Here is a 112,450-nt window from a genome sequence, read left to right as displayed (position 1 = left end):
CCACTCATCCATCTAAGCATTCTCATTTCCGCCACATGCATTCGTTGTTCCTCTTTCTTCTTCACTGTCCAATCAGTTCCGTACATATCATAGCCGGTCTTATGGCTGTTTTACAGAATTTTCCCTTCAGCTTCATTGGAATTTTTCTGTCACACAACACACCACTCGCTTCTTTCCACTTCATCCATCCAGCCCTAATTCTACTGCATGCATCTCCATCTATTTCTCCATTGCTCTGTAATACCGATCCCAGGTATTTAAAACTATTGCTTTTTACAATCAGTTTACCATCCAAAGATAGAGCGAATAGATGAGTACTTTAATAAGGGTATTAAAAATGGGTGGTAACTGGTACCCATTCATAATAATGGGTACGACCATCGAGTAATAAAAATAACTTTTTTATTACATACTCGATGGGTACGACCCAAATATGAAAAAATGTCTTTCAATGAGTTGGGATTCGATGAGTTACGCCGCACCCATTAAAAAGAAGTACTTCTGAACATTGTGCAGATTCCTTTATAAAATAGGTGCTGACCTCTTGTAATGGAATGGTACACGCAATAGCCGAGACGTGTATCCTAAACTACACTAAAAATGCAATAGGTTGTAGTAATCGTACTTCACAAAATATTTGTGGTAGTACCAATAATAAATGGTAGTACCTAACTTAAGTTAAGTGTATACTGTGACAATAACAAAAGAAAACATGCCATAAGGATCATTTATTACTGAGTTACAATGGATTAATGAAGAACTATTTATGCTGAAACATCTGTATTGAAGACATTTTAGGTTAAGGTATGTCGACGACCTTTCACTATTACATTATTTGCCAATCTAGGTACATATAATACATATTATGTATGTGTGTATATATACATATTATATATTATATATGTGTATTACATATATATTTAGGCCTATATAATTTAAGGTGTGGACACCTTTTAATTACAGTAAAATAGTATGAAATTTCTCACAAAATGTACAAAGAAAACATGTACCTACAATGTCGTATGACCTGTTTTACCTTAACTATTGTTTGATTCGATGGGATAAATCATAAATCAACTTCTAGATTTTCATATTTAGTCAAAAGCATTTCAAAAATCATTTTATTTAATTATATATATTTTGAGACAGATTTTTGTGCGTAAATTTATTTGCATTTAACATTTTATTTAGGAAGGGAAGAAGAATTCACTTACAATCGTTTAATATGAATATTATTAGTCGTGATAGATTGTAAAGTAGTACCAGCAATCTAAAATCTAAGAGACTCATTAATATTCAGCTTAGCAGGGTGCTGTTGTTCGAAGTGTGGAGTTCCATAAACAAGGGATCTACCTGTTTTGTAAAATGATCCCTTGTTTATGTAATTTCACACCTCCAACAATAGCAACCCGCTGTGCTGAATATTAATGAGTCTCTTAGATACCTGGTACGCGTGTATATTGTAATATGTATGAAATTTCTAACTAAGCATCAATGCACCACCTTAAAAATGGGACATTTTTGATGTCTCGTGTTTCCTAAACCTGTTGTCCGATTTTAGTGATTTTTTTAATATGTTATAGCTTTATTCTTCAAGTATATCGATGTAATAATATTGTTGCTAAACAGATAAATGTCATTGTATACCGGGTGTAAGAATGATAGTGTGTTTTTTGTTTTTTCCTCAAAGTTTGGAACACCCTGTGGAATATTCTAGCGTATATAAAATATTGAAATTAAAACTCAACTATAGCCTTAGGCTTTCTTAACATTTTGCTTTTTGATTCATTCACTTATGTTGGATAATAAAAAAGTTAGGTACTTTAACAACTAGCAACGTTCTTCATCAATACAGGCTGTTTCTAAATAAGTGCGACAAACTTTAAGAGGTAATTCTGCATTAAAAATAATGACCATTTGCTTCATAAACATATGTCTGCAAATGCTTCGTTTCCGAGATACGGGATGTTGAATTTTTTCTTACAAACTGATGATTTATTTATTGCTCTAAACCCGGTTGAGATATGCAATTGAAATTTGGTAGGTTTTAAGAGGTAGTTATTGCGCATTGTTTGGCTTACAATAAGAATTTTATATTCACCATTGGCGTGCATACGGGTAATATGAACGTATGCGCGCCAATGGTGAATATAAAATTCTTAATTGTATGTCAAAAAATGCGCAATAACTACCTGTTAAAACCTACTAAATTTCATTTGCATATCTCAACCGGTTTTAGAGCAATAAATAAATCGTCAGTGGTTTGTAAGAAAAAATTCAACATCCCGTATCTCGGAAACGAAGCATTTGCGAACGTATGTTTATAAAGCAAACGGTCATTATTTTTTCATGCAGAATTACCCCTTAAAGTTTGTCGCACTTATTTAGAAACACCCTGTATTGATGAAAAACGTTGCTAGTTGTTAAAGTACCTAACTTTTTTATTATCCAACGTAAGCGAATGAATCAAAAAGCAAAATGTTAAGAAAGCCTAAGGATACAGTTGAGTTTTAATTTCAACATTTTATATACGCTAGAATATTCCACAGGGTGTTCCAAACTTTGAGGAAAAAACACACAATGACACTTATCTGTTTAACAACAATATTATTACATCGATATACTTGAAGAATAAAGCTATAACATATTAAAAAAATCACTAAAATCGGACAACAGGTTTAGGAAATACGAGACATAAAAAATGTCCCATTTTTAAGGTGGTGCGTTAATTTTGATGCTTAGTGTATTATTAAAACTCCTAGTCCAAACAAAGACTAGTAGTACTACTAGTACTTATACTAGTAGAACTACTAGTACAAGACCAAAAATATTAATTACTCTGTCACAATGTCATTATAGTAAAAACACGATAAGTACCGAATACTCAATAGTGACCTATTATTCAAGTAATCCACAAGTTATGTGCTGTTTTTATCAAAATCACATTAAATCTTGAGGTTTTGTTGTTTTCAGTATTCCTCAGTTCCAGCTCTAAAATGTTGTTATGCAGATATAAACTGTATATTGCTCGTATTTCATACTTTGTGCTGCATAATATAATTACTAAAACAGACACCAAGTCTTCTAGAGTTTTTACTATAAGGTTCTTTATTCCATGCTGCGATTTTCTTCTTCTTCTTATAGACGGAGAGCTAGAACCGAAAAATCATCGTCATAAGTAATATGGAGTTTTTCCTGTGAAATGTGTCAATTGTATATTGACAATTATGACCCCTTTCAGGCTGACACCTCAGTGGATATAGGAAGTAGCAATAAGGGATGAAAGGGGAAAGTTAGTGCAGTCATTAAAGGTTTTCACCTCCTATTTTGTTAAACCTTCATCGGTTTCAATGAAAATTGGTGACTAGTTAGAGTTAGAGCATACCTCAAGAAACAAAACTGATTTGGTACCAACTTGCACTTTTACCCTGGGGGTTGATATCACCCCTTCTCGGGGGTGAAAACTATTTTATTAAAAATAACCCAACAAATCGATAGAGGGACAAATTTTAAGTAAAATTTGTTGATATCATGTTATTAAAATAAATCAATACTTTTTGAGTTATTAAAGATCAAAGATTTGTCTATTTAAGAGCACATGCGTGAAGTTACGGGTGATAAAAAGAACATATTAATTAATTGTATGTTAGTAAAATATTATTGAAGTTATACTTCTTTAGGCGCGATTTCATTGAGGGTGAAATTGTATTGATCTGCGCGCATGCGCACACCGACAGTATGGTATTAGTCGTTATACGGGCTCTGATTGGGTGTTGAAATGATCTGTCAATAATTGTTCAATATGGAAGTTATCGGTAAACAAAAATATTGTATATATTAGTTTTTATTGTTGTGAGGACAGAAATAAAATCAAATTTATAATTATAGTGACTTTTTAAATAGTTTTGAAAAGCCGCAGGTACGTAATTCTAAATGTTTCAGTTGTATTCCAATAAAAAATTATCTTCATACCTATCTATTTGGAAAATGTAAAAAAAAAATAATGTAGTTGCCTATTAGTAGGCAATGCTTTAATTTACATAATCTGATTACGAACAAACTTTCTACAAATCTTCATCTAATATATCGTTTTCTTACTCTATATTTTGTTGTATTTTAATTCGACAAAAATCAAACTAATAATTTGATTCATATAAATAAACAAAATGTCAAAAAGTTTATGGTGTAAACATTTAGGTTGTGTATATTCCCACATGACGTATACGCGAATGTGGTGTAGTGGGAAATCGCTTCAACTCTCGTACGGCGCGGTAGACGTGAAGTGGGTTCAAGCCCCAAGCAAGTTGTTATTTTTTTATTTTTTTTTTATAGATTTTATGATTGTAAGTATATTATTATATAATTTTTTTCAGAAAATACGTATTTAATTAAAATTTTTGCCAACAATTATTGTTCAGAAATCATTTGTGGCATTTTTCAATGTGTTTGTGTGTGTGTGTTTTTTTTTTAATTTTTGGTATTGTTTTAATAAAAATTTTTGAAAAGTAGTAGAGAAACTGTTTAAGTATATTGATTTCGTTGAAATCATATAATAGAAGTATAACTTCTTACGTGCGTACAAAGTACACACACATTCTTTTTTTTTTTTATATTATTTCAATATTTCATTGAATTTTTTCTATCAATATAAACTGAATATGTCCATAAACTGGGGGTGTCCAATAATGGGTACATTTGACATATTCGAATACATTTTTGCTAAATTTATAATATCGAAATAATATAAAAATAATATTTTACTAACATACAATTAATTAATATGTTCTTTTTATCATCCGTAACTTCACGCATTTGCTCTTAAATAGAGAAATCTTTGATCTTTAATAACTCAAAAAGTATTGTTTTATTTTAATAACATGATATAACAAATTTTACTTAAAATTTGTCCCTCTATCGATTTGTGGGGTTATTTTTAATAAGATAGTTTTCACCTCCGAGAAGGGGTGGTATCCGCCCTTAGGGTAAAAGTGCATGTTGTCACCTAATCAGTTTTATTTCTTTAGGTATGCTCTAACTAGTCACCAATTTTCATGCAAATCGGGTTTAACAAAATAGGAGGTGAAAACCTTTAATGACTACACTGACTTTTCCCTTTCATCCCTTATTGCTACTTCCTGTATCCACTGAGGTGTCAGCCTGAAAGGGTTCACAATTATCAATATACAATAGACACATTTCACATGCCAAACTCCATATTACTTATGACGATGATTTTTCGGCTCTAGCTCTTAGACTATTAAGGAGCCGTGCATTTCTGCGTAGGCGTCCATCGTACAAATAATTTTGTTTTTGGCAGCATTGCGAAGCATTTCATAGCTGTGGATTCCTGTCCATTCCCAAATATTACGCAGCCATGACATCTTTTTACGTCCCAGACCTCTCTTACCCTCTATCTTTCCTTCGAGTATCAGCTACTGAAAAGTGTATGGTTCTTTTCGTAATATATTACATAATTAAAAAGTTCCCTATACTGAAAGCCTGCTCTTCTTAGTACTTACTTCCTCATTTCTGACTCTGTCCGCCCATGAGATTCTATAAGCATTCGTCGCAGACACCACATTTCAAAGGCTTCAAGTTTGTTATTGGAGCTGGCCTTTAACGTCTATGCTTCCATTCCGTACAAGAGAACAGGCCAAACGTAACACTTTAGCATCTTGTATCGGAGATTGAAGTTCAACTTGTGATCAGTGAGAAATTTACGAAGCCTCGAAAAAGCATTTCTGGCTTGTTCTACTCTGCTCTTTATTTCATTCTCAAGGCCCCAACCCTTGTTCAGCAGACAACCAAGTATTTAAATTGCCTGACTTGCTCGATTTCTTCTCCAGAGACATATATCTTTGTGTTGGGGTAATTATTTCTGCTTATAATGATTGTTTTTATATTGATATTTATTTTCAAAGCCCGAGCTTCACTTGCAAGAGTTGGATCATTTAAAAGGCATTGAAGATCTTCGATGTTATCTACCACTATAGCTGTGTCATCGGCATACCTGATGTTTTAATAAATATGCCGTTAACTTTAATACCCTTATTAGAGTCTGCCACTGCTTCTGCGAAGACTTTTTCGCCTTATAAATTGAACAACATTGGAGACAGTATACAACCTTGCCTTACTCCTTTTTTAATTGAGAAATCTTCTGTTTCGTTTAAATTTTGAAGACGTACTCTTGCTATCTGGTTCCAATACAGATTGGCGATAATTTGTATGTCCTTACCTGCTTTTTAATGTCAGAATTCTTAAAAAATTCAGTATAATTTCAAAATTAAAGTCAAAAAATTGTCTGGCCGAAAAAATGAAGCGAACCAATAAACTTAATTTTTTGTGCTCTTTTCAAATATGCAAACAGATTTTCAAAATTTCAATATACAGGGTGTTGTTTTAAGGTCACAATTACTTTTTAACTTTTTATTAATCCAGACGTGGATTTTTCCAGTGATTAGTATGTCGGTCGTTTGGGTTTTGAATGAGACATATGTGCACCAAATATCAAAAAAATATACAGGGTGGTTCTAAAGTTATGGCTTAGAAAAGAAATGAGCAAAATCGATAAAACACCCTGTAACTCGGTTATAAAAGTTGGTAGGGCAAAATATGTAGTATATCTAGAACCGCCTCGGTGACCTCTATTCACCATTAAAGTATTTCCGTTTCCCAATGAAACACCCTGTATAGATATTATTATTTATATTTTATATATTGTTAATAATATTTATATTAAATTTATGTAAACAATATAAATATATATTATTAAAGTGTTTTCTATTATTTTCTCAATGGATTATCGAAACTCTTGACACTATAACGCTTAAAAAAGGCAAGTGTTGATTCGCTTATGGCATAGGCATAGATGTTAAATCTTTGAATGCTTGTTTCTCAAAATACACTTTTGGCAGATAGGCCCTTCTTCTAGCTACCGCCTCAATTGCTATGCGTTAGAGCAGGGGTCACCAATTGGCGGACCGCGGTCCGCATCCGGACCGTACACTAGTTTTGTGCGGACCGCACTTAAATTTAAAATATAGTGTTTTGCAATTTTGAAAATGTTTGGCCATGAAATTGTATACTACGTTTGGCTCAACTTATGTGTACGGAGCCACTTTTTCAAGACTGAACTTTATTAAAAATTGGTACAGATCTCAGCTAACAGATGAATATCTCAACTCTCTAATGAAAATGAGTTGCACTAAACTCATTCCAAACTTCAGACAGGTTGTACATTTTTTTACATAGGAAATAATTTTTTTAAACAAATTCAAAATTACCTTTTTGCCCCTAAAAATGTATTTTTTAGGTAATGTAAAATAATCTGGGTAATTTTAACAAAAAAAGGTCTCCTGTCATTTTTCTTAAAAGTCGATAGTTTTCTAGTTATAAGCGATTTAAAATCTGAAAAATGCGAAAACACGCATATGTATTTTCGAGGCTTGAAAGCTCATATGTAAATTATTTTTTCTATGGATGCTAAACAATGTGCAACTTCTCTCACTACTTACATACATTCAAAATGAACAATTTCTCAGGCAGTGAGAAAAGTCGGCCATTGCAGTGAGAAATATTTTTTCTCACGGGTTCACCGCCGGTTTACATACATATGATCGCCATTTCCATGGTAACATGCACAATACAAACACAATTATTTTTGTCAAATAAAATGTGTTCAAACTTGTCAAAACTTATCAAAAATTACCTTTTAAGACTGTTCAACTGTGAATTATAATTTTAAATAAATAAAGTATATAAATATTAAGAATATTAAATACCTACATGTATATATGTATTTTATTTCAATTTAGGCATATAATATACCTAAAAGCACTTAAATTATTTAAAAAACCAATACAGAAGTAAAAACTTCGAGATGTATTCTGGTATAAAATCGTTTATTTAAAACTATAAAATGCCATGGATTGCAAAACGTTTTCGTTCTAAACAGAACATCTTCAGTGCATCCTGCCGAGTATTTTGAAACTAGCACACTGTAAATAGTGTTAACATCATCGTATATGGTTTACATAATGTAATATATTAAAATGTTATGACTACAAGTCGATGTTGATAGATAAAGTGGAACACATGCTAAAAGGGCGCCATGGTTCCCTGCTCGAAGATGCTAGGTACTTGCCAATTCAATGGGCACAGACCAACACACTGAAGATGTTCTGTTTAGAACGAAAACGTTTTGCAATACATGACATTTTATAGTTTTAAATAAACGATTTTATACCAGAATACATCTCGAAGTTTTTACTTCTGTATTGGTTTTTTAAACTATGGTATACAGCCAACTATTGGGATTTTCCCATTGATTTTTTTTTAATTATTTAATTTTTGAAGTTTGAACCAGTGGCGGCTCGTCAGAGGAGGCAAGGGAGGCTCAGCCTCCCCATAAATTTTTTACACACGCTACACTGTTTTGTTTATCTTGAATCGCGAAAAACAACAAGCACTCTCACTATTATACAACGTGTAAATTCCACATTATCACTAAATATCCATACGCACGGAGCATTAGCATTAGAACGCATGATTGCGTCCAGTTTCTTTATTATTATTGTAGGCAGGACCCTGGGTTATCCCGAGATGCATGAACGGAGCCGAGAAGCCGGCCAGCCTCCGTTGTAATGCTCCAGGCAGCGCAGCAGGCGTTTAAGGAGACCCGTAAACAGTGGCATCTACGGTGTCATCACACGCTGCCCGGAGATTTACCAACGGAGGCTAACTAGCTTCTCGGCTCCGTTGCCGTTGCGTGCATCTCGGGACAACGAATTTTAGGGTCCTGAATAAAAATAATGAAAAAACTAAAAGTGCGAATTTTGTTATGAAATTTGGTATTTGGGGTTAGAATACTATTTGGAACAACTTGTTTAAATAACTTTTTCCGATATTTGTAACTCAAAGCAAAACATCGGTAATTTATCATGTTTTTGGATTTGCAGTAGGCCGCGTTTAGAATTAAAAAAATTCAGTTGACTATCTTAAAAAATGTGAACCGTCAACCTGTATGGACTGCAAAACTTCAAATCTGTGGGTATTTATTTTGATATGCATATCTACTTACAAATATGGAATTGTTAACAAATAAACGACACAAACTTCGGTATTAAACTTTTACAATTAGACTAATTATTTTTAAAATGATGTGATATTATGAAATTATGAATTATGATGATATTATGAAATGTAAATAAAAAATGTTTTAAAAATGGGGCCTTACATTACATTTTTTGGCGCATTTTTTTGTTAGTGCAAATTTGTCTAGATATTTTAGAGTTAGGTATAGCCTCCCCTATTATAAAAATCACGAGCCGCCACTGGTTTGAACTCTTGACAAAAACGCATCCATAGAAAAAGTACAGTGTACAACACGAGATAAAATAACATATTTCTCTCTCGCTTGATTTGCGGCACTCGCTTCGTGCCTCGGCTTGTGCCAACAAACTTCTGCGCTCGTGAGAAATATGTCTTTTTTCTCTCTTGTTGTACAATATACTATAGTGTTAAGGTTGACAAGTGAAGCTTATATGTACATTAAATTTCAAGATTCCAACGAGTAATCGAGGCTTATTTCAATATGAACCATTGTTTTTTAATTGTTAATTGTCGCCCGTCACACTTTATGGTGCGTCTCTGTCGCACGTATACATATTATACGTACTTAGGCGAAAAATTCACAACAAATACTTGACATTATTTATTAAAATTTTATAATATATTATTATCATAGTTTTTTTAATAATTTATTTATTTATTAAATTAACTATTGCCAATCTTCTTCTTCTTTTGGCATCATAACCCTGGATGGGTCTTTGCCTCTCTGGCTATGTCCTTCTATTCAGATCTCTCTTGGGCCCTTCTCCTCCATTGTCTTATTTTCATGTTTGCTCATGTTCATTATTGCCAATGTACTAATTAAATACGCCAATAATATAGAGCGATACGCACCCTATAGTGCGACGCGCCGCTGCGGCGGCTTAAGGGTCTTGAGCCGCTTGAATATTTAAACTTTAATTTAGTCACTGATCAACCTCAGAAATAATAATTTTCACATGAGTTTTAAAGCTTCAAAAATGCTTATTTTGTCATTTTTCAGATTTAAACTCGCTTAAAACTTAAAATATATCAACCTTTGCGAAAAATGATAGATCTTTTGTGTTTAAGATGATCCAAAAATGCTAAAAACATATTTTCGAGGGCAAAAACGTGATGTTTTGAATTTGTTAAAATAAATTGTTAAACAATTTCTGCCCAAAAATGTCTCCCGGCACCCGTCTGATTTGTTTATAGGGGATATGTTTTAACAAGAATCCTCAAAGAAACCGAATCAGAACAATCAGAAACAGGTAGCATTAACTCTGGACCCCGGTTTTCGAAACGGACCCTCGGGCAACATAATTGGAGACCCCTGCGTTAGAGGACCAATTTATATTTAATTGTGTCGTTTTAGGGTCTTATGAGAAATGAATCTGTGTCCAGAAAGTATAGAAATATTATCTATACGTCCCGTCGTTTGTCCTTTGGTGAGATTAGGTCAGAAAACTAGTGCGGCTAGTACAGAAAAGTCGTCAGAAAATCAACATTTTGCTGCAAAAGATACTAGTTTACAACCTTTATATATCGACACGTATAGACAGAGCACAAGTCCAAGTTACCAATACAAGCAGCCTCCGGTCAATCCATCTCAGAAATTAGATTATTTGGTAAGTTAATATAATTATTTGCTTATTAGTTAATAGCATTCTTTATCAATTTACTATCAACAACATGCAGATTGAAAATGTGGAAAACTTTTCGTTTTTGGTGTCATAATATAGCGGAGGTACAGAAGCCGATATTCGTATATGTCATGTCTGTTCTACTCTACGGTTGTGAAACCCGGAAGTGATGAATACCCTTACATAAAAACTGCAGGTCTTTGTTAATATATATAAATTCGGGTTCAAAACGTCCTCCGACGTTGTCCGTTGTCCAATATCTTCTATAATTGCAGTTTTCATCTTCTAATCCTCGTACACTCATTGATCGTCTTACTCCTTGTATCCACGTCGTTCTTGGCTTTCCTCTTTTCCTGTTGTCTGTAGGTATCCATTTCATAATTTTCTTTGGCAGTCTCTCCTCCCCCATTCTTTGAACATGTCCGTACCACGTTAATTGTTTCTTCTAAATGTAAATTCATTTTTCGCTTTACTTCCTCATTTCTAACCCGGTCCAATCTCGATGTTCTACTTGCTCTTCTTAGGGCGTCCATCTCAGTAGCTTCTATTTTTCTTTTTTGGTGTTCCTTTATTCTCCATGTTTCGGATCCGTATACCAATGTGCTCTTAATCATGGTGTTGTATATTCTCATTTTTCTTTGTTTCCCTATCTCGGTACTCCACAAAACTCCGTTCAATGATTTAATTATTGTTCTTGCTTTATTTATTCTGCTCTTAATTTCTGCATCGTCCGTACCTTCCTTGTTGAAATTAATTCCCAAATACTTATATTCATCACAGCTAGTTATTGTCTGATTATTGTCCAATATCATATCAGTTGAATCCTCACCTAGGCATAAATATTGTGTTTTTTCTACATTCACCTTTGTTAATAAATGTCTAAATACAAATAATTGAAGACACAAGTGCGTGAAGGGTCTATGTGACAATTTTTTCAAAATATGTTTTTTTATGTTAAAAGTACGTTTTTCGAACCTAACAATCTTTCAAACAAGTCAAACATGTTTTAACATTAATATTTTCTAAGTTACTAGAGCGTAAAGGATCTATGTACACAGTAAATTTTAAAATATAATTGCATAAAGGATCTATGTACACAATATGTTACTTATATCCCTTATCCACTAAGATTTCTATGGATTTGTTGTACATGGATCCTTTATGCCTGAATACACTGATTTTCTCCTTCCGTAATATATCACTTAGATCCTAAAAGTAGGGTTATTTAGTTATTATTTACATCTAGACGGTATGCAGTGTTCATGTTTCTCTTGATAATTTTATTGAAAAAATGTCGTTAAGAAGTAAATACATTGTTAGATTAGTTCAAAAACAATGAGGTTACGGAAAATGAATCTAACCAGTATGTAGAACTGAAAGATGCAGATCAGGAAAAGGGGGTTGAGAAAGGAGGACTTGAGATATATCCGATAAAGAAATAAGCCAATATATGGAGTTAACAGATGGAGATGATGAAAGATGGCCAGAAGGTAAGATTAGCTTAACATTTTTGTAGATAAAATTATATTAATTTTGTATTTTATTCTAGATATTGCTGCAATTTTCACTGAGAAAGAGAAAACTCCAAATCTTTCCTCGGATGACGACATAATTTCTACATCTGGTATCTCTGATGAATATAATCCAGAAAAGTCTGAACTGGAGGAGTCAGATGAGTCTTTTAAGAACATTACGAGTTTAGATAATGGAAATTACTCCACGAAAGCAGACGTCACCGCAGAAGAAACCTTCATGTATCCTGCAGATGTATCTATTATAGCGTCAACCTCTCAGAGTTTTAGGATTAACAAGGTAAAGAAAAATATATTTGATTTATCCGAACAAGAATGTAAAAAACAAAAAACACATGTCACCGCAGAAGACAGCTTCATGCTTTCATCAAGTAATGGCATATTTTCTACAGCGGACAACTCTGATGAATATAACCCGCAAAACTCTGAAGTGGGTAAGTCAAATATGAGTCTTTTGAGGACATATCTATTGTAGCCTCAACCTCTCAAAATTATGGGATTATTAACAAGATCAAGAAAAAAATATTTAATTTACCAGAAAAAAAATGTAAAAAACGAAAGCGGTGCCCTGAGACATGGAAGAAAAATAAGTCTGCTATTGCTAGACAACGAGGTGAGGCTTATATATCTTTAAAAGCCAAAAAAAAATTCAAAAAAAAATGCTGAGCTTGGGTCTCTATGTAAAAAGAATAACTGCCAAAAGAATTGTGACCAACAATTTGACCAAGGTGAGAGAGACAATATTTCGCAAATTTTATGCTTTGGAACAAAATGCTAAAAATGCTATACTCTTTAACTCTATTTCAATAGAGCCAGTTCACCGTCATAGAAAAAATGCAACAAAGAATAAATCTGCCACATTTACTTATTCAATAACCTGTCAGAAAACCATACGATCTGTTTGTAAAACTGCCTTCGTGTCATTGTATCAAATTTCAAACAAAAAGGTTCAACTAATTCAACAAAAACTAAACTCTGGGGCAACAGCACCATCTCCTGATAGAAGAGGGCATCACAATTCGAGACCTAACAAAATTCCCCAAGAAGTGATTGATGTAATCAAACAGCGCATTTTATCTTTTCCTGCTGACATGTCTCACTATTCCAGAAACAAAAATGCTAACAAAATTTATTTATCTTCCTTACTAAATATGTCAAAAATGCATGAACTATATGAACAATATATCAAAGAAAATGAACTGGATAAAAGGTTTGCAGTAACAAAGAGTTTCTACTGTAACATTTGCGTTACAGAATTTAATTTGTCATTTGGACAGCCCAAGAGTGACACTTGTTCTACCTGTGATGCAGGTTTGGGAAATGATGAGCATAAAGAAAATTTCCATTTTGCTTTTGACCAACAGAAAACAGACAGGCAATATGTCTGATTGACCTGCAACAGACTATGCCACTACCAAGATTTAAAACTTCAAAAGCTTTTTATCTAAGGCAGATGTGGATCTACAATCTTGGAATTCACAGCATAACAGACGAAGGTGATAAGGCCTACTTTTTTAATTGGACTGAAAATGTAGCCACAAAGGGTAGCTTAGAAGTAGGTAGTTCTCTGCACACATTTGTGCAACTTTTATCCAGTAGATACAAGAAAATAGATCATCTTATCATGTGGTCTGATTCTTGTGCTGGTCAGAACAAAAACTTTAATCTGATATGTCTATATCAATACCTTATTTTAAAAAATATGTTAAGGTTATAGACCATAAGTTTCCGGAAGTGGGACATTCCTTCCTAGATTCTGATAGAGATTTTGGAGTAATAGAGAAAAAGCTAAGAAAAATTGAGAATTTGTTCAGTTCAGATCAGAATATAGACGTTATTCGGGAATCGAGTAAGAAAGGATCGATTATTATCAACATGGAAAACCACTTTAAAAATATTAAAGAAATTGCAAACAATTTAAATTTATTTAACAGAAAAAAAGATACTGACAAAGAAAACATAAATATGAGGGATGAGGTAAAATGGATTCGTGTTGAAAAATATGGTGAATATATGTACAAAAAAAAACACTAGATCCATTCACACCTTTCCTAAAAGTAGATATCCGTAAGAATGCAAGAGTAGTTACAGAACCAGAATTTAATTTACCAGTAATGGCTAACAAAATAAACATTTTGACCGAAGAAAAAATTAACAATTTAAAACAACAGTTAATTTTTATTGATGAGCCTTATAGACATTTTTACACCAATATTTGTGAAAAACAGCAAGATGCAGATATAGGCAAAACACCAAGTACTAGGCGAAGAAAATGTTAAGGTTTCTTTTTAGTGAAAGTGTAGTTTTTTTAATTTGATTTACTATCTTTGTACAAATTAAACCAACAATTAGTTATTGTATATGTAATTAATAAACAAGAACAGTATATTGTGTTATTTTTGTTATTACATATATCCTTTATGCATTTAAACAATTTGGTACTTCTGCTACTTACTCAGTGGACCAAGGATCTAAGTACGTTTAAAATCTAATATCTTTTTCTAATAATAAATGTTTTTTGTTTAATTATTGTTACTAAATACATTAGCTTTAGGACTACTTATCCTATAAATTTAGTCAATTTAGCTCTTATAGTAAAAAAGTTCTAGTATAAAAACTTTAACTTCATTTTTCTCAATAACTTGAAAATGCCACATAGACCCTTCATGCACTTGTGTCTTCAATTGTCCGTATTTTCTGGCCTAACATCGTCAGAAACGAAGATCTACTACATCTGACCGAACAAAAGAGGGTAGAAAATGAAATTAAGTCCAGAAAGTGGGGTTTGATCGGTCACACACTCCGAAAAAATAGTTCCAGTATTGCAAAGGCTGCCCTAGAGTGGAATCCCCAAGGAAAAAGAAAAGGAAGTCGCCCAGCACAAACTTGGAGAAGAGAAGATCCATCATGGATGAGATAAGAGGTCAAGGAAAGTATTGGAATTAGGAGTGGTTCAACACAACATCTGTGCAGCTTTTCCGCGTTGCTGCAGATAAAATAAAGATTGCCATGATGATCGCAAACATTCGTCACGGATAGGCACATTAAGAACATACTCTTTGGAATATTTTGGTATTACCTTCCTGCTCTGAGGTGGGATCATGGCCACTTATCATCGGGATCAATACCATCCATGTCTCTTTATAAACAATTCTGCTTGTTCATTGGCGGATTGATACCCCTATGGAAGGTTGTCACTCCATCTTTTGCGCGGTCTGACGATATTCTACCCAGTGCTGTTTTTGTGACGGTACGCGCCGGTACCTCTTGGGACAAAAAAAACAACAAAATATTTCGTAACTTTTGGGTGAGCCATTATGAGATTGAAGCGATGTAGAACTAGCAACTGTGTCTACTTGGCAACTATACAAGTTTTAAAAAATAGACTTTTTGCTTGCGCATGTGATGGAGCAGCGATGATGCTTGGAGGAAGGTTTGGAGTTGGTGCACTGTTGAAAGAGAAGTTTCCATCTGTTGTTATTTGGCATTGCTGTAATCATAGGCTTGAGTTTTGTGTGAGTGACGTGGTAAAGGAAATGGCAAATATAAGCCGGTTCAAGGGATTCATAGACAACCTTTATGTACTGTATCACGCCTCGCCCAAGAACAGCCGGGAGCTGCACGTGTGTGTCGATGAACTTGGTGTACAACTGTTAAAAATCGGTAGAGTGTTGGACACGCGGTGGGTCGCATTAAGTTTTCGCGCAGTTTCGACCGTTTGGGAAAATTATGAGGTTTTAGCCAACCATTTTGTAGCAGCCAAAGTAGACCAGACGCGGATCCTTTGGAAAGATGCAAATACGAACGCCTGCACAGTAAGCTAACATCAACGTGTTTTGTTTTGGATTTGGGACTGATGTGCGAGGCACTGCAAAAACTGTCTGATGTTAGTGAGGAGTTACAACATCGAGACCTTGACCTATTTCGAGCTAACAAGAAACTTCAGATTTTGATGAACACGTTTGTTTCTCGAAAAGACTGTCCTGGAATGTTTTATGCGCAAGCTGAGACAGCTGTCAACAATACAAGTTTTAGGGGAATTGAACTGTATTTGAAACCTAAAGAAAACTCAATCAATGTTGTTATGTTTTATGACCACCTTGCTCAATCTATCGAAAAGAGGATGCTCAATGGGGAAGATATAATGTTGGCCAATTCTGCCCGCATAGTTGACAAAAGCACTTGACCCAAAAACATTAAAGACAATACTTTTGGGGAAAAGACATTGAATCGCTCGCAGTTCGCCTACAAGTGAACAAACGACAGGCAATTAAATCCTTCAGAGAATATGTTTTTGACAATATTGTACAAATTTGGGGGGAAATTGTGAGAACAATCCCTACCCAGAAAATTTGCTTCCTTTGAAAATAGCCTTAAAGACAATTCCAATATCTTCCAGGGAGTCTGAAAGGGATTTTCCCAAATGAACCTGATCATTACTGATGGCAGAGGTTCCCTACTCACAAAAACTGTTTCTTCATTGGACACAGACAGTAAGGAAAGAGACAGAGAGGATACGTACGACAAAAACTTCTCCAAGCTTTGGACAGTTTTAGGAACTGTATGTTTTCAAATTTATTGATTTTTCTTGTAAAATTTGGAAAATTTGCAAAATTATGCATTTATTTGGAAAATTACGCAATAAAACATGTAAACTAGGATTTTATGTAAAGGATTTTGTCCCCCGGAACATTGCGTACCGTAACCTATATTGTTACAAAAACAGCACTGCTTCTACCGATTGGTGATTTATCTCTTACTATTTTGACCACACGTCTCTCCCCCATTCTGATTATGTAGTCATTCGATTTTTTTTCTATTTAGTGTCCATTCGTGTTCGTGTATACACTGTACGTGACATTGTCGTCTAATGTCTTCACTCCTCTTTCGATCTCTCAGCGTATTTCCTGTAATTCTCCTCAGTACTCTCATCTCTGCCATTTCCAGTAGTCTTTGTGTTGTGGCTGTATCGGGCCTTGTTTCTGATGCATATGTCATTATTGGTCTTACACTGGCTTTATAAATTCTTGACTTCATCTCAGTGTTAATATGTCGGTTTCGCCATAAAAGACATCCTGCCAGTTTATTTGATTTTTGTACTTAATTTCCCACTTCTTTGTCCAGGTTTCCGTAACTTGACAATGTAATTGCAATGTATTTTACTCCCATTACTTGTTCAATATTTGACATACTACCTGAAATTTTTGAATATACATGTACCATACAAATATTTTTTTTTAATATTTTTTAGCAAAACTACTACGATGAAGACTGCTACACTGATCAACGAAACAATAATTTATCATATTCAAATAAAAACACACTTCAACTATCGTCTTTCTCACAAGAGCAAAACTATTGGGAATACAATAAAATCAACAACACCGACACAGAAAATCAAAATGTTTTCGGTAATCACGAAACACAGCAAAGCAACTGCCTCCTTGACAACTTCACCAGGCTAGGAAAATCCAGTCCTAGCCTTGACCAAGGCTATCACACCTTAGTAACGCATAACCCAAGTTTGATCACTCCTAATTTTTGGGATACAAACTTGTACAAGGGCAAAAAGTATCAGACGAAGAACAATTCTTTCGATAAACTACCCGATGAGTTAGTTGTGAAAATATTTTCCTACTTGACTAGTGTAGACATAAGCTTTTGTGCTCAGGTATGTAGAAGATTTGATATTCTAGCCTGGACACCATCGTTATGGAGGGTTATAGTAATCGAGGATGATAATATAAGTGGTGATAAGGCTATCAAAGGTGTTTTGAGGCAATTGTGTGGACAAGGAAAGACAGGGGCGTGTCCTAGTGTAGAAAGAATCCATATTACTAATGGTGCTAAAATATCGGATAAGAGTTTGTTGCTGCTAGCTAGACGGTGTCCAGAATTAACTCATTTACAGTTACAAGGATGCAGTAATCTAACTAATAGTGTAGTATTTGAAATTGCTACTAAATGCAATAACTTACAGCATCTAGATATTACAGGTTAGTGTAATATTTATTTTAATTTATTTAATCTTCTCTTCATCAATAATCTTATTATTATTGCTATCTGATCATTACTACGAGCAAGTTCATCATCATCATCATCATCCAGCCTTCTGCATCCAAAGTTGAACATAGGCCTCCCCTAATTTCTTCCAATTTTGTCGGTCTTGGGCTTTCTGCAACCAATTCCCAGCAATCCTTTTGACGTCGTCTGTCCATCGTGTAGGTGGTCTACCTCTACTTCTTCTGTCTTCTCTTGGTCTCCACACTGTAATTTTTTGGGTCCACCTCCCGTCCTTCATTCTGGCTACATGGCCCGCACAATTCCACTTCAGCCATGCTAGTCGCTCTATGACATCTGTGACGCCTGTCCTTCTTCTGATTTCTTCGTTTCTGACCCTGTCTCTGAGAGTCAGTCCAAGTAGTGACCATTCCATTCTTCTTTGTACCACTCTAAGTTTCGTTGCTGTGGCCTGGGTTAACGATAATGTTTCGGCGCCGTAAGTCATGACTGGCACACATTGGTCGAACGTCTTCCTTTTCAAATAATTTGGCAAGTTGCTCTTGAAGATATCTGATAGAGCTCCGTATGCGGCCCATGTTAAGGTGATCCTTCTCTGTAATTCAGTAGTTTGATTGTCCCTGGCAATTTGGATTTCATGCCCTAAGTATTTATATTTATGGACCAATGCTATTTCGTTGACGTCGACTTTTGAATTTTCGCTTGGTACCAGGTTTGTCTTGTATTGTGTCTTTCCAAAATTTATGTTTAAACCAGCTTTTTTACAGGCGGCATCTAACTCATTAAGCATAGTTCTAATCTCTTTTAAGTTGTTTGTTATAAGAACTATGTCGTCTGCGAATCGTAGGTGGGAGAGCCTTTCACCGTCGACATTTATTCCTTTGGCGTCCCACTCCAATTGTTTGAAAGCATGTTCAAGTACTGCCGTAAAGAGTTTGGGAGATAACGTGTCTCCCTGTCTAATTCCTCTTTTGATTTTTATAGATTTGGTATCTTTGTGTAGTCGGACGGTCATGGTTCCATTATTGTATATGTTCGCTATCAGTTTGGTGTACCGATAATCTATACGACTTTCCTCCAATGCTCTCATTATGCTGTTAATTTCTATCGTATCAAATGCTTTGCGAAAGTCTACGAAAGCCAGGACCAATGGTCGGTTGTATTCGATATATTTTTCTATAATTCCTTTTATGCAGTGTAGGTAGTCGTTAGTGCCAAAGTTTTTCCTAAAACCCGCCTGTTCTCTAGGTTGGTAAAAATCCAATTTTGTTTCCAGTCTATTTGTTATTATTCTTGTGAATAACTTGTAGAGTTGGTCTAATGGGCTTATGGGCCGGTAATTCTCGAGGTCTGTTGGATCGCCCTTTTTGTGTAATAAGATGGTAAGTGCACTGTGCCATCTTGTAGGTGCTTCACTTTGGTGCAGACATAAGTTGAACAATTCCTTTATGTTGTTTAAAAGTCTTTCTCCTCCAATCTTTACGGCTTCTATAACGATATTGTCTTCTCTCGAAGCTTTATTTCTTTTCATTTTTCTCAATGCATTCCTGATTTCGTCTGTTGATATATCAGGCATCAATTCCGATCCTTGGTTGACTAATATTTTTCCTGAATCTTCTAGTGGCTCATCATGGTTTTGTTGGCTGTTGTATAGTTCTGTATAGAAGTCTTCTATTACCCTTAATAATTCATCTCTGTTGATGATGATATTTCCATCTCTATCCTTTGATTTCGTTATTTCTTTTTTCCAATTTGTTAATTGTCTTCTTAGAACTTTGAGGCTCTTGTTATCTTCAATTGTTTGTTGAATTTGTTCGTTTTTATATTTTCGGTTGTTAGTTCTATCTTAATTTTTAATTTAATACTACAGGATACTTATCTGAGGTCATGTTCACCAATAATTCTTAGGCTCTGATTCATAATAGCACCACTAACTTACGAGTATACTTTAGCCACACTTTGTTCTGCTTTGGAACGGCTTCGTTCTCTTAAGTCTTCTTATCTGATTAGCATTGTCTAGGAGTTTCATGGTTGGAGAGCCTTTGTTCATGAGTCGTAGCAAACTTACTTATTGTCTGGTTAACTGTATCCATCTGGAGGTCTCGATGAAGATCACAGTTTCTGAAGTACCAGGGAGCGTTTACGATGCTCCTTAACACTTTATTCTGATGTACTGATGCTTTTGTACAGCCCCATAGCTGTATCCCAGTACCTCGTTCTGAACTTAATTTCTAATTCTTCATTTTTTTTAATATGCGATTTCCAGCGTAGCTTTGAATCTAATGACATACCCAAATATTTTGCCGTCTTTCCATAAGGTCTTTTATATTTATACTGACTGGAATATGTTGTTTCTTTTGTTAGTAAAATTGACATGAATAGATTTTGTTTTATTTCATGTGATACGCAATCGTCTGGTATAGATGTTAATTTGTTCAACAGAATTTTGTAACATGGTTGCTGTTTCCCCGTGGTTTTTTCTGACTGCTAAAATACATGTGTCGTCTGCAAATGTCACAATTGTGTTAGGTTCTAATGATGGGATATCGCTGGTATAAAGCAGATATAGCACTGACCCCAGGACACTTCCTTGTGGAACTCCAGCTTTAACTTGTCTTAATTTCTGTATATGCTTCGTCATTTTTAACTCCAAAGTATCTGTCCGATATATGTGAGGCGCTCAAAGCAACAGTGGCTTAACCCACAAATTGAACATTTTTAGATTAATATATCAATAAAAGCAGCAACATTAAATCTCCCGATTAAAAAGGGTCTACACAACCTACCCCTATATTTGGCTAAATTAACTACATAATTTGTAGGACCATCCCAAAGGCATAATGGAAATACGAATGCAAAGATAGCATTTATCTCGAAACTTCGTTTTTGGGGTTGGGTCACTGTTGCTATGAGCGCCTCATATGATTCCAGTAGTTGCCACACTTTGTCAAAAGCCTGCGCTACATCGAGATTACAATCTTTTACACTTATTTTTATTTATTTAGTTTATTTATAGTTTTAGAAATATGAGATTTAATTTGATTTTGACATTGTTTCAGGTTGCTCTAAAATATCGTGTATAAATGTAAATAATGGGTTAGAACCGCCAAGAAAATTGCAACTTCAATATTTAGATTTAAGTGATTGTATCGCTGTGCAAGACAGTGGATTGTTAATAATTGTAAGGAATGCTCCACAGTTAGCTTATTTATATTTACGAAGATGTGTTCAAATTACTGGTGAGTATGCTGAGTATAATCAACAGTATCCACTTAGTTCGACCATAAATCTCCTTCTCATAGGCATCTTTCAGTGCGTCACAGTTTTCGATTTCTTTTTAACGCATTAAGTTGGAATTGACAGCAAAAGAGGTAAGTACGTCCGTGATTAAAATCATTTACAACATTTATTCTAGTTGTTTATAGATCGCGCTATAATCGAACAAAAAATTATTTATGTATTATCCATACGACTATAATCTGTACAATTTATAAAACTATGCAAATCAAAGAACATACCTTTTTATAAATGAAATAAACACAATTGATTTGTTTTTATACCAAATTACGATTACGATTCTGACAACTGTCAGTTTTAATTAAAATGTCATGCTATGATATGATTCTCTTTATTAAAATCATATATTACATCATTCATGACATACTGAAAGACTGAGAAGAACTTTAAATTATAGTCGTATAGGTAGATATGTAATAGGTAAATAATCAGTAAATCGGTAAACCTAAATCGTTTTTTTTTTTTCGATTATAGCGCCATCTATCAACAACTGGAATAACTGTTATACATGTGTATGTATCACGGACGTGCCTTTTTTTCTGTCACTTGCGTCACACTGAAAAAAGCCTCTGAGAAGAACCATAGCTCTCTTTTTGCAAGGGTCAGGCGAGATCGCAACTGAGCGCCCTTGTCTCTAAAATATTTTCCATATTCCTTCTTTCTATGGTTTTAGCAAGATTTTTACTACCGGATGTCCTTCCTGACGTAAACCCTCCTCCTTTATCCGGGCTTGGGACCGGCACTGATAGTTACTGAGTTCCCCAATTCACCCATCAACTGATCAACTACCAGAGGCGGAATACCCTCTGGTATTCCGCCTTACTCAACGGTTAATTAAGCATTTTTTTCATGATTATGGACATATTATTAACGACTTTATCCTTCGATTTCACCCTTCATAATCAGCTGCAACAACTCGTACTTATCACTTTTAAGTATATGCCCCAAATATGTTGTCTTTCGCCTTTTAATCGTGGTCAAAAGTTCTTTGTCTTTTTCCATTCTGTGCAACATCATTTAGCCACATCTCCAACCTCCTAAAAAGCCACATCTCGAAAATTTACAGCTTTCTCATTAAGTCAACATTAACAGTCCAAGCTTCGACACCATAAAGAAGAATAGAGCGGATATAATATTTTACCATCCGATATCGGATTTGCAGATTGAGTCTTTGGTTACTCAGAAATTTCCTCATCTTCAAAAAGGCTGCTCTTGATTGCTCTATTCTTGATCGAATTTCTGATTTCGGATTTAGATCTTCCCTAATCCAGACTCCTAAGTATTTCATTTTGTCCACTTGTTCAGTATCTTCATTTTTTATCTGGATCCTTCAGACTTATAAATTCAGGTTTACTGTTTTATTTGTTTCAGATGCTGGTCTGAAGTACATTCCAAGCTTTTGCTCTGGATTGAGAGAGCTCAGCGTTAGTGATTGTTCAAACATAACCGATTTCGGTTTGTATGAACTGGCAAAATTGGGTGCTACTCTAAGATACCTATCGGTGGCCAAATGTGATCAAGTTAGCGACGCAGGATTGAAAGTTATAGCGAAAAAATGCTACAAACTGAGATACTTAAATGCAAGGGGCTGTGAAGCTGTTTCCGACGATGCTATCAATGTTTTGGCCAGATCGTGCATGAGGCTTAGAGCTCTTGATATCGGAAAATGTGATGTGAGTGATGCAGGTTTGAGAGCACTTGCAGAGAGCTGTCCAAATTTAAAGAAACTCAGTCTTCGGAATTGTGATTTGGTTACTGACAGAGGAGTTCAATGCGTGGCGTATTATTGCAGAGGACTGCAACAGTTGAACATTCAAGATTGTCAGATATCCTTGGAGGGATATAGAGCTGTTAAAAAGTATTGTAAAAGATGCGTGATAGAACATACTAATCCCGGATTTTTTTAATCTGATATATTCTAAAATATTGTGTTTTGTATTTATATATAATCTAATAAATATTTTATGTGTTACATTCCTAATTAATATTTTTATATGGTTGATTTACTAAAATATATCTAAAATATACTAGGGTTTTATTCATTTTTATTATCCCGTTATGATAAATTGAAGAAAAACCTTGGTAGTAGAAAATAATGTGGATAGGATAATGCAATGGCGCACCCAGGGGGGTCTTGGGAACCCCTCCCAGGGCATATAAAAAATGTATAAAGAATAGTAGGAAAATGTAACGTGTCTTTCACAAACAATTTAGTTGCCCAACCCCCCCCCCCCCGAGAGGAAAATTCTGGGTGCGCCACTGGGATAATGAATGAGTTCTAAATCAATAATTGACAGATCCCTTTCAGATAATTAAAGGACTAAAACAGAGAGATGGGCTGGCACCGACTCTGCTTAAAATGTGTATGGAACGTTATAAGAAAAATGTCCTTAAACTTAAAAAAATATATCATTTTTTAAGTCCAAGTAGATTGTAATGTACGCAGGTGATGTAAACTTGATGGAATGAACCGCAAGAGACATAGAACTTTATGTGGAGCTTGAAGAAAATTAATCTATTTAATTTGGTAATATTATTGGCAATATTATTTAATAATAGGGCTAGGCATCAACTTATACTCCATCTAATTTACTTACCGCTGCACGTCATCCGCGTCATAGCCCGTGACGTCACATGATACCAACACGAAATATTTAGGCGGTAGGTATGTTCTTTTTTAGAATCCTTTTGCCGAGTACACTGGAATTACAGCCACTAGACATATTTTATTATATAGGCGTAGAAATAATATTTGAAGATTTCTATTAATGTTAACTTACGCTCGGTTTCATAATCAGTTAAAGTGGACTTTAAATTTTAAGTTGGTGCCTTTATCAATGCAATTCATATGGATAAATGTCAACTTTAAAGTGAACTTTAGTTAATGTTCACTTTTTGATTATGAAACCGGGCGATATTAGTTGCGTTCGCGGGTACAGTGGACAAATTGTCGCCGACAATTTCTAACCTCACTTAATATAAATAATACCATTAATAGATAAATATGCAAGGTATATTTACTTTTAATTAATATTAATAACTAATTATTAAATTATACTAGGTAAATATAGCTTGTATATTTATCTATTAACGATATTATTTATATCATTTTAAAGTGCGCATCCGTTTTGCTGCTAATTTGTCGCCGACAGGCACCCGCGAACGCACTTATTAAAGAAATACAACATAATATGTTTCGTTTAATTTGTATAAATGGATTATAAAGCGTTTTTATGAAGCACATTTGTTCGGAACTCACTGTAATAGGTCTGGATCCCGCGTATGAAAAAAAAGTTGATTAATAGCAAGCTGAAAATTTGTTAATAGCTTAAGGGTGTCTAGTCGGACAAACTTTGATATATGGGAACACGAACAGGGGAAGTTTTAATTGTGGAACAGGTTAAAAATTTGGAACGGCCAGACTACGAAAACGGCACATGTATTTTGTCCGACAGAACAGACTTAAACTCTCCGAACAGAGATTAAACTCTCATGCAAAAATCAGACTGCTATTTATCACCAAATGGGCGTTTTAATGAGTGGAACATGTAGAATATGTCAAATGACAGGAATTATGACAGGTGATAAATAGCAGTCTGAGTTTTGCATGAGAGTTTAATCTCTGTTCGGAGAGTTTAAGTTTGTTCTGTCGGACAAAATAAATGTGCCGTTTTCGTGGTCTGACCGTTCCAAATTTTTAACCTGTTCCACAATTAAAACTGCCCCTGTTCCAGTGTTCCCATATATCAAAGTTTATCCGACTAGACACCCTTAAGCTATTAACAAATTTTCAGCTTGCTATTAATCAACGTTTTTTTCATACGCGGGATCCAGACCTATAACTGTAATCGAACGAAGGTGATGACATTTTGGCATAAATTGGTAACATTTATTTGACAGTTGCTGTATTAACACTTTAGATTTGTTTTTATTCTTTACTCTAAGTATTTGTTTTATTATATTTATTGTTTTTATTATTTACTTTAAGGTAAGATTATAACTTAATTCTAGTTTTCTATTTCTAATGTTTTTAATTATTTAAATTAATTATTAATTTGTTTTGTTGTATAATCCAAGGTTGCAAAAATTATGTGATCTATTTGATTTAAAATAGATTCAGGATTTTTTTATACTTTGGCAACAATGTCAACTTAGATCTCTGACATAGATAATGACGTGGAACGGTAAGTAAATTAGACAAACTATATAAAAATAAAGCCCTAACACAAACAAGGAAACAACGTAACTTGCTTATAATAATGCTTGCTAACAAAGCAAACTTCTCTCTGTTGCAGGTATTTGGATCGAGATCGAAGATCCAAAGACATCCATAGGGCAGTAAAGTTTAAAGTATATACAACCAACAGAGACCCCCGTATCATGAAGCTTGCGGGGGGGGGCAGTATGTCAGGGGCCCCATCTTGTCGTCTATTACATGTAAAAATATGTCATTTTTATATTATTATACGCATACATTCGCAACGTTTTTTAAGCAGTAGATATAGTCTTGAAAATGAAGTCGTCCATCAAATAGATATGTATTAATAAAATTGTAGATATATTCGCTGATAGTAGTGCACGAAGAAAGTTGTTCCTCTCATCAATATCATCAACATATCCTCATCAATAAAACAGTGCATGAATACACTAAGGCCTATTTCATACTTTACGACTTCGGTCGTAACGACAGTTTGTCGTACATTCCATTAGTCCAATACAGCAATGTACGGAGTGTTTTACACAGAACGACCACGACTAACTGTCGTGCCGTTGCTCTTCGGCTGTCGTCCAATGTCACTGCAATGGACGACGGTCGTGTCGTGCCGTGCTATCAGTGAACCACACGCATAAATCAGTGCTTCCATACTTAACGACAGTCGTGTAGTACCAGTGAATCCAGTGGCACGTTCCTACATAATGGCAGACAATATAGATGGGGAATTTTTACCTACATAGATACAATACATAGGTAAGCATCTGGTTGGTATTATTTTATTGCGAGGACAAAAATTTCAGATTTAATAATATTTATGACTTTTTCAAAGTGCCGACGAATAGACCCTATTATAAAATGCATTATTATCAATGTACCCTATTATAAAAATTAAATCATAAATGTTTCATCGGGAATATCTAAAACTTCTTGTTAATATTTTAAAAATTCTTTTATAGCACAGTTTAGTGTCCAATGACATAAACGTAGGTATATATTCGTGTTTTATTAATGATTATTTAAATATGTATAGATATTAATATAATCGGTATATTAAATAATCTAAAATCAGCTTTTTAGATTAGACGGATCTTTTAAATATTGAAAGATGAAAATTGAGTCCTATAACAATAATTATTGTTCACTAATTGAATTGTATTTATTAACAGAATAGGTATATATTTTTTTATACAACAATATTTTACTACTGAACTGGGACAACAATCCTTAAAGCAAGCATTTAATTTAATAAGCTGGGATTACCAAAGATGATCAGGGCGAACAAAAACAAAATTTATTTAATTGAATGTTTTGAATTTTGATAACTTGTGTGAAAAAAAATTTGGAAGTACACCGCAAGAAAGGCTGAGAGAAATAAATGACATGGGGGAACAATTAAGAGGGATTTCAAGAGACGAACTGGTAGAAGCGATACGAAAATTAAAGGTAGGTAAAACTCCAGGGGAGGATGAAATTGCACCAGAAATGATCAAATATTTAAGAGAGAAAGGGAAAGACTGGCTGTGGACAATATGCAAAGATGCATCGAAGGGAGAAAAGGATCCCAAAAGATTGGGAAAACAATTTAATACTACCAATATGTAAGAAGGGCGAGGAAACTCTTTGTCACTGACATGCGAAAATAATTAAAAAATTTATTTTGGTCATTTCTTAAATCTCCAAAAAGTTTATGATATAAACTTACTTCTTCCCTTCTTCCATTGATTGGATGCACCCAATGTAGGCGATTACGTCGCTGTTATTTTTTACGGCGATAAATTAACTATAAAGAAAAAATTTTTGCCCGATTCATTCTACGCCTTGTGCTCTCTACGACAATAAGATAAATACTGTCGTAAAGTGTGAAAGTCCGATGAGCACGACAAACGGTCATACGACCGTTTGTCGTGACGACCAAAATCGTAAAGTATGAAAGAGATCGATGATCCAAAGACATCCATAGGGCAGTAAAGTTTAAAGTATCTATATACAACCATCAGAGGCGTAACAGAGGCCCCCGTAGCATGAAGCTTGCGGGGGGCCCCATCCTGTCGTCTAATACATGTAAAAATGTGTCGTTTTTATATTATTTTACGCATACACTCGCAACGTTTTTTTAAGCAGTAAGTTGGATTTATAGTTTGACGTAGCGTAGACGTATATAGACGCAACGGAGACGCACTGGAAAAAAACAACACCGAATTTTGTGTACTCGTGTTTATAAATGAACGCAAGCGCCTGACGGAACGTAAGAGAAACGTAACGGAATGGAAGCGTTCACCAACTTTCATCTTTTACAGTGCGTTTCTTACGTCTGGCCGCGTCTGGCCAATCAAAAGGAAAAATTTGTTTCTGTCACCCAAGACCCAAAGTGGACACGCCCCCCAAGCAGCAAGAGTCAGTCGAAGAGACGTCGAATGTATGTCACTACTCGACGTCGAAATACGTCGAAACAACGGTCGGTTCAACGTGAATTCGACGGCACAATGTCATAGTTGAAACGACGTCGACTTATGACGTCTAATCGACGACGAGATATACCTCACTGATAACGTTATATAGACGTACAATAGACGTTGGAAGTTATTTATCGCAGGTATAGTTTCTTTGAATGGCAGCTTTCAGTCGTCAATTGGATGTACATGCACTTCATTTTTAGCATTTTCAAGTTAAAAAATAAACAGGGCATGTGTCTTCCGATTAGCAACTGCTGCTCTAACAAACGTAACCTGTGTCAAATAGTAAAGAAATCAAAAACTCTGTCAAAACTTTTATTATATAAAATACAAAAAACTTTGTAAAATGACATATGGATATAAAATACAAGAAACTTTGTAAAGCAAATGGCAGGTAGGGTGGCTAAGATATACCTGGTGACGAGATCAGGTAACAGTGAATAACTTTTTTGTTTATAAACCGATTATTTTGAAATCACATAAATATTCAGCTTTTGGCGGTGCTTCAATTATTACTTCCGGTTTAACCGGAAATGAGATAATTTTTTTGTGACAATTTTGTTCTTCACAAAATTTCAAATCTAGTGATGTATCATACTTGACAATGTATCTTTTTGAAAATCTTGAATCGCATCCCCATGGCTATTTAAAAATATGTAATATTTGAATGGTCATAAATAAGTATTTTTTTTTTTAATAAATATAACTTTTTAATAATAATCTTTTTCATAAAATTTGCAAAATATTGATGTGTAAAACATACTTTTTTAAATAGTCAAAAAATTTAATTCATTAAAAATTTGAACATAATCGAGAATATTTTTATTTTTAAATTTTTTGACTATTTTTAAATAAAGATGTTACATTTTATACATCAACATCTTGCAAATTTTATACTTATCCTTAAAAACTTGTGTTTATATTAAAAAAAAATACTTACGACCATTCGAATATTGGAATTTTTATTTTTGTTTTGTTTTTCAAATATTTTTTTATCGAAATAAAATTTTAAAACAAATATTCGGCAGAACACAAGATAATTATTAATTTTTTTATATGCAAGCTAATTTTTCAAAATAATATGTTTAAATAGTCATGGCGGGATGTGATTCAAAGGAAATGACAACTTTAACAATTAGTCATCAATAATTTAAGGATGCGTTTACGTTAAAAATGGGATGAAAACGAAAAATGCAAACCATTTAAATTCCTTTCATAAATTCTTAACCAAAATACTTCATAGAATACCTATCTTACTTAGTCCATGTTGCAATAAAATATCGTTCTTAAAAATTACTTTGTAAAGATAGTTATTGCGCTTCAGTGAAATATCACCAAATTTCATCAAAGTATTTTTTGACAATGATATTTTAATTCAACATGGAAAAATATGCGAGGTAGGTATTCTATGAAGTATTTTGGTTAAGAATTTATGAAAGTAATTTAACAGTTTACAATTTTGATTTTCCCACCATTTTAAATTTAAATGCACCCTTAAAAACCATATGTTGCCACTTTACAATTTTGACAATATCTGATAGAAGACTTTAATTTATTACTATTTATTTAATTTATTTTAGATTCGAAAAAATAAAAATATACTTTTACATTGCTCATTTCTAAATGTTTGAAAGAATTTAATTTTTTTTCATAAATGGCCAAATGTCCCTCTCAAAAGTATACCCTCCTCCATTAAAAGTAAAATTTATTTTTGTAAAAGTCTGCTGAAGTTTGTTTTTTTCCATAATAATGCTAAAATATTTACTTTATAATAAAGGAAATGATAACCATTTACTGTTGTTGGGTGGATCAAGAGGGAATAACATACATTTTGTAATTATACTGTCGAGATTAAAAAGTTCCATATTTTGAAGTAGTTTACTTACGATGCAAATATTAAGTGATTTTGATTCAAAAGGGTAATTATAGAAAGATTCGTAAGATGTAAACTTTTGACCTATTAAAAAATATTCATTTTTAGCATTAACTATGTTATTAATTTTTATTACACAATATTGGTTGTTTAGACAATAACAGTTGACATTGGAATGTGCTTCTACAGTATACACAATATTATTATATTTAAGCTTATTATACTGTTTAGTAGAATTAAAAGATAAATGTAACAGTGGACCATTAAAATGTTGAATTTCACATTTCTCTGTGACACTATCATTAATTATGATATAGTATTAGCTTCTGTCAGGCGACAAAACAATTGTTCTAATGGTTTATTAGGTGATTTCACTGACTTTTTTATTTCATTTAAATAGTTTTCAAAAGGAAAAGCAGAAATCTGGTCCAATGGACCAAACAACCGAGCTTCTTCACTCAAGTGACACAATACATGAACATTATAAATTAAAAACTCTAATCCATACAGGTCTTTGGAATGGGTTATAAAGCAGTCCAGTAATTTTCTAGGAATATCACAACCAAAATTTGCTAAGTGCCTTTTAGATAACAGGATAGTAACAGAAGAATGCAATAGAAGAAAGTGTTCATACATAGCCTTATCAATATTTTTTAAAACTAGGACTCCTAAATAAAGCAAAAGAGTTCTAAATTCTGTTGCTTTAAAACGAGCTACCTCTGAAAGACTTCGAGGTTTTCTATTGAACTCTGAGACAACAAATTTTCCATAAAAAACTAAGTTTTCTGATATGTTTGTAACATCCCTACCACATAACCGAACACGCAAGTCACCACATATCCATGTGAGAAGAAGTTTTTTCATAACACCTAAGTATAAACAATGCATAGAGTCAATTGGAAATTTTGAAACCAATCCTATATTTAAGACTTCCAAAGGTGAAATTCCAGTATGATGATTCTGATCAGATTTTAGCAAAAATTACTGATCCGATCTCCTTGGTGCCAAAATGTTATTAAAAATCATCCTATGTTTAAAGTAGTCTCCTTCTTCAGTACATTTATCACACCCTGAATAACCGTTGTGCGATTTTATACATTTTATAAAGGCTCGAGCTGGAGCATCACAAATGAAACTATGAACATGTATCCTATATTCTTTATCTTTAAAGGTTAGACCATTCTCCAGTAAAAATTTAAGATCATTAATAAAGTCATTCAAATAATCAGCCAGTGGGCTAGGTTTAGAATTTCCACAAAAAACACCTATAGCGAATGTTTTCACTTTTATACTGCTATTTACAATTAAACCCAAGATAGGCCAAAACTGCACTGAAGAGCTTTTAAAAAGAGGTAAACCATCAATATTAAAAGATATTAGAATATCGTTTGAAATTATTGAATCATTTGTAGAAATATAGAATTTAAGATAATTTTCCAATCCAAAATGAACATAACTGCCTGAAGTTAGTTCTTTTTTTAAGGTAATAGTAGTTGGTGTGTTCAAAAGAGTCTTAGAACTCAGAGGTAATTCTGGATGAACTGGAACTAACACATGAAGAAGATCAGTTACTGTACTATGAGTGACTTTGTTACGAATTGCCCATCTCTTTAGTTCACCATGTAAGTCGTAAGAGTTTTTTTGAAATTTATTGGAGTTACTTGCATTATCTAAACAACTTATTAACTCTAAATCCATTTCAAAGTCAGATTCTATGCTCCTGTCATTTTCAATTTCACTAATATTATTACTATTAATTAAATTTTCAGAACTAACTTTAGAGTTGGTGACATCAGTACTAGAAATTATATTAACGGAATCACTATCTACTACTGTTTTACTAACAAGTGAAGAAGTCTGATTTAAATTACTTCTAGTGACATCAGTACTAGAAATTATATTAACGGTATCACTATGTACTACTGTTTTACTAACAAGGGAAGAAGCCTGATTTAAATTACTATTAAGACCTTCAATCGTATTTTTAAGTTCCTTAGCCACCCTCCTACACATTTGGCGTTCACCTACAGATTCTTTATAAAACCTTTGCATGTTTAATCAAATAAAAAACTAAAATTAAAACAATTCCAAATTAGTAATTTTTCTTGTTACGGTTAGGAGCATGTTTTAACCAGCGCTTAATAGCGTTCTCAACTTCATGAGTTGTAAAGTCAGTTCCTTGTTTTACTGCATCTATAATAAAAATAAAATTCAGTGTATCAAAAAATATACAATATATGGGTTGTTTCATTCAGAAACATAATTACACAATACGGACTAAAACTGTTTGTACTAAAAATGAGTTTTTTCACTCTGCAAATAATATTACAACCCATTCACATAAAATATAATTTCTTAACTTTTCTTTTAAATCTGGGTTTGGAAATTTAAAAAGATTAAGACCAAAAAAGATTAAAAAACAATATACAAGGCAGTTGGAAAGAAAAAACTGGGCAAAATAGATAAAATGCCCTATACCTCAAGTTATTAAAGGAGTACAACCCATTAAATATGAACCTTCTGCAAAACACCTAGGCATGCCCTATCTGTAGTTAAAGTATGTCTATTTTAGAATGAAACACCCCGTATAAACACCTTTCCTTATTTTCTTCACAATCCGTGTTTACAATCGAAGCAAGTTAATAAAAAACAAAAAAATTGAAACCACAAGACTCACCTAGAACCACTTTGTTTAAGCGCAGTTAATTAAATGGTCGCTTATTTGATACTCTGTCATGCCGCCAGTTGTTACCGAAGTAATTAAAATGCTTCGCAATATTATCTGTCAAAAGAGATCTTAATATCCTATTATTCTTCTGGGTAACATCTTTCAGGTTTGAAATTGAGGCGCAGTTTGATTTCTAAAAAAATATAAATTAAAAAAAAGTTATTTTACATTTAGGTGCAACTAATTTCTTTTAATTTATACAAAGAAAGTTTAATAAGGGAATAGGGTAGACTACCCAGTGATTGGCCGGTCACATTTCTATTAAGGGATTAAATCATAGAATTATGTAATAAATGTTTATCATTAGGAATATTACGTTCCTCCCTATAAAAAATCAGTTGTAGGTTATACAAAACCAAACATTTCTAGTCTAGATTCAAATTTAAGTTCCAAAAAATCTTGTGTAATACCTTTCTGTCAAAAACTAGTTATTGGCATGGCTTCTCCAGTAATTAGCCACTAATTTGTCAGTTATTGGCCAGGACGGATTATGAAACTTCTAGTGATTAGCCACCACCAATCAGTTATTGGCCGAAAAAGATAATCAAAAAAGAAACAGGTTTAGGTACTAATTAAAATATGTAGTATTTATTCACAGTAAAAAATAGTACACAAAATCAAAATAATTCCCTATTAATATAACTCCCTTTTAATATAAAAGTAAAAAATGATACATAAGTATAAGACTTAATTAATTTTATGTTGGTTTTTTAGACATATATTGCAGCTAAATGTTTGTGAATTTGATTTATGCATATTAAGTCTATTTATGCAAGAAATGTGGTAGGCCCTTCGGCAAAAGTTACATTTAATTCCAAGATTTTGCTCTTTAAAATTATAAGTACACGAGAAGCAAAGACCCTCAGTCAGCTTAGGATTTTTAAATAACGAATTATTCTTGTAGGTTTCCATTACCTCATCGGTAAATAAACTCTTTTTTACCTTCTCTATTGCAATATTTTTCAAATCACATTTTTTGTTATCTTGAAAAGACGAGGAAGATGGTATATCTGACAAAAATTTATCAAGAAGCCAATTGTCTTCACATGTATTAAAAGAATCCTTCTCTGGTAAGATAGGTTGCTCGGTAAGTTTGTTCAACATTTTAGGCTTATCATCATCTTTTATTTCTCGGTTTATACTTTTCTCTGTTTTTTTACTTTGTGTTTTTTCTTTCTTGGCAGTTTTTAAACTTTTAACCTTCTTGGAAATTTTGCTTACTGTAACAGCCTTCTTTTCCAAACGTTGTCTTTTTCTCTCCTCCTTTTCTGCAGCAATCTTTTTTTTAGATTCCTCCTCCTCAGCTTTTCTTTTAATCCACTGGGTAGATGTAATTGCATATGTTATTTTTTCGGTGTTTCTGTTTCCTTTTCGTTTAGGTGTCTTTGCAAACTGCAAAGTCTCATTCAGATTTGGAGGTCTTTGTTCGTTTGTGTTTTCATTATTATTAGGCCTTGATAGTTCAATTTGCTCCGTGCCTGTATGTTCAGGGGGCATATCTTGGACATTAATAATTTGAATATTTTCATCCAGCAGCCCATCTAATATTTGATCGTGACTTACAATTAATACAGGAATCTCATTAATGTTGAAATCGGAAGGTTCAGGCTCTTCTGTATGGACAGTGCTATCGGTAGGCATATTTAAAGTTTGCTGTTCCACCGGAATCACTTCTATGGCCTGAGGAATGTGTTTAAAACTTTTCCATAACTTAAACAACAGTGGTTGTTCATTTTCTGTGACATCCTTATAATCATTGTTAAATTCTTGAATAATGCGATTTCCTACTATGCGAGAGAAATCTTTGTAACTTAAAAATGTGTTACTTAGATTTTCTGACTTTGTTTCGGATTCAACTGTCAATATTTTTTGTCCTCCAAGACACTTGGAATAATCTAAAGCGTTTGGATTCCAAGGGTATAGTCCGCAAGCCTTGAATCCACTTTTTATTGTTTCTGACTTTCCAGTTTGTTCCACGGCAATTTTCAGAACATTTGCAAAATGCTCTTTTGATAATGTCTCTGAATGATGATCTCGTCTCCATTGTATAACAGCCTTTTTCCATCCACTTTTGATAGGCTTGAAAGCTGACACATCTGCCGGTTGAAGAAGTCTCGTAGAGTTAGGATATAGACATATTAAAACAATATTTAGTTTTTTACATAAGATACTAAGGTTGTACGTCATGTGTGTTCGATGACCGTCTAAAAACAAAATGACCGGAAAAGACGTATTCACCTTTTTTAAATGCGGATAAAGTATGTTTTCAATATAATCACACATTAATTCTGCTTTCATCCAGCCCGTATCAGAAAGGCCAATGCCCCATTCACCAGGAACAGACTTGGCGATATTCGCAGGAAGCCGTTTATATGGATACACGACCATCGGTGGTGTTATTCCTCCAGATGCTGTAAAAGTAAACATCACAGTGATGTTAGATTTAGACGATGCATGTTCTACTTCATAAACATTTGATGCCCCCCTAGGCGCTAGAACTTTACTGTTTTTCGGGCACAGATTAAAACATGTCTCATCTGCATTCAGAATACGATCGGGGTACTGTAACACTTCCGTAAGTCCTTTTTCTATGAAAAAACTTTCAACTTCAAAAAACCATTTTCGTATGTCACTTTCCGAAACATTTGCGCTAGCCGCGGTTACAGCTTCTGTTGTACGCAAAGAAATCTCGGGATTTCTTCGTAGGAAAGCTTTGTACCAAGTTTCGCCAGGACGATTGTTAATAAAAGGATTATCTCTGGGATTACTATCAAGAAACTGCTTAACTGATTCCTGCACATCTTCCTTTCGACGTGGAAACCCTTTCCTATGATTTTCGAAAATCCAGTTCACCAAAATTTTTTCTTCTTCTGGTAGAAGAACTGGATTAGGTCCTAAATTTGGTTTCGTAAATTTTTTACTTTTTCGAAATTGTAGGGTTGCCCTTGGAATTTTATAGCGCCTTGAAACTTCTCGTAATGAAAACCCGTTGTTTATTTCATCTAGGGCAGTTTGAAGCTCTTCTTCTGTATACTTTTTTTGATATTTCTCTCCGTCAATAATTTTAGGCATTGTTCCAAAAAAGTTCAGTTCAATATTACCTGCAAATTTGTAAAAATCAGTTATTGGCCCTGTGTAACATCAGTTATTGGCCCCCGGCCAATAACTGATTTTAATGATTTGTTTGTAGCATATAGACTAGCAATAGAGTTAATACGCCAAAAGAGTTCAAAATCATTTATAGAAAATATAATTTCGTCGAGATATTTAAAATTCAGTTATTGGCCATCAGGCCAATCACTAATGTAGTATGTGTTTTATAATCTAGAGATTGGCCGTCATTTATTTTCTTAAATTTACTAGTTATAACATAAAAAAATTATTTAATTAGCCACCAATTACGTAACTAACACAATCAAAGTAAGAAAATCAGGGTTTTAAAGAAAATAAACTGCACAAACACTTACCAAAATGTAGTCGCCCTTAGCAAATACTTTAGAAATCTAACTAATACTACACATGACTGAGAGACCTGTTAACAACGAGTTGTAGCACGCAAATGGCAGACTGTTTAACAACGAAATTTTATGGAAGTGGCCTTGAATGTTGGAAGACGAATTTGATACTGGTATTTAGTATTAGTTGTACAGTGGTGCCTTGTTTTTAAAAGTTTTTTAATGGGGGCCAATGACTAACACAAATATTAAATATGGCCAATCACTGGGTATTCTACCCTAATTTTCTATTATAAACAAATCAGCAAAAAATTTAAATTTTCTTAATTTCTACAATTGGGTACAAGATGTATACAACTTACAAAAGTGTTGAAGTTCTCTTCTTCTGCCAAACATATTTCTAGTTCTTCCAGGTCTTGTAAGGATTCTATTGGCAATTTTATTTTGAAGTCATCAGGTAAATCTGAATTTTTAAATGGTTTTGATTTCTCCAAAATATTTAGAATTTTTCTGTTCTGTTCCTTAATTGTTAATATATGTTTAAGTAGAACCTTCAATCCTAGAAACAAAACATATTTACAACACATTGAATAAAGTACAGAAGGTTTTCCATTAGTTTTTTGCAATTATTCATTGATACTTATAAGGAATGCATGCTAACATTGTGTACCTATATCGTTGGTTGTACCTATGCCCATAAAAAATTGTAAGTTTGGGTAAAACACAATTTGACCATTTACATTAATAGTATCAGTAATAACTATAAAAATTAGATGATTTGTTACACTATTGGAAGCTTTTTCAAGTCAATTTTTACTGTGTGCTTTAAACCAACAATATTTTTGGCAAATCAATAAGGTAGTGTTGTGCAAAATTACTCCCATAAATAAAAGAACTTACCATTTGTATCCTGAAGACTATTATCAAAATTTAGAGACTCGTTCAGAGTCGGTGTTTGTATTTCAGTTGCTTCTTGCCTACCAAAAGACGATGAAATAAGAAATAATCCAAATATAAACTAATTTAATAAACGAGGAGCCAATGGATGGAAAAAAGCGAACTCCTTGAACACGATGGAAAAACAGGAAAACGTAAACTAACAGAAGACGGCATACACCACCATAACCAACAAAGCCATTTTGTTTGATTTGACATTTGACTGTCAAAAACGTCAATTGTCATCCAAAATACACAGATAGCGGCAAGACTTTTTTTAGCCAATCACTACATAGTATTTCAAAGTAATAATAATTTGATTGGTTAAAAAAATGAACTCGATATTTTGTGGACAGGACCTTTTTCGCCATTATGACAACTCAATGAGAAAGTTTCGCGCAAAATTTGAATTTATTTAATGATAAGTTTTTTGAAGATCGATGAGTGAAATCATTGTTATAGGTACTAATATTAAATTTATAGGTCTAACGATTAAAATAATGTTGTTTTGCTTTGTACCTCTGATGTTTTACTGTGTTTTTACTTTGAACTAAACTTTAGAATTGACGCGCGAAGTATTGGTACATTATAGAGTACCTACGCATTCGTTTGTCTAATGTCTATTTTCAGTTTGATTTATAGATATTTCTATATCAAATAACTATAATATTGATGGTTACTTTCATAACGTCTTTTCAACGTTCATTTTTGGTCGATAAATTCTACCGCCCTACAATCGACGTTAAATCAACGTCTATATTATGATGTCGAAAAGACGTCTACAAATCGACACCTAATCGATGTCGTTTTAAGGTCAATCGACGTCAAGGTCTACAAATGACTTAGTATCGACGTATATTCGACTAACTCTTGCTGCTTGGGCCTCATCAAATTTTGTAAAGAAGTTGTTTATCAATCAACATATTCGAATTTTGTTCATTATTTGTTAATACAATGGATTTTAAGTTATTAATTTAATAAAAATATATCATAGTCATTTTAATATTTCAGATAAATATGAGTTGTTTATTAGCCTAATTCGGGGTTATCCACACATATTATACGATAGGCAAATCCAATAAACATTTTAAAGACCAGGAAATGAAACAAAATAGTTGGAAATCCCACGGCATGCGGCACCAAAGGAGCATACCTTCGTTTATTTCCTAATCCATGTAACACACAAAACAGATAAATATTATAATAAATAATAGTATATAAGTATAAATAAATAAACACAAAGTTTGTTTACTGTCTATAATTTATAGGCTATGTTGTTGAATTAAAATTAAGTCATGGTTTACTCTTTCTACTCATGCGCAAAAATTCCGCTACGTCGATTTATAAATTGGCATATTATTTTCTTACGTCTCCAGTCCGTTTCTTCCGTCTCCGTTGCGTCTACGTCTACGCTACGTCAAACTATAAATCCAACTGTAGATATAATATTGAAACTGAAGTCGTCCATCAGATATATTAATATGTATGAATAAAATTGTAGATATATTCGCTGATAGTAGTGCACTAATAAAGTTGTTCCTCTCATCAATAATACTATCAACATATCCTCATCAATAAAACAGTGCATGAATACACTAATAGCACAGTAAAGACCAGGGCCGGATTTAAGGCAGTGGGGGCCCCTGTAGTGCAGAATTGGTGTGGGGGCCCTACCTCCTACCATTAAAAAATGTTGATCTACTTTTATAAATATAATTTTAAATCATAAAAAGTACACGAGCTGTAACTTGTTACAGTAATATGTTCAAAATAATAGTAAGATGTATGGTTAAAGTCCGGGAACTTTTCGAGATATTTTAATTGAAAATTTCTTGATTATGTGGGACATATCTAGTTGCATTAAGACATCGTGACCAATGCTCATTGTAGAGAAATGATTCAGACACTCTTGGCGCATCATAGACCGAAGTCGATTTTTAATTAACTTAATGATCTCTAACCACTGCAGTTATTTCGCATCAGAACTAAATATAAACAAAGTGTCACCTCAACATTTGGAAAAGCATCATTCATATTCTTTTCTTTTAGCAATTGGTACATTTGAAGTTCTTGGCTTATATTTCAGTTAATACGTTTTGATCCATCGGATGTACAATTTCCTCACATATGGTTGATTAAAGATAGTTAACATGCCCGCTTCCAGGATTTGAATATTTTTTAAAATATGGTGCTTCAAAAATTGATCATATTCAGCTAATAACTGGAGTATTTCCAATTAATTTTCATTTTGTGATGAACTCGACAACTTATTTTCGCTGCGAAATGCTAAATCTCGTTCACAAATAAACTTTATAACACTAAAATTAGTCTTTGAGTATTTTAAAATAATTCTTTATTGCTTCGACCTGTTTTGCTATTTCAGTATCAATACGCCGAATTCTTTCGTGTGCTTTAGACATTTCGTGATCCATAAGCCTACTATCTGCATGTTTCCAATCACAAAATCCTCTGTGACTAAAATGTGTACGAACACTAGATAACAATTTACAAACGAAGCAATACACTCACCCGCCCTAATAACACAAAACATTCCATGAATGTTCCTAGAATGTACTCACAGGACATTCCAAACATTCCTGGAATGTCCCCAAATGCACACGAATGTCCCTGGAAAGTCCCTGGAATGTGCTGTGTCAGCATTTTAAATATTCTTAGAATGTTCTGTTGGAACATTCCATGAATGTCTACGAATGTTCTTTGGACATTCACAGTATATGTTTTAGACTGAATGTCTTGTTGGAACATTCCATGAATGTTCTTTGGACATTCACAGTATATTTTTTAGACTGAATGTCTTGTTGGGACATTCCATGAATGTTGGAACATTCCATGAATGTTCTTTGGACATTCACAGTATATTTTTTAGACTAAATGTCTTGTTGGAACATTCCATGAATGTCTACGAACGTTCTTTGAACATTCACAGTATATTTTTTAGACATTCTCTGAAATATATCGTCAGTGCTGTGACAATACCTCCTATATCTTTTTTCATGAGGTTTGCAGGAGACGAAAAACATTTTTTAAGGTCACCTCCTGTTTGCATACGTAAGTTCTGGCTTGTTTTGTAGTAAATAGATAGTTAAATTTACTGCAAAACAAGTCAAAAAATATATGAAAACAGGAGGTGGCCCAAACAAGTTTTTAGTCTATCTTACAAATCTCATGAAAAAACAGATAGGAGGTATTGTCACATCACTGACGATATGTGGCCATACCAAATAATGCATCCTTGATAAATATAAACATTTTTATTGCAAAAAATCTTTTCATACATTTTTTTAATGTAATTTACTGATATTCCTATAAAAAAATGTGTCACATTTGCTTTGTAAACCTTTCTTTTGCCTTTCATAGCCACATATTCCATGTCCTTCCTGGTTTTTTGTAGACCACTTCTCTCAGCTGATTCTAAAAGAAAATAAAATAAATGGTAATTTTTCTATCCTTTACAATTAACAATCAGAAGAAATATTTACAGGTAATAATATGCATATAATAATAATAATAAAATAAATAATAAATTAAATAATATTTAAATAAATAATAAATAATATTTAATAAAGAAAATAATAAAACATTTTGTATTTTGACAACGACGTCCGATGTGGAAGTAGAAACCATAATAAAGTTATTTTTTCAAGTAAATTCTGGCTTATTTCCCCATTAAAATAGTTATCATAATTACAAAAATGCCACAAAGAAATAGCTTTTTCACAAACTAATAAGTATTTTGTTTTATTATATTTATTGTTTTTATTATTTACTTTAACTTAAGATTATAACTTAATTCTTGTTTTCTATTTCTGATGTTTTTATTTATTTGCATTCAATATTAATCTGTTTTCTTGTATAATCTACTTCGCAATAATTATGTGATATATTGGACTTAAAATGAATTCAAAAATTTTTTGTAATTGGGCAACAATGTCAACTTAGATCTCTGATGTAGATAATGAAGAACAACGGTATCTACAGTTGGAAAAATGAAAGAATAGGGCTTTTCATCAATTGTCATTTGTTTCGAGCTTCTGTCATGTGTCACATAATATTAATATATCTACGTCATATGTCTTTGGTTTGTATCTATTATTGTATATACCAATAACGTATGTCGTAGATATATTAATATTATGTGACACATGACAAAAGCTCGAAACAAATGACTGTGAATGAAAAGCCCTATACCCATGAACGATCACATCAATCACTTATTTTGTATTTGCTATCTTTTTCTATTTTAGAACAAATAGAAAATGATATAAAAACATTAAAAATAAAAAACTGGAGAAAAAAAGCACGAAACAGATCAGAGTGGAGAAGAATCCTGGAACAGGCCAAGACCCAGAAAGGGCTGTCGAGCCAATGATGATGATGATCTTTTTCTATAGGTAACAAACGTTTGTGATTTATAGAAAAAGACAGCAAATAGGGCTTTTCATCAACTGTCATTTGTTTCGAGCTTCTGTCATGTGTCACATAATATTAATATATCTACGTCATATGTCTTTGGTTTGTATCATTGGTATATGCCAATAACTTATGACGTAGATATAGTAATATTGTGTGACACATGACAGAAGCTCGAAACAAATGACTGTGAATGAAAAGCCCTATACAAAATAAGTGATTGATGTGATCGTTCATGGTTATAGGGTTTTTCATTCAGTCATTTGTTTCGAGCTTCTGTCATGTGTCACATAATATTAATATATCTACGTCATATGTTATTGATATAATCAATGATACAAACCAAAGATGTATGACGTAGATATATTAATATATGTGACACATGACAGAAGCTCGAAACAAATGACAATGAACAAAGCCCTATATTGCTTTTCATCGATTGTCATTTGTTTCGAGCTTCTGTCATATGTTATATAATCTGTGTATAATATTAATATAACAAGGATTATACGACATATGACAGTAGCTCGAAACAAATGACTGTAAATGAAAAGCCCTATTCTTTAATTTTTCCAACTGTATATTATTAATTGGGTTAAGCATATTACCTGTGTGATATAAGCTATTGGAACAGCACAGTCTCTCAAACGGTTGAAAGTGAAGTTCTGTCAATATCTTTTTCTAAAAAATTTTTTGAACATACTGCTCTATTAACAAATCTGATCAATACTTCATGCCTTCTTCGCAGGATCTTCTGGAAAGCTAAAAATACAAAATATATGCATTACTGAGCATTATTAACAAATTTTAGTTTTAAATAAAAAATATGATTAATGAACTCACAAAATATTATAAAAAGCAGCTTAGAAATTGTTTATTAGTATAGTCGTTTCCCTAGCCACAACTGGCTAGTGATTTTAGTAGGTAATTTTTTTGTTTTTGGCCATTTTTGCCAAAATTACTAACTATTTAGTTATTTTTTTGCCAATTTTACCAAATTGTCAAAATTATTTACTAAAATCACTAGCCAGTTGTGTCTGAGACTAAGTTTAGCGAACCGACTGTACTATTCATACTGTGTATTCATTAGTTGGTACTATTATAGTGTGTGGTCTACCATCCTGTTTATAAACGCATACATTAGCAAAAACGCAAAAAAAATTTTAATTTTACAAATAATCCGTTTGTTATTATCTCTATTTATTTACTATTTTAGTTAGGAATAAGCAAGTTTGTGGCTTATTCGCAATTATTAAAATAATAAATGGATATTTTCTGAAATAGGGGCATGCCTTTGTTTACATATTTGCATATACTAACCTTTGAAACATTATTCCTGCAGATTTTTTATCTACATTGCTTCTGCTACTCCAACTGATTTTATGCACTATATTAATAATACTATTAAAGTTATTATAAAAGTATCCGAATTAAAAAATATTCTTAAAAAGCACAAATAAAAACAAACAACGATCACGCACGGCAAGGTGGCCATAGATCATAGATTAATAATATAGTATTACCGGATAGATAGGCAACTCACTGTAAAAATTTGGTTCCTTTCGCCACTTGCGACCGTAGTGTTAACTAATCACCATTTGGCGGGAAATTTAAATGGACAAGCATTAATTTCATCCGTTCAGCGCCTCTTGCGGGCCCTTTCGTTACTAATTAAAATATCTTCTTATAATCTCACCTATATTATTAAAATAAAATACCAGAACTTACTAAGCTTGTTAAAGTATTTTATTTAAATAATATCTAAGTAATACTCATAAATTATTCGGAATTCCCAAGTTACAAAAATATGTTATTTTTGCTGTCAAATTTAGTAAGGAAAAGGGATATAAAAAAAGTTATGACAATGTTTTTCTAAATATAGGTACGTGTATTTATTTGTTGTTTCAGATAAAACAGTTATAAACTAATTACTATTTACCTATCTATGCATTTTTCTAACTTTTCTATGATTTGTACACAACGGTACACAACAATAATAAATCATGTTCAGTTTTTTTATTAACACAACACAAAAGTTCTTTCGTTTCGTAACTAAAAGAAAACTACACTTTATCAACGAAGGATAAGGAACCAACTTAAATTGAAATTACTAAGAACAAATCGTTAAAGGTAATACAATAAAAAATAAAAACTGTAAACTAATGGAAAATTTTTTCCACTAACTGTCATTACTTTTGACAGAATTGACATTGCCGAGTTAAGCCTCGTTTGATTATTTTATTTATGACATTCAGATATGGCGTTAACATAAATGATTGGTTAAAGTCTTCGTGAGCGAGATAGACTGTCATTTCTCTTTATTAGCTGACGGTAGTGAAAGTGATGGGGGAAATTCCCCAGTTTGTTCATATAAGATTCCGGGGCATGGCCATAGATTAATAATATAGTATTACCGGATAGATAGGCAACTCACTGTAAAAATTTGGTTCCTTTCGCCACTTGCGACCGTAGTGTTAACTAATCACCATTTGGCGGGAAATTTAAATGGACAAGCATTAATTTCATCCGTTCAGCGCCTCTTGCGGGCCCTTTCGTTACTAATTAAAATATCTTCTTATAATCTCACCTATATTATTAAAATAAAATACCAGAACTTACTAAGCTTGTTAAAGTATTTTATTTAAATAATATCTAAGTAATACTCATAAATTATTCGGAATTCCCAAGTTACAAAAATATGTTATTTTTGCTGTAAAATTTAGTAAGGAAAAGGGATATAAAAAAAGTTATGACAATGTTTTTCTAAATATAGGTACGTGTATTTATTTGTTGTTTCAGATAAAACAGTTATAAACTAATTACTATTTACCTATCTATGCATTTTTCTAACTTTTCTATGATTTGTACACAACGGTACACAACAATAATAAACTATGTTCAGTTTTTTTATTAACACAACACAAAAGTTCTTTCGTTTCGTAACTAAAACAAAACTACACTTTATCAACGAAGGATAAGGAACCAACTTAAAAGGTTCGTTCCAAGACGACACATTTGTACGATCCCTTGAACCGCCACGAAATCAATTGGACTGTTTTAATGCGCAGAATCGCCCTTGAACGGTTTTCTTTCGATCTCGATCCGATTACCGGTACGGGCGGTACGTAACCCTCTTGGAACGAATTGGTGTACCATTTCAAGTTCGAGTTGCGCCTGAACCATTTTCAGTACGAGTACCACTGTACCACTAGTAGTTTGCTAGATGGTTAGAAATTAATATTTCTAATGTCCACTTTACATCAACAATAAATTGACAAAGTTATTCAATACCAAATTTGACGAGTACAAAATGTATGGTTTGTAAAAGAAAGTGAAATAATTTGATGAAATAGAACAATTGGATATGTTTTATTTTGTCAATTTTCTTTTTATTCACGGCAAGATTGGATGTAGAATTGTGTTTTGTATAAGCCAAATTTGACCGTGAATAACTTTGTCAATTTCTTGTTCAATTTATTGTTGATGTAAAGTGGACTTAATATGTTCATTAAACATCACTTCAGCTTCAAAACCTTCCCCAGAATCGATATCTGACATTAAATCGTTGTCTTCTATGAAAAAAGAAAATAATAAATTATCCATTTTTATAAGATTAATTTGAAAAAAAAAGAATTAATAATTATTTAAACGGAAATCAAGATTCACAGGTACTAATAGCGTAAATTGTGGATTATTCTATTATTGAATCATCAGCTGATCTCCTAGCAGTGACCAGTGACCAGTAAAAATGAAAACAATCCTAACTGCGCAAGTCAGTACAAATAGTTTCTGCTTGAAGGCATGTATCAAAAGGGCCGTTCAGTTACCGATTTCGAAGCGGTACATGGATCGCTTGGAACAACACGGTGTACGATACCAATCATCGTTCATGTTCGCTTGGAACGCATTTTTTATAATGCGCATGACGAGGGCAGTACGAAGGACGGTTTTCATGTCACTTGGAACGCGCCTTTTATCAACGAAGGATAAGGAACCAACTTAAATTGAAATTACTAAGAACAAATCGTTAAAGGTAATACAATAAAAAATAAAAACTGTAAACTAATGGAAAATTTTTTCCACTAACTGTCATTACTTTTGACAGAATTGACATTGCCGAGTTAAGCCTCGTTTGATTATTTTATTTATGACATTCAGATATGGCGTTAACATAAATGATTGGTTAAAGTCTTCGTGAGCGAGATAGGCTGTCATTTCTCTTTATTAGCTGACGGTAGTGAAAGTGATGGGGGAAATTCCCCAGTTTGTTCATATAAGATTCCGGGGCATGAAGGTGGCCATGTGGCCAAGGCCAAGATGCATGTCAAGATGGCCGAAGCACCGAAGTCTGAAGTGAGGTCATTGGTCGTTTTTAGTCACGTGATGCCCTCTCTAAGCACCATGCACAAATACATGCGCCGTGAATTTGAAAATGAACATATAGGAACATTGGTAGTATGTTCACAGAATGTCTTATGGTAACATTCCACGAATAATTTAATCAGATGTTCACCGAATGTTCCCTAAATGTCCAGGACATTCAAATATTGATAGAACTTTGGTAGTACATTCCTGGAATGTTGTGTGTTGTTAGGGCGGTGGAAGGTTAAAACCATGAACATTTATATTATCACTCCTACCCTCCTTAATTTTATACTTGTCATACATTGTCGAGTTCCTTTATCTCCTGTCAATATCTATTTAAATGAACCTCTTATGTTTGGGACTGCCCCCCCTTAAATCCGGCTCTGTAAATGACCGTTTTGGAGGCGCGTCACGACGCGCGACGGATTTGCTTGACAATTTGGATTTGGGTTCCACTTACCCTCCACTTGGGGGGTGAACTACTTGTAGGTGAAAAACATACGTTTAAAATAAGTCCGGAAATGGATAAATTGACTGACTAATGCAACTTTTGTTCAATATTTTTCGAGTTTAATAATACGCATAATAGAGATACTAAATTGGAAATACATACATGAAAATATAAAAAACGAAAGATGTGACAGTAGTCGCAGAAACCGTGTTATTTCTAATTCTTTGGCAGTTGTTTATCTCAGATAACAAAATTATATGTGTACGATGTGTAGTATAACTCGTGGGTACTAATAATTATCATTGTGTGTTCTATGAAGTTCTATGCCGTACCATAGCCACCTTTACTTAACAAGCCATGAAGTTGAAACTTGGCAACATCTATTGGTAGACCGATTAATTCTGACAGTTCTCTTTGTTTTTAAATAATTTTCACTGTATTTACAGAGAAACTGAAATATTTTACAATATTTCGTGCTCCAAATTATAAAGAACATTAAAAGGTATGTTATTAAGATGATTTTAGTTTAATATAATATATTTTTATATAAACTTGCGGACATATAGAAATCCGTCCACTTAAAAATTTTGTCATTTTTAATGTCTTATGTTTCCTAAACCTGTTGGCAGATTTAAGTGATTTTTTTAATATGTTACAGCCTAATTCTTTAACAATACCGCTGTAATAATATTGTTGCTAACCAGTTAAATTTTTATGGTGTACAGGGCATTTATAAAATACTGAAATTAAAACCCAACTAATAGCCTCCGGTTTCCTTAACATTCTGTTTTTTTGATTAATTCGCTTATGTTTAACAACTAGATTGGTTCTTTATCAATTCAGGATGTTTCTAAATAAGTGCGACAAAACTTTAAGGGAAAAGGAACAAAATGCAAAATTTTGACGCCTGTATTTTAAATGTAATAATTTTTTTCGAATTCCGAGAAAACTAATAAGTATTTTTGAAAAATTTAAACGCAAAATAAAAGACTACTTTATTACCGAGGGCCAAAAGTCCCTTAGAATGAATAAAAAGGTTTTTTTAATGACATATTTGAAACTAAAAATCATACCAAATTTTCTTAGTTTTTCACCCCTGTAACTTATTAAAATAAACATAGAAGTTTTCAGGGACTTTGGGCCCTCGGTCCTAACGTAATCTTTCACTCTGCGTTTATATTTTTGAAAAATACTTATTAGTTTTCTTAGGATTCGAAAAAAAAATAATCGCGTTTATATTCTTGTTATTGGTTTTTTTTGTATAATAAACGTTACTTACAAGGAATTACTTTTAATATTATTTTGTACAAACTTCTAATTAATAATATTTTCTTGTTCGACTCAAAAAATACTATAAATTTTACCAGAATTTGTACTTTAAAATCGTAGTTTCGAAAGCGGTAGTCCGAAAGTCAGACTACCGACGTCATCAATTGCGACGTTGCCTTTTTCTCTTCATGGCTTGTAAAGTAAAGGTGGCTATGGCCGTACTCACTGCTGTCATGTCTCTTGTCTGGCCTGAGAGAGTAGGTCAAGGTCCACGAAGCGTTAAATACCGCTATGAATTCCAAGATTTCATTGGTTAGAACTACTCACGTGATATATGTGTTCGTATTGGTCAAATGATTAAGAATGACAGAGCGGGATATTTAAATACCAATATTGTATGCAAAGTGTCGTTTCAAGAAAACAAGTCAGCTGACTGAGGATGATGGATAAATATTAATTTCTTGTTTATCTTTGACAATTTTTATGATAGAAATAAAAGTGTGGTAGAAAATCAATATGTATATTGAAAAACGGTATTGATTAAAAAACACTATTTATTCGTTTCTACTAGTCTTCTTTCTAGACTCTACCTAGTCTCATAAAATATTTCTTTTTATCTCATAAAAAATATAAACAATTATTGTATAGTTATAATATTCTTTTAATTTATTTCAGTTGTTCAATACAAACACGGCAGTACTAGAATATATCTTATAAATTAAATTATAAATGCATGAAAATTAAAAAGAGATAATTTACATAAAAGTTAATATAGGTACTGGATATGGGGAAAAGTAATTTAGGGGATATTATATAATAATTATGATTTTCTTCGGCATTTTGTGAAGTATAGGGCATGTTGTGTCTAGTGTCCTTTTAAAAAGTCTGAAATTTCATTTACATTTGGATTTTTAAACGTATCACTTATTAATATGTTGCTAAGATTTTTGTTCCTTTGTGGAGAAAAACCGTTTCTGTGGTTCAATGTTTTTACATATTGAAACCTTTAAAACACTTCAATTTTTTTATGCAAATTTTTATTAAATTTTTTGTTGCATGTGTATATTTGACAAAACAATCTAAACATTGCTGTCACTTAAATTATCTAAATCGGGTGTATGTATTTACAAGCATCGTCAAATCTTCATGATCTTTTTTATTGCAAATTAAATTGATGTTACTTAAATCCTTAAAGTCGTGGTTTCACTATCAAATAATTTGATCAAACAGTTTGAGCAAACTCAGGAAGTGACGTCACAACTGCAGTTTGTTCAAATTATAAAAATCTAGTCGTCACACTATCAGTTTGATCAAAGTTTGTATTGAGAGTTGTGGTAGTAGGTACATATATCAAAACCCACAAGCATTCCAACACTTTAGCGAATAATAAGCCCCAAACTCTCTATTGTAGAAGGGAGTTAGTAACAAACCAAAAAGAAATCAAGTCCTGATTAGGAAAAATCTAGAAAACAAACAAGAGTAACTATTGGCTACAAAAGCTGCTGTACAAAAATCAGTGTGCATGCTGAAGAAAGCAACGCAGGAAAGGATAACGAAACAATTTTAACGTGTAGCTAGGCCATGACTGATAAACATATACAGGGGCTCACAGCTTAAATGATGCAGTCACTACTCAATAAAGCTAGCTTGTGTCAGTCGCTCAATATTTATTAGAAAAAACTTACATACTGAAGGTAGGTAAGTTAGTATGAGTCTTCTAAAATAGCATAAGCTATGTTTTGGGTTTCAAATATGCAATAATTAACACCCTCAGCGCCAGTGTATCCTTTTAGATATACACTGTCCTCAACACTGTGTACTAAAAAAGATACACATGGCTCGTTGTGTTCGATCTATTGTGTCACCTAAAAGGACACACTTTCCTAAGTTTTTATATGTAGAGAATAATGCTATGGCCTGAGCCAATTTCCTGGTATAACTGGGTTTGGCCTTATGACATAAAAAGATAGATTGTATGTAACTAGAAATTCGTATGAAAAATGTTGCCATGTATGGGCCAAAACAACTTGCTCCAACTCATTATGCAGGGAAAGATTCAAGGAAAAGGAAGCATAGGGAGATGCAGAATATCTTGGCTGCGCAACTTGAGAGAATGGTACGGATGAACATCAAATGAACTTTTCAGAGCAGTCGTCTGCAAAGTCCTAATAGCTAAGATGTATTGTCAGAGAAATAGCAAATAATCCCAAAAAAGTGCACCAAAATTGAGAGATGAGGTGGAAACACAGTTTGGAAAAATAGGTAACCCTAAAACAATTAAACGGATATTACAAAAGAATAATCTACCTACATAGCTGAACTGCAAGAAATAAATCTTTTATCAGCCAAAGAAATAAGCAACAAGGAGTTTTGTTTTCTTTATTAATATTCTCCTTTAAAAGTTTACATCATTTTAGCTGATATCAAAATCGTACACAAAATAATTAAAGAACTATTGTTATTTAAGTATGGTATATTTGAAACCCAAAACATAGCTTTGCTATTTTAGAGGACTTTAGTTAGTAACTTACTGTCAGTATGTAATTTTTTTTTTCTTATATTGGGTCACTGACACAAGCTAGTTTTATTGAGTAACGACTGTATCATTTCAGAATTGAAGCTGTGAGTCACTGTAGGTGCAGTACAATAATTTTGCTTATACAAATTATCAGTAATAATATTTATTTACATCAAAATAAAAATTCCATCACATAATGATGTCTAACAGCTGAATGTCATTTGTCTTTATTGCTTAATTCTCTGACCAATACGAACACAGATATCACGTGGGTAGTTCTAACCAATAAAATCGTGGAATTCATAGCGGTATTTAACGGCTCGTTCAAGGTCCAAAGTCCAAATTCCAATTTTGCCAACATCAAAAACTAAAGACCAAAGTACACATAAAAACCTATTTGTTGAGTGTAAAATAATTGTTTATATTGTACACATTATTTTTTAGAAATTTATTTTTATTATAGTCATAATTCAAAGATGTTGCGAACGGTTATTAAAACTGGTATCAAGGAGCAAAAAATTGTACAAAGTATTTTATTGCCAAGGTAATTTTAATACATTTTAAAATTATTTTTAAAAATAAATATTGCATTTTTTTTCAGATGTATATCTACCTCTACAACACATAATAAGACTGTTCAAACTTCTGAAAAAGCTCAACCAACTCATAGTAATGAAAGTGCTTCTTTTGTGATGAATATATTCCGTGGGCAGTTGGAGCCCAAGCAAATGTTTCCTTATCCAAATGTTTTAAATGAAGAACAGAGGGAGACACTTCAAATGATGATTGAACCAACACTACAGTTTTTCGAGGTACATTCTTAAAAATTACTTTTGCCTGTAAAAGTTTATGCTTACGATAACTTTATTTTAAACTATGGTTAGTATAAATGAACATACCCCTGGATGGATATTTGCCTGTCTGGCTTGTCCATCCATTCAGATCTCTCTTGTGTCTTCCTCCTTCATTGTCTTATATTCTTGGCTTTCAGACTGTCTTCTATGTCATCCAACCATCTTGTTCTGGCCCTTCCTTTTTTTGCCTTCATAGGGGCTTCCATTGTAATATTTTCTTTCTTGTTTTTCTATCACCTTTTCTCTGGACATGTCCCAATCATGACAGTCTTTGATGTTTCACAAATCTTAAATTATTTATTTTTATTTATTATTTATTAATATTACGGGAAAACCCCATTAACAGTTACAATTAACAAATAGTAAAATGTAAGATGTATGTAATAGATTGAGAAAAAAATATAACTAAAAAACAACAAAAATATTTCAACCTGCAACAATGTTCAAAAAACCAACAATTAACATTACAACCCTAAATTTATAATTAAAGTTTTACCCTAAACTAAAGTATTAATTATTCTATGAAATTGATTCTATTAAATTGAGCCCTGAACCCACTCTCAGAAATATCAAATATTTCCAAATGAAGTTGGTTAACATATCTCGAGTATCTTTCTATAGGCAAATTCATACCATAATTTGTTCGATGATAGGGTATATGAAAAGAAGAGTAGTTATGTCTCCTATTTCATGTGACAATCTCAATGTTAACCGACTCCAACAATTCAGCACTATCAATTTTCCCTGTAACAATTTTATGCAAAAAATTTAATCCAGCACAGATTCTCCTTTCTGAAAGTGTTTTCAAATTCAGTTGTTTTTCCAAAATTGAATAATTATGATCAGAGATCCCAATATATAATTTGAATCCACAAAATCGTAGAGACTTATGCTGAACCTTTTCTACAGTATATTTATGGACAGCTTGGTAAGGAGACCACACCACTGATCCATACTCAAGTTTAGATCTGACTAATGAAGAGTAAAGGCTTCTGACAGTGTCAACAGAAAAATGTCTACAATTTCTCACAATGAAACCCAACATTTTGGATGACTGTATTGTGACAGAGTTAATATGATCGACAAATGTTAAATTTTTGTCGAAAATTACTCCCAAGTCTTTTATTTTTGATACAGTTTTTAATGGTTGCCCACACAGTTCGTAAGAAGTGTCATATTTTCTGGAAACCTTAAAAAAACTAATTAGACAACATTTTGATATATTTAGGTTTAATTTATTAATGTGACACCACTGCGTTAATCTGTCAAGATCGTCCTGCAGCAGTTGTTGATCAGTTTGGCAATTCATTATTCTGTAGGCTTTGAAATCATCAGCAAAAGCGAGACCTTCACTGTTTTCAAAACAATCAAAAATTGAGTCCACAAACAGATTGAAAAACATTGGGGAACAGTGCCCCCCTTGGGAACACCAGAAGTTACACATATTGCATCTGATTTAAAAGCACCTATTTTGACCATCTGTCTACGCTCTGACAATAAACTTTTGATCCAACCTACAGCCGAAACATCAAACCCTATATCAAATAATCTCCTGAGAAAAATATTATGGTCTACTTGATCGAAAACCTTTGAAAAATCTGTGTAAACTGCATCAACTTGCTTGAATTCTTCCAAAGCTTTAATTATTTTTGATTGATAAGGTAACAGATTAGTTAGAGTTGAACGACCTGAACAGAAGCCATGCTGATTCTTATTTATTAACCCACGACACATCCAGTTTAATTGGTCGCTGATAATACTGTCAAACAATTTTGGAAGTGATGATTGAATGCATACACTCCTGTAGTTCGTAACATCGTTTTTGTTCCCACTTTTAAAGATGGGCGTGATAAAACTATCCTTCCATTTTTCAGGAAAAATTGAGGATCTTAAAGACTTATTAAGTAATAAACTTAGTGGAACCACAAGACCACAAGGGTACATACACAATATTTTAACAGGCTACTTGGAACACCGTCGGGACCAAGGGTAATTTTACTAGGTAAAAGAGATATTTTTTCGTATATTTCTTTTGTAGAAATATCCGAAAACTTATAGTTTTGGTAAATATTTGTGGGTGTACCAAGGTCTAGTTTGTTCTCTGGGTTAATTGGGGTGTACACTGTTTGGAAGTACTTTTTGAACAAATCAACAATCTCTTGCCCATCATTTGCTTTATCCTCGCCGTATATTATTGTTTGGGGAAGAGAATGGTTGGTTTTTAAGTCCTTTATGTACCTCCAAAAGTATCTAGGATTTGATTTGAGTTCAATATCCATCAATGAGATATACTGAGACCAACAAACCTCCCGAACTTTTTTGCATTCTGAACGCAGTGTAGTAAAAATATTGAGGTCAGCCTGAGATCTGGACTGAGTAAATACCTAATATGTACAAAATAAATTCTAGTGATGTGCTGATTTCGTGCGAAAAGTCCAAACATCTACATTGGATGAGCAATAATATGTGGGCGGTAATTCTATTTCAACGATAATCGAGCGATTGTGTGGCGCTCAAATGACTAATTAACAAGATTTAAAAATCGTGTAACTCTGGGTTCGCGTAAGTCGGGTAGCGTAAGTCGAGGTATTACTGTATCTTTCTCTGCTACACTAAATATGCTAGCAGCATACTAATTCACATTTTTTATTTTTGTATGAAATATATTTTAAATTAAGAAAACACTATAGATCAGGGGTGGGCAAAAGCCGGCCCGCAGGCCGGATCTGGTCCTTTTGCTTACTTTATCCGGCCCATTGAGAAATCCCGCAGCAATTTTTTTTAAGAGCGTAGGCGCAATGCTTTTTAAATGCATTAACTTTTTTTCGAATCCTGAGAAAACTAATAAGTATTTTTGAAAAATTTAAATGCAGAATGAAATATTACATTATTACTGAGGGTCGAAAGTCACTCAAAACTTCTATAATGTTTATTACGGAGGTGAAAAGAAAAAGAGAAAATTTAGTATGATTTTTAATTTCAAATATATCATTCAAAGAAACTTTTTGTTTATTTTAAGGGACTTTGGGCCCTCAGTAATAATGTAATTTTTCAAAAATATTTATTAGTTTTCTCAGGATTTGAAAAAAATGAATGCATTTAAAAAGCATTGGCCCGAGATTTTGCGCCTATGCTCTTAATCTCTTTTATGCGATTTTGCTGAAATCAACAGTATTAGTGTTCGTATAAATAATGAATATCTATCTTCTGCTTTTCTTAAAAGCGTCTGTGTTAACTCTGTCCAGTTGTGAATATTTTTCGGCCAGGGTATTTGTCGTCTTCCAGGACCCCTTTTCTTCGATTTTACCCTTTATAATCGGCTGCTGCAACAACTTACAACAACTTACTTGCGTTATCATTTCTAAGTATGTGCCCTTTCTCCTTGCTGTCTTTCTCCTTTTAATGATGGTCAAAAGTTCTCTGTTCCTTTTCCATTCTGTGCAACACCATTTCGTTCGTAATATGATCGGTCCATGGTATTTTAAAATTCCCCTAAAAAGCCACATCTCAAAAGCTTGCAGCTTTTTCATTAAGTCAGCATTAACAATCCAATAAACAAGAATAGAGTGGACATAACATTTTTATTATTATCCCAGATTTTTATAGTGTTCTCTGCCTTTCAGTTGTCAGTTTTCAGCTTCGTCTGTCATTGCATTCGTCAGGGTGAAGGTTCCTTTTCGACATTGCCTTCTGAATGCCGCCTAGCCAGGATTGTTTTGGCTTTCCTTTCTTCCTTCTTTTCCTTGGCATCCATTTTAAAATTTGTTTTGGCAGCCTGTCGTCGTACATGACAATACCAGATCAGTTGCCTCCTTTGAATTTCATCTATGATGGTTGACTTGACATAACATTTTATCATCCGATATCAGATTTACAGATTGAATCTTTGGTTACTCAAAAATTTTCTCATCTTCAAAACAGCTGCTCTTGATTACTCTATTCTTGATCGAATTTCTGAAATTCATTTTTTATCTGGATCCTTGTTATGGCTTAATGTAATGGACCATATTAAAAATTTCGTAATTTTACTGGGAACAAATTGTTCGCATGTACACACCAGAAAGACAATTTATTATTATTAACAGTCAAATGTTTTCTCCAAATGCTTTAAAATGATACTTATAGTATTTTTGTCAAAAGAATTTCTTGGGCAGAGAAAAACCTCCACCAAAAACATTAGCGTACATACTGGGTATAGTCCTCCGGCCGGGAGACATTTTGAAAATTTCATTTTGGCCCGTGCTTAAAAGTATTTGCCCACCCCTACTATAGATATTCTTTTTCTTTTTAATCTTTATATCAAATTCTGCTTGTTAATTGGCAGATTAATACATCTATGGAAGATGTCACTCTTATCTTTTGCATGGTCATCAGATTCTTCTGCCAATTGGTGATTTATCTCTTGCTATTTTCGCCACATGAGCCTCCCCCATTCTACTTATGTGGCTATTCAGTTCTTTTTTTTTCTGCTTACTCAATTATTAGACGCGATCTAGAAATTGCAACAGTAAAAGAAGAAATTACTAACTTCGTACAGAAATACGAAGACAGACTGACACAACATCCAAATGTACTAGCCAAAAACCTGATGAGACAACCAGTCAGACGAAATACACCTAGTGATTTACCATCGCGAGTTTAGTTATATGTGTCGTAATTCCCAGAGACAAACAATTTTATATCTATGTAAAATATTTGTAAAGAAAATGATTAATGAATCATTTTCTCCAAGTCACCTACCCTAGTGGTCATAACATTTACTCATTGTACCTAACTTGTTTTACAGATTGTAAATAAATTGGGAGGTTAAATAAAAAAAAAACTCAATGTCCATTTGTTTTTTTATACACTTTATGTTACATTTTCTTCTATGTCCACTCCACTCCTCTTTCAATCTCTCAAATATTTCCTGTAATTCTTCTCAGTACTCATCTCTGCTGTTTCCAGTAGTCTTTGTGTTGTTGCTGTGTGGGGTCTTGTTTCCGATACATATGTTATTATTGGTCTTACTCTGGCTTAATAAATTCTTGACTTAATCTCAGTGTTAATATGTAGGTTTCGCCATAAATATAGTGTTATTAAGGTATCCTGCCAGTCTATTTGCTTTTTGTACTTTTGTATGTTTTGTATTGGACAGTGTAATTCCAATTTATTTTATTTGTATTACTTGTTCAATACTGATTAGCCCGATTAGGGAACGCAAAATTTTACGAAAACGTCCAAAAAAATAAAGGAAGGATGAAAATTTGGGAATAGGTAGTTGAAATTGTCTATTATTATATAAGAAAACATTTACAATTCTACATCCCCTCCATTTTACAAAAATTGGAAAATACGGGGTCAAAAATTTTTTCTCAGGGGTGAAAAAATATACGTTCAAAATAAGTCCAGAATTGGATAAAATGAGTAATTTTATTTTATTTTATTTATTTATTTACGGGAAACTCCCATTAACAGTACAAAAACATAAGTTTAATATTTAAGACAGGTTAGATCTTATAACTAGGTATATCCAAGTTAAAAAAATTCAAAGTAATTATAATTTTATCAGACTTAATGAATCTAGATCATTGAGATAATTCTAAGTAACTTTTGTTCTATAGAGTTTTTTTACTAAGTCAATACTTTTCGAGTTATTTGCGAGTGAATGTGTTCATTTTTAACCAAAAAAAAAGTTTTTGGACGGTTTTTTCGGAGATAACTCAAGAAGTAAGTATTTTAGCGAAAAAAATATTCTTAGTAAAAATATAGCCTATAAAAAATTAAAAAAGATGGTGTATGCGTGAGGTCTGCAGACCCAGTAGAAGCAGAGTTGCAGCTAATGAAATGTAGGTTCTTCTTTGTCAAATTGCAAATTGAATATTTCCATGTGAAATAACCAAAAAACGGAGCACTTTTCGGGAAATATTAATTACAATTTTTTTAAATTGTTTAAAAAAAGGTTTATTTTTGTTTTTTAAAAAAACTTCTAACATTAAAAAGTAAGTGAGTTACGCTCAAAATATTGTTGGTCCCTTTTATTTTTTGGTAAAAAAATGGCGAAAATCACCTCTAAATTAGCTTCTCAAATAAAATTAATCGTTGCTGCTTTACAAGTTACTTTACTTATGTATTGTTTATATTATTTATGTTTCATTGGTTCAAAGTGCTCAGTTTTGAAAACAATTGAGTTTAAAATAAAACATTTTTGTTTTATTTTGAAAAAAATCGTAATTGTTTATGGAATTAACTTAAAAACAATTAGGAATACCAAAAATCTCAAAGAGTAATAAAATGTACGTTTTGCTTTGCTGAATATTTTTGATTTTTTGTTTTCTTGTTAGACAAAAATTGGTTTTGCTATGGCTGTTAAAAATTTGCCTAAACTCGTGATTAGTTACTCGTTCAAGCCATTTTAACTACAGCTTTTTCAAAACGAAACACTTTGAACCGGTGAAACTTACAGATCATATAAATAATACATAGACAAAGTAACTTGTGAAGTGGTAATGTTAAAATTTATACAGTAGGAAAAATAAACCATGGACGAACATATAAAACACGCTGTATTTTCCTGTCACAAAGAAAATTGTCCAATTTTTTGTGTGACACGGTGAGAGGAAAATACAGCGTGTTTTATATGTTCGTTCATGGGTATTCTTTCATTTTTCCTACTAAATAAAAGGGACCAACAATATTTTGAGCATAATTCACTTACTTTTAATATTACAAGTTTTTTTAAAAAACAAAAATAAACCTTTTTTTAAACACTTCAAAAAAGTTAAAATGAATTTTCCCCTAAAAGTGCTCCGTTTTTTGGGTTATTTCACATTGAAATATTCGATTTGGAATTTGACAAAGAACCTACTTTTCATTAGCTGCAACTCTGCTTCTACTGGATCTACAGACCTCATGTATACACCATTTTTTATGGGCTATATTTTTGCTAAGAATATTATTTTCGCTAAAATACTTACTTTTTGAGTTATCTCCGAAAAACCGTCCAAAAACATGTTTTATTTTGTTAAACATCAACATATTTACTGCAAATAACTCGAAAAGTATTGATTTAGTGAAAAAACTCTGTAGAAGAAAAGTTGTTTAGAATTAGTCATTTTATCCAATTCCGGTTTTATTTTTAATGTATTTTTTTCATCTTCGAGAGGGGGGTATTTCCCTCCGTTTTTGTAAAATGGAGGGGATGTAGAATTGTAAACTTTTTCTTATATAATAATAGACAATTTCAACTACCTATTCCCAAATTTTCATCCTTCCTTTATTTTTTTTTGGGATCAGATTGTTCTTTGATCGGGCTAGATGCCATCAATTTCTATTTTACATCTGATGATTCTTTGCTGATTACTATTTTAGTTTTTTGAGATGAGATTATCATATTAAACTATTTTACTCTTAAGTTCAATCTGACGACTAGTCTTTGTAGACCTTCATCTTGGGTTATCAATATTGCTTTGTCTGGGTAACAGAGTATTTTGACTTCTTTGTTTCCAATTCTGTATCCTCTTCCTTTGTTGATACTTTGGATGATTTCATCCATGATTAAATTGAAGAGCATAAGGTTCAATGAGTCCCCCTGTTCTAATCCTGTCATTTCTACACGATTATTTACTTTTTAGTGTTTGTTTCTTTTACGGGTTTACTGCCAATATCTTCTGAGAAGTATAAGGATATATAGAGCCTCAAGTTCATATACAGGGTGTTTCATTAATAATTGTCCATATAGTAACTGGAGAAACCTTAGGACAAAATACGAAGATTTAACCTAAAACACTTAAATAAAATGTAGTTCCTTACTGAGTTACAGGGTGTTTTATCTAAAAATTTAAAAACTATTTTTGCTTAGAATTTTCAAACTATTTAACGTATCCTTTTCATACTTGGCAGGAAGTGTAGGTACTGCAGAAGGTACTAAATTATGTTAAACAAACGTTTATGGCTATTACCAGAGGCGTACGACGGGGGAAAGTGAATGGTTGACCCTTTCCAAATTCTACGCTACTGGCGAAATTGCTATTTTAGTTCAATTTTTGGATTCTCCAATACTTTCCATAAAAATAATATACTTTTCATTCGTAACGATAAAGTCATTAGTTTTCGAGATATTTGAAGTTAAAAATGAAACGACACGGTTATTTTAATCAGTGTATTGTGTCGCTTCATTTTTAATTTCAAATATCTCGAAAACTAATCATTTTATCGCTAAGAATGAAAAGTATATTATTTACATAAAACTATTGCAAAATCAAAAAATTACACTAAAATAACAATTTCGTCAGTGGCGTAGAATTTGGGAAGGGTCAACCAGCCACTATCCCCTGTCGTACGCCTCTGGTAGTAGATAGAAACGTTTATTTATCTTAATTTAGTAGGGTGTACAGTACATGCACTTTCTGCCAAGTATGATAAGGATACGCCAAATAGTTTTAAAGTACTGGGTACAAATAATTTTTAAATTTTAATCATATGAATCATATCATAAATTAATCAAAATAACTGTACCGTTTCATATTTAACTTCAAATATCTCGAAAACTAATGACTTAATCGTTACCAATGAAGAGTATATTATTTACGTAGAAAGTATTGTAGAATCTAAAAATGGCACCAGAATAGTAATTCCTCCAGTGACGCAGAATTTGAAAAGGGTCAACCATCCACCATCTCCTTTCGTACGCCTCTGGTAGTAGCTAGAAACGTTTGTTTATCATAATTTAGTAGAGTGTCTAGTAGTCGCACTTTTTGCCAAGTATGAAAAGCATACGTCGAATAGTTTTAAAATGCTGAGCAAAATTAATTTTTAAATTTTTAGATAAAACACCCTGTAACTCAGTAAGGAACCCCATTTTATTTAAGTGTTTTAGGTTAAATCTTCGTATTTTGTAATAAGCTTTCTCCAGTTACCATATGGACAATTATTAATGAAACACCCTGTATATACAGGGTGTTAGTAAATAAGTATGACAAACTTTACTGGGTAATTCTACATGAAAAAATAATGACAGTTTGCTCTATAAACGTGTGTCCGCAAATGCTTCGTTTCCGAGATACGGGGTGTTGAAATTTTTATCTCAAACTGCCAATTTTTTTATTGCTCTAAGACTATTTGAGCTATGGAAATGAAATTTGGTGGGTTTTAAGAGGTAGTTATGGCGCATTTTTGACATACAAATAACAATTTTGTATTTATCATTGGCGCACCTACGGGTAATGATCTGAATTTTTTTAAAGAAAAAAATAGTATGCAACTGAAGCATTTCAAATTAAAAATTATATTTGTATTCCACATTTAATTTATGGTAAAGAACCTTTCTTGTGTTTTTTTCATATCGTGCATCGTTTTTATGCAAAAAATTAAAACACCTTCGCACATATTTTTGATTTCTTAATACATTATCAAGAACTCTAAAATATGATAATACCAAATTAGAACAAATAGGCCGCACATCAAAGAAACATGAAACGTAAATCACGTTTCATGGAAATAAAACACTGCTAAATTAATAAACGTAAGGCCATTTATGAAACTATCCAAAAATAAAAATGTTTTATGAGCATGAATCACACTCGTTTCATTGGTAGGCGGACTTCAAGATTTGTTTAGCCGTGTTTTATTTTCATGAAACGTGTTTTACGTTTCATGTTTTACGTTTCATGTTTCGTTGGTGTGCGGCTTGCCTAACAGAACATATTACTAAAAAAAGATTAACTAGCTGCAAAGCTAAAACAAATGTTCAAAATTACCTCCTTTAAAGGTGGCAGAATTTTATATTCACCATTGGCTCGCGTACAGGTAATGGTCTAAATTTTTTAAAGAAAAAAATATTACGCCACTGAGATATGTCAAATTATAAGTAAATCATTTTTGAACTCCTCGTTCAATTTACAACGAAAAATCTTTCTTGCGTTTTTTTTTTCATGAGGCGCCGTACAAAAAAATAAAACATCTTAACGCTTACAAATTATTCGAGGTAGATTCCATATGCATAGAAACTTATTTCAAATACTTTGTAAGCGTTAAGACCGGTTAAGATGTTTTATTTTTTTGTATAAAAACCGAGCCTCATATAAAAAAAAAGACAAGAAAGATTTTTTGTCGTAAATTGAACGAAGAATTAAAAAATGATTGTTAATTTGACGTATCCCGGCATACTATTTTTTTCTTTAAGAAAATTCAGACCATTACCCATAAGCGCGCCAATGGTGAATATAAAATTACTCTGTCACTTTTAAATGAGGTAATTTTGAACATTTGTTGTAGCTTTGCACCTAGTTAAAATTTTTTTAGTGATATTTTCTGTTATTGTTCTAGTTTGTTACTTTCATTTTTTTGCATAAAAACGATGCACCATATGAAAAAAATACAAGAAAGGTTATTTACCATAAATTAAACGTGGAATACAAATATAATTTTTAATTTGAAATGCCTCAGTGGCGATGGCATACTATTTTTTTCTTTAAAAAAATTCAGAGCATTACCCGTAGGTGCGCCAATGATGAATTCAAAATTGTTATTTGTATGTCAAAAAATGCGCAATAACTACCTCTTAAAACCCACCAAATTCAATTTCCATAGCTCAAACGGTCTTAGAGCAATAAAAAAATTGGCAGTTTGGGATAAAATTTTCAACACCTCGTATCTCGGAATCGAAGCATTTGCAGACATACATTTATCGAGCAAACTGTCATTATTTTTCATGTAGAATTATCCCCTTAAAGTTTGTCATACTTATTTACTAACACCCTGTATATAGGTACCTACTCATATTCAAATATTTATGGTTTCCAAAGTTTAGTATCTATATATATCATTTCCTATTACCAAGATTAGTAAACCTAGAAACCATGATTATTACAAATTAGTACCCCAGTTTTCATATTAATTAGTTTTGAAGCATTTTTTTGCTCTCCTGTAAAATTAGCAAAATATCGCTTATCATGTTTTCCCCTGGACCCTTCAATTACAAAAAAGAAGCTTTTATACTTCTCTTTTATTTTTTTCTTATGGTATTTTTGTTTATGGAGGCTATATGCTTATGGAACATCTTACATCTGAAAATGCCATCATTTCAATATATTTTTTTGTTATATTGGAAGTCTTTTTATTATTATGGCCAGAAAAGATTTTCAGACATTTCATGCCTTTTCAGCATCATGTCCAGCACAATTTGGCCAATGCAATCAAAGTGCAGAATTAGTGTTTTTGGAATCTTAAAAAGCTCCATGCTTTTTTTGAAAAACCCAAAGCATAAATGGCTTATTAAATTTCAAGACTAAATATATATACAGTTTATTAGAATAAGAAATTTTTGGTGAACTTTTAACATTGTTTATCATTCTAAAGAGCAAAATTTGTCTTATGTAATTTATTTTCTAATATGTATTTTTAACTAGAGTGTTATCTCAATACTGGCTATTTAAAGTATAATTTGTTGTTATTGATCACGTTTTAGAATATTTATATCTTTATATTTAAATATAGATACATACAGTCTGGGAGTAATACTTTTTAAACCAAAATTTGATCTTACTGCTGATAAATAAGTTTTTAAGTAATATTTTGCATACAATAAAAGAATAGATGTCTATTTTTTTGTTATCAGTTGTACGGGGCTATTCACTATATTTTGACCCCCCAGTAAACTGCTTTATTTACAGAATTAGAAAAAAATGTTAAATACAAAAGTAATTCGATTTTTAAATTATGATTTTTTGACATATATATATCGTACTAGTGACTTCATCCATTTGGGCGTGATGACGTAATTGACTATTTTTTTAAATGGGAATAGGGGTCGAGTGCTAGCTCATTTGAAAGGTTATTCAATTCCCTATTCAGTAATATAAACATTAACATGATTAATTATACAGGGTGTCCAAAAAACTTTTTTTTAATTAAATTAATTGATCAAGTATATTTAAATGGGAAATAAGCCACAATTTTACCTAAAAATGATTTTATTAACGTTTCGACGCCCAAGTCGGGTGTCGTTGTCAAAATACAAAATAATACTAAATAAATAAAAATGTTGTTGCTTAGTAAAAAATTCTTCTAATAATTTATTTAATCTGACTCATTTATATCGGCAATTCAGACACATAAGGGCTGAAATGATTAAATTTGGAGGAAATCAGTTAGTAGAGAAAATCCATAAACTAATTAATAATATATGGGAACAAGAAATACTACCTGAGGAATGGACAGAAGCAATATATATTGAATATATTGAATATATTGAATATATTGAATATATTGAACAAGACATTGTAAGTATTGAAGATTTGCTTTACGGAATGATATCAAATTCTGATTTTGATCGAATTATTTTTAGTTTACACATAATTTATCAAAATTCATATCAGAAACAAAGAAATATACATTTAAATAAATTTAATATTCTTTTAGAACAAAATAGTATACATAATTTTGATAACTTAAATAGAAATAATGACATATTAGCGACAGTTGTCAATCTATCAAATAGACATTTAAATGCAACGGAAAATTTGGTATTGTCAAAAGGTTTAAACTATGCTGTCACTCATCCATCTATTCCAAAATTAGACATAATTAGCGCAGTAGAAAAAATATCCCAGTGTTTACCAACTCATGAAAAAGAACAATATGGGGTACTATGCAAACTTGAATTGGAAAAATCTAATAAAATTGAACAGAACATCAGCAAAGAGGAAATGAAAGCTTTAAAAACTTTAAAAAATGATGACTCCATAACAATCCTACCAGCGGATAAAGGAAATGCAACTGTAATAATGGATAAAGTACAATATGAGGACAAAATTACAGATCTAATTACAAATGGACCTTATACCAAATTAACGAAGGATCCAACGAAGACACTGGAAAACAAAATCTATAGAACTTTATTCAAATTTAAAAATGACCTAACGTACTATCAAAGAAAATTAATGACACCTCATTACAGTAAGACACCACATTTTTATGGAGTACCGAAAATTCACAAAGCAAATATTCCACTTAGACCTATTTGTAGTACCATCAGTTCTCCTTGTAGTGAACTATCAAAATTTTTATTAAATATTATAAAACCATTTGCAAATAATAATGACACATTTATAAAAAATACACAACATTTTTTAAACAAATTATCAAATATTGAATTTAATCTAAATAATGTTTTAGTAAGTTTTGACATAAACAGTTTGTTTACAAATGTGCCATTAGATAAAACTTTAAACTTAATCAAAACGAAATTAGAAAATGATAATACATTAACAACTAGGACAAGATTAAATGTATCAGCTATAATGGAGTTATTGACATTATGTACTAATAATACCTATTTTCAACTAAATAATGAATTCTATAAACAAAATTTTGGTCTCGCAATGGGCTCTTCTTTATCTCCATTATTGGCTAATATATTTATGGAGGATTTCGAAACTAATATCATTCCTAAACAAAATTTAAAACCCACAGTATGGTGGAGATATGTAGATGATGTGTTTTCCATATGGCCTCATAGATCGGAATTGTTGGATACGTTCCTGAATATTATAAACGATCAAGAAGAGACAATAAAGTTTACAATGGAAAAGGAATACAATAACACCCTACCTTTCCTCGATGTTTTGGTCTCAAAGAAGGATACTGGATATGAGACTCAAGTGTATAGAAAACCAACACACACCAACAGATATCTAAATTACAAATCAAATCATAACATCAACGTTAAAAAGGGAATCATTAAATCCTTATATGATAGAGCCAAAATTACTTGTTCTAACGAAAATTCATTTTTAGAAGAAAAACAATTGTTAACATCTGTTTTATTAAAAAATGATTATCCCATATCGTTTATAAATAAGGAATTGTCAAGATTGGATCGAATGGAACAGAACAACTTAGAACGGGATCCTACAACATTCACAAGAAATAATACGAGGAAAATATCAATACCATATGTAAAAGGACTATCCGAGAAACTTAAAACAATAGGAAATAAATTCAACATATCAACAACATTCAAAACAACAAACACTTTGAGATCTATTCTATCTAAAACTAAACCTAACAGTGAACAAGAAAGAACAAAGAATTGTATTTATAAAATACCTTGTGAATGCGAACAATTTTATATAGGTGAAACGTCAAGACCAATAGACGTTAGAGTAAATGAACATCAGTCTTATATAAAAAATAGAGAATTTGATAGATCTCAAATATGTCAACACGCATGGGATAATGAACATAGAGTTCAGTGGAAAGATTCAAGTATAGTCCTAAAAGAAGCAGATAGTAAAAAGAGAAAAATCAAAGAAGCGGCTCTAATTATGCTAAATGAAACCAATTGTGTCGCAAATTCCTCGGTAGAATGCAGTAGGATGTGGTTACCCATATTAAAGGAGGAAGTCAATAGAAAGAAAATACCACAATTAGTAAATCAGTAACATATCGAGTTAGTACATATTTAGTATTTTAGTATTATTTAAAATTTAAAATATCAAGTCAGAATTTGGTATTAGTTTTGAGAGTAAACTAAATGTAAACCCAAATACTTACGATGTCGGGATAGTATCACGAGGTTTTTCCTGGTTTTCCTTCGTGATTTACTATGAAATCTCTAACGCGAGAATTTCAGTGCCACCGTTGCATTTGGTTGTCTTTTTAAAGACAGATTACATGCTATGATTTTTTGTGGCGGATATTCTTGAGTTGGGATTGATTTCATGTAATCGAATGAACTATCTTTTAGTAAAGTCGTCCCAGGAACGCAACTGATCAATATTGGCAATATCATTTTAAAGTCGTCTACTTTAAAATGTATAATACGTGTCTGAATTGCCGATATAAATGAGTCAGATTAAATAAATTATTAGAAGAATTTTTTACTAAGTAACAACATTTTTATTTATTTAGTATTATTTTGTATTTTGACAACGACACCCGACTTGGGCGTCGAAACGTTAATAAAATCATTTTTAGGTAAAATTGTGGCTTATTTCCCATTTAAATATACTTGATTATAAAAATGCCACAAGAAAATAGCTTCAGAACAACATTAAATTAATTGACACAAAAAGAAGAATGTATGTAATTTAGTTAATTCAAAATACATTCTATTGCTGTCAGAAAACAGAAATAAATGTTTATTGAACAAATAAACATTACTTTTCACTTAAATTCAATGTTCAAGCTGCCACCTATCTGCCACTTGGCAGTTTGAACATTGAATTTAAGCAAAAATCAATGTTTATTTGTGCAATAAACTTTAATTTCTGTTTTCCAACAGCATTAAAATGTATTTTAAATTAAATAAATTACATAAATTCTTCTTTTTGTGTCAATTAATTTAATTTAAAATTTTTTTTACACCCTGTATAAATATTTATCTTAATGTTTATATTACTGAATAGAAAATTGAATTACCTTTCAAATGAGCTAGCACACGAACCCTATTCTCATTTAAAAAAAATAGTCGATTACGTCATCATGCCCGGATGGATGACGTCACTAGTATGTTATATATGTCAAAAAATCATATTTTAAAAATCGAATAACTTTTGTATTTTACATTTTTTTCTAATTCTGTAAATAAAGCAGTTTACAGGGGGTCAAAATATAGTGAATAACCCTGTACACCAGTCATAATACAACCAATTGACTTATTGTTATTCTACATCTTAAACTGCTTAATTAAACTGCTTTGCTATGCAAAAGATTCACCTAAGGGCTTTATTGAGATCATTGAAACCTATTTGGGGCAGAGTCTCATTTTTGTTTGTAGATCTAGATGAGTCACTATTCATTTCGAAGTCTATTTCTTTTTGTCTCCATGTCCATTTTGTTTCCACAAGTCAAAACGAAATTCAAACATAACAGAGCATGGTCTAGATATGCATGCATGTATGGTATGTATCTTTTGTGTTTGTGTCTATGTTCAATAAAAAATCTACAGTTAGTGACATAGCTGCTACGTAAGCTTGTTGTTCTGCTTTTGTTTATTTGGTTATACCCAGTGGCGGCTCGTGGTAATTTAAAATGGGTGTTTAATTAAGGAATGTACTTATAGAAACGGTGAATTGCGGCGGGCAACTGCGGCACAGGCGAAAAATTTTTGGGGCCACAGTGGGGCATTATTTGCGCGAAGAATGTAAGCCAATAAATGAAACTTTCATTATTTAAATATCCCAGTAACGTCTCTGCTTGATTTATTGTGGTAAAATCATTCCCGCTGCTCTCTAATATACTCTTTAGACAACTTTTTAAAAGCTCTTTGTTTTCAAAAATTGTTCTGACAGTGCGTGTGTTAAAATTCCATCTTGTCGCTGGTGCTGTCGGAATCCTTTTTTTTTTTTAACTATGTCATCTAGCATGCTAGTTCTTTTTGTTGATCTTGAAAAAACGGCGGAAATGCATGTAAATTGGCAAAAAAGTTGGCTACATTTGCATGAAAACAAACACATTTCTGCAATATTAAATTAAATTGATGTGCATAACAATGTACATAAAATGCGTAAGGAAAATCTTTTTCCACCTACCTCTACCGAAAGTATACTTTTTCGGACCTGATTGTAGGGAGCAAAGTTGTACTTTTCCTCCCTAGGGAGGAAAAGTAAAAGTGACGTCATGGTATTTCATTCATGAAATATAACTTATTGACGCCCTGTATAATATCTATTTTCTATTACGTAAGTATCTATACATTTTAACGTTTATTTATAAAACACACTATATTTTGCAGAATGGTAAAAAACAGTAAATTTTTATTTTGATTTAACAATGTTTACATTAATAATTTGACTTATATTTGACAGTTGAAGTTATATTGTACCTACTTCTTAGTTTTAGTTCTAATAAATTTTGTTGGTTAGTTGCATAAAATAAATTAAGTAAAAATGAAAAAATGACTTGTTATTTGAGAAAGGTGGAAAAACCATATGTATAACATGGGAGTAAAGTGCCTTTTCCTCCCTTGAATGATTACTGCCCTCCGCTACGCGTCGGGCAGTAAACTTCATTCTCGGGAGGAAAAGTAGCACTTTCCTCCCTTGTTATACAAATAGCTATTCTTATAATACTTTGAACGCCACCTTCCCTTCCTGACATTACAGCCGCTCCATCATAGCTTTGACCTACTATACTTGAGCCGTTTAAAAGATGGAATTCAAGGTCGCGTGATCACTCAATGCAAGCATCGACCGGTCGTTTGCAGCCAGACCTTCTAAGAGCTGTTTACATTGTCATTATGTGTACTTTGCACTTCCGCTGGTGAATTTTGTCAGGCAGTGCTTAAAATTCGTTTGTGTTGAGCGGTGTAAATGTGGGAAAAGAGATGACATCTGGAGAGGAACGTTTAAGAATGCGTGCCGTTCACGTGATCATTCCAGCTTTTCAGCGGCTAGACTATAGCTGATTTACGGAAATATTTAGCAGTTCCAACTCTTTTTTAATGTCTGTGGCTATGTCACTGGCACTATGTGAAACAGGTTTTAAAATTTCCAAAATAGTTCATAAATTTGGCCATTCCGCTCATATCTTAAAATAACAAGTTGCTGATGGGTAGAAACATCAGTAGTTTCATCACACTGGATGGATACAAACCGTGCCTCTGAAACCTGTTTTTTAATCTCTTCCTGGCAAACAGAATTGCATCTAATATGCCATTTTGAACTGACTTTGACGTACCTTTAAAAACAGTATTTCCCTCCAAATGTTGTTTCATAGCCATATCGATTTCTGATACAAAATCATGAGATCCCTGTATATTCCTGGATTTAGGCTTTTTGATGACTCGTCATGTCCCCTCAAAGCTATTTCGAAGACGCCACAAAATTTTACACAATCGATAAGACGGGATAAAATGTAACGATTTTTTTAACTTGGTCGTTAAAGTCTATTTTATATTGATTTCCTATACCCAGAATCTAATAATTGGCGAACATCAATATTGCCAATATCTGAGAGTTGCTGAGAGTCTGAGAGTTAATAAATGAGATAAATCCCAAACGCCCGTTTTTATCCACTCTGAAGAAATATTTTCATTTTTCGAAAATACTAAACATGGAAAACAAAACAAATAATTTATTTTCAAACCATCCCAAACGCCCATTTTTATCCACTCTGAAGAAATATTTTCATTTTTCGAAAATACTAAACATGGAAAACAAAACAAAGAATGTAGTTTATCACACCCGCACCCATGAAGTTTTTTTATATTGTTCAACTTTAAAGCAACGTTTAAACTTTTTGTTTTTTATAGCACATTCTTGTACCAAGTTTATCTCCGGCCGAGGTGGACCATTATTTTTTATAAGAAGTCGATTTTCAAAACTATTTGCATTTTCTTTTATAAAATCCACTAAATAAGGCCTCATCATAAAACTATTAATATTGTATTTAAGATTTAACCGTATTTAACTAGAACCCACAACAGAATTCCAAACTGTGAACCGAAACGCTCCACTGGTCTCTGGGTGCACTGCACAAATCCTCACTGTTTTAGATAGGCGAAATGCTTTGTCACCGATTTTAAGATTTATCTTTCTAACTACAGGGGTAGGTTAGTATTGGCTGGTTCAATTTGAGTTCTGTACCAGAGAATAAGTATCTGCACTTGCCACGTGCATCCAGCGGCGTAGAGCAAATAAATATGATTAATAAATAAAGTTATATTTTAATGATTCTATGAGATTAAAAAAATATTTTAATGATACTTTATTATTTATGAGATTTTAAAAAACTATTTTAATGAAATTTTATTGGGTGCTCACTGCACAAGTGAACCAATGGAGAAACCGCCCCTGGTTATACCTTATTCACACTTGTCTTATGGTCCTATATACCCTTATGACATATGACGTTCCCTATTTGGCATTGGGAGGCACTGCGTTGTAGTTGAAAACTTTCACATTCAGGCAAATTTAGAGGTATTCCTTCATTAAAGGAAACCAGTAGCACGTCGTTAATTCTTCTTCTTCTTTGAGCCCATATTTTAGGCATGGGTAGCTTCCATGACAATTTGATGATATTGTTCTCAATCTTATCTAAGTTTCATAAATGCTCCTCTTGCGCTGTCTATATGAGTTTTAATTTCTTCATCAGGATTTAGTGTCTCATTTATCCAATATCTTAGGTATTTAAAATGGTCATTAATTCAGATTTAGAATACTACTAAAGTGTTTATTAGATCCACAGAGTTTCCTACATCATTATTAAATATTCATTTGAAGATAAAAAAGTTTTTTTCCCATTATTCTAGGCTGTGGCACACTGTGGCGGATCTAGGCATTTGCCTGGGAGGGGACTTCCAATGAAACGTTAACCAAATGACATAATTTTTTATAATACCTTAACTATATAAAAGACATATAGTAACTTACATACATTAAGTTCCCTTAATTTTCCTAACTAGCGTGTTGTTAATATATTGTTATGTTTCAACAATTGTTTTCTTTAATTTTGGACCTTGTTAGAGGGGATATTTCCCCTTTTTCCCTCCCCGTAGATCCGCCACTGGTGGCACAAGCTGTCAGTTCAATGTGGCATCATAGTTTGACTCTTAATATTTGATTATAATTTGCAGAAAGTCAACAATCCTACTAAGAATGATGAACTTGAAAAAGTTGAAGAGAATACTCTTAAAGGGCTATGGGAGCTTGGAGCATTTGCTTTACAAGTTCCCCAGGAATTAGGAGGCTCAGAATTGTCTAATACACAATATGCAAGGCTAGTTGAAATTGTAGGAGCAAATGATTTAGGTATGTATTGATTAGTATTTAAATCTACACTCACCGGCACAAAAAACGGGCACCCCAAAAAATGGGTCATTTTTAATGACTTGTATTCCCTGAAACCGATTTAAGTAATTTTTTTAATATGTTATAGCCTTATTCTTTATCAATATTTTTTTTATTAAACACAAGCTGTGTTTAGACTACTGAAATCTGGTCATCAGTTGACCAATTATCAGTTCTTCTTTAACTTATATTACTAAATGATACATAATCTAAGATCTTAACCCTATGGTGTCCTCTTATTTTTTTAACAAGTATGAAATTTTAATACTAAAACTAACACACAATACAACGCTATGCTCTGCTTTTACACTAACACTTTACACTAACTCAAATGGTTTTCTTCGTTTGAGTCTTCTTTCTAGCCCAGTATTATCGAGGAGCTGGATGGCCTCGATGTTTACATGACTATGGAGCCGTTGTTCGTGACTACCTGCCATCTTCTTGATAACTTTGTCTACATCTTCCATCTCAAGATCCTTGTGGAGGTCGACATTTCGGATATACCAAGGAGCATCAACGATGTTCCGTAATACTTTATTCTGGAATCTCTGGATAATCTGAATATTACTTGAATTGGCACAGCCCCAGAGTTGGCAACCATACATCCATACTGGTCTAAGTATTTGTTTGTATAAAAGTATTTTGTTATATGTGGACAATGCAGAGTTTCTTCCCATCAGCCAATACATTTTTTTGTAACGGATACCTAATTCTTCCCTTTTCTTTTTAATGTGGACTTTCCAGCGAAGCCTTGCATCAAGTGTGATACCTAAATATTTTGCAGAAGATGCATATGGTATTTGGGCATCATTTATTCTAATTGGAATGTTTTCGATTTTTTTATTTGTAAAATTGATATGAATAGATTTAGATTCATTTAATTTGATTTTCCATTTTTTAGTCCAGTTGTGTACTTTATTGATTGCCAACTGTAATTTTTCTGCTGCTTCTTCGCTGGTATCACCTACTGCTAAGATAGCGGTGTCATCTGCAAATGTGGCTATAGTATCATTTTCCATTTCAGGTATATCGTATGTGTATAACAGGTAGAGAACAGGACCTAATACGCTTCCTTGAGGGACTCCTGCTCTGATTTCTTTTAGATCAGTGTACACGTCTTCTTGCTTAATTCTGAAATATCTGTCAGATATATATGATTGTAAAATTTCTGAATATTGTTTAGGCATAAGAATTTTGAGTTTGTAGACTAAACCTTCATGCCAAACTTTGTCGAAGGCCTTAGCTACGTCTAAAAAGATTGTAGAACAGACTTTCTTTTCTTCTAATGATTTCTCAATTATGTTAGTCATTCTGTGTACCTGATCAATCGTAGAATGTTTATTTCTGAAGCCAAATTGGTGGTTTGGAATCATTTTTTTCTCTTCTATTATTGGTTTTATTCTTTTTAGCAGAAGTTTCTCAAAAAGCTTCGACATCACTGGTAAAAGTGATAATGGTCTATATGAAGACACTTCATTTGGTGATTTTCCTGGTTTTGGTATCATTATAACCTCAGCTATTTTCCATAAATTTGGAACATATCTCAATCTAAATGCAGCATTGATGATGTTGGTCAATTTGACTATGGCTTTACGAGGCAGGTTTTTTAGTAATTCTCCAGTAATTAGATCATATCCTGGTGCCTTCTTAGGATTTATATTGTCTTTTATTTCATCAGCTACTTCCTTCGGGGATGTTGGTCTGATTCTCTCCTCTGTCTGATTAGGCTCTATCGATATTTGATCATTATTTTGGTCATCATGCGGTTTAAATGTATTTTCTAAATATGTGGCAAATCTCTCTGCCTTTTGCTCATTACTTCTAGCCCAGCTACCATCTTCTAGTTTAATGGGTGGAGAATGGGTTACTGGTCTTTTTAGCCTTTTTGTAGCTTTCCATAGAGAGTACTCTGTGCTACTATTATCCGTCAACTCTCTCAGGTAATAACTGATTGACTCATTTTTTATATTTTGAATCTCTCTTTTAAGTTTTTGACTAGCATTGTTTAAATTTGTTTTATCTTGGGGTGCTCTGGTTTGTTGCCACTTCCTTCTAAGTTTTCTTTTCTCTTTAATTAACTTTTTAATTTCTTTCGGATAGTTGTTTCCTTTGACGTTTGATCTTATAGTAGGAGTACTTTCCCATGCTGATTTTTGTATATTTTGTACAAGCAACTCAACTTCCTCATCTAGTTGTTCAGGTTTTTTTAATGGTACTGCTAGTTCAATTCTATCTTCAAGGATTGATCTAAAACTTTCCCAGTCTGTTAGTTTATTTGTTAGTATTGGGTTACAATCCTTTCTGATAATCGTGTCACTCACAGTGAGTATTATGGGTGAATGATCTGAATTCATATCCCAACCTTCATTAATATCTACATAGTTGGATGAAATATTTTTAATAACAAAGAAATCAATTAAGTCCGGTATTTTGTTTGTATCTGTTGGCCAATAAGTCGGTCTACCTGTTGATATTACTTCACATTTCTGTTCTTTTATGGCTGCCAGTAACTCTTTTCCTTTAGTTGTTGTTAATCTTGATCCCCATTGGGTGTGCTTTGCATTAAAGTCACCTCCAATGATATATCTTTTTCGCAAACTTTTCAAGTATTCTACATACTGTTCTTTTTTAATGGAATGCCTAGGGGGGCTATAAATTGAGCTTACATTAACTTCGCAATTAGTTTTGAGTTTGACACATACCGTAGTTGCTTGTATGTGTTCTGTTTCATATTTTAGCTCCTCATAATGTTCAATGTTATCTTTTATTATTAGTGCGCTGCCTCCTTTGGCTGCATTGTCAGGATGTATAGTGTGGTATACCCTGTATCCTCTAAGCTTTATAAAAGATTGTTTCGTGAAATGTGTTTCAGCTATGAGACATAAATCAACTTCTTCTGTATCTAGGATAGTTTGCAGTTCATTTTTATGTTGTAGAAGCCCATTGGCATTCCATTCCATGATTCGTAGTTGCTTAGCCATTTCGAATTTTCGGTATAGCTCCTTTAGCGCTATGTTCCAACCTAGTAACGCGTATATCTATTTGTGTTATTTTGTCATCTATCTTGATGAGTTTTTCTAATATTATTTTCAATGTATTCTCGGTTTCCAATTCTTGGTCCGTTTGTTTTACATTATTAACTACATCACTGTATTTTCTATTTGAAGTGACGTTTTGTGCTTTTGGCTTTTCCTTCTCATTGACCCTTTGTGGTGGTTTTGGTAGACTGGCCTTATTTGTTCTCTGATTTCTCAGCTTTTGTATTTTTTTGGCTACATAGCATCCTCGGTAGCTTGCAGGATGATTTTCACCACAATGGATACACTTTGGTTCCTCTTTTAGTGGTTTCTGACAATCTTTGGTAAGGTGCTTACCGATGCATTTAACACATCTTGGTTCCTTATTACAATATTTCCAGGTATGACCATAGGCCTGGCATCTTTTGCACTGTGGTACCAGCTTCAAGCTCCTTAGTGGTTCAATTTCTACTCTCATGCTCAAAATTTATCAATATCGCTGTAATAATATTGTTGCTAGACAGGTACATTGTCATGGTATACAGGGTGTACGAATCAAACTGTGTTTTTTTCTCAAACTTTGGAACACCCTGTGGAATGTTCTAGCTTTTATAAAATACTGAAATTAAAACCCAACTATAGCCTCAGGTTTTCTTAACATTCTGTTTTTTAATTCATTCGCTTATGTTGGATAATAAAAATGTACTTTAACAACTACCCCTGTTTTTCGTCAATATAGCGTGTTTTTAAATAAGTACGGCAAACTTTAAGGGGTAATTCTGCATGATAAAATAATGACAGTTTGCTTTATAAACGTATGCACGCAAATGCTTCGTTTCCGATATAGGGGGTGTTGAAATTGTTCTTACAAACTGACGATTTATTTATTGCTCTAAAACGGTTTGTGATATGCAAATGAAATTTGGTAGATTTTAAGAGGTAGTTATTGCGCATTTTTTGGCATACAATTAAGAATTTTATATTCACCATTGGCGTGCATACGGGATATATCTAAAATGTTTATACTCGTATGCACGACAATGGTGAATATAAAATTCTTAATTATATGCCAAAAAATGCGCAATAACTACCTCTTAAAATCTACCAAATTTCATTTGCATATCACAAACCGTTTTAGAGCAATAAATAAATCGTCAGTTTGAAAGAACAATTTCAACACCACCTATCTCGGAAACGAAGCATTTGCGGGCATACGTTATTTTATAAAGCAAACTGTCATTATTTTATCATGCAGAATTACCCCTTAAAGCTTGCCGTACTTATTGAAAAACACCCTGTATTGACGAAAAATAGGGGTAGTTGTTAAAGTGCCTAACTTTATTATTATCCAACATAAGCGAATGAATCAAAAAACAGAATGTTAAGAAAACCTGAGGCTACAGTTGGGTTTTAATTTCAGTATTTTATAAAAGCTAGAACATTCCACAGGGTGTTCCAAAGTTTGAGAAAAAAACACAGTTTGATTCGTACACCCTGTATATAATGACAATGTACCTGTCTAGCAACAATATTATTACAGCGATATTGTTAAAGAATAAGGCTATAACATATTAAAGAAATTACTTAAATCGGATATCAGGTTTAGGAAATACAAGTCATTAAAAATGGCCCATTTTTAGGGTGCCCGTTTTTTGTGCCGGTGAGTGTAGATTAGATCTTTACAAGAGATTAAATCTAGATAAGATCTAGATTAGATCTACATTAACAATACTATGTTTTTTAAATACGTAACACATGATTTTTTATTTACTTATGATAACGATCTCATTTTTTTAATTTCAGGTGTTGGAATTACTTTGGGAGCTCATCAGTCCATTGGATTTAAAGGAATTCTTCTTTTTGGAAATCCTGAACAAAAGGCCAAGTATTTAACCATGTGTTCTAGTGGTAAAGTGGCTGCTTTTTGTTTAACTGAGCCAAGTTCAGGTTCAGATGCTGCATCTATTCAGTAAGTACACTTTTTATTATATTTATATTAATAATAACACATTGATGGACAGTGCATCAAATGTATAAGCAAGTGTTGGGGCACAATATGTATTTTGCAAAGTGGAATAGGGAAATTGCTTAATTTCTTTTAGCACTTGTAGTTTATGGAAACAATGAGTTTTTTAAGATTTTTTGTAAACATGTGGACGACGACCAAGAAACCCTGAAACCTCAGTCATTGAAACCTCAGTTTTTGAAGATATACTACCCTCTATAATATATCCTTCAGCAACTGACATAATTTTCCATCCACCGTTGTCATACTGGCTCCAGCGTCTGCCAGAAGAGTTGCTGATGTTCGTCATGTCACATTTCATATCCATCTGTAAATGTAATGGGAGATTTTTTGACACCGATTTTTTGTCACAACTCGTTATTTGAAAAATGTGGTCTATAGACGTTGTGTCACATTACATCAATGGAAATTAGATGTCTATAGACATTATGACCATCAACATATTAAGAAAACATGGTACATTTCATAAAAACGTCATCAAGACAGTCTTCTGGCCAGACTCGTTTCAGTATTCTTCCTTCTCTTGAACGAATAGGTATTCTTCTGATGATGTGGCATGCTGTGGTGGGCTGTACACATCTGCAATAATCAGAGGCCAGTCAAATGTTCTTAGTTTTAAAATGGTACCTTGTATTTATCAGACATATCAGCCTGTTCCATCATGTTTAATTGATGACTTGACAGTAATTGTTGAACCTGCATGGAGTGTCCTGCACTTTATGGCCCGCACAGGCATAAAGATAAAAAACTTTGATAACTTCTTAATAACATTTGTTATTAAAGTAAAAAAATATGGAATCAAATTATTATAACTACATAACATTATTTAGTGTGGCATTCACATAAAACTGGCAATTCTTTAAAGGTCCGGTGATAGATAGATTGCCAGCAGCAAATGTTAATTCATGTTTCATTGTCTGAGTATTAAGTTTAGTAAGGAAAAGCCAGATCCAGAAGTTATGCCTGCCAGCATCCCTGAAACCTCAGTTTTTGAAGATATACTACCCTCTATAATATATCCTTCAGCAACTGACATAATTTTCCATCCACCGTTGTCATACTGGCTCCAGCGTCTGCCAGAAGAGTTGCTGATGTTCGACACATACAGTGTGTATACCTGTCAGGATCGCTTAAACCCAGATATTTTGCAATGATGAAGGGGATTTTTCCAAAAGTATTTTTTTCCAACTAGTTGTACAGTACAGTGACCTTGTATATAGGCCAGAAAAATATTTTTGTGGCTGCAAAGACACGTAATCTCTTATTATCTTCAAACCATTCATTTTGTCGCCTTCGTCAATAATGATAAAAACACATCTTTTGTCGGTTTTTGTCTCTGGTATGTTTACCACAAAAACTGATTTTCTATCTTCTACGTGAGCAATTATCATAATCACCAGTTCTTGCTGTCTACATCCACCAAATACGCCCAGTATTAATGCAACTTTGTCCATTACAAACCTCTCATTCGGAGTTTCATGGATAAATTTTAAAACATCTTCTCCAGACGAACTTTAGCCTGTTTTGGCCGGTATCCTTTTTGCCCTTGTTTCAAATATTCGCTTAACTCAAGGTAATTTGCGATGTTAATATTCTTATTTACATTAAAGTCTTCTTTACCAATGAATATTTGGACCATAAGGAACTCAGAGAAAACGTTTCAACGAGATCGCCGAATAGTCCAGGGCGCATCTGTTTTGAGATGGACGTTGAGAGGTGACTCATATTTTTTTGCAGAAATTGCTTGGAATTAACTCACATACAGTAGAGCGTCGATTATCCGAACTAATTGGGGGACATGGGTGTTCGGAAAACCGATTTGTTCGGATAATCGAACTATATTGATATAGTCATACATATTTATCCACAAGTGAATAAAAGGCATATTTACATACCTTCATATTTATTTATATCTTGATAATGACAAATAGGAATTCAACAAAAAAGTGCAGTCTTTGCAACAACATATTTTTGGATACAATATTGAAGAAAATTGAAGATATTGTAAGCGTTAATTACTAACGCTTGCTTGGTACTCGATTGTGGGGCGCGGGAGTCGGGAGTTCGGATAACCGGTCGTTCGGTTGATCGACGTTCGGATAATCGACGCTCTACTGTACTAATAATTGAGTTATCCTCCCACTCAAAAAGGTCCGGAACATTGTTTAAATAATCAAAATGTAAAAAAATTAAGGAAAAATTCGATTTTTTTCTTCGTTTTTGATTATAACTTTAAAAGTATCTACTTCCAAGAAAAGTTGCACTAACATAAAAGCTGCGTAATTAAATTTCCTACAATATAGGATTGGTTATAAATTTTAAAAATTGTCACCCTTGTTGCAAAATAGCAGTATTTGCGAAAAAACCATAAAAAAAAAGTATTTGCATTTTACGTTTTCCAACCATTTATGCTACACTTAGGACCTTCATATTTTACCCAGAAAAGCTTAAGGATATAATAAGACAATACTGTAAATTTAATTAAAATCGGTTCAATAGATTTTGCAAAATAAATTTTGCAATCCAGCTTTCGCAAAAAAATTCATTTTTTCAAAATGTTGCGGGACTGAAAATAAAGCAGATAGGAAGTTGAAATTTTTTTTACGTATTGAAGAATACTGTATCTTTCATTTGCAATTTGCAAAATTAAAATCGGTTAACTACCACGGTGTCAGGAATTTTTTTAAATTAACCTTAATTTTTGGTGTTACGCGCAGGACAGCGGTGTTCGATTCACACAAGTTGATTTCCACCAAAATTTCTTCCAAACTTTATCTAATATATTATTTTCTTGCTCTATATTTTGTTGTATTTTAATATTTTAATTCCACAAAAATCAAACTAATTTGATTATTGTTTGTGAAATATTGTTTAAACAATTGCATATTATGTTTAAAAATATTAAACTTATTCTCTAAGTTAAAATATACGAACAAAGTTTTTGCTAAAAAAAGTGTTATTTCAAAGGACAGAGTATGTATGTGTTTTTATTTTGCAATAAACAAATTTATTTATTTATATCGAAATGTACTAAAAAGTAAAATTTATCAATCATTATCAAAGGTCATTGGAATGCCCAATCAGAGCAAACGTATCCGCTGTCCTTGCGCGTAGCACCAAAAATGAATGTTTATTTAAAAAAATTCTTGGCGTCGTGGTAGTTAACCGATTTTAATTTTGCAAATTGCAAATGAAAGGTACGATATTCTACTACATGTTAAAAAAAATTCAACTTACTCTCTGCTTTATTTTCAGTCCTGCAACATTTCGAAAGAATGAATTTTTTTGCGAAAGCTGAATTGCAAAATTTATTTTGCAAAATCTATTCAACCGATCTTAATGAAATTTACGATATGGTTTTATTATATCAATAGTTTTTCTGAATGAAATATGAAGGTCGTAACTGTAGCATAACTGGTTGAAAAACGTAAAATGCAGATACTTTTTTTGTATGGTTTTTTCGCAATTATTGCTATTTTGCAACAAGGGTGACAATTTTTAAAATTATAAACTAATCCTATATTGTAGAAGATTTAATTACGCAACTTTTATGTCAGTGCAACTTTTCTCGGAAATGAATACTTTTAAAGTTATAATCAAAAAACCAAGAAAAAAATAGAATTTTTCCTTAATTTTTTGATATTTTGATTATTTAAACAATGTTCCGGGCCTTATTTAGTGAGAGGATAACTCAAATATTATTATATGAGTTATTTTCAAGCATTTTTTGCAAAAAAACTATGAGTCACCTCTCAACATCCAAATGTACTAATATTTTTCTGGTCTAGAAGTATCAGTTTCATTAATATGTTCTATTCTACACAGTTTTCTGCCATTCAGTTTAGTAAGTTGTCGTATGTGTCTCTTGATTGCTTCGGTAGCAAGTTTTGTGTTGCTTTTTCCGCTTTTTGTATGGTTTCGTCGGGGATTTCAAAACTTTTCTGCATATTGCCTACTCTACTATGATAAATTTTCTAAATTCTTAAAAATACTTATAGTGCATATGATAACAAAATAGTATGACATAAAAGTTTGTATACAGCATAGATTTGTATACCCTCGGGCGACTTACAAACACTTGGGCCAGTCACCCTCAGGCATAAACATCTACTATCTACTTAATGCCCTTGGTACAAAAATAACTATTATAGTAGACTATTTTTATAAGAGTTTATTTGTTTACATAAATTTCAGAGATAAGTAGAGTGTTCTTGAACTCATATTTATATTTAATTTTAGAACAAGAGCAGAATTATCTCCAGATGGAAAACACTATATCCTCAATGGTTCCAAAATTTGGATCAGTAATGGAGGAACTGCCGATGTTATGACAGTATTTGCGAGGACGAAGGTGACTAATCCAAAAACAGGAAAAGTCGATGATAAAGTTAGTGCATTTATCGTTGAAAGAGGGTTTGGAGGAGTAACTAGTGGGCCACCAGAGAAAAAACTAGGAATCAAGTGTTCAAATACAACAGCAGTAAGTTTCTTGCTTTTATTTAAAAATTTATTTGTATAGTGATCATTGAGTTGGCAGTCAAGAGATGAGGGAGATTAGGGAGAAATTAAAAAATGACGTCATTTTGCAAGTGAATATTCATTTATATGTAAAAACATGGAAAATAAATAATTATGCGCTTTTAAAAGCATCGTATTTGACTCACGGGGTCCCATTTAACACATTCACGGTCGTGACTGCATATGAAGTCACTTACTCCATAAGAAGACGTGTATACATGTGAAGCGTGTCCGTGAATGTGTTAAAAAAATTATCAAAATTGGTCCACTAGAAACTGAGATATAGTCGGTTCGCTAAACTCAGACACAACTGGCTAGTGATTTTAGTAAGCAATTTTGCAAATTTGTTAAAATTGGCAAAAAATAATTACTAAATAGTTAATAATTACTAAATAGTTAGTAATTTTGCCAATTTTGGCAAAATTGGCCGAAAACAAAAAAATTACCTACTAAAATCACTAGCCAGTTGTGTCTGAGTTTAGCGAACCGACTATAATTGTGATTTTTAAGCGCGTCACTGTTTTGAACGCGTGATTTAATTTTTAAGACTACTGAAATTGCTATCCTTATCACCGCCTCTCGTCGATTTTTCTGTATTTTTAAATTTTTTAATCGACATTTTAATCAGGCGGTACAAAAGAAAAATGTATTCGTTACTTTGTGGTGTTAAGTGATGGCCTCGTATCCAGGAAGAGCTCTTTTATATAGTTAGTCCATTCTTCCTTTTTTTTTTCATCCAAGTTGAGAATTATTTTACCTTTGGAGTTTCTCATAAAGTGAGGAGTTCTTTTTCTCTGAGTGTAGGTAATTTCTTTAAGCTTTTTGTGTATATTAAACTCGTCATGTTTTCTTTGTAGTTCTTCCATTTCACGACATCTTTGTTCCATCCAGTCCTCTTTTGCTCGCTTAACCTCGTATCTTATTTGTTGATATATCTCTCTATACCGAATCTCGTCTTTGTTTTTCCAATTTCTTCTTTGTTGAATAAGGTCTAGTATTTTATCGGTCATCCAATCCTTTTTCTTTATTGGGTCTTTTTCTGGTTTCAAAACTTCGTTTGCTATGGTGACCATGGCGGAATTCATGATGTCTAGATTTTGACCGATATTTTCTTGTTCAGATCTTTTTAACTGTTTTTTAATCTCATGATTTATCTTATTTCCGAACTCATCTGATATTACGGCATTTCTTAGGAGTCGAGTATTAGGTTTCTTCTGCGTTGTGGGGGCTTTTATTCTTTTTAGTTTTAGTTTGAATCCAGCACAGAGCAGATTATGGTTAGTTGCTGCGTCTGCACTTGGGTATGTTTTTGCAGATGTAATACTGTTTTTAAACTAAACTAAACTCAAATAAACTAATGAACAACAAATGCGGTAATATCACTGTCACTGAAATGATATAACGTCAAAATTTATTTACAAGGTATCAAAGACATGCCGTACCGTTTATTCTTGTTTAACTTATGGTGGTTTCTATGGATAAGCGGCTTAATTTTGCGATACTAGTTCCTGTGAGTAAAAAAGAGACCCAGTATAAAATTAATTCGTGAATAATTTCATGCATGGGCAAAGATAGAGTGGAAGAAATACAGGGTGATTCATTAAGAATGTCCAATCTCTGAGTTGTAGATTCTAGACCTCAAAATATTACGGTTTAACCCAAATCACTTAAATCAAATGTGTCTCGTTACTGAGTTACAGGGTGTTTTATTTAAAAATCTAATAACGATTTTTACCCAGTACTTTAAAACTATTTGACATATCCTTCTCATATTTTACAGAAAGTGTGCATACTCTACACCCTACTAAATTACGATAAACAAACGTTTCTGGCTACTACCATAGGCGTACGACAGGGACAGTGAATGGTTTACCCTTCCCAAATTCTACGCCACTGGCAGAATTGCTATTTTAGCCCAATATTTCGATTCTCCAATACTTTTTATGTAAACAATATACTCTTTATTCGTAACGTTAAAGTCATTAGTTTTCGAGATATTTGAAGTTGAAAATGAAACGGCAGAGCTATTGTGATAAATGCATTGCGCTCTTTCATTTTTAATTTTAAATATCTCGAAAACTAATGATTTTATCGTTACGAATGAAGAGTAAATTATTTACATATAAAGTATTGGAGAATCTAAAAATTATGCTAAAATAGCAATTCCATCAGTGGCGTAGAATTTAGAAAGGGTCGACCATTTACTTTCCCCTGTCGTACGCCTCTGGTAGTAGCCAGAAACGATTATTTAACGTACAGTACCTACGCTTTTTGTCAAGGCTTTTTGTCTTACGATAAGGATATTTCAATTACTTTTGACGTACTGGGTATAAATAATTTTTAAATATTTAAATCAAACATCCCTATTACATAAATATTAACTATTTGTATCCAGCACAAAAGTATTTGACATGTCCTTATCATATTTGGCAGAAAGTGTAGGTACTGTACACCCTACTAAAAAATGGCAAATAAACCTTTCTGGCTACTACCGGAGGCGTACGACAAGGGAAAGTGACTGTTTGATCCTTCCTATATTCTACGCCACTGGCGGAATTACTATTTTAGTGCAGTTTTTCGATTCTCCAATACTTTCTATGCAAATAAGATCTAATAATCTCTTTATCCGTACCGATAAAATCATTAGTTTTTGAGATATTTGAATCTAAAAATGAAGGGGCATAATACATCAATCAAAATAGCTGCGCCATTTCATTTTCAACTTCAAATATCTCGAAAACTAATGACTTTAACGTGTAATATTTACGTAGAAAATATTGGAGAATCGAAATATTGTGCTAAAATAGCAATTCTGCCAGTGGCGTAGAATTTGGGAAGGGTAAACCATTCACTGTTCCCTGTCGTACGCCTCTGGCAGTAGCCAGAAACGTTTTATCATAATTTAGTAAGGTGTAGAGTATGCACACTTTCTGTAAAATATGAGAAGGATATGTCAAATAGTTTTAAAGTACTGGGTAAAAATCGTAAAAAAAAATATGTCGGAACTATAGAGGAATATCGTTAATTAATACAACATACAAGATTATATCCATAATACTGTTTAGAAGATTAACTCCATACGCAGAGGAAATAATAGGCGACTACCAAAGCGGATTCAGACCGGGAAGGTCGACTATAGACCAGATCTTCGTCCTACGCCAGGTGTTGGAAAAAAACTGGGAATTCAACCGCGATGTACACCAAATCTTCGTGGACTTCAAACAAGCTTACGATTCTGTTAGCAGAGAAGCATTGTGGGAGACTATGGTAGAAATGGGAGTACCTGGAAAACTGGTACGATTAGCAAAGGTGAGCACGGAGAACGCTTCCGCACGAATCAGAGTTGGCAGCAACACGTCGGAGGAATTCCTCATTGACACCGGACTTAGACAAGGAGATCCTCTCGCCCCCCTGCTGTTTAACTTCGCACTGGAACATGCAGTAAGGAAAGCTCAGCCACAACTGACAAACGGATTTGCCGCCCAAGGATCAAAAATACTATTAGCCTTTGCGGATGACGTGGACACAATTGCACAATCCACCAGAGATGCAAAAGAAGTTTTCACCCTATTCGAGAACGGAGCCAAGGAAGTTGGTCTTAAGGTCAACGAGGACAAGACCAAGTACATGGTGGTTACGAAGAACCCAAGACCAAGGGTTAGACAAAACGTAACAATTAATGAATACAATTTTGAAGTCGTCAAAGAATTTAAGTACTTGGGAGCGATCATAACATCTGAAAATAACTATGAAAAGGACGTGGCAGCCAGGATTATTGCAGGAAACAGGGCATATTACTCGTTAAGGACCCTACTTAAATCAAAAATACTCTCAAGACCAGCAAAAATAAGAGTATATAAGACAATAATTCGTCCCACAATAACGTATGGAAGCGAAACCTGGACTCTGAATCAGCGGGAAACAACAAAATTACTGGTACTTGAAAGAAAGATACTGCGGACTATCTATGGGCCTTGCAGAGAAGAGACAACAGGAGAATGGAGAAGAAGACACAATGATGAACTCCAGACAATATACGGAGATGAAAACATAGATACACATACAAAACATACTACATTAAATCAAACAGAATACGATGGGCGGGTCACGTACTAAGATCAAGTGACAAAAGACTTCTAAACGCCACATTCTGGGAAGGGCCCGATGGAAAAAGGTCAGTTGGTCGCCCAAGAAAGAGATGGAAGGACGCAGTAGCCAGCGATCTACGCAAAATGGGAGTACAGCAATGGGAAATAGCTGCTCAGGACCGACAACAATGGAGGGAAATAGTAAACGCGGCCAAGACTCACATAGAGTTGTAGAGCCAAATGATGATGATGTAAAAATCGTTATTAAATTTTTCAATAAAACACCCTGTAACTCAGTAACGAGACACATTTGATTTAAGTGATTTGGGTTAAACCGTAATATTTTGAGGTCTAGAATCTACAACTCAGATATTGGACATTCTTAATGAATCACCCTGTATACATACATGCCTGGCCTTATGTAGTTTACATCTTAGAAACCGTCATGTTTTAGAAATGTAATCATTTGTAAATTTTTAGTTATTTTTTGATAACACCAAAATCCCCGCTGAAAACCTTTTGGGTGGTCTAGGAAATGGTTTCAAAGTAGCAATGAATATTTTGAACAATGGACGTTTTGGTATGGCAGCTGCTCTTTCCGGTACAATGAGGACATGTATAAAGAAAGCTGTTGAATTTGCTACTCAACGAAAACAGTTCGGTCACAAATTAGAGAGTTATGGAGGTATACAAGAGAAATTAGCTCGTATGGCTATGTATCATTATGTAACTGAGTCTATGGCGTATATGATTTCTGGAAATATGGATAGTGGGTGCACGGATTATCAGTTAGAAGCGGCTATATCCAAGGTAACAACATTTTTAATTATTTTTTCATTTTTTATGGATTTTTAGGGGACTTTTACTTTATAAATTGAATTTGAATTGAATTTTTAAATACAAAACTATTATATTTGTGGTTATATTTTTTTATACTGTGTTAAGAAGTATATGTATACCCACAATAACGTATGCATTATTGGTCTGGTGGCCAAAGGTGCAGCAGATAAATGCTATAGAGAAGTTAGGCAAGATACAAAGGCTTGTCTGTCTCAGCATAACAGGAGCAATGAGAGGCACACCAACTGCAGCAATGGAAGCCTTACTAGACCTTCCTCCCTTACACCTCACAGTGAAGGGCGAGGCAAGGATGGGGTTACATAGACTGCAGGGAAATCAAAGCAAAATTGCAGTGGGTAAAGGACACTGCAGCATCAAAGACATACGCGGGGATCCGATATGGGAGATGATAACAGACCATTCTATCCCCAAATATAAAATGGAAATACCTTTCCAGGTGTAAATACACTCCAGTGAGGTATGGGAAGATCCTGGCAGACATCTGAAGTATGAGGGCCACACCTGATACACAGATGGGTCCAAGACAGAAGATGGTTCTGGATCAGGAGTATATAGTGAGGATAGGAACTATAACCGTTCCATCCCACTAGGAGAATATACCTCTGTATTTCAGGCGGAGGTATATGCAATCCTGCACTGTGCACGGATAAATAGATTGAGGACTTATACTAATAAGAGAATAAATATCTGTTCAGACAGCCAAGCGGCCTTGAGGGCTTTAAAGAACCCAAGGATAACCTCAAGGCTTGTATGGGAATGCCGAGAAGAACTTGACACCCTGGCGGAGCATAATGAGGTACAACTCATTTGGGTGCCTGGACATCAAGGGATCGCTGGTAATGAAAAAGCTGACGAACTTGCTAGACCAGGATCAGCAACAAGATACTTCGGTCCAGAACCGGCACTGGGAGTGCCCAAAAGCACAATCAGAGACAGATTAAGAGGCTGGATACGAAGACAGCACAAAGAATACTGGGAATAAATTCTCATGCAAAAGCATGCGAAGAGATTTATACCTCAGACATGCGCAAAAAGAGCTGAACAACTGTTCAAAATGAACAGGAATCAGCTCAAAATCACTACAGGTTTCTTAACTGGACACTTTCCAGTAAAAGGACACCTACACGCGATAGGACTATATAACGGATATCTCAGCTGCAGACTATGCAATAGAGAGACCGAGACAGTCAGACATTTATTGTGCGATTGCGAGGCGCTGGATCGTAAGAGACAAGCAATATATGGAGACTGCAAACCAAGTCCGACAGTGTATGGCACTAACCCAGTGGACCTTTACAGGCTAGTGAAGGGCACTGCTATATTGGATTGGGTGTCATGAGAACAAATGGAAGAAAGCACAATAAGCTAAAAAGCTGCAGTGCCACCGGGGTGCATGCACGGACGGCTTCCAGGAAAAAAAAGCTAGAACTTGTTGCGTATAACTAAAACAGCGTCAGTGTAGCCAAAACAACGCGATAAGTGATGGAATAGCTCCTTTGATGTGTCGAAAGAAACCGACACTCGAGCTATCGTCTAACGTTTAACGTGATTAATAATCGCAATAACAAATTAGCGCACTAAGTCGTGGCTACACCTCTGTTTAATGTCAAATAATGCGATAATTAACGACATTAGACGTTAGTGTGGCCCCAGCATTAGTATCATAGAAATACTGTCCTAAATTTTTTTTTTTAAATTTGAAATAGAAACTACGTTATAGCTGTATTTATAACGGTACACTGAGCTAAAACTCGTTTATATACAACAACGTGCGCGACGCCTGGCCTGTGCAGCTGAAACTCGACAGTTGGGTTCTAAAACTTATAAAGCGAGCACGTATTTTATATTATTGAAATTTATCGATAATTATTGTTTCGAAAATCGGTAAAAATGCTTGGATCTAGTTGTCATTTAAAGTCAGTCGAAGTAAGGGGACGCAACAAAATAAGCACTCGTGATAAAAAAAATCTATTATCTGTTTTTATACGACGCGCCGTTTACATGCAAAAAAATAAAACATCTTAATGCTTGCAAAGTGTTCGACATAGTTTCTATATTATTATAAATGTATAGAAATTTATTTCGAATACCTGTAAGCGTTCACATGTTTTATTTTTTTTTTTCATAAAAACGGATTTGAATTGAACGGAATTCAAAAATTATTTTTAATTTAAAATATGTCGGCGGCGTACTTTTTTTTTTTTCTTTAAACTAATGCAAATCATTGCCCATATGCGCGTCAATGGTGAATATAAAATTGTTAGTTGTATGTCAAAAAATGCGCACTAGTTACCTGTCAAAACACACCAAATTTGATTCGCATATCCCAACCGGTTTTAGAGCAATAAATAAATCGTTAGTTTGTAAGAAAAATTTCAACACCCCATATCTCGGAAACGAAGCATTTGCAGACATACGTTTATCGAGCAAACTGTCATTATTTATTATTTTTCATCATTTTTATTATTCCAGTCTTTCTAGCGTATTTGTGCCAATGAAACCAATTGAGGCATTGCATTTGCCAAAAGCTGCTATGTCCATTTTTGCTACTTTTCAGGAGAGCAAATTCAAATTATGACGTCTATAAAATCACAGTTTCAGAAATATCATGTTTGGTTTTGAGTTCAATTTTGTTACAGCTATCCATATGATTTTACATATAACCTAGCTACAAATAATGTTGTAAAAATTATATGGTAATTTTGCAAAATGCAATGCCTCAATTGGTTTCATTGGCACAAATACGCTAGAAAGACTGGAATAATAAAAATGATGAAAAATAATAAATAATGACAGTTTGCTCGATAAACGTATGTCTGCAAATGCTTCGTTTCCGAGATATGGGGTGTTGAAATTTTTCTTACAAACTAACGATTTATTTATTGCTCTAAAACCGGTTGGGATATGCGAATCAAATTTGGTGTGTTTTGACAGGTAACTAGTGCGCATTTTTTGACATACAACTAACAATTTTATATTCACCATTGACGCGCATATGGGCAATGATTTGCATTAGTTTAAAGAAAAAAAAAGTACGCCGCCGACATATTTTAAATTAAAAATAATTTTTGAATTCCGTTCAATTCAAATCCGTTTTTATGAAAAAAAAAATAAAACATGTGAACGCTTACAGGTATTCGAAATAAATTTCTATACATTTATAATAATATAGAAACTATGTCGAACACTTTGCAAGCATTAAGATGTTTTATTTTTTGCATGTAAACGGCGCGTCGTATAAAAACAGATAATAGATTTTTTTTTTATCACGAATGCTTATTTTGTTGCGTCCCCTTACTTCGACTGACTTTTAAATGACAACTAGATCCAAGCATTTTTACCGATTTTCGAAACAATAATTATCGATAAATTTCAATAATATAAAATACGTGCTCGCTTTATAAGTTTTAGAACCCAACTGTCGAGTTTCAGCTGCACAGGCCAGGCGTCGCGCACGTTGTTGTATATAAACGAGTTTTAGCTCAGTGTACCGTTATAAATACAGCTATAACGTAGTTTCTCTTTCAAATTTTTTAATAAAAATTTAGGACAGTATTTCTATGATACTAATGCTGGGGCCACACTAACGTCTAATGTCGTTAATTATCGCATTATTTGACATTAAGCAGAGGTGTAGCCACGACTTAGTGCGCTAATTTGTTATTGCGATTATTAATCACGTTAAACGTTAGACGATAGCTCGAGTGTCGGTTTCTTTCGACACATCAAAGGAGCCATTCCATCACTTATCGCGTTGTTTTGGCTACACTGACGCTGTTTTAGTTATACGCAACAAGTTCTAGCTTTTTTTCCTGGAAGCCGTCCGTGCATGCACCCCGGTGGCACTGCAGCTTTTTAGCTTATTGTGCTTTCTTCCATTTGTTCTCATGACCCCCAATCCAATATAGCAGTGCCCTTCACTAGCCTGTAAAGGTCCATTGGGTTAGTGCCACACACTGTCGGACTTGGTTTGCAGTCTCCATATATTGCTTGTCTCTTACGATCCAGCGCCTCACAATCGCACAAGAAATGTCTGACTGTCTCGGTCTCTCTATTGCATAGTCTGCAGCTGAGATATCCGTTATATAGTCCTATCGCGTGTAGGTGTCCTTTTACTGGAAAGTGTCCAGTTAAGAAACCTATAGTGATTTTGAGCTGATTCCTGTTCATTTTGAACAGTTGTTCAGCTCTTTTTGCGCATGTCTGAGGTATAAATCTCTTCGCATGCTTTTGCATGGGAATTTCTGCCCAGTATTCTTTGTGCTGTCTTCGTATCCAGCCTCTTAATCTGTCTCTGATTGTGCTTTTGGGCACTCCCAGTGCCGGTTCTGGACTGAAGTATCTTGTTGCTGATCCTCGTCTAGCAAGTTCGTCAGCTTTTTCATTACCAGCGATCCCTGATGTCCAGGCACCCAAATGAGTTGTACCTCATTATGTTCCGCCAGGGTGTCAAGTTCTTCGCGGCATTCCCATACAAGCCTTGAGGTTATCCTTGGATTCTTTAAAGGCCTCAAGGCCGCTTGGCTGTCTGAACAGATATTGATTCTCTTATTAGTATAAGTCCTCAATCTATTTATCCGTGCACAGTGCAGGATTGCATATACCTCCGCCTGAAATACAGAGGTATATTCTCCTAGTGGGATGGAACCGTTATAGTTCCTATCCTCACTATATACTCCTGATCCCGAACCATCTTCTGTCTTGGACCCATCTGTATACCAGGTGTGGCCCTCATACTTCAGATGTCTGCCAGGATCTTCCTATACCTCTCTGGAGTGTATTTCCACCTGAAAAGGTATTTCCATTTTATATTTGGGGATAGAATGGTCTGTTATCATCTCCCATATCGGATCCCCGCATATATCTTTGATGCTGCAGTAACCCCATCCTTCCCTCGCCCTTCACTGTGATGTGTAAGGGAGGAAGGTCTAGTAAGGCTTCCATTGCTGCAGTTGGTGTGCCTCTCATTGCTCCTGTTATGCTGAGACAGACAAGCCTTTGTATCTTGCCTAACTTCTCTATAGCATTTCTCTGCTGCACCTTTGGCCACCAGACCAATACTGCATACGTTATTGTGGACTTTACCATCATGTTGTATATCCAATACATCATGTCCGGTTTAAGTCCTCATGTTCTGCCATGTGTGCGTCTGGTCACCATTACAGTGGCCATCGCTCTTTTGGTTATTCGTTCCAGGTGTTGATTCCAGGTAAGCCTTGAGTCTATTATGACTCCGAGATATTCTACCTCCCTCTCCACCTTTAGGGAAATCCCCATGAGATTCACAGGTTCTATTCCCTCTAATTTTGTCCTTCTGGTGAAGGCTACTATTTTGGATTTGTGAGGACTTACGGACAATCCTACCTCACTTGTCCATTTTGATACTACATTCAGGGCCTGTTGCATGTTATCCCTGACAGTTGTATTGAACTTACCCTGTGCCAGAATGACAAAATCATCTGCATAGCCCAGGACATTATATTTTTTCCTGTTGAGCGTTCCAATCAGTCCGTCCATAACCATCAGTCCATCCACACTAACGGAGATAATACACCTCCCTGTGGGCATCCTCTGGCAACCCGTGCTGACATGGTCTCGCCCATCAGTGTCGAATATACCACACGGCTTTTAAGCATGCATTCTATCCACCTGCAGCTTATTTCATCCACTCCTTTCAGCCGGATGGCCTTTGTGATTACATCGAATGAGGTGTTGTTGAAGGCTCCCTCTATGTCGAGAAAGGCTCCCAACATCATCTCTTTGTTTTCCAGAACATACTCCACCCTCCGTACTAGATGGTGCAGTGCTGTTTCTGTTGATAAACCTGGCCTATATGCATATTGGTCTTGTTCTATTGGTCTTTCAACCAATATTCCATCCCTAATATGTCTATCTACCAGTTTTTCCAATGTCTTTAGTACAAAGGACATCAACTTATTGGTCTAAGGGACTTTGCAGTCATACGTCCACCCTTACCAGGCTTAGGTATGAATGCTACCCTTGTCGACCTCCAAGCAACTGGTACATACCCCAGCGCAATACCTGCACGAAGTATTGTACACATTTGCTTGTACATTGCTTCTGCACCTTTTTGCAAAAGTACAGGATAAATCCCGTCCGCTCCCGGTGATTTATATGGTTTAAATGAACTTACTGCCCATTTTATTTTGTCTGGTGTCACCATCTCTTTTGCAGCCTCTAGCTTCCCCTATTTCCATATTTCATGGTAACTGGACCTTCTTGCTGTAGAACTTCTGGTTCCAGAAGTTCTAGCTTGCAGTGCAGCAGTGTAATTTGTTTTGTGAAATACATAAAATAAGTACATACTATTCTAAGAAAATGGAGTGGTGCAATGAAAAAATTATTGAAATTTTAACAGTGTTTGAAACAGAATCTTGTTTATGGGATCCCGACAAAAATCACACCAAAATCGAGGTGTACATGGTGACGCTTGGCGTCGAATTGTGCAGTCATTATCTTTTCCAGTGACGGTAGAAGATTTAAAAAAGAGAAAAGACACTCTTATGGGGTACTATACGACTCATTTAAATAAATGTAAAAAATCGTTTTCTGTGCATTTTGATCATCCACCATCTTCTTTTAAGTCTTGGTTTTTGCTTGCTCCATTTATAAAATAATAATTAGCAGTCATAAAATATAACAGCATAGCAGCTTCGACTTCCATCTTGAAATTATTTGATTAAAAAACGCGTTTGCTACTGAATATACGCGCTAAAATAAGTGTGGCCAGTCACTTTAATGCGCAGTTTAATTCATCATTTTTGGTGTAAAAATTAATACAACAATGAACGTTAAACGTTAACGTTAGTGTGGCCCCAGAATAAGGAATATTTTTACATAAAAAAAGTAAAAGTCCCGTTAATTAAAATTGTGGTATATTCCCATTAAATCATGTTAATATTTTAATAAGTTACATCAGATGACATTTTTTTGTTTGTTTAATTTTAGTGTTTTGCTTCTGAAGCCGCGTGGTATGTTTGTGACGAAGCTATCCAAATTTTAGGCGGTATGGGCTTTATGAAAGAAACCGGTTTGGAAAGGATTTTAAGAGACTTAAGAATTTTCAGGATATTTGAAGGAACCAATGACATTTTACGGTTGTTTGTAGCCTTAACTGGAATTCAATATTCAGGAGCACATTTAAGAGAATTGCAAAGTGCTTTCAAGAATCCAACAGCCAATTTAGGTCTTATATTTGAAGAAGCGTCCAAAAGAGTGGGTAGAAAAGTTGGTTTGAGTTCGCCTCCCTCCATGGATCATTTGGTTCACAGAGAGTTAATTCCGTCATCACAAGTAGTTGCAAGAGTAAGTTCTTCATCAGTTTAGTATGTTAGTCTTCCTCGTCTTTACCAGAAAGTTCTGTATGAAGAGCTAAAAATAGCAAAACATGTGTCACAGAATGGCAGGTTAGACGAGGTTTTATAATATTCTTTTTGGCTGGTATTTAACCGAACACCAATGTAAAATCGATATAGTCTCCAAACGTTTGTCTTTTGGCACCAAATATCATAATTGAGCACCAAAATTTTAATACCAAATTATTTATTTTTGAGCGCCAAAGTATTAAGTTGTGAAGTTTATTTATCTATTTCAGCAGTAACTTATTATTGTTAACACCACAAATCTTACTTAAACACTAAATATTTGAACACCAAAATAACCAAGAATCGACATCAAAATAATATATTTAAGCCCCAACAACGGTTCCATGACATCTCGTAACGCGACAATTCGTAACTATACAAATTCGTAACGGACAATTCGTAACGTTCAAATTGAATTATTCTGTTTATTTTTGTTAGCGTGGAAAATAACTGTTATTACAGTTATAAATGAAATTCTGTTTATCAATTTAACGAATCAATATCAGGATTTTTTTAATGCATTTCATATTTCGTTGATTGAATAACCCAACGCTATAATTAATCATAAGGTTTATTATAATAACAGGTAATTATAATCTTTCCTTTACAAAATGTTTACTTAGAAAGTTGGGAATGTCTAAAGACGGTTGTCGGCTTAAAGATTTCACGAATTACTTCATTATTCCTTTCCTATAAACTTAAAAATATTGTTAAAAGTTTTTTTTTTTATTTAAACACAAAACCACATCAACCGCGCAGGGTTATTAGTGGATATAACAATACAAAGTATTACATTAAATAGAGTTATACAATTTGATGTCTTTTAAATATTTAACACTGATGAAACTTTTTTGGTGAGGATTGTCTTGAGGTCATCGTCTGTGATTCTATGAGATCTTCTTTGGCTTAGCTTCTAGGTCTGTTCTTACAAAGATGGCTACTCCGCCACTTGCTTGTTGTGCTATTTTGTTTTTTGGAAAACATTGGTAGTTTTGAAAATTAATATTGGATTGCTTAAAATGAGTTTCTTGAAGACATAAGATCTTAGGGCATGTTTCATTTATTAGAAGTTTTAATTGTTCTAAATGGGTATAGAACCCATTGATATTCCACTGTAATATATAGGGGTTAGACATTTTCGAGTTCTGACTGAGAATGTGTTTCATCGGTCTCTTCTGTGGAAGAGAAATTATTGGGGCTTAGTTTCTTTCTTAATCGAGTTATATTATTTTTTAATTTTGAATTGTGGGTATAAATCGTCAATAATGTACAGTATAAGATATAAAAGCCAAGACAAAAACAATTTATTGCAAAATATACAGGGTGAGGCAGATAACTGGCCTATTAGAAATATCTCGAGAACTAAAAGCAACAGAATCATGAAATTTGGAATACAGGGGTTTTGAAGGATGATCTATTAAATGAAAATATTTTCATCTCTTTGCAACTTCCGGCTATACCGGAAGTTGCTTATAACTTCGTTTTTTTAATGGGACACCCTGTATATTTTTACATTTTTGGATTCTCTTCGATGCCTTCTTTCTTAAAATATGAGGATTTGTAATGTTATACAGGGTATTTTAAAAGCTAACTACGTTTGTTTATTAATTTCGTAGCAATATTCACACCCTGTAGAATTGTAGTAGTTTGACATATAAAACTGTACTTACGATCAAATGATTTTTAATATATGTAGTCTACTATTGTTAAAAATCATTAGTATAGCTAAATTTTTAATTTTAGTATACAGGGTTGGTCGAAACTCGGAATGAGTATTTTCTGAGTTTTCTTGAATGGAACACCCTGTATTTTAGTATTGTAATGAAATTATATTTTATGGTACTTTTTTATTTCTTAATCATTCCCTATACCTAACTGCTTTAATTTGTGCGTAATTGTTAGTCGCACCAACAATCTTAACTACGTAGCTATTTTGATAGCTAAACCATTATTGGTAATTTTAAGGATCGGTCTGGATTAATATGTATTTATTTCTGAAAAATTGTTTGTGATTGAATATTTTCATGGCCAACCTAATAAAATTTTACGTATTATTTGTTGCAATTAATGTTTAGCTTGAATCACCAATAACTCACAAATTAAAGCAGTTAGGTATAGGGAATACTTATAAAATAAAAAAGTACTATGAAATATCATTTCATTACAATACTAAAATACAGGGTGTTCTATTTAAGAAAACTCAGAAAATATTTATTCCAAGTTTCGACCAACCCTGTATACTAATATTTCAAAATTAGCTATACTAATGATTCTTAACGATAATAGACTATATTAAAAATCACTTGAACGTAAGCAGAGTTTTTAATGTCAAACTATTACAATTCTACAGGGTGTGAATGTTGCTACGAAATTAATAAAAAAAAGAAAATATCTTTTAAAATACCCTGTATAATATTACAAAATCTCATATTTTAAGAAAGATATTGAGGAGAATCCAAAAATGTAAAAATATACAGGGTGTCCCATTTAAAAAAACCAAGTTATAAGCAACTTCCGGCATAACCGGAAGTTGCAAAGAGATGAAAATATTTTCATTTAATAGATCATCCATCAAAACCACTTTATTCCAATTTTCATGATTGTGTTGCCTTTAGTTCTCGAGATATTTCTAATAGGCCAGTTATCTGCCTCACCCTATATATAAATTGCAAATTGAACAAATAAAATAAAATAGGTACAACATAAGGAACTGACAAGTTTATGCTACTGCGTATGGAACCCAATTTTCTTAGTTATTCATTAAGAAATTCTTCTATTGAATAATATGGTCTTTTGGATAGATAGGCTTTTGTCATTTTACGGAACTTTGGGAAATATGTTGCAGATTTAAGTTGTAACGGAAGATGATTGTACAGTTTCTTTGCGGAATATAATATAGATTTCTTTACTAACTCAGTGGATGGAATCGGTAAATAAATATCAAAGATTGAATTTCTGGTGGAGTAAAGATGATTGGGCCTTGATGGAAAGACATGAAGGTGTTTTCGAATTAAACAAACGGTTTCTAGAATATATAAAGATGGAAGTGTTAAAATTTCGTGATTTCTGAAGTAACTTCTGCAATGTGTAGATCTTCTGAGGCCAAACAGATATCTTATTGCTCTTTTTTGCAATCTAAAAATGACATCAAATTGAGCAGCTGTACTAGAACCCCAAAAAGGAAGACCATATCGAAGATGAGACTCGAACAACGAAAAATATGTTATTTTAGAAGATGCTAAATTGTCTAAAAAAATACCAAGAAATTTTACAGAATCAACGATACTGATCTGGCTGTTATTAAGAGGCAAAGGTTGAAAAGCTCCTTTATAGGATAATGCTACTGTTTTATTTACGTTAAAAGAGAGTAAATTAGAGTCAGACCAGGTCTTTATCGTCAGTAGATCCGAAATTATAGTTTCATGAAGAGATGCAATAGTTGAGTTGCTCCAAGTGATACTGGTATCACCAGCAAAAAGAAAAATTTTCCCATTGATTTTTAAATTAGTGATGTCATTTATAAAGATAAGGAACAGTATAGGACCCAATACTGAACCTTGTGGTACTCCACATACGATGTTTTTGAGACTAGAGTCAGTATCATTTGCTCTAACTAGTTGTTTCCGATTACTCAAGTAGGATTGGAACCAATTCAAAGAAATACCTCGAATTCCATAGAAATTTAGTTTTGTAATCAAGATGTCGTGATTTACACAATCAAAAGCTTTGGCATAGTCGCAGAAAACAGTGGCAGTATAAAGATTATTGTTTAGTGCTTGGTAAACCTCATGTAGTACAGAAAACATGGCATCAGTGGTACATTTATTTGTTAAAAAGCCGAACTGATTTTGTGATAAAATGTTGTTATCAACGATAAAGGACATAAGTCGAGTTTTAATGAGTCTCTCAATAATTTTGGAGAGTACCGGTAGTAAGGCAATAGGTCTATAGTTGCAGGCATCAGATTTTTCGCCACCCTTATGAAGAGGAATAATAATGGCTGTCTTTAGGCACTCTGGAAATTTACCTTTTTCGAAGGAATCATTAATTAGTGAGAGGAGGATTTCCAACACATTTTCTGTGAGATTAGAGAAAATTTTTATAGATAGTCCATCAGTACTACAGGATGATTTGCTTTTGATACTATTGATTGTTTGGATCAGTTCAGAGTTATCGACTGGTCGTAAAAATAATGAATTCGAGACCTGTCTTGAATTAGGAAGATAGGAAATGGGATCTTGTTGCGGCAAAATTGTTGATGTTATATTTTTACTCACATTAACGAAGTAGTCGTTTGGACTTTCAGGATTTGGAAGGGAAAATGATTGAGCTGTGTTAGTTTTATTTCGAAGATCGCTTATTATAGACCAAGTTTCTTTTGCAACACTTTTAGAGCTTCCCAGACGATTTTTATAATAGGCTTTTTTAGCTGACCTGACAAGTTTTAGATATGTTGTCCTGTACTTCATGATATATTCAGTGACAGCAACATTGGTAGTAAATTTCTTGATGTATAGTAGTGAACGCATATTTTTAGCTGATATGCGAATACCTTTCGTAACCCAAGGTTTCCGATGTTTTGGCTTAATAGGAATTAAAGGAAAGGCCTTATTGAAGATGTGGAGAAGCTTATCTAGCTATTATTTACAGCTGACATTTCATCACTATCATCACTTGACTGACACAAAATCGCAAAAGCAGTCTTTTTGACATTGAAATTTCATTAAACTACTTCACTTGATAGTGGTTCTAGCTCGACTGATAGCGCAGGTGACCTCCTTGCTATGTGCTGTCGACATCGACCGCGACTTAACTAGTAGCATCCACCGCGACCTACACCTCCACCTCGACCCACTTGTTCTGTTCTTACCCTAATGCATCCTCACTCGAAGTTCTAAAATGAGTTTTTTCTTCGTAATAATGTTTTTTGGGCACCCGCTTAGGCATTTTAACGCACTGGTAGGCATCAGTCCATTGTTTTAAAGTTACAGTTGGCTGCTTTGAAACTGTTTGGTTTTGCAGTTTATATTTGTTTGACCATTCAGTTACCATTTCAGAAGCGATAACTAAAAAGCGAGAAAGAGTGTAATGGATGTCGTTAATTAATTTTGGAGATTATTTAATATTTTCGATGTTCATTTATTACTTTAGGTGCGGCTTAAATATTTAAGTCATTGATTCATTAACATTTCAGGTGTTCATAAATTCTATTTCTAGTTGAGGTTTTTTGGTGCTCGGTTATTATTTTTGATTGCCAAATAATTTTTTTGGAGACGAGAGTATAAAACTTGGTAGGTAATGTTGGCGCTCAGTAATTGCTTTGGTGCTCATTTAAAATATAGGCCATTCCTTTTTATGCATTATTTAGATGTGTGTGAAAATAAAATTAAAAATCTTTTCCAGTCTGTGGATTCCTTTGGGCAAGCAGTTGAAATGTTGTTGATAAAATATGGAAAAAATATTGTAAATGAACAGTGCGTCTTAAATCGTCTAGCAAACGCAGCCTTTGACATTTATAGCAGTACTGTCGTACTTTCAAGAGCTAGTCAATCCCTTAAAGAAAATTCACCGACAGCTAATCACGAAAAATTGATGACGGAGGCATGGATTCTTGAAGTAAGTAGTTCTTTAGGGCTGTTTCACATTATAAGAATTTTGAACGTGCGAGGGTTTTCTCGTGCGGTAGTTTTGACGTACCTATCCTTTTCACACAATAAGACTTGAGTCGCACGAAGATATTTTGCTGTGTTGTTTGGTATATTTTTATTTACACTTTGTGGCTGAGGTAGGTACATGATACGATGTCTGATATGTATCATTACGATGTATCATTACAAATGGGTATTTATACTTTTGTCTTAATGTATTGTAATGCGTATCTAATTCATTTGCAATTTCTATTTTGTCCGTTATTATTTCTTATGTTTTAATTAAAAGTCCTAATTTGTTTTTATAATCGTTGTTCTACTAAGTTATTTGTGGGATCTTGGATTAGCTCATCTAATTAGCTCATACAATCTATGTAATAAACTATTCTAAATGGGAAATAAGCCACAACTGAACTAAAAAAAATTATTTTATTAACATTTCGACATCCGATTTGGGCGTCGAAACGTTAATACAATTATTTTTTTAGTTCAGTTGTGGCTTATTTCCCATTTAGAATAGTTTATTACAAAAATTCCACAAGGAAATAGTTTCAGAACAACATTACAATCTATGTTTTTCATGTACAGAATTTAAAAGACCCTCTGTCATCCACTCATTTTTAAATGTTGTTACCCTCGTTTTAAATGTTGTTTTTAGATAATTTCACACAATACGTGACCGCCGCCCTACTCCAGTCTTCACCGAGTCGTTTACCCTATAAAACTAAATATAATTTCGTAGAATAAAAGGTATAGTTATATCATATCATATGGAGCGAAATCAAATTATAGCGTTGTGGTGACTTTATCGTCGAAGAAAGAAATAAGAGGAACTGAATTCATTGGGTCCATCCTATTAACGCAAAAAGATACGATTTATATATGTTTATATTCACACATATGGATGGAACACCCTCTATACTAAACGTTAATTTCAACTATGTAAAATAAAGTTTATTATAATATACTTAGCAGTTTTAATTATTGTTGTTATCAGTAACATATAAATAATTTTGCTGTACTTACCAAATGTTAGTGATGTTGAAAATGTAACTATTCGTTACAAAGTACTCGTTACTTACGAATACCGAAAGTAACGATTACTATACAGAGAGGCAAATCGTTACTTTTATTACTCTGATATTACTCGAAAGTCTCACTTTCGCTTGAAGCACAGATGGTACATTCCCTCTCCTGGGGGAGTATAAAATTTTCCATCCTCTAAGAAAAAGTAAATATCGTACTACAAGCAAAATACCATTGATTAAATTTACTTTAATAAGTTCCTATTATATCAATATTGTGGAGCAACGTATAATTTTTACAATTTATAACACATCATTTGCGAAATCCCATTTTCTTCAATGACAGTACAAGTCACTATTTTATTATTCTCCCTTCGATTTCCTTCTCATATCCAACAGCCCCTGCATGACAACCATAGATACACTAACACAACACATTTGACTGACAATATTAAAACCAGAGTTTGGCGTTAGAAAATACTAAATGGTGTTTTTATAATTTCAGGCAACAGACAGGGTGAAAGCCAACTTGGATATTGTAGCTTCAGGCAAATATCTAGACAATTTTTCAAAAATGAGTGCCATTTCCAGAACAGTGTGTCAAGCAGAAGGTGTTGCACAAACTAATCCATTGAAGCTCTGATATGTTTATTGAGAATGGAAGATTGAAAGGAACTCCCAAAGTCCTTTGGAACAAAGGACTTTGAAACACAACTCTTGTATTCTATGGCTTGATGTCCATGGTGTAATCTGTTGATCTTTAGAGAAGTTTTCTTTCATTTGTTTTGAAAGTATGTAATTTTTATTTATTCTCGATAATTGGATGAAATATTGTCAATTGTCTATAAGATTTATCGTGTTATACATGCCAATATTTTATATTTAAATAATTTACGTCGCCTTCACATTAAATAATAGTTTCAAATTACAATACTAATGATTTCACTCTATGAATATAACATAACATCTATTTTAGAATAAAATAAACCTATATTTTATTTAGTGTGTAAATATTTTTTGTGTATTATTTAAAATAAAATATAAATATATTTTGTTTATAATAGTAAATTGTTTTTATAAACCTATTTCCTTCACCAATTATAATCAGCTGACTTATGTTACGAAAATTCCTCACCTCTTTACTTACAGATCAAAGATATCGTTAAATCCTTAAATGGCTGCATGTATGCACTCAATAGATTATTCAGAAGCAAAAATATATCCAAAGCATTTTAATTCGGAACAGAACTGTAATAAGACCTATAGTTACGTATGCCTCAGAAACCTGGACTATGACAAAAACTGAGCGATCAATGTTAAAAGTTTGAAAAGAAAAATACTTCGAAGCATATTTGAGGAAAAAATGATAAACAATCTATGGACACGAAGAACAAACATAGAGAAGAATTATATAAAGAGCCTAATATAATTGCAGTAGTAAGAGTCTGATCAAAACCATCATGCAAGAAACAACCAAGAAGTATAAAACTATTAATAAACACAAACAATAGTGGATCACTGATAAAATCTTGAGACAAATGGAAAACAGAAAAATAAAACACTAAACAATACAATAAATCGATAGAAAAATCAGGAGGAAAATCCGGGAAGCAAAAGAAAAATGGTACAGTAACAAATGTTTCGTAATAGAAGAATTGTAGAAAAAGAATGAAAGCTTCAAGAAATAACTGGATCATATAGGTCAACTGCACGCTAGGTTCAATAGGCGTTTGAAACGAATGTGGGGCTGCGACAGGGATATGCGCTGGCGTGTCTCCTCTTCAACATAGCTCTGGAAAAGGCGGTCAGAGATGCCCGAATAAACAACAGAGGAAATATTTTTAATAAATCATCCCAAATTTTGGCATATGCAGATGACGTAGACCTAGTTGCCCGCCCAACACGCAAACTAGAAGAAATGTATACCACCTTCTCAAATGCATAAAAAAATATGGGCCTGAAAGTAAACGAGGAGAAAACTAAGATGATGGCATCAACACCCAACAATAGAGCCAGAAACATCGGTCACCAATTCACTGTTGATAACTCTACCTTTGAAGTGGTAGACAGATTCACATACTTAGGCTCCCTGATCACCAAGGAGAACGTCATGACGGAAGAAATCCAGCGAAGGATAATCCTAGCGAACAAATGCTATTTTGAACTGAGTAGGCATATGAGAAGCAGAAACTTGAGCCAAAAAACAAAAATAACCATATACAAAACCCTTATACAATCAGTGTTGACATATGGATCGGAGACATGGACCATCTCCAAGGCAGATGAAAACCTTCTGCTTATATTTGAGCGAAGGATCCTGAGAGGAATATTTGGTGGCATCTGTGAAAATGGTATTTGGAGGAGGGGGTACAACTACGAGGTATATATTTGGTGGTAAAGACGTAGTATCTCTTATAAGAATAGGAAGACTAAGGTGGGCAGGACATCTAACAAGATCACAGCATAACAACCCCCTTAGAAGAATCCTTATGTCACAACCTGTGGGAAGTAGAAATAGGGGTAGGCCAAAACTTAGATGGAAGGATGGTGTAGATGAGGATGGGAAAAAAATAGGCGCAGCAAACTGGCAATAGATAGGATTGACTGGCGTAAAAGACTTGGGAAGGTCGAGGCTCTTTCATAGGGCTGTAGCACCATTGATGATGATGATAGGTCAACTGCAAGTATTTTACTTGAGAAACAACGAAATATTAGAGTCAATAAACAAGACAAACTGGAGAGGTGAAGATGATATATTATTGAGGTACTGTTTGATAACGAAAGAACAGAGATTCAAACGGAAAATATATCGACTAGTCCAACCATAACCTTCGCTGAAATGGAAAGAGCTATACAACTCTCAAAGAATAGGAAAGCAATTGGGCCAGATGAAATTCCCGGTGAAATAATCAAACTACTCTACGATAAAGGTAAATATTCTCTTCTAGACCTCTAAAATAAAATATAAGAGACATGGCATGTACCAACAGAGTGGCAACTGTCAGCATTTGTAATGATAACGAAAAACATAAACGCTAAATAATGTAGCGATCATAGCATAGCACCATCAGTCTGATGAGCCATGCACTGAAAATGTTCTTAAGAATACTTCAGTCAAGAATTTACAACTAAGCGAAACACAGTTTTGGTTTCAGACACAACCTTGAAACCACATAACCATTCTTCAGTTTGCCAGTCAAGGTGCAAAGATGTAGAGATATAGAATAACCTGTGCATATGTGTTTTATCAACTTTGAAAAAGCCATTGTCCGTATCACCCACGACAAACTGACAGGTGTCTTACAACAGGTGGGAATTGATGACCAAGACCTCCGTATTATCAAAAATTTGTCTTGGCATCAATGTGCAAGAGGGCCGGCGTAGATCAGGCGGTAGTATGCTTGGCTCGAGTGCTGGTAGGCCGGGGCTCAAATCCTAGCGCCGGCAAGAACAACTAGACATTTTTAAAAATGTCTATAGGCCCCAGGTCGACTCATCCTGAATAAAATGAGTACCTCGGGTAAAACCAGGGGTAATAAATAGGCTGTTACCTTCCTTGTATACCGTAGGCCCTAGGTATAGCAGACTACCCTGCTATAAGCCCAAAACCGCTTCAGCGATATAAAACGGGAGATTGTTATTATATCAATGTGCAAACATATGAATTGCTTAGAATGGAAGTAGTGGAGATACGACGTAGACTGAGACAAGGGTGGATTTTCTCGCCTCTACTTTTTAATATCTGCTTCTAATTTATCTTCAAAGAAGCCTTAGATCAAGATGCAAGCATTAAAATAAAGGGAATTAATGTCAACAATTTCAGATACGCAGACAACGCAGTACTGATTGCTTCCAATGAAAAAGAGTTACAATGACTAAATACTGTATCCGTAACTGTGATGAATATGAATATGTTGTCCGTAAAACGGAGTTACAACCAATGAACATTAGAGCATATAGGTATAGAACAGTTAGTCTTGATCGACTTTTTTTCTCTACTTTTAACTTCTTTTATGTACTTATGGATATTTTAGTGTTCAAAAAATGTATAAGTTATTACTAAATTGTGCATTATACAGAAGTCTACACTAAATTCAAATAAGACATGCAGTGCATGTAAACAAAGATTACAGTTGTTAAAGTTACTCAAAACGAATCTACTCGTTCCATAATAACAGTAGGTATATTATTAACATCACTTTGTCTCTTTTCTCGATTATTAGATTTTATTGTTAGTGTAGGAAACAGAGGTTGAACGTCGCAAATTCAACACAAGTCATGTTTAATTTTTTCTGGTATATTAAGGATTATTTATTATGAGCCTTACCCTTTCTTAAAAGATTACGCCCCAGAATACCCATTTTTATCCCTTTATAGGGGGTACTTTGTGGTTTTTGCGAAACGTAACCCTTTCTGTACGTTTTTGCAAAAATTCCTTAATAGAAATATGAAGAGGACTATATTTCTTACAATTTATTCCGCGACAGCATATGTCTATCACCCACCATTTAGCGGGGTTGGCGCCCCAAAGTTGACAAATTTTAAAAAAAGATATTTTAGAAAAAAATTATTTTCCCTAACTGTAATGGGAATCAAGAAGAAACTGCCCAAGAAAAATTGCCAACTTTTTAATTACAGGGTGTTAGTTTTAAAAGAAACCCTTTTTATACCATCTGAACCGCTTAGGCTAGCGTAAAAGAACTTTTAGCGATTACCCATGTACAAGTGTTATTTACAAATTTGTATAAGGATCTCCATATTTTCCCTGGAACCACCCAAAAAAAGGAGAATTAATAAAGAGAATGTGCAAAAATTGATTTTGAGCACCCTGTGGCTTTAGGGTGCAAAGAAAGTAAAATATGCGTAGATCATAATGTGTACCAGACAGTGTGTTCTTTTATTTGCCATAAGTACGTTATCAGTAAAATGAATAGGTGACGAAAAAAAAAAAAATAAAAAAAAGTGGAGCCCGCCAAACATTTCTGAGGTTTACGGCGCCACTGTGCCGTAACGGTTGCTTATACGAAAAAAATGCAATTTGTAGAGAAAATTATGGTCTTTAATTATACATAAGTTTTGTTTCAAAAAAATGCATAGGTAATGAGAAAATCGTAAAACATGCTTGCGTAGTTTCCGCAGGGATGTTGCACTAACCATATATATTTATAAAAAAAAAACCCTATTGAAGGAGTATAGGCCCATATGGTCAAAAAGCAAAAATAATTTTTTTCTTTGTCAACCCCCGTTTTATTTTTTAAATAATATATGCAGCATTTTAATAAAGGGCATGGTGTGTGAAGGATTCCAAGAAAACCACTTTTTTGATTAATTCTCCTTTTTTGGGGTGGTTTCAGGAAAAAATTGGGGTGCATTATACAAATTTGTAAATAACACCAGCACATGGATAATCGCTGAAAGTTTTTTACGCTAGGATAATCGGTTTAGATGGTATAAAAAGGTTTTTTTTTTAATGTAACACCCAGTAATTAAAAATGGGAAATTGCCCTGCAATGAAACCAGTAGGTACCAAAAAATCAGTAACTTATTTGTGATTAATAATTGCCGCAGTGTTTCTTCTTGAAAATTAATCTTCTTGATTCCCATTACAGTTTTTTAGAGGGAAAAATATATTTTTTAAACATCTTTTTAAAAAACTTGTCAACTTTGGGGCGGCGTCACCCCCGCTAAACGGTCACGGTGGGTGATAGACAAATGCTATCACGGAACAAATTGTAGGAAATATAGTCCTCTTCATATTTCTATTCAATCATTTTTTGCAAAAACGTACAGGGCTACGTTTCGCAAAAACCACAAATTACCCCCTTTAAAGGGATGAAAATGGGTGTTCCGGGTCCGGAGCAAAATCTTTTAAGAAAAAGTTAGCCTCATAATAAGCACCCCTTTTGATGTACCTGCAAGAAAAAAATAATTCAATAATTTACGCGATTATACAAGTAACTGTTATCCAAAAATATTCATAACCTGAACGGAAATAGCCATCTCGTATGTTGCCGGTGACGACATCGCTGTCAACTAATGTTTACATCCACTACATGACTCATGCGAATAAACTGTAACATTCTTATGTCATATTGTTCCGTGTAGTTTCTCCATATTTTCCTAATTAGTCCAGGGCGGATCTGTTTTGAGATGGACGTTGAGAGGTGACTCAAATTTTTTTGCAGAAATTGCTTGAAAATAAATCAAATAATAATATTTGAGTTATCCTCCCTCTCAAAAAGGTCCGGAACATTGTTTAAATAATCAAAATGTCAAAAATTGAAGGAAAAATTCGATTTTTTTCTTCGTTTTTTGATTATAACTTTAAAAGTATTCATTTCCGAGAAAAGTTGTACTGACATAAAAGTTGCCTATTTAAATTTCCTACAATATAAAATTGGTTAAAAATTTAAAAAATAGTCACACTAGTTGCAAAATAGCGATAATTGCGAAAAAACCATACAAAAACAAGTATTCGCATTTTACGTTATTCAACCATTTATGCTACACTTAGGACCTTCATATTTCACCCAGAAAAACTTTATGATACATTAAAACAATACTGTAAATTTCTTTAATATCGGTTTAATAGATTTTGCAAAATAAATTTTGCATTCCAGCTTTCGCAAAAAAAATTCATTTTTTCAAAATGTTACAGGACTGAAAATAAAGCAGATAGCAAGTTAAAATTTTTTTTGCTTATAGAAGTGTACTGTACCTTTCATTTGCAATTTTCAAAATTAAAATCAATTAATTACCGCGGCGTCAGAAAATTTTTGAAATAAACAATAATTTTTGGTGCTACGCGCAGGACAGCTGTGTTCGATTCACACAAGTTGATTTCCACCAAAATTTCTTCCAATCTTTATCTAATATATTATTTTCTTACTCTATATTTTGTTGTATTTTAATATTTTAATTCCACAAAAATCAAACTAATTTTATTATTGTTTGTGAAATATTGTTTAAACAATTGCATATGTTTAAAAATAATAAACTTTTATTATTTTAGTTAAAATATATGAACAAAGAAAGTTTTTTCTAATAAAAGTGTTATTTCAAAGGATAGAGTATGTGTTTTTATTTTGCAATAAACAAATTTATTTATTTATATCGAAATGTAATAAAAATTAAAATGTATCAATCGTTATCAAAGGTCATTGGAATGCCCAATCAGAGCAAACTATCCGCTGTCCTGCGCGTAGCACCAATAATTAATGTTTATTTAAAAAAATTCCTGACGCCGTGGTGTTAATCGATTTTAATTTTGCAAAATTGCGAATGAAAGGTACAGTACACTTCTATACGCAAAAAAATTTAACTTGCTATCTGCTTTATTTTCAGTCCTGTAACATTTTGAAAAAATGAATTTTTTTTACGAAAGCTGGATTTCAAAATTTATTTTGCAAAATCTATTGAACCGATCTTAATGAAATTTACTGTATTGTTTTACTGTATCATAAAGTTTTTCAGGGTGAAATATGAAGGTCCTAAGTGTAGCACAAATGGTTGAAAAACGTAAAATACTAATACTTGTTTTTGTATGTTTTTTTCACAATTATTGCTATTTTGCAACAAGGGTGACTATTTTTTAAATTTTTGACCAATTCTATATTGTAGAAAATTTAATAACGCGACTTTTATGTCAGTACAACTTTTCTCGGAAATGAATATTTTTAAAGTTATAATTAAAAAGCCAAGAAAAAAATCGAATTTTTCCTTAATTTTTTGACATTTTGATTATTTAAACAATGTTCCGGACCTTTTTGAGAGGGAGGATAACTCAAATATTATTATTTGATTTATTTTCAAGCAATTTCTGCAAAAAAATTTGAGTCACCTCTCAACGTCCAAATGTACTAATATTTTTACAGATGCGCCCTGGTCTAAATACCCCTTTACATATCCTTATACTTTCATAATATATTCCTTATATGTACTACTACTACATATCCTTATACTAAATAATTCAAATTTTGTATTTCAATAAAATGGACTATGCGCGCCATCTAGGGGACAACAACAATAAAAAACGCGCTTAATGAAACTTAGCTGGTCATGCGTCATGGAACAGCTGATTCGCGATGATTCGATCATCGCGAAAAATTGGCGAAAACTGGTGATTTATTTTTGTGCGCAAATTTGTCTAAAAATCTCTTTCGTCCAAAGTAAGTTTATATATTGTAACAGAATATATTGCCACTATTCAATACTGAAATGTTGACTTTTATAAGTTGTTTTTAAATTTATTTCATAATAACTATTAATAAAAATATTCATATTAGGTTTTTTTTAGATACAGAAAAATTGGGAGTGGCAGCTACGTAAATTATACAAAAGAGACGTTAGCAGAATCTCTTGATGATGAATTTCGTTTCGTGGTGTTGCAGAAGAATATATTATGATATCCATCGAAATACTTCATGGTTCAAAATTAAAGAACAAAAAGTATTTAGTGAAAAACAAAGCAAAAAGTGTTTAGTGTAATTACTATGTTAGCTTCTGGTTATAACGCAAAATATTTCACATTCTAGAGCTGATAATCATCATCAATTAGCCTATATTTGTCCACTGCTGAACTTAGGCCTCCCGTAAAATTTTCCACCTATTTCTATCTTGAGCTACTTGCATCCAATTTGTGGTGATGCGCTTTATATCATCCGTCCATCTAGTAAGTTGTCTTCCTATGCTTCGATATGTCTTGGCTTGGTAGCCATTCCAGAATCTTTTTGGTCCATCTAACATCCGTCAATCTGGCAACATGTCGGGTCCAAGTTCATTTAGCTATGGCTATTCTTTCAACTGTATCCGTGACTCTCCTGTTCTTGTGGTTATTTCTAGGTTTGGTACTTTATCTCTTATAGTAATAGCTAACATTGATCTTTCCATAACATTTGGACTTATGGATACCCACTATGGGGGTGTACTAAAGCAAGCAATATAACAATACTACAAAGATTTCAGAACAAAATGCTGAGAAACATCTTAGATGCTGCTTGGTACTTGGCAAACAGGCAATCATCAAGAAGATGGCAGAAAGTCACGAGCAATGACTTCATAGCTGCGAGAATATTGAGACAATCCAGCTCCTCAATACTACTGGGCAAACTAGAAGATTGAAGAGGACAAAGCCTTTTGAACTAGTTTGAGTGATAGTGAAAAGCAAAGCTTAGGTGCTTGTGCGCGTGTGCATGTTAGAATAGTGCACTATCCTAGGGTAAGCTCTTAATTTTAAGGAACAGTAGTAATTTAGGTTAAATTAAAATTGGTCATTTTTGACCAAATTGTAATTGTATAATTGTAATAATCATGATCGTGCTGATGATTATAAAAAACATAATTTTATCACAAGAATTCAGATTCGCCCTCAAAATAAATTAGATTAGAATTATTAAATTAAAATATTAGTTATAATTGATAGTTGATATCCTAATTTAATGGCTTTATTATAATACGAAAAATGAATGGAAGTGACAAAGAGACAGGAAGCGATGCAGATAGAGATAAAGAGACGAAACGCAAGAGAAGGACAAGGATTAATATTTTCGAAGAAATAATGACTATCTATATCATCGACGAAACGTAAGTTCTTTAGATATTCTCCATATATTTGTATTCCCTTTGGTCAGCCAATCCAACTTGTTAAAAGTAAGTCTGTATATATGTCATAGTCAAAGCCCGAATTTCAGGCACTCCTAGGTTTGACTAGGCAATCCTCAGGTCTGACTGACGGCCTTAGTCAAAGCCCGAAATAAATTACAATTTCGGCCTTTGACCAGTCAAACCTAGGAGAGACTAAAATGGTCAGGCAAAGGTCGAAATTTAATTTTATGAAATCGGGGTTTGACTAGTCAAACCCCGATCAGCTAATAAAATGTCATAATTTGTTAGATTATGTTTAATAAAACGTCATTTTTTAATTTAAATGTTTATTATTTTTATATTGCCGTAATTAAAATAAAACAATTAGTGTTTATTCTCACATGATGAGGCATTATGGCATTTAGAGTTGCCCAATACGTAAAGGCCGCGTCCCACCATCAAATAATTTGATCAAACTGGTTTGAGCAAACTGAAAGTGACAGTTAGTGACGTCACATCCTGAGTGTTCATTGTGGATAATAATGAAAAATTTTAATTTTAAATAAAGTACAAACAAGTTAGACAACTCAATACAAAAAATTTGATCAAACTAGACTGATAGTGAGAGCACAGATTTTTAGAATTTCAAAAAAACTGCAATTGTGACGTCACTTTGACGTACTTCCGGAGTTTGCTCAAACTGTTTGATCAAATTATTTGATGGTGAGACGCGGCCTTTAGACCTTTTACACTTTCATAATTTTGAAGAACGTTTCTTATTGAAGTAGCATTTTATAAAACCTTGCATTCCAAATTTAGAATATTTTGTACTAATTTCTCTTAGAGACAGCTTAACGCCTGGAGCATCTTCGAAGTTAAAAAATTCTCTTTGCATTCTCTTATTGATTTCTTGAAAAAAGTGTGTTTATTGTTCCGCATTTCATGCCAACTCTATATAAACCGTCAATTGTTTTATCTTGTATAATACCCAAAATATTTCGAGCATCTCCTTTGGCTCTATCAAACCTGGGGATAGGTATTGCTACAGTTTTTCCGATCGACATTGCAGGTTTGTGGTTTGTTGTACTTGCCACAACGAGAGCTCATACGTGCATAATTTGTAATCAGTTGGTATATGTTGTGTGTGCTGACAGCACACTTGGTGCATTCTATGAACATTTTTCGAAAGAAAAGTTACATGCATGCGTTGTGCACAGACAGAAACGATTAAAAGAAATAAAGGAAAGGTGATTAAAGGTCTTCATGCTCAGGCTAATGCTATAAAACAATTAAGTAAGTTAAAAAAATTTCCTCCAATTTCGATCGGAAAAACTTCAAAAAAAACCTATCCCCAGCTTTAATACAGCTAAAGGAGATGCTCGAAATTTTGGGTGTCGTACAAGATAAAACAATTGACGGTTTATATGGAGTTTGTACGAAATACGGAACAATAAACACACTTTTTTCAAGAAATCGAATGAGAGAATGCAACGCGAATTTTTTTCTTAATTTCGAAGATGTTCCAGGCGTTAAGCTGTCTCTAAGAGAAATTTGTACAAAAGATTCTAAATTTGGAGGACAAGGCTGCAATACTGCAATAAGAAATGTTTTTCAAAATTATGTAGGTAAATGTAAAAGGTCTAACGTATTGTGCAACTCTAAATCCCATAGTGCCTCAACGTGTGAGAATAAACACTAATTGTTTTATTTTAATTACGACAATATAAAAATAATAAACATTTAAATTAAAAAAATGACGTTTTATTAAACCTAATTTAACAAATTACGACATTTTAATAGCTGATCGGGGTTTGACTAGTCAAACCCCGATTTCATAAAATTAAATTTCGACCTTTGCCTGACCAACTTTGCCTCTCCTAGGTTTGACTAGTCAAAGGCCGAAACTGTAATTTATTTCGGGCTTTGACTAAGACCGTCAGTCAGACCTGAGGATTGCCTAGTCAAACCTAGGAGTACCTGAAATTCGGGCTTTGACTATAACATATAAAAGGATCTCTTCTTGTTTATACACGCTCTATTTTTATGAGATTACTATAAGTTTCTATGTAATTTGACACTGATTGTTACCTGTAGGCAGTGCTGTTTTTGTAACAATAAAGGTTCCGGTACGCAATGTTTCGGGGGGACTGGGGAGGGTTCATAAAGGGAGTCTGCCCCCGGGAAAACTTTTTAAATTTAGCCTCAATAAGGGCGTTTTAAAGCTATTTAGGAGCAAGGAAGAAATACAGGAATTTGTTTATAATTTGGTTGTTTTTTATTTTTTGTCCCAAAAGGTGCCGGTACGGCGTACCGGCGCGTACCGTCACAAAAACAGCACTGCCTGTAGGTATATATTGTATAATAATTTTGTATATCTGTTACCGGCCAAACCCGATTTCAGGATAAACTAGTTTGGCCTAGGCCAAACTAGTTTGTCCTAAGCGCGTTAGTATGGCCTAGGCCAAACTAGTTTGTCCTATCGCATCCTGATATAAATACACGCACTTCAGGCCAAACTAGTTTATCCTGATATAATAAAGACTCACACTTCAGGATAAACTAGTACGGCCTAGTCTAAACCAATTTAGCCGAGTCGAGAGTAATTTAGCGAACATGTAAGGACTTTTACATAAGAAGAATTTCCAAATCACGTCTCAACAGGGATGGCAAAAAAAATTATACATCGATATATTGTATCATATAGGTACATCGAATGAAGATATTGATACATGCTATAAATCAATATATTCTTGTATAATTAAATAATATAAAAACTAATAAATAAAAGGATGAGGTTTTCTCCAAAAATTAAAAGAAAAGATACACTTACGAATAAAACAGAGTACGAATTAATATTGTTTTCACCAATTTAGAAAAAATGTGAAAACGTTGAAGTATCCACGTCCGTCTGTCCGTCCGTCCGTCTGTCTGTCTGTCTGTGAACTCAACTCCTATGTCATTATACCAGGTAGAATGACAAACGAGGTGTCCAATGAAAGCTTATAATCCAAGGATTCTGCTAAAAGTGAGAAATTTGAGCTACGCTGTCTGTCTGTCCGACAGCGAATATAACTCAATATTATTGTTTGTTTGTGACGAATAATTATAATTTTAATAAAAATGATTCATTTTCCAAGAACAAAGTATTTTATTGAATTTATTATTTATATTAAGCCGTGCTAGTTCGCTGAATTACTTTCTTCTTCTTGGCTTTTTCCCATTATGAGTTTTCCGTTTTCGTTTTCCATGGCACTCTATTCTCCCAGTCGCCATCTCTGAGGTCTCTATCTATCATTTCCTATATGATTTTTCCATCTCACAGCAGGTCTTCGTCTCCGTCTTACTCACCGTGGGTCCCAGTCCAGTAATCTTTTCGTCCTCCTGTGCTCCGGCATT

General features: G+C 33.3%; 4 protein-coding genes across 4 annotated transcripts; 2 read left to right on the top strand and 2 right to left on the bottom strand.

Moving 5' to 3' along the window:
- Positions 1-585: 585 nt before the first annotated feature.
- Positions 586-23,610, top strand: LOC114331287 (F-box/LRR-repeat protein 7). The gene is made up of 5 exons (XM_028280812.2): positions 586-804; positions 10,466-10,718; positions 17,517-18,261; positions 21,346-21,525; positions 22,955-23,610. Exons 2-5 carry the CDS (start codon positions 10,479-10,481, stop codon positions 23,488-23,490), a joined length of 1,701 nt encoding a protein of 566 aa, XP_028136613.1. The 5' UTR covers positions 586-804; positions 10,466-10,478; the 3' UTR covers positions 23,491-23,610.
- A 4,943-nt stretch (positions 23,611-28,553) lies between these two features.
- Positions 28,554-37,446, bottom strand: LOC126893252 (uncharacterized). The gene is made up of 4 exons (XM_050663239.1): positions 37,209-37,446; positions 36,671-36,867; positions 32,803-32,986; positions 28,554-32,318 (listed from the first exon to the last, which is right to left on the bottom strand). Exon 4 carries the CDS (start codon positions 32,175-32,177, stop codon positions 31,107-31,109), a length of 1,071 nt encoding a protein of 356 aa, XP_050519196.1. The 5' UTR covers positions 32,178-32,318; positions 32,803-32,986; positions 36,671-36,867; positions 37,209-37,446; the 3' UTR covers positions 28,554-31,106.
- LOC126893251 (uncharacterized) lies at positions 33,420-36,595 on the bottom strand. Its single transcript, XM_050663237.1, has 2 exons — positions 36,321-36,595; positions 33,420-35,954 (listed from the first exon to the last, which is right to left on the bottom strand). The coding sequence occupies exon 2, from the start codon at positions 35,923-35,925 to the stop codon at positions 33,541-33,543; it is 2,385 nt and encodes a 794-aa protein (XP_050519194.1). The 5' UTR covers positions 35,926-35,954; positions 36,321-36,595; the 3' UTR covers positions 33,420-33,540.
- Positions 37,447-50,607: 13,161 nt separating the features above from the next.
- On the top strand, positions 50,608-100,540 carry LOC126893250 (very long-chain specific acyl-CoA dehydrogenase, mitochondrial). Its single transcript, XM_050663236.1, has 9 exons — positions 50,608-50,822; positions 50,880-51,090; positions 70,691-70,865; positions 75,725-75,890; positions 80,187-80,427; positions 85,034-85,363; positions 92,384-92,740; positions 98,203-98,415; positions 99,978-100,540. Exons 1-9 carry the CDS (start codon positions 50,755-50,757, stop codon positions 100,113-100,115), a joined length of 1,899 nt encoding a protein of 632 aa, XP_050519193.1. The 5' UTR covers positions 50,608-50,754; the 3' UTR covers positions 100,116-100,540.
- The last annotated feature ends 11,910 nt before the right edge of the window (positions 100,541-112,450 follow it).

The sequence above is a fragment of the Diabrotica virgifera genome, chromosome 10 (genome assembly GCF_917563875.1).
Source record: "Diabrotica virgifera virgifera chromosome 10, PGI_DIABVI_V3a".
NCBI lineage: Eukaryota > Metazoa > Arthropoda > Insecta > Coleoptera > Chrysomelidae > Diabrotica > Diabrotica virgifera.
This window is presented reverse-complemented; position numbering and strand designations above follow the sequence as displayed.

What these genes read in the sequence shown, in the direction of transcription:
- LOC126893252 (XM_050663239.1), bottom strand. Translation starts at nt 32,177, where the DNA reads ATGCAAAGGTTTTATAAAGAATCTGTAGGTGAACGCCAAATGTGTAGG.
- LOC114331287 (XM_028280812.2), top strand. Translation starts at nt 10,479, where the DNA reads ATGAATCTGTGTCCAGAAAGTATAGAAATATTATCTATACGTCCCGTC. An exon ending in CTCAGAAATTAGATTATTTG is followed by an intron (nt 10,719 to 17,516) that starts GTAAGTTAATAT and finishes AATATTTTTTAG; the next exon opens with CAAAACTACTACGATGAAGA. An exon ending in AAGATGTGTTCAAATTACTG is followed by an intron (nt 21,526 to 22,954) that starts GTGAGTATGCTG and finishes TATTTGTTTCAG; the next exon opens with ATGCTGGTCTGAAGTACATT.
- LOC126893251 (XM_050663237.1), bottom strand. Translation starts at nt 35,925, where the DNA reads ATGCCTAAAATTATTGACGGAGAGAAATATCAAAAAAAGTATACAGAA.
- LOC126893250 (XM_050663236.1), top strand. Translation starts at nt 50,755, where the DNA reads ATGTTGCGAACGGTTATTAAAACTGGTATCAAGGAGCAAAAAATTGTA. An exon ending in AGTGTTCAAATACAACAGCA is followed by an intron (nt 80,428 to 85,033) that starts GTAAGTTTCTTG and finishes GTAAATTTTTAG; the next exon opens with TTATTTTTTGATAACACCAA. An exon ending in CATCACAAGTAGTTGCAAGA is followed by an intron (nt 92,741 to 98,202) that starts GTAAGTTCTTCA and finishes AATCTTTTCCAG; the next exon opens with TCTGTGGATTCCTTTGGGCA.